Consider the following 135,229-nt stretch of genomic DNA (forward strand, 5'->3'; position numbering starts at 1 on the left):
CTGTCTTTCCGTTGTGCCATCATTACTCCTGCTTCCTCTTCATCAAGCCTGACATCAAAGACAATTTTCTGAAATCTCCTTTGATCCCATTTGATGATCCAAATGTGCACGGATCATGAAATAAACAACTGAGGCTCATCTCAGGAGATATGGTGATTGTTGATGAAGGAAAGCTTCCACTGCTCCTCCTGCTGAAGTGAGCTGTTCTGTACGTCGCGCTCTCTCCTCAACCGTGTCCTACACTGTAATAGAAACCTGCTGGATCCGCTCTACTTCAGACTCACATCTGATTCTAAAGTCTTTTCAGTCTCACCATCCATCAGCGTGAGTGTAGCTGGTGCTCTCATTTCAGCAAATAACTTCTCAACTATTAACCGCCTCCAAAGCAAACCTAAGCCTGAAGTAATGACACAAACAATCAGCAGCTGGCTTTCAGTCACAGGTGTTTTATGACAAGGGGAACGGCAACGCCTCAAAGAAATTGAAGTAGAAGGAGCTTGCATTGGGAACTGCTGTGGGGAAAATGCAGTATTTGCATAACAGATAGCTCAGGGAAGAGTCAGTGTCTCAGCAGAAATCATTCTTCGGACACTTTCAGCTCCAAGAGAACATCCCTCGAGAACAAAAAACGTGACTAATGAACCACGAGACTTCATATCCGTCTCGTGCAAGTACCGAGCATCAGGTGAAAATGTGAGTCCACAATACATCATGAATATTTCCCAGTCGTGTGTGTCCTCAGCCATGCTGAAATCAGCTCTGGTAATGAGTTAATGGTGGATGGCAGCAAGGTCGACCCTCTCCGACCATTAGAAATGATAATACGGTGCAGCGCTGGGCTGATACTCGCCTATGCAGCTAGCATCTGTTTTTGGGTGCTCATGATAAAATTCAATATAAGCACAAGGAGCTAAAACCTTTACAGCTGAGCACCACAACAATGTTCACCACCCACAGAGAAATATAGATTTAAATGCAAATAACAAAAGAAAGGGGCCGCTTTCACTGTTCTCTGGTTTGCTGAGAACACTGTCTCACACAGTCGGATGTTAAGCAGTGGCTGCTGAGGTGGCAGAAATGAAAATACATTCTCCTTCGTCCTTTAAAAGTCTTTGAAATTTCATAATCATTCCAACAGATAATTAGAAATTCGCTACTGAAAAGGAACAGACTCCTTTAATATGCGTGTTTCTCAATCCCCCATGACAGAACAAGTATAACTAGAGTTAACACATTGTGGTTCTGTGTCTCCTCCAAGCAGATAAATTATAGCCCAGCCTCAGAGAAAGTAAGGGCAGCTGATTCGATGTGAGCTAATTCATTCAGTCAGTGTTCGCTGTCAAAGGCTGGTCTCCACAGGCCCAGTGCAACAGCTGGACGTGTCCCCTCACTATGCCTCCATGGCTTTCATGTTGTCTCTAAAGAGAGAGCCGGGGCCATCGTGTTTACTCTAAATTCAGAGCTGACACTTTTCACCACGACTATTCTATATTCTGATTTAAGAAAAACAAATAAAACCAAAGAGTCAACGTCCTTAAATTCTTGGAATTAGACACTTACTGTGTTTAATCCCTTTATTTAGACATTAAAGCAAATCAGACTGCAGTAGATTCAACACATGATGTCCTGCCCTGTCCTGCATCATTTCGGAGACCATATGCAATTCATTTACATCCATATTCCGACGTGAAGATGGGAAACACTAGAAATCCTCCGGAAGATTTAAAGCAAGTCCAAGGGGAGAGAGGTAATCTTGTAATCCTCTGTAATGGTCTCTTCAAGCTCATCTAAACTAGCTCTCCCAGAGGAATTCAATCACAGATACAGATGGACCATAAAGAGTAATGTGACTGACGCTCCCTGAGCAATCCAGCAGTCGTCTGCTGTGGCTTCATTAAAATAATCTACAATCCCAAATAAATAGTCACATTAAATTGTCTGACCTATAAGCACCTTTTCACACCTTCACATATTAACAAAAATAATTACACTGAAATTGAATATCCCCTCAAGAAATGTACAAAAATAGCGAAAAATGCTGGCTCATCATAGTCCTTGAATAAAAATATATTGTAGTTCCTGTAGATATCTGGAAAGAACTGCTGCTGCACGTCCATGATGCTGTACCATTCTACTGAATGCATAAAGCTGCAGCTGAAGCAGGAGGTGAGCGGGACGGCTGAAGAAACTCTGAGGTGAAGACGGCCTCGGCATACTCCTCCACAACGTCCTGAAACTCTGCTGCCACGTCATCCAGAGCCTCCGAAAGTAACTCCTCAGCCAGCCTGGGTCATTAACAAGAGACAGAGACATTAGAGAGAGAGGCTTGTGAAAATCTGTCTCCAAAAAAAAAAAAAAAATACTGCAAACACTTTGAGCCAGTTGAACGATAACATGGACAAAGTGAGACCTAAGTAGAAGGTCTAAAATGTAACAGAAACAGTTGGTAATACAAATTCACCTTGTTAAAACTAAATTTAAGTAAACAATACATATTTACAACTAGAAAGAAAGATGAGAAAGAGTGCTTGTTAGTGTTTTCTGAAAAATATTTAAAAATATATCTCATATCTCAATCGCTATATCTCTAAAATGCTGGCTTCGTACTGTGTTCAATCAAATACAGGTTTTAAATGTTTTGCAATTTTTTCAGAAGGTGAAATCACAACGTTTTTTTTTCTAATGAGTGTGTGATTTTCAGGGCTGGACATGAAAACCTAAGATGAAGAAGCAGAACTCTTAACATTCGTGAGCTGGGAGCAGCACCAAGCAAGAATTTCCGTGTTTTGATCATTATCTAGGTCAACACACACACACACACACACACACACACACACACACACACACACACACACACACACACACACACACACACACACACACACACACACACACACACACACACACACACTCTCTCTGAGGTGGCAAAACAGCAGGAAAGTGGCATGTGCTCTTATAGAGCCCCAAAAATGTCAAATCAATACGATCTGAGTAACTTTTGTGTCTTCTAAGATCTGACTTTGACCCTTATACTCTGACAGTTCAACCATAATAAAATCTCAGCACGCAAACGTCAAGCTCTCAGTTCATACACAGAAGTAACTGTACAGCACATGCTCGATTTTAACCTGCAGAAACATGAGTAGAGTGTGAAGTTCATCCAATCGTTGAATTATCCTCCTCTGTTTTGATCTACATGTTCATATTCATCTGTGCACTGCATTAAAGAAACTGGATGCATGCTTTGTGTCTTCTCCTACACTCAATCTATTAGCATATAGAATGAATGAGATGCAGCAGGTGACGTGGCTCTGCAGTAACACTGGGCCGGCTCATTACAGTCTCATCACACAGACAGGTTTCAGGGGTGTACATGACTGTACTGTGTGGGTGTGTGTGTTCTCGCTTTAAAAACACTCAGATAATTGGATGGCTGTTCTTCATACCATTTCCTTTACTCCCTCCAAATTCAGAACACACACAAAACCCATCTTGTGAAAACTTTGGTTCATAGATGTGGGACTGATAATGAGCAAGTGACGCGTGCAGTCAGACCCCACGGGTGAGACTAGGCAAAAGTTTTATCAGCTCACAACTTAAGAAAAAACAACCTATTTACTGAACTTTTCACAATCCCACGCATATCTGAGACACAGAGAGGAAGAAAACAGTGCAAAGACTGGCTTGTAAATCTATTAGAAGTTTAGAACTGATGTATTTAAACACATGGATTCAGGACAAGCACAAAGATGACGAGATTTTCTGCATTGCACCAACTTAAGAATTCTGTTAAGGATGCAAATTTGTGAGTGGGAGAGCAGAACAACAGAGACACACCATGCAGGCCGTGAACTCGGCAAGATCCTTTCACAGCGCCTGAATGATCAAGTTCATCAAACACAGAATGTAGCAAGAAGTTTCACACATATCTGTTTCACTGTGGCTCTGGTTGCCAAATCTGAGAATGTGACACTGCTAAAATGTAGTAGAAATATTTTATATAACCTCAGACATACAAAAAGATGACTGAATTTGTCAACCAGAGGGGAACAGTGCTGCAGAGAAACTGCTGCCTCTGCTGTTGTGTTACCTTTCAGCCACGGCCCAGGGGTTGAAGCTGCCGACAGCCTCGTGAGCCACGATGCGCAGGTAGGCCTCGTAGTCTTCCCGGTATCGCCGGATGTTTCTCAGCACGCTGCCTGGAACAGAGATAACAGTCCCTGTGCTTCTCGCTGCAGGGCCTGAGAACATGGCGTTGTTTCTGGGCTGCCGTTCCTCCTGGGATATCTCCTCTGTCAGGCTGTTCTCAGACAGTACACTGTGTCTGAGGAAACATAAGAGGATGCTCATGTAGAGAGACACAGCACCTTTTCATTACCGTCACCGCTCACACTGTATGAAATGGGTAAATGGCTTGTGAGGGCTGCAGCTGTGGAGAAGAGGCAAACTCATTTACTGACCAGGGAGTCAGAATGGAGTGCAGCGCTGGGGTTGACCAGGAACACTTGCAGTGCCTGATATGAGGCCAGGGGCGATGGATTTACAAGAGGTGTCTAGCAGAGGCCGGCTCCCTCGCCATCCCCTTGCTCTGAGTGAGTTGGGGCTCAGCTGGGCACGGCCATGGACTGGCTTTATAATCTCCTCTACTTGGTCGAATCAGCCTGGCGACGGCGCTCTCGGTGCTATATATAGCACTGCAGCAGCCCCCACAGCAAAGTGCCTCTCTATTGTGCTCCCCGGCCTCAGCTGAACTTGTTTCTGTTTTGACTGCGGGGGCTGCAAACCGTGGGGTGGCCATAAATATCAAAGTGCCAGCACAATCAACTCCCCTTCCAGTTGAAAATGGGTCGATTTACTGTCTGATGGGCTTCTGAGGGCCGTCGTTGAGAAAACAATGATACAGCACCCTGCAATTTCACTGCCTTTATAGAAAAATCAGAAATCCCCCGACTCCTTTTGTGCTATATTCAGAAACAGGGACCAGTCTGTCTTTTTAGGTCAGCAGCCATCGTTCACGCATTTTAGCACTGATTGATGTTGGATCTGTGAAAAAACGACGTGAGTGATTAAACAAACAGCAACAGTAGGAAAACACCACGTGTTCGTGGTAACTCTGTTAGAAGGTTCCATGTCTTCAGCAGAGAACTCCAACAATAACCATCCAACATGCGATTTTGAGTCACAAGAGCTGTCTAGTACATCAGTCTATCCAGTCTGTCAATGTAGCTCTGTGAAGAACCAGAACCTGAATCCAGATAACGTGCTGTGTTATGAATTATTAGGACGCACTTGTAAGACTCATAAGTGTTCTTGATTTATGTATAATATCTATATTTTTGTCTTTTGAATGGACCGGCCTTGAGATACAAAATTAATTTCACTGTGAACTGAGGTATCTATCAAAAGGAGGTGTTTGTTTCTGAATGGTCAGTGATCGGGAAGGAGCACAAAAAAGCATTCTCAACCTCTACATAACATTCAGCCACAAACAACCTGAAACAGCTGAAAAACATCACGTATGAGGACAATCACATCAAGTGACTTTAGTTTGTTTGGCCTTGGACAAAGTCAACATTTGAAACAATCTTGTTTACTCATAAATTGCTGAAAAAACAATTTCTTGTAGAATCTCATTCTTGTTGAATCAGTCAGATGGCTTAAGAAACGAGAAACTAGGACTCTAAAGTCACAACTGGGTGTAGAGGGTGCAAGCCAAGCTGACATTTACTGCGCAGAACACCTACAGGTATCAGCTTGTTTGAAATACTTGGCAAAACAACGAGGCGGGGGGACTCAGAGATGAGATAAAAAAAATACATAAAAGGTTTAGAATATTGCTGAGTGGGGCTTTCATCTCTTCATTGATTTGTCTGACCCGCTGATGGAGCTGCGGCGGGTCAGTCATCATAAGACAAGGGGAGGATGGCAATCAGGGCCTGTGTCTGGGCTGCTCACCATGGATACATAAATCTTATCTGCCGCTCCTGCTGATGTTTTCAAAGATAAAATCTCTCAATCCCATTGTCCCAGTGCTCTTTTGATAGCACTCGCATAAGTACAAGCACAAAGGCACGATAAAGGTAAAGAACAGACGCTGCTTTGGAAACCGCTTCAAGAGGACAGCGCCAAGTGTGCTGTCCGGTGTAAAATACTGGCATAATCAAAACAACTGTATGTCCTCACTCCTGATAATGTCTCGAATCAAAGGTAACCATAGGAAACTGAACAAGTAGTCTGAGTGCCTGTAAACAACAAAAAGAAGTCTTCTTTCAGCTGTTGCCTGAAATCAGTAGCCCAATCAGCCCTCGTCCTGCTCTCCATGCCTCAGTAACAGTACCTAAATCAAAAAAAGCAACAGTCCAAACAAAGAAGCCTTTAAGGAGAAATCGCTGCTTCTTTAAGCTCTGTCAGTGTCACACTGTTTTCTTCTCCAATCTGTTTTAAGTGCACATGTGATTTGGCTGCTGACGACAGAGGCTGATGCGTCTCTCTGGGCAGAGAAATGCGGCTACGCACAGGGACTGAAAAACATCAATGCCAAGCTCTTTGCACATTTTGCTCACCTGATATAACCGCTCCGTTCGGCTATGGTCAACACTAGAAGAGTTTCATGCGATTAACACAATCCAACACAGATGCAAAAACAAACTGCTTTTTTTAGGCTTTCGTCCACAGGAGCTGCTCTGATTTAATAAGCTACTGTTGCTGCACAATTGTATCAGTGTCATCCCTCATTCTCCGCCCTTTCTCTACTGTAAAGCCAGTCTACTTAACAGTGGTCACTGCACACATGTATTAATGACCTGCACTGTTGGCAGATATACAAGGATTTGGTTAGTGTTAATGCCTGTTCTCTGTGTAGTGCATAATTTTAGGTTTTGGCACTTCTACTGCAACAGGCTGCAGGATTGTTTGAGGAAAACCTTTCATCACTTCATCCCCTCTGTCGTTTGCTGTAAAATGTGTCACCGCTGTCTTTTCTGCCTACAACACCTCTACAGAGCACTTATGTTCTTTACAGCTCAGGTCAGTATACAGAACAACTTCTCAGCCCAAAAAGACAGCTCTATAAAACAATGCACCTCATAAACACAGTTCTATTTCTATCTTACACCAAATGACTCCCCTTCTTCTAGCTTTATTATTTCTTATGGGACTAAGCACAATGGGATTGTTGTCTGTCCACAACAGCTGTTACAAAATGCTTCTGCTAGCAACTTGTGCGGCATGAGAGCAAACACTATACTGTGAGACAAATGTAATGTATCTGTCAGGAGACCATGTGCTTGTAGCAGGATTCACTAACAAGTGTAACCTTTGTTGCACAGATTTTCTGTCTCCTGTCCTTGCTCTTAAATTTCGCTACACAACTTAAATCAAATGTTGATTTTGTATCAACTTTTTCCACACTAAGGGACTTAACTCTCCAAGCAGGAGCACCAAATGGCTGTGTCTTCATTTGGAGTGGGCCAGAAGTGACTAATATGCATTAGAATCAATAGCGATTATTTTTCTTGAGAATGAGGACTATCACTGCATGATGGTGGCAGGGACATTTCATATACATATCTGTCTTCAATAAAAAGCTATGCCCTTGTTTAGAATGAAACAGTTTAACAAATGTCCATGATGGGTATCTACAGTGGCAAAAAAAGGAAAAGGATGTGAATATTCTTGACTTAGATGAAAATGAGATCACATTTTTTAACAAATTAAAGCAGACTCTAATAAATTTTCTTTTTCTTGTCACCGGAGTGGAACAGAGATTCTGTGTTTCTCAATCTTCAAACGTCCTGTAGCTGCTTCAGTTTCTTAGAACAAAGTCTGAGTAATGTCAGAATGTGATTTCTGCTGTGTCATGTTACAACTAGACAAGAAGGACCCTGAGACGCAGTACCCCCCAACTAAAGTCATGCTATGTGGGGGCTTCTCAGAAGCAAGGACAGGGAGACTGGTCAGAATTTCAGAATTGAATTAATGCAGCCAAATACAGAGAAGTGCGTTAAAGAATGCTGCTACTGAAGATCTGAGGCTGGGGGCGATTCATCTTTTAGAAGGACAATGATACAAAGCATCCAACCAAGACCATGCTGGACTGTCTTCAGGACAAGTCTCTGACTGTCCTTAACTGGTCCAGTCAAAGCTCAAAATAAACCCCCTTAAATATGTGTGGAGTGACATATAGATGACACTTCAAAGACATTTCAAATTCAATCCGACGGAGCTTGAGAGGACCTGCGAGGCCGATTGGGATAAACTGCCGAAAACCAATGTTAGAAGCCAGTAGAGACTAACCCAAGAAGATTCTGAGTTGTAATTACTTCCAAAGCAGCTTCTACAAAGTGCTGAACAAGTGTCTGAACATTTATGTAAATGAGAGATTTCCGTTTGGGGATTTTAACTGCATTTTTTACCATGTTAATAACATTTACAATAAGTACAATAAGGTATAATGTGCGATAAATGATGGGGTCTAAATGAATTTTGGAGCGACTGAATTTAATATAGACATTATTTAAAAGTGGATTACTATTGACCATATCACAAGGGCTTGTTTAGGGTTCCATACACATACTCGCAGAGATTAGTTTTCACTCAAAAATCAAAATCCATTATTCATGTCAAAAAAAATCCTGATTACATCCGCTGCGAATCAATGTGTTAAAAACAGCAAACACGAAACGATCCAGCAAGGTGCCAATACTCTGTTAAGGAATTGTAATTTGGACTGTGGATAAAAGCGATGTAGACATGTCTAAGCTACACAGATTCAGGGAGTTTCAGAACAAATGAGCCAGTAGTTCTCAAATGGCTTGCCCTCATTACAATTCTGCGAGGCAGGAGAGTCCTGAAGAATGAATAAGTGATGAAAACTCATAGCATCTCTACAAAAACAACAAGACACTAAATAGTTGATTTTCGCGTACCTGTATTATGTTTTGCCAAAAAATAAAACTTGATGGATGTGTTAAAAAGACAGAGTTGAAGATGAGTCTTTGGCACAGTGGATTTCAACACAGTTTCCAATAAAGCAACTGAGCCTGACTTTAATTTACTAATGGCTGCTGCTTGAATTTGTTAGAAGCTGCATCCTGTCGGCATGTCTGTGTCAACAACTTCCAGTCCTTCCACTCTCTTTTTCTCATCATTTCAAGTTCCTCATTAATTTAGGCAGTAGAGCAGCTGCAGCTAAAGCCCTGGGCAGCAGAGGGTCTCTCTGTGGAGTCTCCTGCCAGAGTCAGGAATAGACTCTGCCCTGGGTACAGTAACCACCAATTGAGTTTTGTGGGATGAGTAAGGCCTCCCAGTGGGAGAGTGATTATAGGGCATGCAAGAAAAAAAAACAGTAACTAGGCATCATTGGAAAAAACATTAACCATTAACATAACCATTTTCCTTTTCATCAAGTCTTGAGTCTAATAGTAAACTACTTCCCGTGGATATTGCTGCTGTTGCTGCTTTTAGTTTCATCGTACAGCCACAGGAAGCTTTTAACTGCAACTCTATACATTTAGTGTACAAGTAATGACAGAAGACTTTCCAAGTAATCAAAACCCCAAACTTCCATTATACTGCTAAAGCCATGACGACCTGTAACAGCAGCTAAGATCTATAATTTAATCTCCAAACACTGGGAAGACGTTCAATAGGTCAAAACTTGAATCTTGCACTTCACTATATCATATATTACATGAATTCTCTCTTCCCAACTGCCTCTTTAAGATGAATAAAACAGTAACGAAGGGAGCCCTTGGCAAAAGATTTGAAATGGAAATGATTTGAGTGCAAAAAGAGGGTAAAGGACATCGTAACCCACCCAGTCTCCATCGGTTTTTGTAGGACAATGTCAGCTGCAGAGGCCTGCTTCATTACTGGTCGTGTGAGCCTAATTGGCTGAGGAGAGGCTGGCCTGGAGCCCGGATTACAGCACTGGGGTCCTGGGAAGAACAGAGACGAAGGGGAGGAAGCAGAAGTGGTAGTGTGTGACAAGTGGAATGGGAAAGAGCAGGGGAAAGATGGGCAGAAAACATGTGAAGGAGTATTAGCCTCAGCTTGTCACTTGTGTTACTGTCTCCACCTGGAGGAGACATCAGGGAAATAATGTTGTCTGATTGCAGTTACAGGTGAAAGGAGAGCAGTATTGTTGTTTAAAACAAAGAAGTAGGTTATTTACTTTCTTCACCTGCTGCTCTTGGTCGGTCCCAGTAAAGAGGGTCTGAATAGGTGATAGAGGCAAAGCGTCTTCGAACTTCCTCCTGATCCCTCTGCCCAAACACACACAGACAAACACTCTCTACACATTTTGTTCACCTGCATTGGCATGTCGGACACACTGCAGTGTGTACACACTGAATCAATAAGCAACACCAGAGAAGAGCTGTCATAACAGGTCACTTTAAATAACAAAGTGATTGCTGGTGACCTTTTCCGGTTCCACAGTGACCTTTTGCTGGTGGGCCTGTCTGTGGCGCTGTTCTTACCTGTATCTCGTCCATACGAAGCAGCATACTCTCCAGAGTGGGGGCCTGCAACCTACACTGGGCGACATCCTCCAACTGTCTGTCTGTTTCAGCTGCCCATGCCACCCGTGCTGTGTCCTCTAACAGATCCTCCAACAGGGCCTCGCTTAGCTGCTCAGCACTCTCTGCTGCCTGTGTAGGACAACAGGGAATTTTAATTGTACGACATGTTTCCTGTTACTAAATTCAAACTTTATTCAATAGTAAGGCCAGCGGTCCTCTCTTATTTTATCACTGGCAGCCACACAGCTCACCCTCTCAGCAGCCTGCTCAGACAGCCGATCCCTCAGTGAGGAGCTGATCCTGTTCCTGGACTCGCCAATCTGCTGAGGTGCACACAAAAACGAACTCAGTCCCATCTGTCCAAGGTAATTATCCTTTACTCCTACTTAGTCCACAAAATAACTGGCCCTGCTGTGGTTAAATACTGTACCTGCTCTGTTTTATTTTAAATACAAATACAAATAAAATGTGACATAAACAGGAAGCAAAACCTGGCAGTCTGCAGAAAAAGATTGTGTCTCGTCACCTGTGTTTCATCCAGAAGAGGCTGAATTCTCTCTCTGGCCTTCTGCTCAGCTCTCCTAGCCCACTGAGTTGGCGAGACAACTTCAGACCTGTAAACCAACACACACCCACATTGCAAGCTGCCACAGGAGAAGTTCTGAGACTGGGAGCTTAAACAGGCTACATGTGATATTTCATTTCCACACATTATTAATAAAAATGCACTGCATAAGTCAAGTTCTGGCCCTACAAAATACTAGTGTTCATCAATTCCTGTCTTTGCCTAAATATTCACTGCAACTGAGTAAGACTGTCTGAGTATCCACTGCTCTGTATGTGGATAAATCTTGATGTGAATTTTTCACGCTACTGATGAGATCAGCTCGGGGCGAAATAACTCAAATAATAATCTGACTGTGAAGGAGTTTATTGTGCAGGTGGAGAAAACTATATTTGATTTCTTTTGCTGTTCTATGTTACCTGCAAATGTCTAAAAGAGATGCAGCCATTGAATATCATTATTCAAATGTTTTTAATCACACTGCAGAATTATTACGATGAGTACAAATATATCAGGCATGTTCTTGGTGGGTATTTGTGTTTGACAGTAGTAGCACGAAGGTCAAACGTGCACAACTGCTGGTGTAGTTAAACCTTTATGAACCAAATGTTGACTGAAACCTATGTTTTGCTCAAGCTGCGTTTTGTTGATGGTAAAACAGTCCCAAGGCTGATTAGGAAATGTAAAGTGATCCATAGGAACATATGTTCTCTCTGGTGCTGAAGGGACGTGGCTGCAGTCACAACCTGTGGTATTTTTGTGTTCATTAAATTGTGAGGCTTGCTGCGTTGTGTTGTTTACTGCTTGGGCTTGGCTGCATGTCTTGTGCGTCTTTTTACGTAGGAATATTGGTGGGAAATGTTTCTTCTTTTTATATAATATAAATAGAAAAAGTTTACATGCAGTATGTGTACATACTGTGCCTATAAAACTGTATAACTCTTCACCCCCCTTGGTGAAGTTCTCACCTCTCATGTTATTCACAACATTGAATCAGGGATTAAAGAAAACAAGATAACTCAGAGGAAAACTCAGAGAAAAGGTTATTGAGAGGTTGATAAAATGGTAAAATGAATGCAGCAAAACATAAGGAAATGTGATCTGATCTGACAAATTGGATGCCGTCCACAGGAGAACTGTGAAACGGGAGAAGATTTGTTCTCCAGAAAGACAATGACCCCAAGCACACAGTCACAGCTGCACACAAATGGCTTCAAAACACCAATGTTGGTGTTCTAGAACGATCGAGTCAGAGCCCAGACCCCAATCCAGTTCAGAATTAGACGGGCTGTTCACTCACAATCTGACTGAGAAGTATCTATTCTATAGTATCTATTGAATACTGACATGAAGGGGTGAATATTTAGGCAATCATTTATTTTCTGTAGTTATTGTAAAACCTATATTACTTACTAGAGATCCTTTTTTAATATTGACAGTGATGACTCTTATTGTGTTGATCAGTGCAAAAAACTAAATTCTGAATTGATTAATTGTCTTGTGTAGTAAATTGCATATAGTTTAATAAGACCGTCTGAAGAAAGTTCTAACTTTATTCCTATCCTGTTCCCATTAAACTCAGTTTGACTTGTTTCGTTAGATAGGAACCTCTCAGTCAACTGCTTTATTGTAGCTTGGTATTTATCATCAGTGTTTATATGAATTTTGTTTGGAATATAAATCAAGTCAAAAAAGCCTCTGTTAATTCTCTAGCTCAATATCCAACAACTGACCTTCAACTTCTATCTCTCCCTGAGATCCAGATAAATTCAGTAATTATATGACCACTGTACCTTAATCTCTGAATTCGTTCAGTCTCCTCTTGACTTAGCTGGTTGAGCGCTTTCAGTCTCTGCATCGTCATCTTATCCAACCAGGCTTTCCTGTGCCAAGCCGGCAATCATCAAATAAAGCAAAATGCGAGCTCTGTTAAGCATTTCACATAAATAACTTATAATCCTCATCTCTAAAATCAGGCTGCTAGCTGCTGATTAACTGCAAAGCACAATTGTAGTAATTAAGATTTGATTAAACAGTGACGTATGTAGAGCACTCAATCAGCGAGGTGCTTATAAGCTGTGAAAACAGGTCGAGTATTAATCACTTATAAAGAGAAATGGCCTCAATCTAGCAGGCACCTAGATTCATTTATTGCAGAGAATTAAGTTTCAAGTAGAATCAGAGTATTGCCTATGGCTATCGGCAAGTGGGGTCTGACACAGAGGTTAGAAATAACCCAGTGAATATAGAGGGGAGACTCATTAGCATTCCTTTTGCCTATTTTTCATCCATTTGGCTTTCTCTTTATGTATGCATGCAATCCAGAGACTAATCTGATGATATTTCATTCTGAAACATATGTTAAGTACCAGAGATTCAGATCATTGTAGGAGGGCTTTACCTTAATGCTTCATCCTGAGCTTGTTTCTTCTTCTCCATGCTCATGGCCAGCTCTGCTCCCCCTCCGCTGGAGCCCTTCTGCTTGGGAGGGCTCGGTGAGGCCTTCACTGGAGAGAAGAGACAACGGGGCTCTGGTCTCCCCCTCTGTGGGGATCTGTTGTGATTCACAGCAATAGAATGAAACGCAAAGGAAAATACCCACAGACATGCGCTATGCTAAGACAAGTCACAGTGTTAAATGAGAAACCTGGAGAACAGGACCCAGAAACGGGGTAGCTTTTAGCTTTTCCTTCTGCCTCCTCCTAAAGTCAATTAGATCAAGAGATGTTCCCATTTTATTCTACAACATAAATAACCCGCTTGTGATTTTTAAAAATCTTTTATGCATTTTTAAAAGACAGGTTGCTAATAAGTGCCTAAATGAGGCTACAGAAGTTGTAGGGAACACTAAATGGCATTGCGCCATCAGATCTTATAACCCGCAATCATCTAAAATCCAATGGAAATATCCCACTGGCTACTTGTTAAGGAAACCATGGTGTTGCCAACCCCTGGGCTGGCCTCCAGAAAAGATGTCACTCATACAGCACTCTATGTCCTCAAAGCTGGACTTTGTTGGTCCACCTTCCAACAGTGAAATAAAATCTTGGCTTCCCTCTAATATTAACTTCCCTTTTCCATAGATTAAGATTTTGGGGGTCATCTTTGATGATCTTTTGAATCCTGTTAACAGTGTTACCATGTCTGATTATGTCATATCATGTCTCTCCATCTCATCACCTCAAACATCATAGTGATTTTAAAGTTTCCTCCTCACCTTACAAAGCTCTTCATAACCTCCCTCCATCTAACCTTTCACAACTTTTACATAGTTGTACACCCCTTCTTGTACTTTTTGATCATCCACTCTGGGTCTTCTTTTCACACCCTCAGCCCATTTGGCTACCAAAGGCTCTAGAGCCTTCAGCTACACTACACCCAGTCTCTGGAATTCTCTTCAAGAAAAAAATGCTATCTGGTTATATCGACTCTTTTCATCTCTATTTTTACAATTCATTGTGTCAAGAGCAAATGAATTGACACTGCATTAATGAGCCGATACACTGCTGCACACTGGATCCAAACTATTACCTTAAGAATAGCGTTTCAGCTATTATATAAGTATAACCTTTGTTACATAAAGACATTAATCATCTGGAGTGAGTGAGAGTAGAAGGGTTGGAGAACAATAATAGGTTATTTTTTCAAACATCTACTGTGTCAGGGAGATGAAAAGCTCACCGCTGTGGAGGAGGAGAGTGAGGGGAGGTAGGCATCCAGGGCACAGAGTGCTCTTTTTGAGGGAGCTGGTTCACTCTGAGCTGCGAAGAGACTGTAGGTTGCTGGAAGCCTGCATGTTGCATCTGATTATGCTGTAAATTAAAAAGAGAAAATATATGTTTTGATTTTTTACGTGATCACTTGGTTTTCACCTCTGACACACAGTGACACACAGTGTGCTTTGTGTGTTTTAACCCAAATCGAACTGGCGTTAATAGAATACAAAGTATTTCTCATGTGCTCTAACATATTCATTCAAGCCTGCACCTTCATGATAATATTAGCCTTTCTCCTCTCAGAGTGCAGTCCTTTTCTGCTGCTGGTGTTCATCTGAGACGGTCTCTGCTGGTCTCTCAGCTCCCTCTGCTGGGCGAGGCTCTGTAGGCTGGCCCTCAGCACCTCACTTCTGTTTGTAGGCGGGTGAGAAGTTGCTTTGGGCTTGTGTGAAGTCATTCTCCTACCTGCAGATATAAATGAAAAAGTACATGTTTGACATGTTTTGGTTTCAACTGATGAATCATAGTTACATGTAAATCAAGGAATATCTGGGGCAACAACAAACTATACTCTTCGTCTTCATTCCTTTCAAATACAAGTAAATCAGGTTGGAACCTGGGGCCTAAGCCATTACATTCGAACTAGGTACCACCAATTAAGACAACCAACGTCTTTCGTTGTCTTAATTGGTGGTACCTAGTTTGATCCCTACTGACTCTTAGATAAGTGGCACAGAGTAATGCCACAAAGAATTGTGGCATTTGTTTCCACGGAGATCGAGATTGCTGCAAAAGCTCATTGTAGGTGTTTTCCACAGGATGCCTCTTAGCCCAATAGGAGCCAGCAGGAGTTAAGTACTCATAAGACTAAGCAGCAGGGGACTGAAGGCCAGAGTTCTGCACTTCAGTTCCTTATTTATATATCACTTCTTCATAGGTCCTTATCAATTCTCAGCCCGGGTACAGCAATTTAGACACAGCGGGAAGCCTAAACACAAATGCACAAAAGGCCTTAGATGACTTCCAGATACTCAGGAGACTAAACTGTTTGTGCCTCATCAAAATCATACATACGGTTTATTCTGTGTGCAGCCTATAGCGGCTCTGGTAGTAAATAGACCGTTGACTTGGGTATAAAATATAGCTGTGTTAATAAATGTTGTTGCTGAGGGCAGAAATGCACAAATGAATCATTGAAGAGCAGAAAGGCTTTTAAACATACTCAGTCATTCCAGACAAAAGAAACACTCACCATGGCCACCTCTTCTGGGATTTGATGGTTTGCGAGGTCCTCGAGCAGTTGAGGTGCTGTGACCCTTAGGTGCTGTAGTAGGTGACGTGCTGCGACAAGGAGACTTCCTGCGTGGAGGACATGCTTGGGCCTGCATCTTTTTTTGTTTACTGAGAGCAGAATCCAAACTCTACGAAAAAGAGTGACGAGGATTATGAATCTGCCACCATAAAATGTATTTAAACAAACAACATACCACTTTATATTTCTTCATCTTACTGGACTATCAAAAACATAGCAAAGACAATCATTCATAAAAGACATATAATGCACCAAGAGCCATATGCAGTGCTGTCATAAAGTATAAGGACAAAATGAGACTAATGAACTGAAGTTAAGTGCTGACTCTCAGCTTTAGTTTGAGGGCGTTCGAGGATGTATTTAATCCTTCAAGAACCAAAGACCGTTCTATACATAATCTCAAATGCTAGAGGACAGAAAATAATTGGAAAAGTTAGCTTTAAATATAGTCCTCTTAATTAGAAAAGCTGGTCAACTACACTTATTGTATGACGACAGACACTTTCTTTTATATGGAGCTGTGCTGCAGGTAGCTTCACTTGATGCATGTTGGAGGGATTTTAGCATCTTGTTTCATCTTCAGTGAATAAATATATATTCAGTTAGATTGAGAGCATGTGACTCGTAACACAAAATGTTATTTAGGATTCAGGATGTCTGTATCTCTATAATGACTGATCTGCTATATTTTCAAGAACTAGGGAACCATACAGATATAAGTTATCTGTAAGTTTTAAAATGCTACACTGTGCCAAAACTGTGGAAAACATGTATAACATAACTGTGTAAACACTTTGTTATTGTACTTCACCTCTAGTTTTTGCAGGATGCTGAACACTGTCTCAGGCACAGCTGAACCTTGGTCTGCTTCGACCTTGGCTGAACACAATGAGAGTTGGCGAATCAGCTGGCCCAGCTCTTTGTAATGAGGGGGTACCTTGCTGTGGGACAGATGCGAAAGCTGATGGATAATAACCTGTAGTGCCCTGAGAGTCCCACGGTGGGCGGCTGCGAGCCTGTTTATTGTAATGCTCTGTAACGATAACAGATAGCAAATATGTTTATCGGTGAGTAACATATAGATTTGCCTTGAGCAATTGGGGTATTAGACTGGCGTGATACATGACGTCCATATAAAACACTTGCTCATCAGTTTCAATTCTTTATCAGTAATTATTAAGTAAGAAAAATCAATCGCCTCAGACATACCTTATTATTGTCCCACATTTTCTGTCTTCGCAGTTTCTCTATATCATCTTGTATCTCCTTAACCTATTCAATAATAATTTAGTCAAACGCTGAAAAGTAGAATGTGCATTATGTCAGTGAAGATTTATTTTTCAGTTCCAGATGGTAGAGACTTAAATACCTGTTGCTGCAGAACATAGATGACACGAGCTGAGCGAGCCATTTGTTTCTGTCTGCGTAGCTCCAACTTCTTATGCTCCTCAGGCTCCAGTGACTCCTCTCTTTGCCCCCCTGTTGTTTAATGCTCATTGTTCAGTGATATTCATTATGAACCATATAAAAACAATGCCAGTTTAGGTTCAGGCTAAATGGTACTTTGGAACATAGAGCAAGACCAGCCCCTGCTGTAATAACTTATGGGTTACCTCTGTTTGCAAGCTCTTCTACTTTCTGAATATACACTTCCAGTTCATTTTGCAGCTTGCAGATCTCCTGGCTTAACGGAGCCTGCTGGCCTCCTTCCGGGTGCCTAGGACCAGGGTCTCTGGTTGGGGGTGTCTGGCCAGTGTAAGGCAGAGAAGGGATGCGATGCTTCTGGGATGTGTGCACCGGCAGTTTGGCTCCGGGGGGGACTGCTTTCTCTTTTGGGCTGGATGCCTTTAACTCTGCTTTGCTCGGAGTAGCTGCTAGCTCCTATAGGGAGACAAATCCCTGTCAGTCACCAGCTCAACAAGGCAGGGCTCAATCCAAGACACACACAGGTTATACACTACAGTGTGTTTCATATGGCAACATCATATACAATACCAGAAGTAGCTCTGGATCACTTGTTTCAAAGAATGAGGCCTGTTGAGAAGGTCTGGTGGAGGATTTCTTCAGTGACTCGAGGTGTCTTCGTCTCAGATCTCTTTTGGCGAGCTTGACAGCAGCCTGGAGCCTCTCCTCAGAAAGAGTGGTGAAGCTGATGGAGCTCCTGGTGCTGTCCACATTGTCACGCAGCTCTGACAGAGGCAGAAGCCTCTCAATCAAAATAGGTGCTGGTGGGCCCACACGGGTGGCACGGTTGCTGGCACTTGCAGGGATGGCTTCATTGAAGAGCAGCTGAGGTGTGCAAGATACCATTGTCATAACCAGTAGTGCAAAAAAGCAGTCACCATAATATTCAATCATGCTTTTCACGTATGTTAAAGTCAAGCCGAGGAACAGCCCTCAAAATGACCAGTTAAACAGAATAATACAAATCAATGCTAAACATAACGTTTAACTTGGCTTAATTAGGGTATTTAACTTCCCTTCCTAAGGACGTTTTCTGTATTTGTTTGACTCAATAAACAGGCTACATTCTTCATTTGAAGCTTTTTAGCTAGTTAAAACTATCGTTACATGTTCGTCTTCTAATAGGCAGTATGAGCTACTTAGAATAAAAAACAGATGAACATTATCGTAGCACATTTAGAAACGTCCTCCACTGTTAGTTAGTTAGTTAGTTAGTTAGTTAGTTAGTGTGTTACCTTGTTTTGGAACATCCCCGTAGCTAGGTCTCTACGGCTGTGTGCGTTTCTTGTTGAAACCCATTCTCTGTCTAGGTTTTGCTGTCCTACGGAAACGGGTGGACCAGTCTGCAAGAACTGTGCAGCCATCTCAGCAAAACAATCACACTAACGTTACTGAACAGTTTTTTTGCTTGATATAAAATGCTAATGGGTTAGCATCAGCAGGCTAGCTACGTTTTTGAATGAGTTAGCTAACGTCAAGTTAATCCCAAAGTCATCAGTTGGACCATTTGGGCTTCGCCTTTAAATGCCTTTTCAGTATATATATAGATTCTATGTGCACGCAGTCGCTAAGTGAGGATCGATTAAAATGCAGCACATGGTTAACTTTTTCAATTTTACCCCAATCCTGTCAGTTTGAAACGCCGCCATGACAACAACAGAACGCCGCTAAACGGAAGACGTTCAATGCTGCGTTCACGTTCTGCCGTTCTTATTTCAAACATAACAACAATGTCACAAATGCATCAAATGGTAAAAGATCACGTAAACGTATCCTGTGTATTTTATTCTATGTTGCTACAGGGTTAGCACCAAGACACTAATTTAGCTCTACTACGCATGAATTTCCAAAGTTGTTCCCTTTTCATGCAATTCTACTAATATTGCGTGAACGCAGCAGTACATGTCGTTAAAGAGGACAAACATTACACGTGACGCCCGAGTAAATATACTTGGTTGCATCCATCTATCGAATATAAACACTTTTAATATATCCTGCTTCATATTAAATAACATGTAATAACGCAACTTAAATAATAGCTAACTTGTGTCACATAGTCTGTGCGCACTGTCTCTTTAAGAACCTTTGCACAGACCGGAAGTGCTAGTGTTAACCTGTGAGTATTTCTACCAGGTCCTGTCTGCTCAGAGGAGCTGGCTGTCTGCACACACTAGTCAGTAGCTCACAGTTTCGTTTAGGTTAGTGCCTTTTCCTCTTTAACTCGGCCTAAAAGATGGCTCATTACGAAGAAGTAAGTGTGCGTGGCTATGATGAATTCTGTCAGGCTGTGTCGGAGAGAAAAGGAAAAGACGTGTTTGCCTATTTCTCTGGTAATAAAGACGCTCAAGGAAAGAGCTGGTGTCCAGATTGTGTGAAAGGTAACTTGAGATGTGGAATAATACCATATGACAATATAGCTGCTGTGAAATGTTTGGTGCACTTTCATTTCATCATTCCTAACAGTTCCTCTTCTTCCTCCCTTTCAGCTGAGCCAGTCGTAAGAGGAGAGATGAGTCATCTTCCAGAGGGCTCAGTCTTCATCTACTGTCAAGTTGGAGAAAGAGCCTAGTCAGTATTTTACCATCAGAACATTTAGACTGAGTCACCCAGGTGGTATATGCTGGAATATCCATTTAACACTTTATATCATGGCCGCAACTACCAGTTCTTTCCACGATGACTGTCACTGGTCATCAGATCTCAGTGTAATACATGTAATGTATTGAAATTGTTAAGTTACAGTGTGACCAGCAGGGATCAAAATTAAAAATCTGTCTTGTTCAGTAACTGTAAAATCAAAAGAATGACAACCAACCAACCAACCAGATAATGTAGCTGGAGTTGAGCTTTGAACAGTTTCAGAGCAAATGAGGTCTTTATTTACAGCAGAATCAAAAGTTTCATTCATTTAATTTCAAATGCATTTGCTCTCTACCTTTGTATTCATTTGTTTAGTGTAATTCAGTGTTTCTGTGTTACATCTGCTGTGTCTTCATGCTTCAGTTGGAAGGATCCCAACAATGACTTCAAGAAGACTCTGAAGCTGAGTGGCGTTCCAACCCTCCTGAGATATGGCACAGTAAGAAAAAAATAATAGCATGGATTAGTTTCAGCTTCTTTAAAATGAGTTAGAGACCAACCGACCAATTTCCAGCTACAGTTACTAATGAACGTTTTGTTTACCTATTTGTAACCTCATCTTTTAACCTAATGTGGTTAATTTAATACGTTACAGCAGCGATGTAATGTCTTTGTTTCAGCCCCAGAAGCTGGTGGAGGATGAATGCCTCAAAGCAGAGCTAGTGAAGATGATGTTCACTGAGGACTGAGGGGATCCCGCGCTGCTCCAGTCAACCAGCAAGCATTCAGAATACCTTCACTGTTAAACAGCACGTCCCGTTTACCACCATTTGATTTTAGCAACATCGCATTGTTGAAAATTGACTTTTCACAACTATTCACAAGATGAATCTCCCACGTTAATTTGATGCAAATCAGCTACTGTGCAAGTTTACAACCAAGTGTGTAAGTGTCCTTTGTAAAACATAGCTGGTCAATTCATCAGCTATTCTATCTGCAAGACAAACACAGGTATAACGAAATTAGTAATCCATACTGTTTTCTCTTTTAAATGTGCAATCACTTAATCTTGTATTGTAATTTGAGGCTGATATGTTTCTTTTAGCATAACCTAACTCTAACACACTATAAGAATATAGTTTTTTTTAATTTACAGCAGTTTTTGTACTTGATTTTTGTTGCTTTGCAGCAAAACCTCAATAAAGTGACACTGACACTTGTGTTCAGCCAGTTAAACAACATTCTTCAACAGAGTTTGTATTGGATGATTATTTATACTAGTTAATACTACACTATTTCAAACTAGTTACCTTGTCACTTATATAACTATTTAGATCCTTTACCTAAATAAAATGCCAATGTTGCAATTTCAAAATACTCTATCAAGGGAAAAGTCTTACATTCAAAGTTCTGTATGAAAAGTAATAGTACTAGAGTTTTCACTGTGCAGTAAAATGTGCTTTATTACATGCAGCTTAGTTTATTGATATTGATGTATCAGTATCAGTGCAGGATTTTTACTTAGTGTTAATATAAAGGTTTGAGTTAGTTGAAGCTACTTCAAGCATACCCTTTAAATCTGTTGGGTTCTGCAAGTTAGCGGGGTGGTCAGAGGATTATGGAGAGTGGGAGGAAGAAAAAAGGTTCAGATACACTCATCTGTTTTCAGTTTTTGCTCTTTGTTCTTTGATCATTTCACTTACTGTCTGTAAATGAAATCATCTGAGAAGTGTACAGTCATAACACTAAATTCTGGTAACCTGTCACATGGGTTTGTTCACTCATTTACCATTTAACAGTATATTGTATTTTATGAGCTGGTCCAACTGTCAGATACATATTCTGAATGACTCTGAGTAGTACAGTACTACAGGGCTAACATGAAACTAAAATACTCAGATGAAGGGACTGGGATTACTGTGGCACCAACACATCATCAGTGGGGTAAGGACAACCTGTCTCACTAAGGTGCTCAGCAGCATTAGAGTAAATCAACTTGAGGGCAGTGGCAGCAGCTTGTAGTTTGCTGTATCCCAGGTGCTTTCCTCAGGTGAAACCTATAGATGGCAGCATATCCACAGCACATCCCCCAGTCTGATCTTTAGCAACATTTTAAAAATCTATGTAGAGTTGTTAAATGTTTTATTGCTCAAATGTGTTTTGTCACTTTGGAGTCATGTTGAGGTGAAACCTGGAGTGCATGTGCTTTAACCCTGAATCATCAGAGGTAAATACGTTGATAGAAACATAGAAACTGGAGACACTGATGTCCACTTAGCTTCATTTGTTTCTTTGCCTCATGGGGAAAGCACACAGTGTGGTGATGTGGAGCGATCTGTGGAGTCGCACTGACCGCACGTCCTGATCAAAGTGTTCGCTTCAGCTTCAGCTTCATCTTCAGGGTGAAAGCAGCTCGACCGCTGTTGCAGTCAGGGCGATTTCAGCGGAGCGCATTCCTGCACAGAGCTCACACCGGAGGACGAGCAGCGGCCGAGCAGACGCACACACACTCACACACACACACACCGCAGCGCAGCGCTACGCCTCGCAGGGGCCGGGAGCTCACCTAAAACCCCAGATCGGAGGTGAAGGAAGTGTCTGGGTGTCGCCCGAGCGGAGCGCGTACATGTACATCAGCCTCGGCCGAGGGTAACGCTGTGTGTTCGAGGACTGGACGCCGCGATGTCGGAGTTTCTGGTGAGTCTGCTCGGGGAGCGGCTCGTCAACAGCGAGAAAGCCGAGGTGGACGTGCAGTCGCTGGGCGCCAAGCTGTCCCTGGTCGGGCTCTTTTTCGGATGCAGCCTGAACGCCCCGTGCAAGCAGTTCAACGGCAGCCTGTGCGAGTTTTACAGCAGGTTCAAAAAGACATCCGAGCACAAGGATAAATTGGAAATCGTCTTCATCTCGTCCGATCAGGACCAGAAACACTGGCAGGACTTTTTGCACGAGATGCCGTGGCCTGCGTTACCTTTCAAAGACAGACACAAAAAGGTAAGATGGGCTGTGGTGATGAGGAGGGACACGGGCTGCAGATCCGTGTTAGTCCCCGAGCAGGGTGACTGAGTAGAGGACTGGAAAGCAGAGGAGAAGCCCTCGATAGGCCACGTCTGCCTCTTCCTTCCCTCAGTGCACAGGTGGATGAGCTTTCATTTAAGTCATGACAACAGTTTCCTTATTCAACCTTTAACCTTTTTTTCTTCTAGTCAGATGACCTCAAATCTGACAGTAATCACTGGGTGTGTTTGTGTGTGTGTGTGTGTCCTCTCTTTGAAGCACACACACACACACATGCAGAAGTGCACTGTGATGTAGTAATTTATATTTCCATTTAATTTAACCTGGACAATAAATACACAGCTGTGAACTGTTGACACAGAATTGAAGGAACCATTTTTCCTCATCACTTAATTTTAATAAGATGATCTGAATATGGACCATCACTCAGTTATACAGAGGAGAGGACACACGTTTAATGTTCTTCAGTTTAAACTCAGGGAATACTTACAGAAGGCAGCAGTAGTAGTATTTCAGCTGCGAGTATAACCTTCCCACTAAAGGCCTTTTTATTTGACCATCTTCTCCATTTGTTTCAGTGTTCGGAGGATTTAGAGATAATTCCTCAGATTGTTCTCACTTATTACTTATTTCTGTCTCATTTTAAGAAATAGTGCTTGTTGTTGCTGTTTTTATTTTAATGTAGTGCAAGTATTAGCTTTTTATATGAAACAGGTATTTTATAAAACTAACACACACATTTTAGTGACTGTATTATTAAACTCCATCATTCATCTCTGCTTGAATTAGAGTGTAATCCAATGCAGCGGTGAATGTCAGTAAGATATGTTTCTTTTGTTCACAGCTGCCACACAGAAACAGAAATTGCTTCCAAATATCTTAAGGGGAGAATTACTGTTCTCCATGACAAATGGAAATCATACGGCAACACGCTTCCTTTATTGGTCATGAAGTGATATTTGCAGCTGCATGTGCACAAAGTGTTTTGAGACGGTTTAAATGAAGGCTGTGCTCCATGCATTGTGTGTGTCTGTGGGCCGTCGCAGCATCTTGGTTGCAGCACAGGTCTTTTTTTTTTTTCTTTTTTTTTTGCTGTTTGTTAATCTATATATAACTGCAGAGGCATGAACAAAAATATTAAGATGGATTACAGTTGCATTGCATTAGTTATATGTGATTGTTTGCAAAGTAAGACGCTAGCGTAGGTAATATGTGTATAAAGTGACCTGAACAGTTTTGTGGCCCACGTCCTGTGTGAATTTTTTCTTTTTCTTGTCTGTGTAGGTGAGGCGTGGAACTTGGACTAAATCATTGTCTTGTAAATTCTTTCAGATTGCCAATGATGATTTCCGTTACACTTGATAATGAAGTCCAGGCGTGAATAAAGGCTCTGGGGCGACAGAGGAGTGCAGGGGCTGGGGGTGCGGGGGTGGTTGTCTTGTTGCTGTCTGGGGAGGGAGCGGATCACGGCCTCGGCCACAATGCAGTGTTATTGTGTCCTAACTGCCATGTGAGGAATATCTGTGGCATCAACATAGCCGTTGTTTGCGCTCTCGATGGCCTTGTGAGAAAAGGTTGAAGCCAGGTGTGTGCACAGGCCTGCAGTGTTGTTTCTGATCAGCCTTCCTCCACTAGTCTCTGTATGTTAGTCAGAGCCTTCCCCCGTGTCTAAACAGTGTGTGGGTTTTAGACCTTAAATAAAAAAATTGTTTATTCCCAATTTAGGTAGCTGATGCCTTTTCCCCTCTGTGTGTTGTTGGTTTAATTAGTTGCCTATTGTGTGGGGATTTATGCATCTTGGCAAAACACGCAGGTGGTCACTTCTGGAAAAGAAAATGCACAAATTGGAATCTTTGTGGTTTTAATTAGAGGCAGTTCATTCAAGTGCTACAGTCACATTTAGCAGGTCAGGAAATTTTGGGTTAGCTGGTGATAAAATTGGCCTCCAAAGTAATCTGGAAGTCAGCGTGAATGACACCGCAGTGTCCGACGGACATAATGGGGAGGAGATCTGTTGACGTTGTGGCTCTGCGGGCCCTCTCGCCCTCTCCTCTCAGGATTTTTTTTTCCTCTCCCTCTCTCTTTTTTGACTTTGTGCAAGCAAAGCTCATCTCCTGGCAAAGGATGCAATTTTTCTTCAGTCCTGTCTTCCAGAGCCTCACCGCCCACCTAAAACTCTCCTCTTCCTCCTCCTCCTCCTTCCTGCACTGTCTTGGCTACATATCTCCCACTGGAGGCTGTCCTCTTTTCTTTTAACTCAAACATCCCTGTTGCAGGAAATGTTTGTTATTTAATTATGAAGGGATAATATTCTTGATTAAACACAGAGCAGAAAGGAGGTCTGCTTTTCTTTTTGTTTTTTTTACTTAAGGTCGAGGCCAATCCTTGCTCAAACGTGTCCTTGGAAAAACTTGGCTTTGTTAATGGACTGAAGTGTAGTTTGTCTGATACTTTTGTCTTGTGAATATTACACATGGGTCAGCCATAGGCTGTTTCTGCTTTATTTTAATATGTCAGCAGTCTTTCTTCTCACATGCTCCGCTCTATTTGTGGTATTCTTCCCAAAGCCAGACAGGCCAAGATATCAGAGCTTTGCTTTCATACAGCATACAGAATATCCTCTATTGTGTGCCACAGGGGACCCTCGAACCGCTAGAGTGGACGTCTGCTTGTTGTTCGATGGAGGCCAGCTGTCTGGGCTGTCTTGGCTTGCTGGCACTGCCTTACATGGACTTGTGCAGCAGGAGTGAGAGAGTTGCATGTAAATGAATTAAAGCCGTGGCCAGCACCACGTGAAAGCCCAACTTGACCAAAGCTGAGAAAACAAACTGAGATGCTGCCAGAGTTGTTCCTGCAGGCTCACCACGTCGTGCTGAGATGAGGGCCGCTTTTTCAAGTCCTCCTGGACAGGACACCCGTCCCTCTGCCTCACAGCCAGGGGCTAAAGGTGCAAGGGGCTCCATAGAGGGGGTTAAAGATGCCTTTCATTAATATTTTGATGATCGTCTGAACACCGCCGTGCTCATCTGCTCATCATACACCTCAGCCCTCCTTACCCCTGTGTTAAAAGTGTCTTGGGAATAAAAGAACCCTGCATTGTTTTATCTGCAGGTGATAATTCTCACTATTTGATCTGTCGGTGTCGCGTTGGGTGTTCACAGGCCTGTGTCGCTTAGATGTTTTCTTCCTTGCCGGGTTCACTTGCACAGCGTGGGCTAATAATGTCCAACAGAATGCGATGTTTCTCAGGCTCCTGTGATGTGGAACATCACTTTATAGTTAATTGTAGGACTCGGAGACGTTTGCCCGTTTCTGCTCAGCCTCCGTTTTGTGGGAACAAACATGTGTGGTATCAGCAGGACATCACAATTAACTCTTTAGGATGATCAAAACTCCCAAATCAGCTTTAGCAGAATAATTTAAAGGCAGTTTTACTGAAAATGAAACCAGTAGACCAGTAAACTCCTCCTCAGGGTAAGTTGCCCACTATGTATGCAGAAGTAAACTAGTGCAGAGCAAGACAGGGCCCTACTATGCCAACAAAGCTGTGAACCAGCTCTGATCAAAGAGGTTTTAGTAAGTAGCCTAATGTGACGTTGGCCATAGGACTTAACAGAAAAAGAGCTAGTCCTAATCCATACTTCAAGACATTTGATCCTGGAAGATTAAATGACCACTAAAACCCTCAGGCTGAAGTTTCACTTTATTTCAACAGTGAACTTTTCAAGTCCAAAAATAAGACACTTCTCAATAACTGAGTAGTGGAGGTACCGTGTCGGGGTCTGTAATCCAGTTTTGGGGCCTTGGGTAATCCAGTTTGTCCAATACTGTTGCTTGAAGTATAATCCTCTTTTTTTATCTTTACACCTCCTTAATGCTTCAGACTTTCATTAGATCATTATTTAATTATACATTTTTGCTTTTATGCTTGAGTTATGATTGTGTAGGTTTCTTTTTCTTTACTTAAAGCTAATTGAATATTTGTGTTTATGTGTCATGTAAACTGCTTTAATACTAGTTGTATGGATCACTTCAGAAACCACAGTGTAAGTAGTATTTTATAGTATTAGAATCACTCCTATTTACTGTGTACGTTCCGAATCGCACCATTGGGATTTGAGTTACTCTTCCTTTTCAGTCTTGGTAAGCTGACCTTGGAGAAGCCGTTACCTTGACTCTGGCTGGAAGTGTACATGCCCGGCTGCAGCGCTGCAGTTTAATGTGGCTCCATTGTCTTGCAGCTGTGAGGCCTTGTTGCCGCGCGCCATGTTTGACAAGAGCTTATGTAAAGAACGTGTGCAGACACCTGCTCCGCTGAAGCCGTTCAGGGCCACAGGGCATGGAAACAGTGTGTGTTTGTGAGAGCTCAGGATACTTGGCATTGCCAACTGTTACATGTCACACCACCAGGCTTGTGTTACTGTCCTCTTTCACCGGCCATTGTGTCCTCTTTACTGGGAGATGTGTAATATTATGAGAGGCCACAATAGAGATCTCATCAGAGGTGAAGTTCAGAGGCTTAAGTTACCCAAGTGAGAGTTCAGGGAACAGTCCCACTGTATGTCTTGTAAAACCCATTCCCTCCTGCAACTCGATCTGTTTTCACTTCCGTTATCTACCCGTTAAACAACAACACACAATAGCTGTAAGGGCTGCGACCTCCGTCTGCGGACCACAAACCACCGAAATGATACTCTGGGACTGACTTTTCCTCTTTGTCCCAGTGTTCTTCGGCTGGACTGTGTGGTTTTTCGGGTTGGGACTTTCTGAAGTGGAGTGACGTTAAAGATAATGCTCATGGCTAATACGTTCACCGCAGTCTCTGCAGTAGCTCTCAATGAGAACAACAGATGATTCATCCACTGTACTTGCGTATCCCAAACCAGCCCAATTGTCACATACTTACAAGTGAAATCATCCAAACCAGTGTAGCATAAGTTCAGCAGGCGGTCGCGTCATATTAGTTTTGGATTCTACTAATGACAGGAAAGCAGCTTATACCATGGAAAAAAAAACAAAACAGGTGGTTATTTCGGCTCATAACTACACCATCATTTGCTGTGTGTTTTTTTTTTTTTTTTATGCTATTGTTACTGTGTCCAAATGTGCTCCTCATTTTCCCCGAGCTGAGAACACTTCATGGATGGGTTGTTGTGCCTGGACCCTCCCCCAGTCAATAGTCCAGTCTCTAATTGCCCCCACACTGCAGCTCAGCAGCCCTTTCCAACATAATAGCATAGCCGCCCCAGGGGCATCCTGCCATCCAGAGCTGTCTTTCGTCCTCCTTTTGTGACATCTCCTAGATTGAATGTTGGTTCTTTGTCATTGTCGAGTTTCCCCCTCATCATCACCACTGATCATATTTCTTAATGATGGATACACGCTTTGGACTATATCTACATTTTTATCAGTGACAATGAATGACATCTCATCTATCAGTGAGGGGCAGTGTTGATTTGATGTAAATGTATTCATGGTATGAAAATGTCCGGCATGACAAGTTTCCCCCCTCTTGGACGATAACTCTGTCCCTTGCATGTGACCGCCGCCTGTCTCCCAGGATGGAAGCTCTGTTGTTTGCGTGCAAGCTGTAGCTCTCGCTTGCTGTGGTGTTTTCATCCAAGTGTAAGTGTTCCTGCAGCTCCTGCTCCTGTCAGAAGAGAGGCTTGCCCTACAAAGAGAGCCACTGTCTCAGCGTGTAGCATGGTACACTGGCACCAGCCCCGCTGTCTTGCCTACAGTCTAACTGTTGCATGCGGTGAAGGGATTTTCATCTAGCAACTGCCAAGCATGCATTCTGACAAAGTGGGGAAGGAGGTAGCTTAATTTGTTCAACACTGTTTTCTGTTTTTATGTTGAGAGGTGAAATTTCTCACTAATTAGAAAAACATAGAAATGATGTTTTGATGAAAGACTTTGGTGATATTAAGCATTTATTACAAAAACATGTTGGTGTGAGACTGAAAGTAATGAATACACAGTTTAAATAATTTGCTAGGACTAAGTAATACATGAAGTACAATAAATTGAAATGGTTGGTCCCAACTTGCAAAAAGATGTAGCGCTGTGTCAGACAACCAAACTATATTAAGTGTTGGAATTTGAAGTGTAAGTGCATATGTATATAAAAATGAAGAGAAATTGTAGTCACGTTGTAGTCATTGTCTTAAGGTAAAGAGATGTGAAGGGAGAAATAGCTCCACTCTGCTTGATTGTGTGCTGAGGGCAGAGCAGCATTCACAATACATTTCCTAGTATACAACACTAGGCCTGTGCAATGTAACTATTTTAATATTGTGAGATGAGTTGTTGGGATTTTTTTTTTTCTCATAGCTCAACACTTATCATGGTGTCATGTGTAAGGATGCAGATCCTATTGCATTGAATACAAAATACACATTTTGTCCAGTTAGAATTTCTAATGAAATTTTGACAATGGTACCAGACAACACAATATTTCCAGTACGCCATATCCCAACACTGACCAGTGAAATCCTATGACAACCTGTCAGCGTGTGCGTGCACTCACACACCTGCAGTCACTTGGCAACAGACAGACTGACGATGTTCACTGAGCACCAAAGGAAATGGAACAATATTGAATCCAGAAATAGCTCTTTGTCACTTTCTTTAGGACAGTTGAACGACACTTACTTCAAAGAGTTCATGTTAGGATAATGGTTCGACTTTGCTGACCTCTCATAATTCAGATTAGTTGGTTCTAACAGATGTTTGATCCTCACATCACTCCTACACAGATGCTACGTTTACAGCTCACTGTTAATCTCCTCCAGGATAATGAGGCAGCTGAGGATATATCATGTGTCTAATAAGGTCATATGCCACTGCATACGACTTACCAGAAGAGTCTTTTCCATAATATTGAATCAGCTCTTTCAGCTTTTATGGTGTAGCTCAGTAGCAGGTTAAGAGTTTTAACAGTGGCAGAAAGAATGAAGAAGTATAAGTAAGCATCCTCAAACATACTTTTTGTCAGAGCTCAGCAACTCAAGAATGGTGTAGCTAATTTAAATGCTGTCCTTGCAAGGTTGGCGTGTTATGTTAAGAAAAAGTGGAGGAAAAAATTGATGGGAGTCTGGCTGAAGCAGATCTTATGGCCTGTAGTTTGCTCATTATTTTTGCAATAACAAGAGAGTCACTTGGAATCATTTCCAGGCAGATCCAGCTCCGGCTTCTCCAGGAGAATGCACATTATGCATGTTTGAATTTGGATCATTTAACATGCTTCTATTGGGATTATCAGTCTGAATATTCAGAATCCTCTGCAGCTGGGCTCGCTGAGTTTACTGCTCCTGTGTTATTCGACACCACTGCAAACAGCACGCTCTGCACATAATTGCACATCATATCTACATGGACAAATGTATATGTTAATTTACCCAGTGAGCATCTCTCCTGACATGCATGTGCATGCTCAGATGATTCTCCAGAATACATTTGTGAGCTATTACTCAAGGTCACCGGTGGGCAAGTTAATCTAAGAAACAAGTGTGGTCCCGCCGTGTCTTCTATAAATTGAGTCATGATGTACATCACATTAACATGCTGGGTTTCTTTCTCTGCTGGCTGCAGAGTAGTTATTCTCACAGAAAGCCTGTGGGGAGTACAATAATGCCACTGTGCTTAATGCTTCTTTTAGAAAGAAAGCCTTTTTGGAATACCACAGTCCAAAGTTTAGCCTAATAATCCATCCTCAATCCAGTGATGTTCAGTTTACTATCATAGGTCACAAAGAGAAGCAGTAAGTACTCACATTTCCAGCCTCTGTGAACCTGGATTACTGTAATTTATTAACAAATTAAGCAAACAGTTCTATCTATGATCTATGATTCTTACCAGCTAGTTACTAATTTTTCTGTGTGTTACTTTGGTGCTTGGAGACAAAATACTGTGCAGCGGGTTTCTCCGAGCTAAAAACAGCTGCCTGCTGCTGGAAACAACACTGATGAGGGGAGTGACAGTGAACCAAAACGTTTAATTTGTGGGTAAGAAGGATGCTGTAAAGCTGAGGGACGGTTGGTTTCGAGTTGGTTGATAATTTTCTGTGGCTTTCACATTGTAACTTTCACATCACATGTAGTCAAGTGGAAAAATGAAAATATTGATTTGTGCCGTTTTTAATATATTTTGGTTTTTAAAGGTGCAGGGTGTAAGATTAAGAAATTTCTAGCAGCAATTAAATTCTTCTTCTTGGTCGTCTTATTCTCGTTTGTCTGCTAACCTGAAGTAATCAAATTTTAAGATGGGATTTGAACTTAAATGTGTGACATTGCCTCTCTAGAGCCAGGGTCCATTCTGGGCTACCATAGAAACATGGCAGTCTCTGTGAAAGCAGCCTATGTACCTAGAACCGTAGTGATTCTCATCTTTATGTGATTACAGACAAGTAAAAACATTTACATTTAGTTATTTGGCAGGCGCTTTTATCCAAAGTGTTTTACAATCAAATATATAAGTCAAGGAGAAGAACTAGAGAGAGCTATAGAGAGAGCTGTTTCAGGTTCATAAGTGCATTTTTTAATCTTAAATCTTCAGAAAAAGATTTAAGTTGAGAGTGCAGAGGTGGGCAGGTCGTTCCACCATCGTAGAGCTTGAAAGTTTAGCCTGAGATCTTTTAAGGTGAAGTGAGGGGACCACAAGACGTTGTTTGTTTGCAGAGTGCAGTGAGCGAGAGAGATTGTATAAGATGGTGCTGTTGAGTTGACCACTTTGTGGGTAATGGTCAGGGCTTTGAACTTGATGCAGGCAGATAGAGGAAGTTTGGGATCATCTCGAGGGGTTTGATGGTGCATGCTTGTAACCGCGTCAGTAAGACTGTAGTCAAGCCAAAACCGAATTATGAATACTTAATTTAATTTCTGCAAATCGAAATTACTCAATGCACCTTTAAAGTAAATAATGTCTGTTTTCAGAAACCTAGTTCCTCAAGGCTGTGCAATAACTTCAGCTCAACAGAAAGCTGTAATACTTGTTACATTATAACCACATTATAGGACGGGATATAGTTAATGTTTAAGTCTTGTTTGTTCACTTCAGCTCCTAGTAAAGTAAACGAGCACAGAACTTGACCTTGGTGCTGAGAAAAACATGGATTATGTATAATGTGCAGCAACAACCGGCCAGATGATGCACCGATGGTAGCCCATATGGAGGTATTGGCAATGTTGCTGGATGCAACAGGGGGAGAAATTAGAGGGAAGGCTCATGAAGGCAGGGTAACACTAACAGGAAGCAAGGGCGCCATGGGAGGTGCTGATTATCAGAGTGCAAGGGATTTTCATCGAGCGCCTTCTGAGCGAAGAAGTGGCCTTGGATTCCTGCTAGAAGTAGTTCCTCGAGTGTTTTCTGTCTTCCTCTGCTGTCACGTCCCATTTTGAAATCAGATACGCCGCGTCTTTGTTCCATAAGAAAACCAACGCATGCATTCCTCGCATATTCCAGCTCTTATAGTTGGCACTAGGGGAAAGTCTCACACAAATCATCAGGCATTTTTAGCGGTTGAGAGAGTGGACCCCCTGCTGAGGCTGCCCTGTGGCTTAGCTCTGGCTCTGTGGTAGAGGCTAATCGCTGTTTTTATTAGTCTTTTTTGTGCCCAATCTGTTTGCACAGCGCACCGATCCCACGGCCACGTTCGAATCAAAGGGTTTATCAGCTTAAGCCTGTTGTAAGGAGCAAGAAAGGTCTCATCTTTTCAGCGAGGAACGAGAGCGGCCCTCGGACACAAGCTTCCAGGCAATTAAAGACGCCGCGGCCTCAAAGAGAGATTACTGGCGCACAGAGTTGTGGCCGGCTTCTTTCATTGTTCACTCACTGTTGTGACACATGATGATTGGTGCTGCTTTCTCAAAGTGTAGAGGAAGAGAGGATAAGTGAATGTAGTGACCGCGGTTTTATTTAGAGAAGATTCAGAGGATGGAACACTGAAGTATGGATTTCAAAACAGTTACTTAGTAAATTGTTTTCCTGCAGAGTGATAGTCAATCTTCAGCAGTACTAGCAGCCTTTTCTTTAGAGCTGTGGATTGGTTTCCTTTTTTGAAACACACAGTTGTTATTCTATTATTATTTAGAAGATAAATTCAATTCCGTTTCCACCAGCTTGTCTTTGATTTTCCATATTATATGGAAACATAACATAACATAATAGAGAAGCATGTAAAGCTGTTGTGACGCGTGTGACCAGCCTGGCCCTGCCAGCTTAAATGCTGCGCCCAGTAGGACTGTCACCTGTCTATATTAGGGCTGTCATGATATCAGTTCATTCATAATCATTTAACTACATGATTAATATGGACAAAAGAATTCACTATAAAGAGAGAGATCTATTTTTAAGAGAAAAAATATATATATAATGAGATCTTTATCATTATCTTTCACTATTATTTTGTCTTTTGTGTCTTTTTTGGCAAATGTGTTACACTCAAAATATAATCTTCGGAAGATGGACAAAGAGTCTGTAACCTGTTCAAAAGTGTATAAAAAGAACAATTACTTCCAATGGACAATGAAAAAGCAATCTGATGCACAAATAAACTGGCAGGAACTACTCTTATTGTGCAATACCACCATTAAAGGGGAGACATGATGCATTGGTGGAAAGTAATGTTGTAAAGGGTTGGTCTAGTCTCTTATTGTCGGTAAGCTAAACAGCGTTAGAAAAACAATTACACCTAGTTCTTAGAGGTGTGTTCCATCTGCACAACAATGAAAACGGATACCAAATATCATTAACAAATATAATGTGATTTAAGTAATAACACCAAAAATTCTGATCTTTATTGAGAACAACCATAAAAACCTCAAAGTGCTAGTGGAAAAAGTATGTGAACCCTTGGAATTAATAACTGGTTGACCCGCCCCTGGGAATTTATCTTCCCCCCAATCATTGCAAGCTGGCCAGGCCCTGATGCAGCAAAGCAGGCCCAAATCATGATGTTTCCTCCACCATACTTTACAATTAGGATGATGTTTTCATGATTATATGCAGTGACCTTTTTATGCCAGATGTAGTGCTGTGTGTTTTTTTCCAAATAGTTCAATCTTAGTTTCATCAGTCAACAAAACCTTTTGCCAGTACTGCTGTGTAGTGTCAATGTGCTGTTTGGCAAACCTCAGGTGTGCAGCAAGGTTCCTTTTAATAAGTGGCAGCTTCCTTCGTGGTGTCCTGCTGTAGACTCATGAACACAGATGTTATCCAGTTCTGTCGATGTCTTCAAATCTTTGTCTGAATCTCTAGGTTGTTTCTTTAGCTTATTGATGAGTGTTTGTTGTGCTCTTGGGGTTCACATACTTTTTCTTGTCACTGTATGTGAAACTGTCAGTTACACTCAAGTCAAGCAGGACAATAATGATTAAAAGTCCAGCATCTGCGGCCATTAATAAGTAATAGAAAAAAAAGAGTGACCTTAACCAAGGCAGTATCAGTTTGTGTTTTGGATGAAACCTGATTGAAATGATTCAGATTCTGTTGTGGGAATGTTATGAGGTGAGAGGTTAAACCACTTTTTTCTAGGATTCGAGAGATGGAAGACATATTTATATGGATCACCTGTGTTCTTGACTCCTAAAGAGCAAGTCACCTTTAAAAATTCAAAACACTTCGTGTTTGTAGAAAGATAAATACATTGTGTTTTCGAGTCTTTCTAAATGTGAGCACAACTTGAGGCTCGTGTCTTTTATGGCCTCATTCTCTGTAGGAAATAATGTGTGACTTGTGCGACCTGTGAAGTGTTAAATTGAGTCAGGAGACCGTGCGAGTCTAGGGAGTGGATAAACACAGGCAATATACTTAACTCACCCTCCGCTCCACAGCTCACCAGTGTGTCAGTCGCCACCTGCTCATTTGACAGCGCTGCTGGCTTTTTTGGAAGCAGCAGGTGTGCTCATCGAGTCCAAAGGTAGCAGGTTCCGCTCTGACAAGTGTGGCCTGTGTTGTGGTCATTTTGTCTGCGCTTTCTAAGATCATCAAATATCTTTAGTGCAGTCACATGAATAGCCGACTGTTTGTGTGCATACAGAGACTTACAAAGCTGATGAAGTGAAACAGAAAAAAAGGAATCAGGAATGTCAGCATTTCTGCCCCTTCTCTTTTTATCATAATTATAGTGCATAGAGAGAGCCACAGGTATGTACTATGCTTTTAAAAGGCCAAAAGTGGAGAATGAAACTAAAAGGATTATTGTTGCACTTTTTTCTAGTGTGAAGGAAACCAGGCTGAAAGAGAAAGGTGAGACTCTGATCAAGAGACAAAGTGTGTTTTTATTCCTCAGCAAAGAGCAGCTTATTGTAGCTGAAAACCCTACATGTGGAATCATTTCTCTGCTGTCCGCAGAGTTCAGTGTTGCCGCTGCCCTGGAGAAACAAAGGCATCTTCATCACTTCCTCTTCGCTTTGTTGCTCCAGGTGTTCGCTGCCTGAACTGCAGAGAGGGAAAAAAGGCAACTGAAAGTGTTAGGCTCTGCTACGTCAAAATGTTCACAAGTGCTTTATGAAACTCTATTTAACTTTTCCTCAGTCAGACTTGTTGCTATAGCGGCTGATGATGGAGGGGGGTGCAAGGAATCCTTTTAACTTTGTGGTGAGAGGGGAAAAAAATGTGGGTAGGGACCAGCCAGGGGGGTTGAGATATGTTCATAATATGTACTGTAATTACCCTCTTTAATTACTAACATCAGAGCATAATCACTAAATATCAAGGCAGCATTTGACTAACAAGCTATTATTGGTGGTCTTTTTATTTAGTTTCTTTTCCTACATAACAGCTTTTCCCACAGGACACCCAACTTGTCAAGGCTTTGACAGTTGTTCGAAGTACAGAACGTGTAAAGCTTTGGGATTTTATTTTATTTTTTAAGAAGAGCGGTGTATTTTGTAGGCCTTTAACACATTCCTCCTTCATCCATTCTCAGAAACTAAAAGCAGAGCCAAGTTAAATATCTGGCGTAGCCTCAAAGCACCGAATATTTCTGCAGAAAGTAGAGCCGTTCATGAAAGTCCATAGATAGAGATAACAGATTGTGCGGCATTTGCGGCCACTTGGTTTCCAGATTTAAAAAAATTGGATGTACCACACTTTGTACCAGCATATTAGGTAATAGTACACTAGGGTTTTTTGAGTATGAGCATTTTATACAAAGTCTTCTTGGGGGAAGAGAAGCGTTGCGACTCTGAGGTTGTGAGTTTTTACGACGCCCTGTCAGAATGAAATGAGCTGTGCTACACTATAAATATAGGAAGTTCAACACAAATATTTCTGTAAAACACATTTTTCAAATCTCAACTCTAGTATTTCTTTCATTACAGCCTCTCTTCTTACTCTTCCTTGTCCGTTTAGTTTCCATTGTTAGACCCTTGAGTTAGTTTGGCCTTAAAAGCCAAAGCTTCTGTCCTAGAATCATCTTTTAATCAGGGTGCCACCTCTTCCTTGATGATCTGGATTTTTAGATATTATCCACATGACAGAATAGACAGTCATAGGCAACCCTGCATACCCTTTTCCTTTTCTTTTTTTTTTTTTTTTGGATGACGGTGATGAAAAGAAGGAAATGGTGCACTTTGAGCGATCTGCACTATCTTTGATCTCCAAATTGCTGGCATTACGTGTCATAATATTCCATGTAAAATTCCTCAGATTACCATGCTTTTGATGTTCATTCAGCTTTGATATCCCCGCACCGTAATTATGAATGTAACTTTGGATTTTGTGCAGTATTTATGCCATTCAATAACGCCTGCTTCTGCTGCTCATTTATGCAAATGCGCAGATAACTCTTCTTTATCTGAATCAGGGAAATGTGCTCCAGTCACAGCCTGTTTACATAGATGCCAGTGGAAAATATGCTGGTGGTTTTGGGATTTGGCGGCGCAGGCGTGGTTAATGCAGTTTGTGTACTTGGCACAAAGTGAACAGATTGAGAGACTGAAAACAAGAGTGAGGCTTCAGCCATGATCATGGGCCAGCTTTTGTGTTTGCTAGTGGTGAAGTGTGAGCAGCTGTAGGAGGATGCCAGCAAGAGGAGTGAAGCAATTACAGCAGTACGCTACCTTAGTCACCGTTCACTGTTCAACTGCAGCTGTTTCCATTCAAAGAATTTCAAAAAAGCAAATGTAGCTCCAGGATTTGATGTCATTTTTTTAAAGTAAAGCTGAAAGTGGCTTGCAGGGATCTGTATTTGCTAGATCATGGTGTCACATTAAAAAAGTAAATACAGGTCAAGTTTAATGGTCAGAGGCTTTGACACAAAGTGAGAACAGACACTTAAGTGCGGACAGAGCTACACTGAAGATTTATTATGAGCCTGGGGGGCTTGGCTCACACCATTTTGCTATGTTGGTTTTTATAGACATCAGCCCGTAGAGGTGTCCCCTTCCCACCAGACAAACCAGAGCAACATGAGCAAACTGGGTCAGGGATCTTCTGTTTATGCCTTGTACGTGTTTTCATCCTCCTGATGGAATTTTTTAAACATTTGTAAGTTGTTTGTCTTTTTCTCTATGAGGTATTTCTTCTTCATTCCCCTCCTATGTTTTATTAAAGCATCAGCTAAGCTGCTTCATCAGGACTGTTTAGTTGTCACCTGATCAGATTTGACTGACGGTGGCCTGTGAACATACAGTAAATATCATAAATCCATTTAACTAATTGTGTGACTGACCTCACCCTAAGTCCACAGGCTGTGACTGACCAGTTGCCTGACCCAGTGATCATTTTGGTGAGTTCCTTTTTACAGGAGGTGAATACTCACAGTAGACTTTACCTGACTGGGCCACCAAGCTGTATGCACCTTGTTGTTCCGCTCTAGTGAGTGAACTGACGAGCTCTAATAGGCTTTAATCGTGTAGAGCCGTGCTATTTCAGCAAAGGAAGGGACGCATTTGCACATTTCACATTTCATCCTGTCTTATTAGGTTGTGCATCAGCAAGCCTCTGGTGATATGATACACATCACTATACAGAGGTGACTATATGGTAAGATACTGCGATGCTGTAAGCAAGGTAATATATTTGATCTTTTAAAATTCAATTTTATTTAAAAGACACATTTCTATATGCATAATATCCAAGCAAAGTGAACATTTCATCTCTAACATCTGGCTGTTGGGGGTTTAAACACAGTATAAATCAGTATCAGTATCAGTATCAGAATCAGTGTCAAGAAACCTAACTTCACTATAGCCAAGTGTCTCAATATCTTTGTCACACCCCTGTCTCAGTGGACACAGTATGAATTGGCTGAATGCTTTTTTTTTATGGGCACTGTAATCACCCTATAACTGTTACCACTTTATTTCAAGTGTTGCTAAATCTGAATATTGCACGGACGTGCATGATGCACTTTTTTTTTTTTCCCCTAGAACACGAAATGAACATATCCTTTCTAACGTTTAACACACTCATGTGGGACCCTACTGCTCATAGTCGGAAACAGATTGATTGAATATGTTGTATAACAACAACAAGAAGTGGGCTCTGTTTTGTCACAAATATAGAATGCTTTCATAGCAGCACATATTCATTCTCCATGGCCCCAGCTCAAGGTCTTTTTGATAATTGCATTTACTGACATGTTGGGGTTTGCCTCTCAGCAACATCCTGCCCAGCTATTTCCCAGATGAGCAGCACTCTGTCATCTCAGGCTGCCAAATGCAGCCGCTGAAAAATGGAAACACTCCAGAAAGCAATTGCTCTGGTCAAAATGATTCTAAACAGACCAGTTTACTTAAATATTGGATTACTCCTATGATATATACATACGTTTTTGCTCATCACATATTGTGGATTTCATGTTTTTGTGGATACTTGTGTGTACACTTGGACATGTGAACCGTAAAGTAATTTCAGTGCTCATGAGCAATGAATGTCTCACAGTTTCCTGTTATTCGGGAAGGCTAGAGTTTCAGGTTTGTTTCCAGTGTGTGCCACTCTTCCTGCACACTTTCTCAGGCTTTAACAATAGCCACCTCGTCGCCGGCCCCTCGTAATCCCCTTTGCCGCCTATCCCTCCCCTCCTCCAGCCTCCTTCCCTAGTCCGAGCACCCCGCTGTGTTGTCAACATCAACCAGTCGTGCTAAGAGCTGCTGCAAATTTGGATGTTTGGAAATACTACAAAGCCGCTTATCTTAAGTTAAATGCTTTGGCTTTGAAATCTTGAATGGATTTGAATATTTAACTTAAATGCACGTGTTTATGTAAAAGCTAGAGGACCTGGAATTATAGGTTTTTTTTATTAGTATTATTATTATTTTGTTTCTTTTCAGACAGTGACACAGTCAGATAAATATATCCCAATTTGCAGAGATACTTTGATGTGGATTTTTATTGGTGGTACAGAATTACCTTAGGTTAAATATCTCAATAGAGTTGAAGCTTCTTATCACATAGGGTGGGTCTGTATGTTTTTTCTTCATTGGTCAATGTAGACTGATCTCTATCAGCTGTAACTCTCCCCTGTTTTTTTTGTTGAAGAGATTCTTTCAGCTTGATTGAAATTGTAATTATTCACCCATTTGTCTCTTTAAGTATTAACCAACCTTTATTTCTTGAATGGAATGGCAAGTGACGAGTGGTAATTGTAGATCAAGGCCAGTAACTGGGGACCCGTTGGTCTCGAGGCGGGGGGTGGGGGTTGGCTGGCGTTTGATTTCAGGCTTTGGCGACTGGCTTCCCTGGACGTCTGATATGCTGCTTGTGGTGGGACCTTAAAACAGCGCTGGCTACCAAGTCAACCGCTGCTCACAGCGACTCTGGCATTGTGCCTCATGCCAGCCGTACAAGAGCTGCTCTTTTCATTTCATCCCTCACAGAGTGGTTCCTGCCCTCCGCCCCAGGCTGCAACAAGCATCGTTGTCATTCAAGCTGAGTGAGAGTGAGAGCTGGAAGCGAGGGTCTGAAAGGCAGTGACACTCCAGAAATCCACTTCAAATAAACAATTAGAGCGCGCTGATACATGGGACTAACGGGCTTTTATGAGTATACTTAGAAACCGCCTTGCTGCTGTTGAGATGTTATTAATTATTAGCAGGCTTTGCTGCAAGTGAAAGCTACTTAGCTTTTTCAGGTGATGTGTGAGAAGGAGATTCTGTCTGGGAATATGTGAGTTTGTCGTAGAGGAATGGGTACCCTGTTTTTCCTGAGTGCTGGAGCGGTACCTCATCAGCTGCCACAATACTGCTCAATATATGCAAAGCCGTCTCTTGACAGGGCTTGTTAGCATCAATACTACACTCCTTCTCCAGAGATTTATTTTAATATGGGCCATTATCGTTGATAAAGTCCCCCGCTCAACAGTCTGCTCACTCCCTTTGTGACTTCAGTATCCTTAAAGAAGCCGCATTATCCAGCTGCAAATGTGCATGACTTTACTGTTCCTCTTTCAATTAAACCTCCCAGCTTTCCATCCCAGATTATGATCTGTTACACATTCCACTACAGTGTTAGAAAACACTAATCACAAAGCTGGAAAAGGCCTGAGTTTGAATCTACCAGCCAGCCAGGTGCCCTTCTCACGTAGAGGTTGCATGTTCTCTCAGTGCTAGGTACTCCGGTTTCCCCTCTCAATCCAAAGACATGCATGTCTTAGGGTAACTGGGGAGCCTCAATTGCTTGTAGGTGTGAATGGCTCTCTGTTTTTGTATGTGTCTCTGTGTCAGCCCTGAGATAGGCTGGCAGCCTGTCCAGGGCGTACCCCACCTCTCACCCTAAGTCAGCAGAGATACGCTCCAGCACCCCCACGAGGAATAACAGGAGAAGCTGTGAAAAAAATGGATGGATGCAAGTATTGTATGTTTGTCTGTACTATAGAGCCCTAGATTAATGTGCGCCTACCTGCTGGTATTTGGCTGGTTCGTCAGAGGGAACCCCAACTCAATAGCTTCCTTTTCCGCCTCCTTCGAAAACGTTCTGTAAACAGGATAACGCAAGTAATGTTCAGTCTTTTTTTTTAATGTTTTTATTTTTTTTTTTGGCTATAGCCCTCCTGTGTCTGTGGCCTGCTGCTCGCCAGCGCCCACTACAGTTCTGGAGAGCATCATTGGCAAAGCAAGGGCTTGCACTGATATGAACACTGATTGCTGTGGACAGAGCACACTCTCTCACAGAGGAGCTTGTGCTCTGTCCTTTGCAGCGTTTCAGCCTTTAAACTACAATATAAACATATTTTTATAAATAATTTAATATATATGTTATCTTAATTGATTTAAGATGAAATCAGTGCTCATTAGCTAATCAAGACATTAATAGAAGAATTGGGTGCCTTGTCTTTTTTAAAAAAAAATTATTTCAGATCAATATAATGATGATGATATATATCATATATATAAGTACAAAAACAGTGTCATCTGTTTCCACAGATCTCTTCAATGTATTTTTTACCCACCAGACAGACTCCTTTTAGACTGAGATATCATTAATACAACAAAGGTATCCTTTACCACAATAACTGCTTTATTTTTCACTCCTCTAAAGACCGGCTCTGTGCTATTCATCATGGCCTAATGGAAGACAACCCTGCAGGAATTAAGCAGCTGTTTGAAATTAATCAAATAAACCTCCCAACGCCTTTTTTTTTTTTTTTTCTTGTTGCTAAGGTCTCCCAGAGAAAGGAAACCCAGACATTTTGCTCTGTAGACTGCTTCTAAGCTTTACCAATTAGGCAAATAGCTTTATCGATGTATGCAACACATCACTCCTCTTGCTTTCCAGTGACTGTGCTGACAAGTTGATGTTGGATGGAACTCTGACAGAGGAATAGGATTTAATATCAGTAAGAAGAAGTAGTATTTTGTCTCTAAAACATCACATCAATTGTTCCTGTTATTCTTTGACATTTTTTGTAGAGCTACAACTCTGGGGGATAGATGCCAGCTATAGAGCGTAGATGCTCTCTAACTGGAAAAAACCATGCTTGCAATTTGACTGACACAGGGAATCATCTTCAGGCTGTAAATCTCGGTTGCTAAGGGACCAGACTGGTGGGCTTCTAATGGGCAAGCAGACCCAGAGCAATCTTGGGCAATTACTAAACGTAATCATTAAGATCTACAGAAAAGAAGGGAAGGGCGCAGCACTGTGAATTCATTACGGGGTTGAATCATGAGATGAGCTGTAGTTATAGAGACATAAGAAAAAAACTGACAGGGCAAAAAACACGGAGTCATTACGAGCCAAGTGCTTATGTTTGGATGAGCAATTAGTGGTTATTGGATTTCTGTGGACCACTGTGGAATGGACTGTGGAGGAAAATCAATTATATTAGCAGCATTGCATCATGTCTCTTTTGTTTTCATATTCCATGGTAATTCCATTTAGGCTGGAGCTTGCTTGTTTTTGTTGTATGATGTATGAAAAACTGCTGACTGAATCACCCTGTGGAAGCGGTAAAGCATTTCGGGATGTTTGTGAGCTCATTAAAAATGGGGGTAGGGTGGGTGTCATTGTCAGATCTGACATTTCTCTAGGGAGGAATGAGTTGGATGGGGGAAAAAAGAAAGTGTCCCATACAAAAGTCCAATCTGGGCTGAACCAGTGCAGGCTGGTGCATTTGCTGCTCACTTGGCTGGACCACCCAGACTGATCTGGTGGGCAACACAAGTGAACATTGTACTCCTCTGGGGAAAAGATCATGTAGCAGAATTGCTTTCCAGATGCATTTCTTGCCAGAGACAATAGGCTTAATGAACAAAAAGGTGAATACCACATTGGGACCCAATTGCCTCTTATGTCAAATAGTCATGACTATTAATTATAAAATAAGACTGTTGTCCAAAATGGTGATCAACAAGTATATTCTTTCTCCAGTCTCCTGATGAAGACAACTTATGGTGACACCTTATTGGGTGGACACCTAGCTCCAAATTGTGCCTCCTGTGTAATACATGGAATCACACTAATAACTAACTGATGAGTTTATTTCATTTCACAACACTTGCCGAAATTATTTTCTATTTCTTGAATTTGAAATTGCCTCACACATTTTTTAGCACCTTTGTGAAATGAAAACTAGAATTAGCTGCTTGTCTGTCCAGGCTCGTCTTCTAATCAGTTTATCCATGACTCCGAGTGGATGTTCATGCCAGATATAAGGAAATTCCCTCCAGGCATTCCTGAGATAATTGTGTTGGCAACAAAGGGACAAACTCAATTTTTTTTATTTGAATCCAAAGCGACTTACAAGTGACGTACAAGGCAAGCAAAATATCTAAGCCAAAGAGAAGAACTGGACAGTGTTGTTGGAAGAGCTGTTCTGAGCGTTCTGTACTAATTCACCATCTAATTCAACTTTGTGGTCACCAGCAAGTTATGGCAGTAGTGCTACTGGTCACCTGCCCTTTCTATTCGACATCAGTGTCATTTCAACACTTCCCATACCATGAACTTACTGGTTTATAGTCAAACACAGATTGTCATACTTTTGCTGACCCTTTAGCCATAAAAGGACAAAGTATTTCTGAACGCATTATCTATCTTGATGTGCAGATGACAATAAATCTTGATGAACCATTTCAGAGTATCCAGAGTGTGAACCTCTCTTCCCGAAATACTTGTGTCGTCTACTTCCACCAGGCAAAAAGGTTTTACATACAAAACATCACCATACTTTACTAAATTTCTGTCTTTTTATTGACCCTCAAGGCCCTCCTCGAGCGCTGGTCACATATGGAAGAATTGCTGAATTTGGCCCAAAGCAAAGCAAAGTTCTGTCCCATTGATTTTCTATGGGACAGATCCCATCAGTGTTGCTAACAAAAACAGAACAAACGGTGGCTGCCTTGTCTTTTTAGTCGTTACTCTTTGCCTTAGGCCTACTACTTAAAGATCATATGATGTTTAAACCGGACTCTTTATGGGAAACTGCTGGTGTCTTCTTATATTTTTAGTCTGATTGAAGCAAATTCTAATAAACCAGTGTTTATGTATTTTTTCGTGATGGTTTGTCTTAGGCTGCCTGTACAGTTATACAGTAAAAACAATGTGAAGACCTTTAGAACTACTTGTTCTTATCACCCAGCAGGGGTGAGTTGGATTGAATTCAAGCTCTCTGTTGATGATATAGGAGCAAATGAAATAGCAGGATATGTTTCAGGCCCATAAAAGTTGGGCACGAGCGGCAAACGGCATGCTGTGCGGTCTGCTTGTGGTAGGTTATCTGTCAGAAATTCTAAATATTATTTGAGCAAACTCGTTGCTAGCCTGGCCATTGTAGTCAATCATGTGAAAGAGCAACCGCCGGGATCTTGACCAGTTGTTCCATTGTCTCAACAAATGTGAGCGAGCACATAAACAAAGAGCAGAGAGGGCCCGTTGTGCAACAGCCTTCCAGATGACTCCCCTCTTTGTAAGAGCGCAGGCCTTCTGTTTATATGTCAAAGATCTCAGCTGAGATGTCATCATCCTTTTTGTTTTGTCCATACAGACTGTTTAGTTCTGCAGATGATTATAACCGGGAACTATGCTGCAGAGTTTGTTCTGAGTGAAACAGAATTGATTTCATTTGCACGGTGCCTGTGAATTAGCCTGGCGCTCGCTGTTTGCTCGCACTGAGATACGCCTCGTCCTCTATGAGAAAATCTACATCCAGCCTGTAGTTTACATTGGGGAATGAAACCGCTCATAAACAGCGGGCTCCGTAGGCCACCACGTGTACTATGTGTGTGACAGACCACAGTTTCCTGGTTGGTATTTGGCAGCACGCAGAGCAAAACATGAGCTACATGGGTTTTCAAAAGCCCTAAAGCCCAGTGACAACAAAATGACTGCAGGCAAAGATGGAATATATTCAGTTCAACCCAGAAGAGTGAAGTACAGCTAAACCTTTAATTAGACTGAGATTGACATTACATGTTACACCTCTGGATATCGCTCAGGGCTAAATAAAGACCCTGAACTTTGAAAAGCAGCCGCGCTGTGAGGTTGTTTTTTTTTTTTCAGCTCTCCCATTGTGCCACTTCAACACCGGCGCCATGTTCCACCACCTCAAGGCACAATGCGTGCTGGTCATCTGTGTATACGGATGTCAGTTTCGCTTGTGTCTGGCAGGATGTGTGTATATTGTAGGAAGCACTTCGTCCGGTTCCTGCTCGCATGCATTACACTGAGTGGCACTCACAGGCCGGAGGGAGCGGGCAGAAATCTGTAGGTTTCGCACAATCCTGTTAATGTGGAACAGTATTTAATTAGATCCGCTCTGCATCAAGCAGCTGCATCAGTGTCTGCAAAGTAATGACACTCTGCATGTCACCAAGCAGTGAGGTTAAGGCGCTGACTGCTTCAAGGACCCGTGGAAAAGCGGACTCCAGCAACTACACTACGTCAAGAAGGATACTGAAGGATGACTTTGTTTGCAGAAGAAGAATTTTGCCTAAATTGTTTACATTATTACACTACCACCGATTTTTCTATGCATTAACTTTGAGGGACAATGTTCTGATTTGTAGATCACCAGAGGTACATAATCCATGACATTAAACATTTAGTTTAGTCAAGGCTCTGAGGTTGGATTGGTTGTGAATGACAGTAGGTGTCTCCTTACATGCATTATGGTTCTGTCTGTGATTTAGGGAGGGGAATGTTTCTCTCAGGTGTTAACAGACATGATAGATTTGACACAAACGCGTCTATTTTCAGTCTTGGTTGTGTTATTGCTGACTCTATCGCTCTTAAAGGAGGAGCAGCCTTCCTTTCGTGCCAGCGAAAACAGAGCTGGTTCAGATGATGCTTTTTCACTCTGGCGTTTTTAAGAGAAATCTCTGTCGCCGACAAATCACTCTGGAGAGCAGAATCCCAATCCAATTTTCCACAGCCAGAAGAACAGGACATGCATACATACTGTCACTTTCTATTTTTTTCTGTGTGTGGGAGAAAAGCATTTAAATGCGGTGTGACTGGCTATTGTGCAGCCCATCACCTTTTCACCCCCCCTCTCTCCCTGCCTCTCTTGCATGCTCAATGCATGCCATTACAGTCCCTCACTAAGAGGGGAGGGAAACGTAGGACTGGACAGGTGATGAGAGGACTGAGAGATAAAAACCAGCCTGATTTCTATCTTGGTCGAGCTCCAGGCGCAGGCAGCAGCAGCAGCAGCAGCAGGCCCCCGCTCCCCAGCAACCATGAGAAAAGGGATGAATTCTGTAATATGGTAGATTGATTCTCACCATAATCTGTTCCTATCAGCTCTGGTTTTTGCACAGAGGATCTCGGTGCTTCTCAAAAAGACTGCCTGCCACTTTGTATGCCATTATACTCGGCATCCACATCGTTATGGCCATGCCGATTCATTATTTCCAAAACTGCCTCATTCCAGTTTGAGCCGATATGTCGTCTCAGAGTTTTCTCCCAGTCAGACGGGTTATATGGCCGTAACCTGCCTGTGGGCGTGTGGAACGATTGCGAAGTTGCTTAACAATTTTAGAGACATATAAATTCAATAAAATCAAAACATGTTAAGTCAGCTTAATGAAGCATGAAGGTGTCAGGAAGTGAGGAACGGTGCACGAGCAGTTTTAAGAGCTGGCTAAAAGCAGGCTCAATAAGGTGGATGGTCTAATTAGAATAATAGGCTATGAAAGTGAAGGAAAACATCGTGGATGAACCATTTAATTAGTTAGATAAAACATTGGAAACGTGGAGTTAAAGTCATATAAAACTTCCACTTTAGGCTAAATGTTATCACTAGAAGTAATTGATAAACTGTTAAAGTAAATCAATAACCACTATTTTAATATTATATTAATATTATATACGCTGCAGCCTTAATTGAAAGCTATTAATCCCTCCTTCCTTCACTAACCTGCACCCCCACCACACACACACACACTCTCTATGACTATATGCTCTTATGAGGTTGCTTTGACCATTGTTTTCTGTATTAGGACCTAACAGGGCTGGTGATGGTGGGAGGGGGGAGGTCAGGCACTGGTGCTAGCCGCTGTAGTGAGACGTCAGTAGTAACTCGGAGGGTGGAGAGGGTTGTCTGCAGGAGCGGTGCAGCTTAGAACAGCAGCGCCTTTTGTGTCTGCCCGTTTCTGACGGTTATTTATAAACCTGGTAAAACCCACAGCACATTCCAGGCTGCCACAGATGCAGGGAGAGCTGCACCTCTCCTATGTGTGTCGTCTTTGTCTCCCTGCATGTAGCCCGATGCTGGCTGTCGGGGTCAGAGATGATGGTGCTCAGTGGCTCGCTGCTCAGCTCAGCGTCTGGGGGAAAGAAGGAAAGAAAAGGAGCTAGTGATTGTCTGTCTCCTGACTCTAGAGATGCATGGAAAACCATTTCGGTCTGTTCATTTCTTGGTTTGGCTTTTAATTTGCAACTTGGCTGTTGCATTTTTATGGTCGCTGCTTGTGGTCTTCCATGATTCATATTGATGGGAGGGCCCCCAAATGATTCCTCAGTTTAGTGTTAGCCTATTACTGAACTTTGAAAAGGAGTGCTACTTTAAAAAGTGCAACGCTCTCTCTCTGTTCAAATCTTCATGGATTTCTTTTTCTTCTGAATTTCTCGACAGCTTTTCAAAACCAGCACAGAACAATAAATCATTCAGGGTTTTAGGTATTTTAGATGCCAGATTTGCTACATATATATACACATACGTGCAGCTCAGCAGACTCATTAGAGATTCTTCGTCTTCTCTGAATTTGTTCTGGTTGTAGTTATGTGCAGGTTTCCTGTAGATAAGTCCAGAGAACTACTGGAGGAAGTCCATGCACTAAAGGACACTCCTTCCCCATCCTTTACACCAGTGAACCAGGCTACATGAACTAATAGTGTTGAGGCTGCCTTTAATTTCATCTAACCCTAACCCTGGTTTTGTTCCATTGTACAGTGATGCATTGTGGAAACAACTGGCTTCAGACATCTGTTGATCCAGTCTGCTGTTGTCCTCTTTTTCTGTTTGTGTTTCTAAATGAATTATTATCTTTGAAACACAAGGCTGCGCTGTGTTTTTGTCGTCTACCTTCCTCATTATTGGCAGGCTTTTAAAGGAGTCGTCCCTTCTTTTTAAATGTTAAGCACGATTACAAGTCACTGTGAAGCACTGCGAGACAAAGGTCTGCTTTGCTCTGCCAGGCAGCCTGAAATGTTTAGAAGATTGGAGGTGGGGTGTAATTTAAAAAGCAGAGTCTCCTTCCTAATCAAGGTAAATCACATCTCTGCAGAGCTGCAGACGTTAACATATATCAGAGAGCTGCTCTAAAGTAGAACATTGCTACGTATCACAAACACTTTGCTAAAAGATTGAGTTTAATTTGTGGGGAAAATAAGACAGCCGCCTGTTGCAGTGTCTGAACATAAGGAATGTAATCAAGTGCTCCGGTGTGGAGTCAACACTAAGTGCCACATTGGAACTAGTTAATGTCACCATAAAACAGCTGCTGAATTCAGTTGAGCTACGACCAACACTTATGGTGCAAACGAAGTCACCCGTAATCAAAAACGCTGCTGCAGAAAATGACCTTTCATTCAATGTTGCATTCAAGTGAAAATGGGAGAGAAAGCTTCTTCTGTCTAGTGGTGATCGAACACAAGTGAGGAAAGAGGGAAAGATTCACACCTGTTTCAAGTTATTTCAGAAGAAATAAACAGATTCTCTTCTGGAACAGTACCTACGGGTCTGTCCATGTCTGCGTTGGTCTGAGATGCTTGCCAGCCATTTGCAGCTTTAATTCCATGTCAAGCTTGTTATTTCCTCCACACTGCCTTGTATTTCCCATCTCTGCTTCAAGGCCATTGCTTTCAACCAAATATTACCATGCTGACACACTATTTAATTGCCAGTGGCTCAAGCATTCCCACGCTTTAAACAGTAAAAATGTACAGTACATGAATAATGGATATGTATTGAATTGAGAGGAGGATTTGTCCCTGAGGATTACATCATCTTGTCTAAAAAATCCCTTGAACTGCTGAAATACGATATGAGAAGAGTCTGTAGGAAGCTAAGGCTTAGCGAGGGCTGGTGACCTCTGCCTGGATCCGTGGGAGGCCTCAGATCTGTGCTGTCAAGCTTGCAGAGCAGAATTACAAACACACCGCCGAGCACACACTATGCTCTGATGCCGCTCATTTTTCTTACGTGGTGGAAGCTTCAAGCGCAGATGCTGGGCGGCTTGTTTTGTTTTGTTTTTTTCCAGCTTGGCTTTCCTTTTGAGAGTCTTTACAGGTGTGTACAAGACAAATCCCACTAAAAAAGGCCCTGAGGTCTACAAGACAGGAAGGTGGTGAGTGGGAGTCGTTCTTTTTTGCCCCTGCTAAGAGTTTAAGAGTCGAGGTGGTGCTGTCAGGGAAGATCAGGGGTGGCACGGAGGTTAGGCATGGACGGCTGACATGCTGTTTTATTAAAGGACTGAACTCTGAACCTGGGCTCGGCCCCGTCAATCAGCTCTCCATCCGAATGACGTGACCCTGAAAATGAACGCTCACGTCTGTGCTGCCGGCTTGTGATGACACTTTTACACCCTTCATGTTCCCTTTTGTGTTCCCTGCGAACACAACGTTTCAGCAGCATATAACGGTAAGAGGCTTAGGAGTGTGGAAATTAAAATTTTAACTAATTGTGTGTAAAAAATAGCATAATGCATTCAGCTTAGAAGTTTCAACAGATCAGACTGCACTCACTCAGCAATTGTCCACAAAGTAAAGTGATAGTCGTATACTAACAGCACTATAAAAAAAAAAAATGATTTGCTATTTGTTACTGAAGAAGAAATGAGAGTCTGATGCCTTCAAGAAACTTGATTTTATGCGTGCTTGTTTTAGCCCATTAGCTACAAATTCCATTTCTGGTCAAAGCATACTGTACATTTTTAGACTCACAGTAATTCTCATGTGCCTTCACTGAAAGGGGACGTGCAGAGGCATGAAACCTGTTTGAGATACGTAATCTATAATTATCAACATTTCATCACCTTTTTTTTCCCCCCTTCACATTACATATGTTGTTTATGGTAATTTAGTTGTGGGCAGGGACTGTTTTGGGAAAACGCCGTGTTGGTGAGGGATGCTCGACAACAGAGATCGTATTTCTTTATGTAACACCTACATGTCATGCATTTTAATCTGATTTAACATATTTGTTCAATGCATATGGTTTTCAAGTTTCTAGTATTAATGTACACATTATGTCCATACGACTCCATAATATGTGTTTCTGAATTAATTGTATAGATTATATTGCAGGTAAATGACTTTAAAATGACACACTTGTTTATTTGTGAATTGAGTTATCCCACAACATGCTAGCACATGCATGCAAAAGGTGTGTCTGCTGGTGCACATGTGAAATGAAATGTGTACAAACAATATAGTGCGGCTTAACCAATGCATGAAGACAGATATTGCGACACAGCCAGCTGAGGCTGTTAAGCACCTTATAGGAATCCGCCCTCCCTTCTAGTCTTCAATCTGTCCTGGGAGATCCCCCAGGAGAGGCTGCAGGAAGTTGTAAAGGAGGGGGAAAAAGACACTTGGCTTGCTGTGCTGCCACCAGAGTTCTGACCTTAAAGATGGAGAAAACTGATGGATGTTTATTTTGAGGGTCTGTGGGGCTTCGACTTACAGCTACATGTCAGACCTTTTTATAACTACATACGAGGGGGGAGTGTAGCCTGAGGTCTTCTGGCAAAACACTACAGGTTGTTCCAAGGACTCTGCTCAAAAGGTGGCCTGGTCTGTAACACTCTGCCAGAGCTGAGTCTAGCCAGATCAGTAGCATCTTTGAAAGCTCCGTCTCAAAGTGCAGTTGTACAGGGAGGCATTTTTACAGTGGGCTTTTATGTCACCGTTTTATCACTGTTCCAAGCGTGTCTCTTCTCAAATGACCTTTTATTTCCACTGTCTCCATTTCCTTTTAATCTCATTTTAAACCCTGTTTTGTAAGCCACTCTGTAGTTGATGTAAACACAGTGAAATAATATTTTTCAATGGAATAGACTGGAGATCAAATTTAAGGGCGTTAAAATTCTCCAATATGTTACCATTTTTACTTCAATGCAAATTGATTGGAATCATCATAATTGAATAGGAATGCAACATGTTGTGTTTACATAATGATGTTGCATCCCTGTACAAAGTTTTCCCCCCCTGCTTTCCTAGACACGTGGCACAGCTTTGATGGATGATTCTGCACCACTTAATCTGGATAATATGAAATCTCCGTTCGTGAGACTCTTCAGCGTGCCAATATGGTCAGATTCTGTGGGAGAGGGAGCTTATGGGAGACTAAATCTGTCGCTGCTGTTGTGAAAAGTGTTTGCAAGGGGGGGGTGTCTTGCGTTTGGGGAGTTTGGGAGGGATAAGCCGAAAATGAGCGGTTGGGGGGCTGTGAGAGATACGAGAGGGGTCCAGATGTACAGCTTGGCTATAAAATTCACAGGGCTGGTCTGCAGTGGCAGCCAACCAGATGTGACTTTTAATGAGCGTAAAACTAGATGAGGAAACAGGTTAATGGATGGATATAAAGTGCCACCATCGCACTAAATGTCACCGCAGAGCTGAGTGTAGCTCAGGTAATAGGCAGAAAGAGCAAGAACATCCTTTCCCTCAGGAAACTGGAACCATTGTTAATGTGGCAGGTCATCATTGTGTCATCGGAGCCCACAGCACCAGAAGCTGGTGAGATTAGAAGATATGGACTCTCAGTTTCCTGAGACAGAAGGTGGTTGACAAGCTCATATGGCTATATATAGAATGTGTGTGCATTCACATGCTTAGGTCTCACTGTGCTACCTCAGTCAGAGATCTGTGTTGTTTTGAAGCGGAGTGTCAGTGTGATTTATGAGATTCTGGCTGTGGAGGGTACAGTTGGACCAAAAAATAAAGAGCACCTTGCCAAGTGCAGAGCATCTCAACAACATGGCGCTCAGTGTGCAAGTAATAAAATTAGATGTGTTGAGAACAAAATCAGGATCTAGATGTACTAACATTTAGGTTTGTCAGGTTTATCAGGCTTTTTAAAGACGGTAAAATCCTTCAGTGGTGTCCAAATTGCACCGTGTGGTTTTCGATTGATGCACCAAAGAGTACTCAGGGCTCGCATACATAAACAGTGGCAAGAAAAAGTATGTATTTGATGTTTTTTTCTGCATTAATTTGTCGTAAATTGTGATCTTTTCTTCATCTAAGTCCAGAGTATTAACAAATATGATGTGCCTAAAATAATAAAACAAAAGATAATTCCAAATACACCCCTATTCAGCAGCAGTAACCTCAACCAGGTGCTTTCTGTAGCTGACCTGAGTGTTCGTTTTGCTTTTGGGGGTCATTGTGACTGGCTGCCCATTTCTTGGTAGAGTAGCCACAGTCCCAAAGTGTCTCCATCTTTACACTGTTTGCCTAAATGTAGACTGGTGAATTTCTAAAGTCTTTGACATCACTTTGTAACCCAGCTTCATATAAATCATCAATTCTTGATTGAGGATTCTCTGAAAGCTCCTTTTGGTGAGGTATGGTAAATTAATGCAGGAAACCATTACATTTCAAATGGTTCACATACTGTTTCCTGCCACTGTACAGTAAATATCTTTTCTCTCTCTTCACTTTCTTTTTTTTTTTTTTTTTGGTGGAGCTCTTAAACAGCATAATTAGGGCTGGTCTAACACCTCAGAAATCTGTTTTTGAAACCAACCCCAGGAAATGGCGTGGTCACCATTTTAAATTAGATGCATGTAGTTTACTTTCTGATACTAGAATAAACACACAGTTGAGTGTATGAATATTGGATATGTAGAGTAGATGGGCTGCATAGATACCATATAGAATCCAAAGCTGCCCTGATTGTGAACAAAACACTGATAATGATGTTAAATTTTCCATAAATATTAATGTGTTTTGTGGTGATTGGAGAAGGAATTGAGGTGCTCCTCCGGCAGACTTCCCAGGGCTCTAGAATGAGGAGGAGGAGGAGAGCTGGGAGTTAAATGCAGGGGTCAAACTGAGGCCACAACCGGGAAGCTGTCTAAATCCGACACCCAGCCCCCTCTTTGCCGATGTGCAGGAAAACAGGGGTACCAGTGGAACAGTAAAATGGAACCTCATGGGTAGAATAATGTTTGCTAAGTGTAACTAATTAAGCACTAAGTGCGAAAACCACATGTGTAAAAATCAAGTTGTGCTGAAAGGCTTATTCTAATGTGTGTTTTGTCTGATTATTAATATGTAATGGTCTGAGATTCCCCAAGTGCAGAGGCACAGACTTAATGAGGCTATACAAAGTGCTTCTCTGTTGTTTTCAGTTGGTGAGCATATCTGACTTTATTTGATGCCAGAATCGTTCCATACTGTGTTGGATTACAGCTGAGAGAGGGTGTGTGTTGTACTGCATTATCTTTTGGCACGAACCGTTAAAAAACCCTTAAAAAATGCACAGGGCTTTCCAAGTCATTAGTTGTCCGATCACTGCCAATATATAATGCCCGTCTCAGAGGGTTAGACTAAGGTAAACGACAGAGCAGGTCCAGCTGGTGCTGAGCCAGACCAGCTTCATATCGTGTTTATCTCTGTCTGTCTGTGTGTCTGTAGATCCTGCAGGCCTCAACTTGCTAAAATACAGGTGTGAAGAAGGAGGTGCGAGTTACAGCTACCGGAGAAATCATCTGTGTGTGTGTGAGTGTGTGTGTGTGTGTGTGTGTGTGTGTGAGTGTGTGTGTGTGGAGGTAAATCATTACTGCCCACTTGAGTGAAGTGAAATGTAATGATTGACCTGGACTCACGGAGTCACCTTGAATTCAGGTTATTGTTCTCATACAATATACAGTCTGTGCTGTCTCTACATACTCTGCAGATCAGTACAGAGACCTTTTTTTGTTCAGGATATACAGTATAGCTTTATAGAAGCAGTGTTTCGGCACACGTTGCGTACTATATGTAGTCATCAGGAGCAGATACAGTATAAAACAGTTCAGCTGGTTATATGAAAGTTAAACTGCATCTACATTAATCTAGCCCCAGCTTGTGGTTCTCGTGTGTGTACAGTCACAGTGTTAACTCTTTGCATACCAAGGTAAGCAGTACATGGCAACCATTTATAACTTGTAGGGTTACTCACTAATGTATTTCCCAATTCATCCTCCCAGACATTTCTAGGCTCAAGGAAACGTTAAAGTATTAACAAATACCACTGTCCAACTGTGTTCGATAAACCAAGTGTAATGATGACATTTGTGTCTCCATCTTTGTTTTTGTGCAATAGTCATCCTGAGAACTGACTCAATTATATTTCTCCAGGACAGAGCTGGATTTTTTTGTTTTTTATGTGATACCAACTACATAAAGTCTATGGGAATGTAGGGAAATACCTTTAAATAAATTAGGATAGTGTTGTAAACACTGAAGCATCATGTTTTCCACACTCTGGAAGCCATATTGGAAAAGCTCAATTTTAGGGAAATAGCTGCTTTTGTCTACTTGCTTACCATCTACCACCTGGAATCTAGAAACCAGTGTTTTAAATATTGCCAAGAAATGTGAGTGGAAGCTACAAGCAGCATTTTTCCATATTACTGCAGACGTGTGTGTGTGTGTGTGTGTGTGAGGTGCACACTGTGCTGGGTTTGCTCTTTGTAATTTAGCCTGCAAAAACAAGGTATCAGTGTATACAAAAATAAAGAGTGGTGGTGGGTTTATGGGGGGGGGGAGCAGACTGGTCTAAATGCCACTGGGAGTGAAGAATGCACCCCCTGCCATCCTGACCTTTGACCTCGCAGAATGTAGGCCTCAGGGGCGGCCCGAGCCTGTTGAGAGACAAAGCTGCAGATACCTATTGAATCTTGGCTTTTTACTCCTTTACAATCCCCTCCCTGCTTTTTTTTCTTTTTATGCCACGTTCTAAAACTTCTCACCATACAGGGTCCAAGTTTGGTTGGATTTAGAGCCTGTATTCAGGGGGTCGCTTTTGTTCCTCCACATAAGGCTGGAAGGTGGGGGGGGGGTCCCTCATTCTCCCCTTTTTTTTCTGCCAGGTTATTTCCCCTAAGCCCTCTAACATTCTGGCACCTGTTTTCCTCACAAAACTGCTAATTTATCACTGAATTATTAACTAAGAGCCCACAATGTGTCTGGCACTCTGTGACATATCCTGACTTTAGAGGGGGAGGGGGGCGCAGTTGCCCTGGCAACAGGAAGAGGATGCAGGGGGCTTATTGAAAAAGCAATTTAGCCAGCGTCCGCGTCTGGAGGATCCTCTGCCAAAATGGCTCATTCGGAGAATGTTATAGGATTAATAAAACATATGAGATAGCAGCAGCATTTTTACATTAAAGATGGGTAAAGTGAAGCCCGCCGTGTGCTTTCAGCTCCACAATTTTCCAGGAAGTGCATTTGCCCATCACAATGGCTGGTGTAGTGCCGGATGAGCCTCTGTAATGAGCACAGCACCGTGTAGTAGGCTGTGAGTGAGTGGCCTGTACTTTTTACATTTTAGAAACATAGCTGATAGTAGAGCTGAAAAATGGAAGTGGCTGGAAAGTAGACAGATTGAAAGAAGTGAAAGATGAAAGCATAGTTCTTGTGGTGGGTTATGTAAGGCAAAACGAGATGAAGATGAAGCATATTAAGAGAGAGGTCATCACACTGAGGAGAGGGCGGTGACTGTGCAGCTGTCACAGAGGCTGACGTGTGTGTGTGTGTGTGTGTGTGTGTGTGTGTGTGTGTGTGTGTGTGTGTGTCTCACCACTGGGGGAAGCCACAGTGTTGACATCTCTTGACCGGGTAAAGTGATAGTCGGGTCCGAGCAGCACAGATGGAAGCACTAAGTAACACACACACTAGCTGGCATAGTGTGGGCTGAAGTATAGCTGAAAGGTGGGAGGGGAGGGCTCCCTTTGTAGACCTAAAGAGCAGCAACGGGGTTTTGAAGTGGATACAGGCAGTTACTGAGAGCCTCGGGAGCAGATTGAGCAGAGGCGGGGTGTAGCTTGGAGGAATGTAAGTCAAAGCTGACTATGGGGGCCAGCAAAAAAAGGGAGTGAAGAGATGTAGGGAAAAAGTTATGAGGGAACAGGAGAGCTTTATTTCTCATCTGTCTTAAACCCAAAGACTGAGAAGACTGCACACAATCTAAAGCTAATTTGAACTTGGAAGCTGCCCGATGCATGATAAATGGACTGTTGGTGCTGTTGTGCACTGACATGTTAGTTTGAATCCATTTGCAGATGAAGTTGTCCATGTCACACAGGTGACGGCTTGATTTCTAAAGAAGCTTGTGTTAGCGTCTGCCAAGAGGCAAAGCAAGAGTCCAGTCCCCTTCCACCACCACAGTAAATCTTTACGGTCAGAGATCACACCGCCTGCAGGTACTTCCAATAACAAAGTCGCAAAAAAAGACAAATGCTTTTGTTGAACATGTCTTTAGGGGACTGGGCAGTCCATCAGACAGACAACCTTCCATTCTCCAACAAATGACTTCACACACTTAACAACGGAGCTGAATGGGAAGACGTAAAGCCATTTATCACTTGATTGTTATATCTGCGTTGCAGGAGACCACTGTATGAAATCCATTTACTTTATTTTGAAACACTGTTTTGAAGATTTATTCCAGATTGAATGGGGATCATTTTACTGGATGTTAATAATGCAACAATTCCACTGTACACCGTTAAGTGACTTAATAATAATATATAATAAATTATTTAACTGGATGACGTGGGACAAAATACAAAAATTCCAAAAAAATTCCATTTGACCATTTGTCCTGATTACAATACTCAAAGATTAAGGACTGAGCCGCTATCAGCATCACAGCAGGGTGCCTCTCATGTCTTCTGTTGTAAATTACTGACTTTCCTTTGTTGTGGCATTTTAGTGGCAGGCAATGGAGATGTCTGGCCGATGCCCCAGGCCTGACCGGCCCAGTGAAAGCCTATCTGTGAGGAGATAGAGCTGGAGCAATCATAGGTGAATTGGGCGTGCTGAGTGATGAAATTTCTTCCACTCTAGTTCTCCCCAAAGAGTGACACTCAGAACACAGCCACCGTAGAGACCCACCGATTACAGACGGGAGACTGAATTTCACTGCAGAACAAGGTTATAAGGGTTTGCAAAGATAAAACTGAAACAGATGTGTGTGTGTGTGTGTGTGTGTGTGTGTGTGTGTGTGTGTGTCTGTGGATTTGAAAGTTTTAGCCTACAGAGAGTTGGGGGTTCTCCACCTAAGTGAACCTCCTTTTTAAAGTGCACAATGTTGCTATAAAGTGCAGCAGTGCAGGGAAGCATGAAAGCGATCGCCACGCATGACATTTAACATGGAAATGTGGATATCTTGGAATTTGGCTTTGCTTCCCTTCCTTTTTTGTTTCCTTTTTCTTGCTCACTCACTGTCAAGAATGGGTACATGTAGAATATTGATCCCACCATCCCATCAAACAAATTTAGCTGCATCTGAAAAGAATCAGCAATTAGTTGAGGGGGGCGATAAGATTTTTAGCTCTGGTACATTAGGTGTGACCATGCACACTGATCCACAGCCCCCACAGTGAGCTGATTTGCTGTCTTTCTACAGTAGTAGGGCTCCGCAACCGAGCGTGATCCAATTAGCATGATGAGCACCGAGCGTATTGCGAGGCTAATGGCTGCATGTCCAGGAGAGTAAATGGATTGTTAGTATGGATTTTCAGCTCTCCCTAGAGTCATAACAGTTGGTGGGATCTCTACGGGAGTTATTGGCATACTTAAGCTAGTGTGTAACTATATAGCCAAAGCTCCTGCTTGCCTATATAGTTACACACTCTGTTGAGATTGATAATGAATTGAAGCCCCCTTAGAGAGAAAGCTAGAATTGGCAACATGCAGTCTTGCAGCAAATACAATGTGCAAGTGGTTTACATGATAATTAGCAAATGATAGAATGATGTTGGACTGATGGTTCCTGCAAGGGACTTTTTAATAAATGGGTGTTTTCATTACTGGCTAATTTAGCTTCTATATTATCCTGAAGATATTTAAAAACAGAGATGAGCAGCCAGTTTGTTGTTGTTTTTTGACTGGTAAACAAATAGTTTAAACCATCAAAACAGATGATTAATCTGTTCGTTTCAGGACAGTTAATTTAGGAAATAGACTAACTTGCTTTCTCTCAAACCACTCTCACATCTTTATAAATCTATAATTTGTAAATATGAAGCTGAAGTTAGTTTATCTTAGCATAAAGACTAGAAATGGAGGACATGCCTAACCTTCTTTTGCTGTGTAAAGTGCAATACAACCAAAAGAAAGTCAAAACACCAACACATATTGTTGTCCTCTAAGGCCTTAACCCCACTCAAAAATAACTTTCCAAATTGTGAGAATGCTGCATGAAGTTGATAGTGCTCATGTAACTGTTTATAACAGTTTCACATTGATGAAAACAAAACAGTTCAAAGGGATAATTTTCCACTTTAAACCACATCTTATCAAATCTGGACTAGAATAAATCAAATGGACAATTTATAGTCACTTTAAATCCTTCACCCTAATCTTTGACCCTTTGACTGAGTTTTGACCTGGGTCAGATCGTGTATGAACCTGTATGTACACCATCTCCCTCCACCTCTGAAAGTAAGAAAGAAACTGCAGTTGTTAAGACCCAGTGTGTTTTTAGAAGAAGCTGGGGGTGAAATCATTCAAAAGGGGAATAAAGACGAGACATTGCTGTTAACCCTTAACCTTCTCATCACCTGACGAAGAGGCAGCTGCAGAATTCAGCATCACGTTTGCACCATTTTCATTTTCAGACATAATTATTGAAGGCCTCTGTGATTCTGTGAAGGAAAAGCTTGCACAGTGCCATGTGTGTGTTTTTTAGGACAGGTCTGCAACTTATTGTTCTAATGTGAATCCTCTTTGAATAAACCAGCTGATGTCACTATGTTGGAGCCATGCTATACCAGCTCCTCTAAAGCTAACTAATTAGCACTGTGGTTTTACATTGTGCCAGAATATTTCATGACTGGCTTTTGTTACCTTTTATACAAAGGCAAACTAGCTTTTCCCCTCTTTCATACTAAGCTTACTGGCCCTTGGCTGTTGGCTAGAAAGCAGACAAGTGTGTTTCCTCAAATGTCTTCAATTTTCTCAGCTTTACATACAAGAAACAGTCGAATCAAAATATCCCAGATTTGGTAGTCTACGTCAAGATGCCAAAACTGTGCTTAAAACCACTTCAATGACGCTCGAACTTTTTTCTCTCTCTCTCACAAGAAATGAGGGCAGATTTGACAGTATGATTTATGTTGGTTTTTCAGTGCAACATATCATGTCACGCTCTGGATTTATTGTCTCAGCTATAATAGACACCCTGCAGCTCTCGACAAAGAAACAGTGTTTTGAGTGGAATCGATCACTGTGGCGTGTGAGGCTCATTTCTTCTATTCACAACAAGGACAGAACTGTGAGAGCTGTTGTCTCCTGTGTTTCGCAGAGAGATTTTGGCTTTAAAAGGGTGAGATGAATCCCCGTGTAGGAAATTGGAGGAGATTCGAGGAGATGTAGCTTTTGTAGTTACAAAGTCATTCATGCTCTCCTAAATCATGACAGTCCTTTTTATTGTAAAGGCTGATCTAATGATTCAGGGATGCAGTAAAATAGGGGTGAGACATAGATGAGGAACTGGTTCTACCTGTGAGGTTTCTAGACAAACCTCTCAGCTGCTTTCTTAATGCTACAGCATGAGCACAATAACAAGACATTAAAAGCCTCAGATTGGTCCACAACTATCGTTGAGTTCTTTAAAAAAAAAAACTCCCTGTGCTTCAGTTATCTAAATCTGTTCTTAAGAAGGTATAGTGTACGTTAAAAGTGTCACAGTGACACCAGCACATCCAGCACACTACAAAACTGCATTGATTCTGGGAACTGGTCCAAACCTATGTCTAAGGCTCTCCACAGATACACACTTGGTGACACTATGTACAGTATTTATGGGGAAGCTTGGAACATTAGTGAACCTCCCCAGGAGTGGTGGACCTTCCCAAATTATACCAAAAGCAGATCAACGACTCGTCCAGGAACTCAGAAAAAGATGTAAGGAAAACATTCAGGAAACTGCAGCCCTCTGTTGACTTGACTTTCTGACGCTGGTTACAAATAGTATCCATGAAATGGCTCAAAAGGAATAAAATGAACCAGCTAATTAGTCATTTAGAACTTTTATTTCTTTTGTTTCAAGTAAACCAAGTTTTATTTATATACCTCAAAACACAACTTTACTTCACTGGGCTGTACAAACTTCTCTGAGTACTCAAGAAAACATAAGTACTTGATACAGCACCCTTAGGGTGCATAGTATTGAGGCCTTGTGATGCATTGAACAACTGTCTGTTTTCACAATCACAGCTGCTCTCAGATATGCTGCCGCACATCTCTGTTCCTTGACATTGATATTTTTCTAGACATTCTTAGCAATTTCTTTCTTTTTTCTCTCTTTCGTTTAAATCCAGCTCAAAATTCCACGTCATCAGCCGGGATAACAGCAGGCGTCCGAGTGATTCGGCTGCAGAGTTCCACAGATGCATTGTCAGGCCCGTTTTTAGCTTTTGGAGACGTTCACAGTTAATGTCCCTAACCCCATCAATTTGTGAGCAGAGATTGAGTTTCCAGAGCAGCGTGGAGCGTGTGGTAAAACTGTTGACTGTGGCACACACTGAGGTTTGCTTTTGAGGGACGTCCAGACCAATATAGTCAGGAGGCTCCGGGTCGTCTTGTCCATGGGACAGACAGTCTGACCTCTGCGGTCAGAATAGGCCATTGGTTGACCTCTGCAGTCATATATGTTGTCATACACTTCGCAAAAGAGGAGACACCATGTGAATGAAACGTACTGTGTGCAAGCTACTCTCCCTTTTGTGAAGTGAAGTCACTGTTTTCACCAAAAGAGCAACAAAAGGTTGTCATCAAGTGGTAACCAAACTCCAGGCTTACTTCACTGAGCCCTCAGGACAGCAGTGCTCACGTCATTCTTCTGACTTGAAATCTCTTCTTCACCCAGAAGAAACACTACATTATTCTCCTACTACTTACTGAAGTGTTGGTACAGCAGGAAATGTATTAGACAGCAGGGTAAAATATGTTTATTTAACGAAGATGGAAAGTTCCCTGCGAAGTCTTTGATGACATATTGATCCAACCTTCCAGGGTAACAATCGTGATATATGTTGAGTAAAACAAGGTGAAATACATTAGTGATCTGGACAGAATGTTCCTTACCACTCCTTCTCCTGTGTAAATATTTTTGGAGCTGGTTTCAGGATTTCATCTGAGGGATCCATTCCTCCTCCTCCTCCTCCTCCTCCTCCTCCTCCTCCTTCTTCTTCTTCTTCTGTTGTTGCTGAAGCAGCAATACTGCTCTGTGCAGATTGCTGCTTTTTACAAGACATGGCTAATGTCTACTCACAGCAGAGGCCTCTTCCCTCTGATATGGAAAGCGAGCCTCAGATACAGCATGTGAAATACTCAATGTGCTTTTTGATGTTAAGGACTACACCGATGATTGAACTCTGTAAACAGCATCGGTTCGTGCACAGATCTCTGCCTCTGAAGCATCTTTTCTGACTTTTTGAGGTTTTATTAATATCAGCATGTCCCTGTGGCGGGTATGATGATAAAATTTAAGGCTGTCAGACATTGCAAATGCTTGGCCCAGAATCTCCAAAACAGCAATCACGTTTACAGTGCTCAGCACTCAAGATATTTCTTCTTACAGCAGAGAAAATGTGATTCTTTTCATGATGCAGCGGGGACAGCACTTTGCTCCACTTCAGACTCTTTAAAGTTAGATCTCCCTTGCAGCAGTGTGATTCTCACCCTCTGCTACTGTAATTCACCTCGGGGCTGACTGCACTGCTGCTGCTTTTTCTTTCAATCTTCTAGCCTCCTGAGTCTCTTTTAAACAACACAAAGGATGTTTTCCTATAAAATTAGTAGTACTCCGCTGACATTTGCTCTGTTTATTCTCTACAAGTACTATTTCAGGTGAACATACAGTACTGCTGCTGTACTAACAACATGGTGTTAATCCAGTCTATTCTTTTATCCTTTTCTCCCTACAGATGAAGCTGTGGAACAAGTACAAGGTAACCAGTATTCCATCTCTGGTGTTTGTGGATGCAGCCACAGGGAAGGTGGTGTGTCGAAATGGTCTACTGGTGGTCAGAGATGACCCCAAAGGTGAGATCGCATATCTGCAAGTGCACATGCACACACTCGCACACAATCGCACACACACGCGCGCGCAGACACACATACACACACTGTTTTGTGGTAAGAGATCTCAGTGATTTATTTTCATTCCCTGACCTCAAGTTCCAACCTTAATACTCTCTACTGAATGGTTAACCTTAACCCCAAACACCAACCGCTCAACCCTAAAAATACTACTTTTAAATGAGGTAATAGGACGACCTTTAGGGTCAAAAGGACATGACAACAAATCATAGATCAATTTCGTCCTCATTTTTTCTAGCATACAAACATCTGACTGTGCAAGTGGCTCTGTGTAGATTAAGCCTTAAGTCTGTTTTATTACACAATTTGTATTATATTATTTAGTGCGGAAATCAAACACATTGGTAACTGGTGGATGGAGAGAAACCTAATGCTGTCAGTGACAATAGAAGAATAATTACCGAAGCAGTGAATTGAAGCAATAATGATTAAACACAACTAACAGTCCAATATAATGTGATTATTGCAATTAAAAATATCTAATTTACCTCAGTGGATCATACACTCTAAATGAGAAATATAGCATATTAAAAGTAAGCAAGCAAAGAGTACAGTAGTGAGAGCAGTAACTAAGATGCACCTGCAAAGACACAACACTTGTTTACCACATGCCTGCACCAAGTTCCCCATCGAGCTCTTACGGTGCATTCATATTTAGCATTTGCTTAAAACATTTTTTCCTCCCTCGTTTGTGTTGATGCTGCTATAATTTTGGTGCTGTCTGAATATTACAGCTTGTCCATGTCTCACTCCCTCATATACAAACCCTATAATTTCTGCACTTTGAAGTGGAATTAACAAGAGGGGCCTTGCATTCCTTTCCTGTGCGGAGGACGTCCTCTGTGGCTGAGAATATCTCAATATTTCGAAACGCTGCCTCTTCATAACCCCATTTGGTCAGCTTGAATTTTTTTTTTTTTTTTTTTATAAAACAGCACTGCCATTAGTCATGTGAGGAGGAGCGACAGCAACACTAGCAGGGAAGCAGAATAGATTTTGCATGAGGACTGTGACAGATTTTGGTGCCTGCAATTTTATTTCCATGATTCATTAAGTGTTCTTCCAACTTACTGTAGATGTGGCTAGAGAAGAGGAGCAAAGACTGGTATGAACATTTGATGAGCCAGGATTTTCTAACGATGCTACATCACTTTGGAAAAAAAAAATCGCTCTTTATTTGAAATATACATCTCTCATTTTTGCTGTGTTAGGCAAACTGAGACTGAACCAGAGTTCTTGCTGTGAAAAATCAATCCAGCTTTCAGCGGCTATGGTTAGGAGAGGGAAAGGGCAGCAGACGTTTACAGTGCACTGACGCTGGGAGGGGCAAGTGAACGATTCAGGACCCTGCGCCTTTCACTCTCCATGAAAGGCCTGATTTGAGCGGCAGCAGACCAGCCTGCGGCGTAAAGATGGAGTGCACTTTTACAAGCAGGACAACAATAAAAGGCCGCACCAACGCGGCACAGACGTGTCGTTCCTGCCTAACGAAGCCCCAGACAACTGCACTCGAATAAAGAGACCATTATAAACCGGCCATTCAAGGTTTTATTTATGATTACCCACTTTTATTCATTCGGCTGCACCAAATGCACTTCTGCAGCTTCGACGGGGACAATGAAGGCGCCTTGAAAAGGAAATAAAAAGTGTGAAAGAGGGCAGTGTTTCTAGCAGCCTTCATGTTCTGGAGCTAGCTCCAGAAGCAGATATCACCGAGAAGCAGTGTTCATTTCAGCACCTGATCCTCTTTTAGTTTTAATCTTATCCTTGTGATGAAAATGTAGTAGTTTTCATCCAGTTTTAGTCAAGGTTTGTTAGATGTAGTCAACAACCAAGTAGATTTTAGCCCTGTGTTTGACTATTTCTAGTTATATATTTTGTCTAATATTGATAAGTTGTGTTGTAAGTTGTTAGCCATTGGATAAACTGCCTAGACACTAGAAACCCTTTGTGCTAATACCTCAGTTTGAGGTATTAGTCTATCAATATGTCCAGTACTTGAGTTTATCACCAAATACCTGCACACCTGATGACGCCCGCTTCATCCTGAGCTGTTCCACCCTCATGACTAAATGCTAGCATGCTAAGTTTCATTCAGCCTGCTGAAAATGGTAGCATCGTCTTTGTGAGCATGTCTTTCTTTTTCCATGCCATCTTCCCCCTTTTGACTGCCCCCTCCACTTTCCTCATCCAGGTCTGGAGTTCCCCTGGGGGCCAAAGCCATTCGCAGAGGTGGTGGCAGGGCCCCTTCTGAGGAGCAACAGGCAGACGACAGACAGCAGCTCTCTGGAGGGACACTACGTGGGAGTCTACTTCTCAGCACACTGGGTGAGTGCAGACAAAGAGGACGAGCAGGGCCCTGGCTTTTTAAACTTTTCGAGGCCCCGCGTCGCTGTCAAAACGCGGGGACATCAGCGGGAAGAAAGGGCAGCAGAGGCCACAGATAAGAGAGAGGAGCGGCGTGTGTGTGTGTTTCCACTGACCGTGGCTGCCTACCCTTTTTCCCCCACCACCTCTTGCCCTCTTTTGAAAGTCTCCATCGGTCACCGCGCCCCGCCTGACGTCATCACTATTGTCTCTGTCTGCTGATAGTCGGTGCTGGTCATGACTCAGTGGTGCATGAAAGGCGTTATATCATCTGTGGACTCTTCTTAATGAGGTGCAGCGCAGGCCAGTCAGCGCAGCGGCTGCCAGAGCCGCAGCCTCAGAGACCAGCTCCACAGAATGGCGACGCCTGAAGCCTGGCTCACACCCCAGACCCGTATAAAACGGAAAAAGGACAAGTCACAAAAGCCATTACAGGAGTTTATTTGCGTTTGTTTTGTTTTTTTTGTTTTCCTTATGCATCCCGTTCCCCCTGGTTACTGGTGTGAGTCTATCCGCTATTAAAGTAATTTTACAATCACGAAATGCCAGCACCTGGCCTCGGCATCCACGTACACTGCAGTGTAGTTGAGCTTTTTTCTTCTAATATTGTGGAGACCTGAAATGGCCCGTGGCACGGAAAGTTGACCTGTATTTCAATGTGTGTTTGCTTTTTCCCTTGTAGTGAGAGGGGAAATGTTTCTTTGCGAATAATCCCAAGTCACTCACACACATGAGCAAACAAAAGCCCACATGAGATGGTTTTATGATGCCTTAGCTTCAACAGCACACTGTGTAAGCTATGAGTATGAGAGATGTGCTGATCAAGCCTTTTTAAACTGTATCTGAGTGCTCTAATATCAAGTACTTGCAGATATCAAGTCCTACCTGATGCACATTTACTTACACTAAAACGTCCTTATGCACGTTTATGATGATTTGAAATAACAGCTGTACCCTACTTAATCTGTTACACATAACTTTTTTAATAGCATCCTGATCCAAATACTTGAGGCCCTGGTTATATTAATAAATAGAAAATAATACAAATAAATTAATTACTTTTACTATAAGCTTAATTTATGATATGATATGATGGATTCTAAAAATAACAAGCAAATTCAGCTTCTGACAGTGAGATGATGGGGTCCTCTAGAGTGAAGATATATCACTCTGTGCAATTGAATTATCTGGAATTACATAAATTACTGGGGCCTTGTGTGAACTATCTTTGGCTATGTATAGACCAAGTCGAGAGAAAGCACTTTAAGCAATCCGTTATTGACAGACTTCATGTTGATTAGTAGCATTAACTGAAACAACCAGCTGCAGGTTCTCATTTTGTCATTTCAGTTAGTAAATGCACTAATAGGCAGTGGCTTAAAATGAGTAACTGCCAGCTGCATGTTTTATACAGTGTTGTTTGCTAGTGATGACTAGTTAGACACTGATGCATTTAGATAATGCCTGCCCAGACTATTTTTATTATTCACATTTTACAGTTTTACAGAGAACAGTTGTGAAAGTGAGCAATGCACCATCAGACTGAAATGGACGAAACACATTATTCATTTAAGAAAGGATGAGATTTTGATCAGCCAGACAATACAAACCTCCTGGACTGATGTTGTCCCTCAGCCCTATAGAGCTTTTGAGTGACTTTCAGCTCATTGTTTAGCAGCAGTTTCAGCAACAAAACCATACACTATGTCTCCTGAAAGATAACAGGCCTACATTCACCAAAAACCTTTCAATTTTATAAGGTGTTATTATGTCAAAGTTACGTTACAGCTTATATCCGCTGCCCTCAAGCGGCCAAAAAAAATTGTCATTGCAGGTTTAATAACTTACTAATATAGAAGGGCATTATTAGCATTTTAGGACTTCATGACGTGAATAAAATCAATATATTTTGCTATATTATTCTATTAATAGTGTTCAATTGTTTAAATGTAATATAATATTTTAATTCCATAATGATGCAATAAGAAAAAACAGCTGACTGAGTGAACACAAAGAACATAAGAAAGAGGTTGCAAGTTACACTGGTCTGTTTATCTCCTTGCTGCCATGGCACTCTGATGTCATCTTAATGCCAGCCATACCTCCCGCCCCATCCACCCACCCCGTGGATAGTGCAAGCTCTCTAATCACTTACAGATAGAAGCACAAATACTTTCTCAAGCTGGTGTATTACAGAAGGATTATTTTCTATAATTCCACAAAGGATGATAGAGAACAAAATAGAATTACTTGTAGTTTGTGGAAAGGTGTTTGGTGACAATAGCAGAGAACTGGGAAGTACCCAATGCAGTGGAAACTGCTGCAGCAACCTGCCATTTGTCTTTTTAATTACTGTATATTCAGTTATTCATTTCCTTTTTACACTCTCCTTCTCTCTCTCTGTTTTAGTGCCCACCATGCCGCAGTTTGACCCGGGTCTTGGTGGAATCGTATCGAATTGTCAAAGAGTCGGGCCATAAGTTTGAGATTGTGTTCGTCAGCGCTGACAGGTGAGAGTCACCGTGCCAGAGCATAGACGAGATGATATTTACTGACAGACACATGTGTCTCTGTTCATCAGAGGACACTAGTAAACCATCCTGTCTAATCAGCTGTCTGTTGAAACCACAAAATCATCTCCTGTGTTGCGTTCTCCAACCCCTCCAGGTCAGAGGAGTCCTTCAAGCAGTACTTCAGTGAGATGCCGTGGTTGGCAGTGCCATATTCAGATGAGGCTCGACGATCACGGCTCAACAGACTTTATGGAATACAAGGTATTTTACAGCCACCTTCTAATAATCTTCAGCTCTTTAAGCTGACAGGAGAGATTGTAGAGTTGTAGACTTGCAAGCTTAGTTATGTCACACACAAAGACTGGCACAGTGGCTGCCAGCTCTCAGTGCTGGGCTGGCAAACAGCAACACAGACTGCCCTGCAGCCTGAGGAATGTGGGCTGGTTATCAAGTTTGCTGTCTTGTTCACTGCGGAAGTGCTGCGCCTCTCCCTCTGTGCCTCTCTGTTTTCTCCTGGGCCTGTCTTCCCTGCTTGTGCAGAGGGCTGTGGATGAAGTTAGCAAGAGCTGGCTATCCTGAACAAGAATGTGAGGAATGCACGGTGGACGAGTCAACACTGCCCCTTTCCTGCAGTTCACAGCGGCCCCCACGTATGATAACTTCAGCCCACATGCGCAGACAGGAATACACTGAGTCACGCGCTCTGTTTGTTCGCAGATGTTGTCTGTTTTTGATAAGTCTAATGGGAGAAAAAAAATCTGAGAGGCAGAAACACAAAAACTGGCCAGGAAATGCCTAAATCATCATCATCATGACCAAAACACTCAGTGGGAGAAGGAATAGTCTGCGTCACAAAGCAATAATTAACAGATATGACCCAAACCACCACCCATTTCCTCTCTGTCTCTGTCTCTTTGTTTTTAAAACAGGTATCCCCACTCTGATTTTGTTGGACACAGAGGGTCACATGATTACACGACAGGGGCGCGTGGAGGTGCTGAACGACCCGGAGTGCCGCCTCTTCCCCTGGCACCCCCGGCCCGTGCTCGAGCTCAGCGAGTCCAACGCTGTGCAGCTCCACGAGGGGCCTTGCCTCGTCCTGTTTGTGGGTAAGTAGACAGGCAATTATGACGCAGCTCCTGCAAGCTCCACATGGGAATGTTCCTAGTGCTGCTTGTGCATGAATTACAGTAAGTGGCATTTATATGGAACATATTGAATGTCAGACTCTGGAAAATTCATCCAGTGTCAAAAAGTCTGTAGGAAATGGAATCTATTTATATGTTAATGTCAAAGATGCACAAAAGCAAAATGCAGAAGGCTTAGGAATAACACTGAAAAATGATTTCAACACAAATGTAGGGTAGTTGTGAGGCTGGAGAGGAACTAAATGTCACAGTTGGACATTGTAAAACAGCACCTAAGAATATGAGATGTCTGTGTTGTTGCTGGCCAAACTGGATTTCAAGCAAGACATTGAGCAGCTATATAGTTGCTCATGTGTGCACCACTCATTTCTCTTTCCTCGCTTCTACTTTCACTCATCAGCGTATTCTTCTGCTCCCAGTTGACTCTTTTTTTTCATATTTTTAACATCTTTTCTGGTTTACTCAGATGCCGAGGAGGAGGGGGAGCTGGAGCCAGCCAAGGAGTTGATTCAACCAATAGCAGAGAAGCTCATGGCAAAGTACAAAGCCAAGGAGGAAGAAACACCGCTGCTGTTCTTTGTGGCTGGAGAGGTGAGATAAGCCACTCAATAGAATAAAATGCCATTTAATCTAAAGGTGCAGAGCTTAGGTCATTGTCTATTCATATATGGCATGCTGTAACTAGTCTCTTTGACTGTTTTTAAGGCCAATACCAACATCGATATGAACCTGATAATCTTTGTTTTTTTTTTCATAAACATGTAACAGAAGTATTTCTGATTAGGATGCCTGACAGCAATTTCTTAGTGGGAGAAATATACGTACTAAGCAGGGACACCCAGGGGACACTAATATGACAACCATTTTTCCTTGGGTTCCCAAAAAAACAGTTCTTACAAATGCATTATTAAAAATGAAATTACATAAACCTAAACCTCCAAGCTCTATATGAGATTGTTACAGCCCTAATCATGATGGGGAAATGCAGAACGTGCCAGCAGTCATCATTCCACCTCCCACCCTATTCTCTTCCATGTGTAACATGGGACCATGGAGTTTGCATAACTCTTGTTTCCTCATGCCGTTGTCTTTCGACCTTTCCAGAACCGGTGGAGTTAACAGCAGCAGCAGATATAATTACCAGATTAGCTACTTCTCCTCGGTTTCCCTGCTCTCTGCCCTCCAGCTCCCCTTCCTCCCAATGCTCTCTCTCCCACTCTGCCCGCCAGTCTGGGAGGACAGCGCTGGTTTCTCGTGTCACTCAAAGGCCGGGCTTAGGTTTCAGCCGTGGGGCTTGCACATGTGCTTAACTGTCTGACTGTGTGTGTGTGTGTGTGTGTGTGTGCGTCCGTGTGTGTGTGTGTGTCCAAGGCCTCTCCACCCTGATGTAAGCCTTGAAATGACACTGACATAAAGTATGCACACACAGAACAAGTACAGCCCCTCGACATGATACTGTTTCGTGTTCATTGTCTGCCCGCCAATATTTATTTGACCTAAGACAAAGAAACATTGTTCCACTGGAGCTTTAAGTGATTCTGAAGTTTCTGGTGTTATAGCTGCAGTCTAGGTTTGCCTTGTTTTCGTCTGGCTCACATACTAATCCAGATATTTTTACATCCATGTAGCGCAGGTATAATTTCCTGACTGTAGCTCAACTGACTATAAAATCACCAGCTTTCATTTCCAGATTGGGTTCATGGTCAGATATCACTTCCCTTTTCAGGCTTTAGACTCCAGGATCTTGGCTGGGGTTAGCCCTGCTAGTCACACACTTCTTGCCAGGCCAGCTGCTGGGTTTTCTGTATCCATGAGACAGCAGTATGCTGGCAGTCTCTCGGGGGGGGAGGCCAGGCTGAGCAAAATGACACAGGATCTTCTTACCCTACTGAGAAAACCACAGAGTAGTATATTGGTTTACAAACACACCACAAAGATTTTGTTGAAGAACTTTATTCTTTCATATCTGCTGTGCAGTGGCTGTTCCATGCAAAATGAACTTTGATGGTATTATCCAGTCACATAAGAATTTAACTGATTCTTGTGGCGAGGAACAGTGACTGTTGCCTGTGATTCTGCACTTCAAAGCTTTTTGCTTGTTCTTTCTTTTTTGATTTATGAAATAGGATAATGGATTTGACTTTGGATTACAATGGGTTGCATAAACACACTAGGACTGCCTCTTTAGCAAATATTTCAGTCTAAACAAAATGAAAGTTATTCTCTTCTGTATTTCCTAAAAAGGTCAAAATTGGCAATCGCAACCTGGCCTAATCAATTACTAACGTTTTATGGAACTTGAACTACTGTAAGTTCAATAAAAATACTTGATCTTCTATTTGGCTCACAGGATGGCAGTGTCAGACCACTCTTTGCTATAGTTTAACGCTGCAAATTAAGCTGTTTCCTTAATTGCTTAGAACCAATGACTTGGCAATTAAAGAAATATATTACTATTAAATAAAACTGTGCTTAATCACTGTTGTCATTCCTTAGAAATATCCTTATTTTTCTCTTTTTAATGGAATATCTTCATAGGTGTACAGAAGTCCCTATCAGCAAACATTAGTCCTGTGTTCGCATGGCATGCTGAGTTTACTAGTACAAGTTTATTAATTTAAATGCAAATTATTCATTAGAAAACCTTTTGCAATTACTCTGAAATCCTGTATGTTTTTCTAAGTGATCCACAATCTCACCCTCAGATCCTTCCTGCATTCAGAAAGTAATATGAGAAAGAGTTTTCTAGCTAAACCATCAACTTGACTCGAAAGCCTCGCTGAAGGGAAGTGCTTTTTATAATCTGACACATGTAACTCTATCTCATTAAACAGTGAGAGTACAGTACGCAGTTAATATACATTTGAATTGATTCAATTATTAACTGCAATGCATGATTAATCACTGATCCACACTTAAATGCTGCAACATCCATTTGGTTGTACAATCATAATAAATTCTCATGACTCATGATATTTCCTGTAGCACGGAGGTTCACATTTAGAGCGGTAAAAAATGCATTTTTTTTTTGATTTCATGAATTACTTTGTTCAGTTCTTTCTTGACAGAATATTTGCAGATCTAGTGGTAACATTGTACTTTGTACATACAACATAATACTTGCTAAACAGTGGCATGGTAGCATTGTCAATTCCAGGACATTAGCATGCTAATATTAGCATCTAGCTAAACAGGGCTCACAGAGCTGCTGGTACAAAACGTATATTCCTTTGACATTTTGCCCTTAAACCCTGTTGTTTCCAGGAGAGTATTGTGCCACTAACTATGATCTACATGGTTTTCCAGCATGAAAATGTATAGATCCTTTTAGGGATTCCTAATCTTTAAAAACACACAAGGTTTTTAAATCATAAACGTTTACAATGGCTGTTTTGGCTTTATGATAGTTTCCTTCTATTTTCACACAGTGTCAGTTTCCTAAAAGGAGTAGTTAGATCATGAGGAATGTAGCTCGTAGTTTTCTAGAGGGTGACATAAAGCTTTTATGTTTTTATCACTCGGTTTTTATCTTCAGCTTCGGGTTTTATATCTCATAGCTGGCGATGTCCTTCAATTGTTTCAATGTGTTGGCTGTTTATCTGTTGAAGAAAAAAAAAAAAATTTTCAGAATCATAAACTATTGAGCAATTATAGTTGAGAATTTTCAGAATTTCACAATGCTGAGTTTTCCTTAAGATCTCAAAGCTGGCCAGTGAGCTGGACACAGCCGCAGCTCAGGGGGACGATTGTTATCATATGGCCATCATCTGTGAAATGCCACAGCGCATCAATAATCAGAAAAAGCCCGACACGGCCCAGCAGGTTCCACACGCTAACGCCGAGCCTTATCACAGCTGTGAGCCCCGACTACAGTGGAGGGGCCCTTTGTCTTTTTATTCTGAGCTGAGCTGAGCTGAGCTGCAGAGGGCGAGGGGGAGGGTGGGTGTGGTGGGGTGGGGTTAGGGGTCTGTGGAATGGCTACACCTCAGGAGAAGCAGTTTACACAAGCAGGGAAGCCACACAAAAGAAGACGCATGATTTCCTTTGGAGGTGAACGCAGAGATTACATCTTCTCATATCGGAGAGGCTGCAAAAGGCCACTGTGACGGATTTCTCTCTTTCTGGATTATTTACACTGTGTGCCTAGATGACATAATCTACGCACAGTATAGCTGCAAAGGATCATGCAAAGGATATGATTTTATTTGTGGTAGGGGAATTGAGCAGTATTTCACTTGTAACAGCATTGTCTTAAGTGACAGCTTACATGTGAGAGTATTAAGTGGTCACTGTATGTTGATTTGCAGCATAATAAAATAGACTTCCTACAGAAGAAGTTAGCTGCCTACAATAAAATACCACACTGCCGCTCATCTGTTCCATCTGTTAGCAGTTTTGCAAAGTAGAGGTCACAGACTACATCTTGGCATACTTATCCTTTTTAGGTAGCAGTGAAGCCGAGCTATTCAATGAAAAGTCTGAGAGCTGATTGTGTGGTTTGATCCATTTACTGGAATAGCTGTGGATTTTCTGATAACAGGGAAGACACAACAAAGAGGCCTGAAAGCAGGGAACGCTTGAGTGTTATATGCACCATGAAATCCTTCCAGAGTCCCTATATCTTTGATTTTGTTTTGACAAAGCTCACACTGGAACCGAAATCAGTAACTGTATGAGTAACAGCAGAGTCACTGCTCCCGTGAGAAGTCCAACTCTTTGTTGCAGTGCCACCCCCTGGCCGTTAGCTGTTAGTTCTGCCTTCACAACATAATCTTTTCCATATGAAACTGATCTTTAATCTTTGCAAGTCTCCCTTTGAGCCAGCAAAAAAAACTAAGCTGAGGGGAAATCAGGTCACGCTGTCATGAGGAAGAGAAAACGTCTCAAATGATTGTAGCTGTACGCATGTAATAAGTGAACTGTGCGACCTTACAAAGCACAACACATGAAATCCATTTGACTTAGAGAAAATATGTGACAAGAATAATGGATCTCTGTCAAGGCAGGAATGCCAGTTCCACAAGCACTCCCAGCTGAAAGGGAAGCTGAATTACGAAACGGTGCAACTTCTGATTCAGCCTTAATAATTAATGACCCTTTCAAGCTTGTTTGTAAGTAGCTGAATGCCTGTCCTGGTAGTGATTCGTCTCTGCTACGTATGGAGACAGGAGTTGTAATTCTGAAATGCTATAGGGTCAAAGGTGACATCAAGCCTCAGGCAGAATATGGGTGAAACCCTTCTGAAAATATTTGCAGATACACAAAACTGGTATTCCCACTGAAACCTTCCACAAGTTGATGCACAGCTCTTTCTCGTCCCCTCATTCAAATTTGCTCTGTGATGAGATTTACATGTGAGGCGAATGAGCTTTCTGAAAAAGCTGGGATGTCTTTGGACCCCCACCTGGTTCCTTCCTGACTCTCCACGCAGCAGGATGTGTGACTAAGCACCAGCTCTCTGGTCTTTCTGGGCAGGCTGCCCTGCAGGAAGACGTTGGGAAGGAGACCGTATCGTGTTCTCTTTCAGTTTGCTTTAATAAAGATTTTACCAGGCCGTTTTACATTTTATGGGGTAATCTTAATGTGAAACAACTTGAGTAAAGAGTGCTGTCTTGAACAAGTCTGAACTGATGAGTAGGAGAGAGATGTGTAACTTAGAGTCCAGTGTTTAACTTGCATGTTTGTCACAGACTGATATGAAAACAAAAGGCATTTCAGGTGAAATTACTACAACTGGACTTCAGTAGTTTGTTCATGCTGCATTAAAACATGTAAACAGGGTTTTATTACATCATTAGATTTAAATGTATTTTGCAACACCTACAATATATACAGTATAAGCTAGGTTATGTGTAACACCATACTATTCATTCCATCTTATTCCTCTTTCACCGCAGGATGACATGAGCGACTCCCTGCGAGACTACACCAACCTCCCAGAAGCAGCACCTCTGCTCACTATCCTGGACATGTCGGCCCGTGCCAAGTATGTTCGCGACGTCGAGGAGATCACGCCGGCTGTAGTGGAGCAATTCGTCAGCGACTTCCTCGCTGAAAAGCTCAAACCAGACCCCATCTAAGGAGGAAGTCCTGACAGAATTTGGACACACTATATGGGACTCACTCCGTCGTTGAACCCCCAACTTGTTGCTATGCCTCCCACTCTCTCTCTCTCTCACTCCCCTCTGACTGTTAGCAAAATGTCTCACTTTTTACTGACATTTTAACTTTTTTTTTTTGTTCCTCTTTTCATGGAGTCCTCTCTTTCTCCTGTGGTGCCTTGCATTGACTATAGTCCCTACACTAATATATATATGGAGATTCTGATTCTTTTTGTTTTGTTTTGCTCTTTTGGCTTCAAGAAAATTTATTTGTATTTTTTTCCACACAATAGCATTTCTGAATTCTAGAGAAAACCAGAGAAATACCCAGTGGACCTACTTATCCAGCTGATCGTTTTGCTTTGTTTGCATTTTTTCTGCAAGATCCTCCTTCCTTTCGGTTTCTAAACAATGTTGAAAATGAATAAAATGCATTTTTACAGCTGTAACACACTTAGAAATGTGCTGAATCTCAGTTGGATGTAGCTGTATGCCTTGTGGCGCTATTTAAAGAAAAAAAAAATACAGTGACAGGTGCACATACAGCAAAGATCACATTATACCTGCTTGTACCAGAATGATGACTGATGTTTAAAAATCCCTGTGTCTTGTTTTGTGTGTGTGTGTTATGATGTGAGTGAAAGTCATCTCTAGCCAGTTGTTAATGGTGGTTCTCATCTCAAAGTCATTATGGGGAATTTCTGTGAAGGTCCCCTAATGAAAAGGCCGAGTTATTTCTGAAGGCACAAAAGTGGCATTGGAAAAAGTGTTGAATGTAAACTAGTAAATCCCCTTATTCTGTTACTTCAGTCATGACTTTTCACGCCCATTAAAAATTCACTGGCAAGCACAACGCTCTGTTCCTGTTAGGTTTTATCAATGTTAAATATGGATATGTAAAATATACACAATGCATTTCTTGGGTAGAATTTGTTCAATAAGTGAATGAAACCGTTGAATTTATTATAGCCGATCATATGCAGAAGGGCTCATTTTGTTAATATGCACACTCCAGTTAGATTGGAGACTTTTGACCTTTCACTTTTCTGCATATTTGCATAGAGACTGGGGCTGGTGATATGGAAGTGTGGACATAACATTGACACAATCAGTTTTGTCCTTTATGGAGCAAATATGCTTTAAGTGCAGAGCTATTTAAGGCTCTTAGAGACTATGTGAGAATTATTAGCAGGCAGGGAAGAGTGCAGATATTTGTGGGGTTTTCCTTTTTTTCCTTCCCTATCTTTAACTTTTTTCATCCGGAATTTTAAATAGGTTTAGTAATACATTTAATCAAAAAGGACATTTATTTTTAGGCTATTTGCAGAGCACAAACTCTTTCAGACATTCACTGCAAATGTATGCTCCATTTGTTTAATCTAAAGGCATTTTAACATGTCTGTATGTCTGAATACACAGGAACATTTGTGTATCACTTTTAACACAGCACAAGTCAATGTTATTAATGTCAAATCTGAAGCAGCGTGAGGTAAAATATGCAAAAAGAGGGAAATGTCAGCATCTAGAAATTCCAATAATAAATGACTTGATCTTTCTTAATGATCTCATATGCACTGCAAGATTCAGAATAATACACACTTTCGAAGAGGGAACATCATGAAATCTGCCTCTCGGCTTTTGATTTCACTTTCCTCCCAGATGTCTGCATTAGTTTTAACAGTTGTTTCCTGCCCTCAAACAAAAGGATGCTGGCTGCCATAGCTGAATTCAAGCTGTCCACACCATGAACCACAGGAATAAAAAGCCTGTGACCTGCAGTTTTCTCAGCCAACTGAAATGCTTCTAGACTCACGCCGTGTGTCTCTCCACCAATCACAAGAGCAGTAGGACTTTGAGCCCAGCTCTCATGGTACAGCTTGGAGCCCACTCTGGAGAGTGACAGTCCCTCATCCTCAGAGTCAGAATCTAAGTCATAATCCTTGTAGCGCATGTTACTGTGATTAGGCCTTGTGCTGATCCAGCCATATTCTCCTGCTTTAGAGTCTTTTTGGAAGCTGGTAACTTTTGAATCTTCTGCTTCTCGACTTCTGTCTGCGCCACAGCTGCTGTCAGCCACGTGAACAGTCGCAGCTTTCTGGAGATGATTTTCAATGTCATCCCATTCCAGACTGGGATAGATTGGAAGGCGGAAATGGGCGCCCATTGCTGCACGCAGAACTTTAGGTTCCCAGGCATCAACGCATCCTGTTGGCGTAAAAAGAAAGAAAGGAAACCGTTTTTAAAAATCCCAAGCAAATAAGCAAAGACATTATCAAGGACTCAAGTTCGTTATACTTCACTTCTTACTGATAACTTAAGCATACCCTTGGTGAGCAGGACATTGTGGCACCCAGCAGCACCAGCACATCGCAACATAGTCCCAAGGTTGCCTGGGTCTCGGATGTTATCACATATCAGGGACAACGGCACTGTATGACCTCTATTTGCAAAGTTCAGCCGTGACGGGTCCGGACGAGCAAATATGGCTGCAGAAGAAGACGTAGAAGTCAACAACATTGCTGGCTTTCAAATGCTTTGTAATGAACCAAACACAGTACGTGACTCCTACCTATTACCCCTTGCGGTGCCACTAGGTCAGACCAGATCTTGATGTCCTCAAACTTGACTTTGACTAGCGTGGCCCTTTTCAGCTTGTCTAAGGGCAGCTCTCGGAGCCGATCGGCGGTGCTGAAGAACACCATCTGCGGGTTGGCACCAGCATCCAGGGCGTCACAGATCAAACGCCTGCCCTCCAGGAGGATCTTACCCTGGTGCTCCCGAAACGTCCTGGAACGAGCGACACTCACTAACCTCCTACACAACAGATGAGGGGGGAAACAGTAGATGGATTACAGGTAGCATCAACATGAATTACTGTCACAACTGGGATTACTATTTTGAGAATATTGTGAGAAGCTTTAATAGTACAAACTGAAACCTTTTCATTACACAGAAGATACCAGTGGTCTCGGGTCTTAATTGACATCTTTGAATACCAGTGTTGTGACATGTGACAATCATGGCATTGATCCACTGCAGCCTCCATGCAGTGACACTTACGCCAGCCTTTTATCTCCAGGGAAAGCCCTCTCAAAGCGCAGTCCATCTATTTGATCCTTTAGGGCAGCGGCTCGTCTGGTAGCTGACTGCTCGTTACTCTTCGCCTTGACAAAGCCACTTTGTTCAGGCTGCTGTGCTGCAAATGAGGCTTCTTCCACCTTCTTCTTCTCTCTCTTGACATTTCTCTCTGCTGCTTGAGGCTGTGGCGTCGTCTTGATGACTTTGCCCGTGTCGCTTTCGGGAAACAACACTCTTACTGGTTTCCTCCTCAGTCCGCGTAAGTAGCGTTTTGATTCCTCAATAATAGCGCGTCTTCTTATTAGAAAAGCGTTTCGATCAATGGAAACAAAATACATCACGCCCCTCATGTACGCCGCCATGTTGGCTCCGTTTCTTCTTCTTCTTTTGTTGTTTAACGCAACCTAACCTGCTTACCGCCACCAACTGTGGAATTGACCGTATTACAAGTACGCGTCTAAAACGAATCTACTTGTTTGGATGACGTTAATAATTCGCTGCATATAAACGCATTGAGCCGAAGAGCTTACCAAACTCCACACAGTTTTCAGTGTTTATCCTTTGTATTTACTTTAAGGCGTAAAAGTTGCTGTTAAACTGCAACCTCGCGAGAAGATGCGATCCCAGATCCCATTCTTCGATGGGTGACAGTGGATCATACTATTAACCTGCATGACTATGGGTCATTTGTATTACCTTACATTTTACGTAATGTCGCTTTTTTAAATTACAAAATAATATTTTTAAACCACGTGGCATAATATCAAGTGAATGCATGTGCAGTTAGAAATACATATTATTTGTGTTCACACGGCCCATGTTCTGACCAATCGATGACAGAAACATCGATCATCAAGGAAGCGCCGTGCAGATCTGCGATACAAGTCTTAATATCTGAAATAGAAACATGACTTTAAGACGAGCGCTGCATTTTGTTTTCAAAGTTGGTGACAGGGCCAAAACGGCCACGTTTTACCGAGATGTTCTGGGCATGAAGGTAACTTGTCGGTGTTTTATTCGGGTGTCAGACAGATGTGAGTGAAGCCATTAATCCACTCTGTTGACGCTGTTTGACTAATATTCCCCTTCTGTCATATGAGTGAATCACGACTATCTTAATAAAACATGATGTTGTTAATGCTTCTTTTTCTAAATCTCATCTCTTGTTATTTATTCCAGGTTTTACGTCATGAAGAATTTGAGGAAGGCTGCAAAGCAACCTGTAATGGGTAGATACTAAGTGAACTTTGTACTCACAGAGCTGTCTAACACATATTAATAGCCTAATACCGACCACTGCCTTCATCCTGTTTCGATACAGCCCCTACGATGGAAAGTGGAGTAAGACAATGGTTGGCTTTGGTCCAGAAGATGACCATTTTGTAGCTGAACTGACCTACAATTATGGAGTGGGGGAGTATCAACTTGGCAACGACTTCTTGGTAGGTGAGAGGGGATTTGGACTCTGCACACAGTGCATATAAAAGACTGGGATATAAAACATACTGTCATCTATGTGATTAGGGGCTCACTGTGCAGTCGAGCCGGGCTGTCAGCAACGCTAGACATCTGGGGTGGCCCCTCACTGAGGTAGGAGAGGCTCTGTATCTGACCCAGGCTCCAGGGGGGTATCCCTTCTACCTGGTGGACAAAGAGCAGCCTCCAAATGGTGAGTGTAGCAGGTCTCATTGCTGCCTTTTTCTTAACAGATACTGCTTTACCAAGCAAACAATAACTTGGTTTCAAAGCATTACAAATGTAATGTAAACTTTTAAATCAAATTTTATTGACCCCTCATAAGCCTACATTATTTTGGACTTTCATCATTTTGATGGGCATTTGTCAGTATATTTGACATTTTAGCAAGTAAACAAAACTGCTAAGTGGTTAATAGTTTGATGCATACAGCATTTTGCACCAAGCTGGAGACACATAAAGAAGTACAGTCTGTTGAGATGGTCAGGATTCAGCTTTTCATCAAGCTTTTAGACAAGTTGCAGCAAGTGTTATGCACTCTCTGCTAGTGATAACGCATAACCTGTAGTCTTTGATGGCTTGTTCTCAGACCCGGTGCAGAAGGTTAGTCTCGGAGTATCGAACCTCCAAAGATCGACCCACTACTGGACTACACTGTTGGGAATGAAGGTGATGGACAAGAATGAGGAAAAGAAATCAGTGCTAATGGGCTTTGCAGACACACAAGTGAGTCAAGATTCACAAATTTCAGCTTTATAATGTGTGTTTTGCGTTAACAACTGAAAAAAAACGTATTGTAGTATGCATGTGTTCATTATGGTTATACTGTATTTTGTTGTTTGTGCAGTGCAAACTGGAGCTTCGTGAAATCGCAGGAGTACTAGATCATGGAACAGCGTTCGGGAGAATAGCATTTTCATGCCCACGGGAGCAAGTAAACTTTTCTTTCTTTACACATGGACAAATTTTGCCAAACTGTTTGCTGATATTGGCAAAACTTTGTCATCAATCATTATAATCATGAATAAAATATAAATAATTATCATTCCTCAGCTGCCTGACCTCGAAGCGGTGATGAAAAAGGAAAATCAGAAAATCCTCACCCCATTAGTCAGCCTGGACACTCCTGGAAAGGCCACAGTGGAAGTGGTTATCTTGGCTGACCCGGTGAGAGTGTTACTTAAATAATGCTGTAACCATGTCAAATGAGTCATTTACTTAACTGCATAATATTTGTTTTAGGATGGTCATGAGATTTGCTTTGTGGGAGATGAAGCTTTCAGGCAACTGTCTGTGATGGACCCCAGAGGGAATGACTTACTTGATAAGGTCGGTGCTTCTCCAACGTTTTTCATTCCTCATTAAATATGCAACATGTTTTCAAAATTCACCGTGCCTGTCCTCTTTATCCTTTCAAACGTCTTTTTCAGGCTATGGCTGAAGATAAAAGCAACGAGTGGTTTGCCAAACACAACAGACAGAAGGCTGCTGCATGAGATCAAGGAGGCTGTCTGGAAAAGTGTGCACCATTAATTCCTCCCCATTTCATATGATGATGACATGCTGCACACCTGTAGTGTAAATCTTCTTTTAATGTCAATGCAATGACACTGCAGCTGACAGTATGAGATTGATATACCCATAGAAATGTCCCATGAGGTGTAGTTGCATTGACAGCACTTTGTAAAATATCCACTTATTCAATGTGATGGATAATTTTCCAATAAATATTATTCCTATCAATCTTATATGTGCATTATGAAGGTGCCCATTAGTGTTTCTGAGTGTCGGTTGGTATTGATATTTAGTGGGCCTGCTATGGATCAAGAGATGCAGAGTAATGTTCGCCAATTGCAGAGTCTGCGGTTAGACCCCCAGCTCCTGCAGTCTACATGTGGAGGTCAAGGGTAGGTAGGGTGAGACTAAACCCCAAACTGTGTAGTGTGTGTCTCACTAGAAAGTCAGTTTGCACCTTGTCTGCAAAATGACTAAATGTAAATTTAGACAATTCAAGCACTATAGTTGTATATTAATTCAATAAATGTATAGACACTAAAACGACCAAATCTCAGTTCCATGTAGCGGTCTGTGTCTTGAGTGTTAAGGGATCTGGGGGCCTGGTGATAGTAGGAAACATAATGAAAGACTTTATAAATCACAGATTTTGCCTGTTACAAAACAAATTCCAACCTTTTGCACTGCCTGCTGTAAAATACTACATCATGTGAGAGATCAGTCTTTGTACACATCATTTTATTTAACAGCATGCATACTTGAGTATATATCTGAGTTGCACTGAATTTACTCCTTTACATGCACAACAGTCACTCATCTGGTTGACATAAAAACTCGGCTCTTCACTTATTCTTTTGTCCTTTACCTCTGCCCTAAACAATACATCCTGTAAAAGCTTAGTTAAAAATTAATCTCTGTTCGGCAGCACGTTTGGCGGAGCTCCAGCTCCTCAGTCATGAGTCGCAGCTCTCGGATCCAAGACAGACGAGCTGCCAGCAGAGCAGGCTGCAGCTGTCCAACTCCCAGGAGAGTCGACTGGCAGATGAAAACGCTCTTTGCAGGATTATGCCGTGTAGCAAAAAACCCAATGCTTTAGCCATGTCTGGGTAAGTGAGACTGACATTTAACTAGAGCTGCGGAAGCTGAAAACCGTACACTAGCCAACGTTAATGACGAGAGAATGCTAAGTTGTGTAGTAGTGTCGCTAAGTTAGCCGTGGCGTTAGCATGCTACAATGCTAGCACATATTTGCTGCTGCTTTTTGGATGACGCGGCGGCAAATCTCTTTAACTATTTCATGTTGGGGTCGTTTGCTAACGCCGCTACTCGCTGCAAACGAGTCGCTGTTTGGCACCGGTGGCGAGTTAAGAGTGAGGTAAAGGCTCCACACGGTTGAGTGATAAAGTTGAGCTATGTGCTACTTTATGTTCCGTTTGTAACTACTCTGCATTTCGGGTTAGTTAATGAACAATGTTAGCACTGCGAGGCTAGCTGTTACCTTTAGCTGAAACTAACACAAGTAACGATTCCCCTGCACTATCCAAACAATAATCAATAAGTTGCCCTCATGGACAACTTATTGATTATTGTTTGTAAGGGAGCCTGACAGTCACACCTAGCCACAGTGGTAATGTGAAGAAACGTTTACTATTAACATCTCTTCCTCTTTGACAGCAGCTGGTAGCAGATAGAGGAGCAACTAGACCCATGTCCAAGATTTGGGTGTGAACAACTTGGGACACAATGTCTCTCTTGCTGATATTCTTCCTTCTACTTCTGCTTGGGGTCGTGTCGTTATGTATCGTTTTTAGGTAAGAACTGTGGGTTACACTATCCGTGAATGTGCTGCTTGCAAGATCTTTGGTCCCCGGCTTATTTGTGTCTTATCTAGGATTGTCTTTATTTCAGAAACGGTTATATACAGTAGAAGATCTAAGATTTCTTCTGTTGTCTTGTTGTTCTAGGTGGCTCATATGCACCCTAGCTGTGCGATTCTTTCAGACTGTCCTAAATGCTGATCTGAAGATCAAATCAGTAGGGCTGTTTTCTGTCCAAGGAGTTAGTATCCAGTTTCACCCCCAGCATACTCTGGTATGACAGTGTGTTGACATGACATTTAATTAGTCGGTTCAAGCAATGCACTCACACCCATGTTGCTTACTTTTTCCACTGTCCCATAATATATCAAGGACAAGTTTTTACACTTACTATTCATTAACAGTAACCGTCTTTGTCATAGGAAATCGACAGAATATGGATTTCAAGTAAACTTCTAAACCAGGATTTGCCGTAAGTTGTCACACTTATTGTCAATAGGATTATTTCAAATAAAAATCTTCATTCAAGACGGTTAAATTTGTGTTCACGTTTCAGGCGATATCTTGCATTATGTGTGGGTGAAACAAGAGTTAGGTTTGACTTGCATGCACCACTGAGGCCTTTGGTGAAGATGAACCATGGAAACAAGCCAGGGAGGATTTCAGTCAGCCCCACAACTCTACGCTTCCTGTCGCAAGTATGGAGCTTTACTGTTGGTTAGTCTCTAGCAGAGGGTTTTCAATAGAGTATCTAATTTTCCGTCTTATGTTGTTAGCTGCTGTCGTTCCACGTAAGCTCAATCAACGTGATGGTGCTAAACCTAGCCCTGTCAGAGTCTCTATGGCACATGACTATTGCAGGCATCACCTTGTTACTTGACCACCAGAGTAAAAGGTAACTACATCATTTTGTCTGTTTGTTGTTTTTGTTTATTACTGATCTGACTGAACCATTCAGACTTTTTAAACTTTTTTTGTAGGTTGGTGTGGGACTTCTCAGTTGGACAGTTAAGCAGTAAAGTGCTTAAAAGCAGTCAGTTGGTAAGTTCTGTTGTTGCTATTGTTATTTGTTGTTGTATCACTGAAATTTTGTTGTTCACTTTGTGTTTTTCTAGCTAATGTTCTCTCTATTGCAGGATATATGTCTGGCTGAAGTGGCCCTGAGCCTGCTGCTGTCTGGAGAGGTGAGCCTACCAGATATGAAGCCAGGTTGTCTGTCCCTGAGCGTGAGGACACTTATAGCAGAGCTGCATGAAGGACTCTTCCTCCTGTTGTCTGCGTCTCCAGCAAAGAGCATTTGCGAAGGACAAACTGAGCAAGTGCAAGGTAGAATCTCAAAAATGTTAACTTGGTTATTATAATGAATTAACAAAAAGTACAAATGACAATAATTAGTCATAGGATGTTTATGTTCTTAATTTCTAATATTTTATTAGTTGCATTTGCTTATCCTTTTTCTCTTAATCCTGAATTTGGGTATTTATGCTTATGCTATTTATGCTAAGTTTTTAATCTAATTACCATATACAGTCTGAACACTATCCCACAGGTTATTTTGACACACTCAGAATAACCATGATGACACTCACGGTTTTGCATATGTAAAAAGATCTGCAGGTTTATCCATATCGGTTATATTTTCAATACAATAAGCCACTTCATAGAGCGTATAAGAATAGAATTAATAACTGGTTAGCCCCTCCTTGGCAGCAATAACTTCACCCAGGAGCTTCCTGTGGGTTGGATCAGACGTTGTTCAGGAGACAATTTCTCTGTCATATTCTTTGGGCATCTCATGTCTGTGGCTCTCTTCAAGTCTTTCTATAGCATCTCCATTGGGTTGATGTCTGTGCTCTGACTTGGCCACTTCAAAAGGTGTATTTTGTTTTTCCGAAGCCATTCTGTTGTGAACTTACTTCAGTGTTTTTGTCATTGTCCTGTAGCATCACCCAACTTTTACAGAGTTTCAGCTGATGTACATACATTTTCACGTTATCCTGAAGACTTTTTTGATGGACTTGGGAATTCATCTTTCCCTCATACAGCAAAGCAGACCCAAATCATGATGTTTCCTCCACCATACTTTATGATTAGGATGATGTTTTCATGATGATATGCAGTGACCTTTTTATGCCAGATGTAGTGCTGTGTGCTCTTTCCAAATAGTTGAATATAGTTTCATCAGTCTGCAAAACATTTTGCTAATACTGCTGTGGAGTGTCAATGTGAGACAGACATGGTAAAAGCTGCAAGGTTTGACAAATATAAACACACACTATCAACCACATGGGGAAAAAGAGAAAATGACACATACGCTTACTCTGACTTTTCCATGCAGAAGCTATTTTTAGATAATCAGAAACCTAAGATTTGAAGTTGATGTTAACTTTGCTTGCTTTGTGTTTAAAGGCACAGTTGCACCAACTGAAACCATCTGTTCAGTGAAATGAATGTATATAGAGTAGACCGGAGATGATAAATATATTAGTACATTTCTTTACCTGATATTCCAGTTTTGATAATACTACACACAGTACAGAATGTGATTTAATATTATATACTGTTTCCATTCAGGATATGAATGCACAGAGTTCATCCAGACTGAGGCTGTGGAACAGTTTCATCAGCTGATTCCCCACAAGGTCAATGTGGAATTTGATAATACAAATGTAACTCTCTCCATGCACAGCCAGAAAAGGTGAGTCACCACAGGCTGCATGCAGTTACTGACTTGCAGTTTAATACCCTACTGAATTACATATCAACTCAGACATTTTATGATTCTATTTTTCTGTCTGTACAGACACCTGAACTGGACCTTGAAGTCTTTAAAGATGTGCTATGAACGTGACGATGAACAGCTTCCTCTTAAAAGCTTCACTCCTGAGCTGAGCTTTCCTCAGAGCTGCCTTGAGCTCCTTCTAGAGGGTTAGTGGACAGCTGGGCACCAGACGCAATGCAGAAAGAATTGGATGAAAGGAAAGGCTATGAATAACATGTTTGTTTTTTGTTTGCTTTTTTTGACAGATGGACTTCTCCTCTCTCAGAGTAGGCAAAGAATCCTGTGTGTGAACACTCTGAAGACAGCCCTACAAGTAAGGAAACTACGTATTGGTCTTATTGCATCAAAACGTCTGGAATGTATAATTCATAATTTTGACTTGTTACGTTTTTGTAAATTTAGGTTACATCAATTGACATCTCAGGGTCATTTACAGTCAACACTTGTATCATCCACTACCGTCACCAGGAATTCTCCCATTGGCTAAATCTATTTCCATTAGAACAGCTAATTCACAAGAAGGCAGCACACAGAAAAAGGCAAGTAGCAAAAGTAAAACCTTTAGGTTTTGGATTGCTGTAATGCATTTAATTCTTGTGTGGGGAGGATTATAACCAGTTATTTTCTCTGTTATCTCTAAAAGTGATTGCATTCGGCTTCTGTCTGAGAAGTCAACACTTATCTTACAATGTCCCACTGCGGTGAAAATAATCATTCTGAACCTTTTTGCTGTCTTTGTCTTTGTGTTTGTGCATCATTCATTCTGTATCGTTTCTCCATTACCTTATTGTGTTATGTAGTCCATTAGATTATTTGCCCACCCTCCGTTTCTCTAGGCGCCTCCCTCACCTGGATGCTCCTCTGATGATCACTTCCTCTGTGTCTAACATTAACGTGTCCGTTCAGCTTGGAGACACCACACCTTTTGCTCTAGGCTTCCTGTCTGCCAGCGCAGGTACTGCAGTTCTTTCACAGTACACATGATGCACATGTGTATGCACATATACATATTCACAGGCATAGGCAGATGGATTTCAGATGATGCTATTACAACATTTTATTAGGAGAGATTTTTCTCTACAGTATAACCTCAACCCCCTAGGGTAAATAATAGCATTTAATGTTATGTTTTTATATGATCTGCTGTCCTACACATTTGTAACAACACATTTTCTCATGATAAATCTTTATGGTTTTATTTTGCAGGACACTGTCGGGTCAAGCTTTTACAAACGTACCAAACTAGATTAGAAAAGGTCTTTTCTAACAGTGTCCACATAGGTGCTCCATGTTAATTTTACCACTGCTGATGTTTCACAGATGTATAAGTGTACTGCAGCAAATGTCAATATTCTAATATCATCTTCTCCATATCTATAGAACTGCAGCATCTTCTTGACATTAAAGTTGACAAAGAGAGCCAAGAGTCCCAGAACATGCACCAGCGTGCCTCACTGACCCTGGACAACTTCTGGTGGAGAGTGGGTCAGGGCTCACATATCCAGCAAGCACCCCACCCTCCTGGTAAACATGTGTGGGGAGAAGCCCTAATTCTAGACTCCCTTAGCCTTCAGGTAGGAAACAAATAACATTTAGAAATGTGTTTTAATTTTGATAATTATTCTTTAGATTTATTTTTACACTTTAAAGATGATAACTAAAAATGCCTCCATGGTGATATCAAAGTAGGTGATATCTCCTACTTCTTATCAAAAAAGCTTTTTCTTTTCCTTCTTTTATGTTGTCACCTTTTTCCAACTGATCCTTGTGATCCTTGTAAATTTTCTCTTACTTTTAATCTCTGCTCCAGGGAAGTTTCAATCGACCCCTCACAGAGTCAAGTAGCCAATCTCCGAGTCTGAGTGTGGAGTCCCGTCTGAAAGGACTTCAGGTGGAACTGTCGGAGACATGTGCGCTGTGTCTGTCTCGCCTACTGTCCCTCATCCGTGTTCCCTGTCACACTGGGCCACAGCTGTCAGACTCAGCCACTGTGTCTCCCTCTAGTGATGAGACTGTGCAGCCCTTTTCCACGTCACACCTGCTGTTTAAACTGGACTGTCTCCTGGAGGATGTTGATGTGTTCACACTGTCTAACGTGGCAGGTAAGAACTTAATAGTGAAAAAGGTTTGTATGCCACTCTACTCTCTTTGTTTTATTCTTGGCTACTTCACTTTGTGGGACACTTATAGGTTTACGCTATAATTTGACCACCTAATTCATACAATTGAATTGAACTTTTTCTTAAATAAGCATTTTTCATTGACTGCCAATCTAAATCTAGTTTACAGAAATTTAATATACCTTTATTTTATAATTGTTTAATCACTTGAGTCATTTACTTAGTCAAGTAAAAATGCTAAAAGTGTAGATCCAGCTTCTCATTTGTGAGAATTTTTTCTTTGTCTTAAGTGTAACTGTAAGTGACATTGACATTACTTTGTAGAAAGTAATGTCTCCTACTGTTATTGACCATGACTGATTTTACAATGTCAATAAAAGAAAAAAAAAAAAACATCCAAGGAGCTTACCTACACACTGTGTGACTGGTATCACTGAGACAACATCTCTATTTCCTTACAGCTTTTGTAAAAGCTGTCCCCTGCTATTGTGAATTTCCCCTTCTTAAAAAAAAAAAGGTTCAGGAAAAAAATAAGTCATACTGTATTTGTTTTGTATTAGTTTATTCGATTCTGTCGCAATGGTTACTGTGCGACGCAACACCTTAAGAGAGGAAAGGAGGGGATTTGTTGTGAGTTCAAATTTAGAGGAGGAGGGACAGAGCATAATAGGAGGAGGGAGCATGTGTGTTAGAGCCTATTTTACAGGAACATGAATCAATGGCTTGAGATTTTGGCTTGCCTTTTGGTGTCTTGTACACAAAAAGCACTGGTCTAAACCATAGAGGAAGTACTCAGCAGAAAAATAAATTATTAATTATATCCTCAGATGCCGCCATACATCAGATACATTTTATATCCAAAAAGAAAAACTAATAAAATCTTATTTTTTAACAAAATGCACATTTATTTTATTTTTTTTACTTTCTAAAGACTCTTAACAGACACAAAATGTACAAGTCAGTCATCATCATTATGATGATCATATTTTGTTTGTGTTCTCTTCAGGAGCCGTGTCTTTGCGGATGGACACTGTGGGAGTCCGAAGCTCTGCTGAAAGCTCCAGGGTGTCTCTACAGGGCGTCAGCTTGTCTGTGGTCAAGACTATAATGGAGAACATGCAGACATGTTGCCCTGCTTCCCAAACTCCTCACCCTGTGCTCAAACTCACCGCAATAGCCTTCTCCTACCATGTCACCACCTGCACTTTACAAGTAATCAGAACTTAATGTATTTTTTATTTATTTCTTAGAAATTTCTTTTCTGCATGAATATTTATAGTTTTTGTTATTGTGTCTTCATCAGGTTCAGTGTGAAGAGGAGCTTATTGTTGAATGGGCGCCACCAGATCACATGGTCTTGTATCAGCACACGACTGAAGCTCAGGCTTGTTGGCGGATGCTTTGTGGAGACGACCACCGAGTCAAACCTGCAGAGTGTCAAAGTGCTTCAGGTCAGGGCAGGGGGACGTGTGTGCGGGTTGAACTCGGCCATACTCGTCTAACAGCCCATGTCAGTGAGCAGAACTATATCCTTGTTCATGCAGAAGCCGTCTCTCTCTCGAAGCATGCTAGTTCCATGCACTTACGCTCCCCTTCTCTGATCTTTAACTTTGATGGCAACAACATTGTCACCTTTAAAGGTCTGGATGTAGAGACACATACAGATCTGAATGAGATGCAGCTGCACAGAAACACTTTCCCCTTCCTCATCACTCCTCACAACCGTGTCTGGGTTCTCACTTGCCCCTCCCTGGCAGTCGAATTCCCTTACCAATACAACTTCTCAAACACCTTCGACATGGCCATCAGTGTGCAGAAGTGGCTGAGGACTCTACATCTTTCCACAAGCCAGGCTTCTGCAGCTCAACGTCTGCCTCCTGACCTTGTGTTCAAAATCAGCCAGTTCTCATTTGTCTTTCTGGACGACATGTTTGAAATCAAGCTACGAGACAACTACGAGCTGATGAAGGATGAGAGTAAAGAAAGTGCGAAGCGTCTGCAGCTTCTGGATAAAAAGGTGGCAGATCTGCGCAAGCAGCATGGAGAACTCCTGCCTGCCCGAAAGATAGAAGAACTGTATAGTTCACTGGAAAAAAAACATATAGAGATCTACATCCAGCGTTCACGTCGCCTCTATTCAAACACACCTATGAGGAAGTCTCTGCTGACGTGGACTGTGTCAGACTTGGAGCTAGTAGCCCTGGCTGATCAGTCTCTTCATGGACCTGAGAGAGTGAGACAGCAGCTGAGGGACATTGACGGGATCAGTCCCTTCCCCAGAGATGGACTCAGTCTGGTGGTCCAGTGGTGCCGTGCAGTCAAGTTTAAACTGGCTGCGTTTTTGGGTAAGTAAACTGGAAAGTTTAGTCTTTATAGTTTAGACTCAGCGCACCCTACACAAAAATTACTTACCTTCTTACTGTCACTTCCTTCTGCCAGTGAGAATTCGAGACTACCCTCGCTACCTGTTTGAGATCCGGGACTGGGAGCTGTCCGGGCGTCTGATTGGAACAGAACAAGATGGGCAGATGAGAGCTCGTCGCAAGGAGATTGTCCCACTTGGTCCACCATGGGGAGACGTGACAGTCCACAGGAATATGCCACCACTCAAGTTCTACTACGACTTCAAATGTGAGTTACTGGCACTGCTGTTGACCCAGCACAATGTCCTGTTAGGACAGTGGAGGAGGTTAGTTCAGCTGAAAGTTACATTTGATATATTCAGCTCTTCATTCATTAGTCACAGCTTTTGAATTTGCAGGGTCCACTGCCACGATATCGGCTAAAGGTAGAGAAGGGAGAAGGGAGATCTTGTAAATACCTGATGCAACACGATAAGAACAGTAGGAAAATGGTTTGGTCCAATATTAAGGAGGAAAATGTCATATATGAAATTCATATCAACACAGATTAGAGTAAAAATCCAACTTTACTGCATGGCAACATTTGTGTAAGAGTGAAGACTGTCAAACTGGACAAAAGGTGTTCTGTAATATGAAGGTCACGTATAAAATAAATGTCTCACAAACAAAGTGTTTTTTGCAGCCAACATCTCACTCTACACGATCGTGTGGGGGCCATGTTGGGACCCTGCCTGGACTTTGATCGGGCAGTCAGTTGACCTGCTGACCAAACCCACAGTTGATCCCTCCCCTCTTTTGGCCTGGTGGGACAAAAGTCGTCTTCTGCTGCACGGGCGCTGGGTCATGGACATTGATCAAGCTAATCTTCATCAGCTAGCTACAGAGGTGAACATTTACATTTACATTTAATCATTTAGCAGATGCTTTCATCCAAAACGACTTACAAGAGTAGGCAGGGTTGAACCCCAGTCTTCCACATTACCACTACACTAACCAGCATACATTATATGTATGGTATATTAGTGTTTGAGGAGGATCAGAATATCTTTTCTTTTTTTTGTTAATATCTTTGTATATTTAGCAGTTTTAGTCTCTGTATAACTGAGCTGAGTCATGCTAAACAAAGTGTGACTAAACGCTATTCTAAAGTTAATGCTTTATGTATGTATTTTCACAGGACCCTTACAACACTACAGAAAACATGCACTGGGAGTGGAATAAGCTGAATTTTCACTGGAACCCCGGGCAGTTTGTTTTTAAAGGAGACTTGGATGTAAATGTTAGGACAGCATCAAAGTAAGTGGAGGGATCGTTAGTAAAAATTACTAGTTAACTGTAACTGTATTTGTTATACTGATTTCTTTTTTTCCCCCGTACTAGGTATGATGATATCTGTTTTTTACACCTGCCCAACCTGTGCATGACTCTTGACCTCCAGTGGCTTTGCCATGGCAACCCCCATGACCATCATGCTGTAATGCTCTGCTGTGCAGAGAATGTTGCAGATGTAACCTCAGGACAACCTCATGACTCCTACAGAGCCTTTCGCTCTGAGAACCTCAACCTCTCCATCACCATGGACCTTAACCAGTATTGCAGCAGTGGTATGTACAACTTCTCATTTTGTCCTTACTGGTTTTATCATTCTTTGACCAGTATGAGCATCAGAAAAAGTATTAACTTCCATTCCACATGATATAACAAAGATCTTAAAAAGTCTTACACTTAACTTGAAATCTGCAGAAACCTCATATAAATGTTAAAACCCTGTATACTGAACGTGCGTTTTGCTGTAAAAATGTCTTTTTCTTTGTAGAACCGTCCCAGCCTAGAATCCTGCTTTACAGCAGTACCCTGCGCTGGATGCAGAAGTTCTGGGACACCTGGACGAGTGTATCTCGACCAATCTGCAGAGGCAAGCTATTCCACAGCCTCAGGCCAGTTCGCAAGAAGCTGGGTCAGCACTATAAACAGATGTCCTACACAGCTGCCTTCCCACAACTACAAGTAAGAGTTTTTAGGCTACCCCTTCAGCAGTAATTCCTCTAAACATGTGTCACATGTCACATTTTACCACAATATCTATTTTTTCTGTCACTTACACAGGAGAGTGTGCACCTTGAATGCTGATTGATAATTTCTTAAGTGTTTCCAGTTATTTCTTTATCTGCCATTTGTGAACATTTGTATGTTTCTTTCAGGTGCATTACTGGGCCTCCTTTGCCCAGCAGAGAGGTATCCAAGTTGAGTGCAACAAAGGTCATGTCTTCACTCGAGGGACTCAGAGACTTATTCCACAGGGTAAAGACATTATCAAGAAAAAAATCACTCAGTACAAATGACTTCAACAAAGCACAAAGTAGTTTGTATATTTTTAATGTGGATGCGTGTCTGTTTGGAAATATGGTCTTTCAGCTGGTACTGTGATGCGGAGACTGATCTCTGAATGGAATGTGACTCAGATGGTTAGTGAGCTGTCTCAGGTGACTGTTCACCTAATGGCCTCCACCTGGGATGAGACAGCTGACCACCAGATCAATGCTCAGGTGAAGAAGACTCACCTGCTCAGCCTATCTTCACTGAGCTACCAGCGCCAGAGCAACCGCATGGAGGAGGTACAAGCCCAGTCTGTCCTCCACTCTTGATGAATTCATAATCTTTTATCCTTCAGCAATTTGATTCCTGTAAATCTTTTTGACAGGAGGTAAACCTAAAGGATGAGACTAATGCCTCTTACACTCACAAACTGCACCTGGTGGACCTGCGTGCTTCCTGGACCACCACTAACAGGAATATAGCCTTTGGGCTGTACGATGGTTACAAAAAGGCATCTGTACTGAAGAGAAACCTCTCCACCGAAGCTTTGAAGGGTCTGAAGATTGACACACAGCTGCAGGCCAAGAAGCTCAAACGCTCTCCGTCCAACTACGCTCCCGCTACAGCCCCTACCATACCTGTTGTGCCCACTGTCAGTCGAGCAGAGAAGAGTCAAAATGAAGGTGAGGAATTTGCTCAACTATGGGGGGGGAAAAAAAAAGAACAGCTGACTCTTACAAGATCCACGCTTCTTTTTCCTTTTTAAAATTGTCCCCACTTCACTCTGCAGGAACATCAATGCTGCAAAAACTAATTGAGGAAACAGACAAGTTTGTAGTGTTTTCAGAAGAGGACTCAGGCGTCAGCGACCAGCTGTGTGGCATCGCAGCCTGTCAGACAGATGATGTCTATAATCGCAACTGGTTTATCGAGTTGGTCAACTGTCAGGTAGTGTACAGTGAAATCAGATATTGTTTTATAGACTTTTTTTTTAAATCCCAAACCTGGTTAAAAAGTGCAGTTAAATTTTTTTGAGTGGCCCAATAATTTGATCCTACTGTATTTTGCTTTACCCAGATGATGCTGCGCGGCACAGAGACAGCAGGCTGCGTGTTGGTGTCTGCAGCAAAGGCTCAGCTGCTGCAGTGTGAGCACCACCCAGCCTGGTACAACGACACCCTGAAGCAGAAAACTACCTGGACCTGTCTGTTGGATGGCATGCAGTACTTTGCCACCATGGAACCAAACCCATCTGAACAAGAGGACAGGCAGCTGTGGCTGGAGGTGGGTACAACTTTGAGACCTGGCAGTTTTATTAGGGATGAGGCACAGTGTGGGGAAATATTACATATTACAATACTTTTATGTGCAGCTTGTTTTTCTTATTCTTAATTATCAGTTTTATTTCACTTCCTTCAGTCCTAAACTGAATTCCGATCATTGGTTTCAAATATTTAAAGGGTGCAAATACTGAGTGGTGTTTAATACCAACAGTATCAAGAAGCACACTACAATTGTAGAATAACATAACCAAGTCTTAATAAGATTTCTCTACTTGCTTACATTTGCTTCTGCTTGTAATCTGTCATGTTCAGGTGAAAAACATAGAGGAACACAGGCAGCGTAACATAGACTCTGTGCTGGAGCTGATGGAGAGTGGCCAGGCTGTGGGAGGAATGGTTAGCACCACTACAGGTAACATATGACACAACTTGCCCCAAGCCCACAGTTTTTCTTGCCCCAAAGAACACTGCCTCTACTTCTGTAGTAGAGGTACTGATACTGAGTACAAAACAGCATCATCAGATGACTTGTGTGCCTCAAACTATCTTGCCATATTTACACGTATGTTATTTATCAACACTTTTTTTTTTTAAAATAACTGCAGACTGGAACCAGCCTGCCCAGGTGAACGAGGCACAGCAAGTTCAGCGCATCATCTCACGCTGCAGCTGCCGGATGCACTACATCAGCTACAGTCATGACATTAATCCAGAGCTGGCCACACAGATCAAACCGCCAGAGCTTAGGAATAACCACGAGAAAGAGGATCTGCTGAAAAAACAGGCTGGTATGTCTGGTTATCTAGACACTAAACCTTTAAAGATATAGAACAGGGAGTTTTATAGAAGAGTGAAACTATTTCATTACAGAAAGACTTTGAACAAGCGGCTATGTAAGAGAGAAATATGATTATAATTTTCATTAAATGACTGTGCATGGGCTTTAAACATTGTTGAATTGCTATTTGTGCAGGGGCTGTGGATACCTTCACCCTCATTCACCATGATCTTGAGATATCTACTAACCCTGTTCAGTACGCTATGATCCTGGACATTGTTAATAATCTGTTGTTGCATGTGGAGCCCCGACGCAAGGTAGGCTGGAGCAGCAGTTGGCTAATTGCCCCAATGTAATAAAGATTTCCCTGTCCTTATCACATGCTTTTTATCTTGTTTGTTATGTCCAGGAGCACAGTGAGAAAAAGCAGAGAGTACGTTTCCAGCTAGAAATTTCTAGTAACCCAGAGGAGCAGCGCAGCAGTATCCTACATCTTCAGGAGGCAGTCAGGCAGCACCTTGCTCAGATTAGACGCCTTGAGAAACAGATTTACTCCAACATCAGGGTGAGTCACACAATGGTTTATACAACTTGTAAACCGTGCACTTTGACTGGTATTTACTTCATTAAACATACTTTATCATTCTCCAGGCACAACACGAGGAGCTGAACAGTGATGACTTGACAGAGATCAACACAAGACTACAGAACCAGCTAAACCAGGAGAAGAATGACATGCAGATGAAGAGCGAAGAGCTCAACATTCTCATCAGGTCTCACATCAGCCCATATGCACATTCAGCACAGTGACAATATTGCAAATGAATAAATAAATAAATAATGATTTCTCTCTCTCCCAGGTGTTTTAAGGACTTCCAGCTCCAGCGGGCAAACAAACTGGAGCTGCGCAAGCCCCCAGAAGACGTGAGTGTAGTAAGGAGAACAGAAATCTACTTTGCCCAGGCCCGCTGGTGCCTGACCGAAGAGGACGGCCAGCTGGGTATTGCTGAGCTGGAGCTGCAGAGATTCATGTACAGTAAGGTGTGCACAGCAAGCAGCTACAACAAACTGGAATTTAGACAATAAGACAAACTGCATTTTGCTTAGTATGATAACATTTCTTTTTAGTGAGAACACCAGTATTATTCTTAATAATTGCTGGATGGTAGATGACCGATTTCTGTATGTTTTGTCAACACAGCTGAACAAGTCTGACGACACAGCAGAGCATCTCTTGGAGCTAGGGTGGTTCACGATGAACAACCTGCTGCCCAATGCAGCATACAAGGTAAAGTTCTCCCAGTCATTCACATTGTTCTAATTAGATGCTACTTTTAGTTGAACAAAAACTTGTGCTTTTACTCTGATCAAAGTAGTTTTCTTTATTAAAACACGGTCAGTATGTTTTCTCTGAACCTTTATTACAATTGCAATTACACCACAACAATCTCTTTGAAAGCTATGCTATGAAAACTAGACTCTGTGGGCACAACTGTAAATATAGCACTCCATTACAACAGTAAAATCATAGATTTCAACTTTACAAAGACATTATTGTTCAGTTTGACATCGTCAGAGAGGTATGTGTTTATCAGTGATTGTATAATTTAGCATTTGAGTTAAACTGGTTTTATTCATATATGTTTCGAATATTCTTCCTGGACATTATTATCTTTGTTTTGTTTTTTTTTTTATTAATTTATGGCTGAGCTGTTGCAATGGATTGCATTAGAAAGGTGTACTCGGTGTGTATTATACAGTTTAAAATGCTGTGTTTACTTACATTTATGACTTTCTGCCTGGTTTCCTCTGTGCAGCGTGTAAGGGTATGTACACTGTCGCTACAGTGACAAGATTGTGATTTTGTGTTGACTTCATCTTGTTGAGTAACTTAGTGGTTTCATTTTCAGTGTTGCATGCAAGCTCAAGTGTGTTCAGAAAGGTCCCATTAAGACCTTGTAGTATTGTCCATTTTGTTTTCATATCATTACCTATTTGTGCTGTTTTAAATGTTCAAAATGACATAAAGATCTTAAAGCTTTTGCTGCGATGTTGCTGAAGAAAACATTTGTTTTCTAGGTCGTACTTCGTCCTCAGAGTGCCTGCCAGTCAGGACGCCAGTTTGCTTTGCGTATCTTCAGTAAAGTGCGCCCTCCTGTGGGAGGAATATCTGTGAAGGAACACTTTGAGGTGAGAAGCCACTTTGACACATACAATACACTGCTCCTCCGAAAAAAAAAATTTAAAAAAGTCACCGCCTGGATTTAACTACATAGACAGATAAGAGCTGCAGCGGTCTGACTCTCTCATCATCTCTTCCATCATCAGGTGAACGTGGTGCCTCTCACCATCCAGCTGATGTACCAGTTCTTCAAACGAATGATGGGATTTTTCTTCCCAGGGAGAAACGTTGAGGAGGAGGAAGTCGCTGATGAAGAGGACAAATTCAGATTGGTTACCACTGGTATGCTGTTGCCGACTGTAGAAATAGGACAGCAGCAAGATGAGAAGCACAATCTTTGTGTGTCCGTTACTGTGTTATCTCATCCCTCTGAGCTGAGCTAAAAGGCTCTATCATTTTGGATCTGACCTTAAGGCCTGTTTGTGTCTGTGTGTGTGTCTCTGCCTGTGTGGGAGAGCGAATCAGTGGGAGTATAAGGTGTAGGGTTTAGAGTCGCCCAGGGGCCACAGTGCTGACACTGATGTGGTCTTTGTCACAGGTATCCCTGTGAAACCTCGGCAGTCAACAGAGGACAGCTTGGGTGCTTTGGGTCCCAGCAAAGCTGTCACCCAGGGACTGAACCGTACTGCTGGGGTCAGGAGGTCATTCAGGAAACCTCCAGAGGTATTCATATTTTTCTAGATTGACTGTGCTCAGATTGACAAAATATTAACAGAAAATCTATGAGAAAGCTGTTTGAAACATTATTTATGTTTTTTAGTAGCAGAATCATAGAGAATAAAGGTCAAATAAAGTTCCTCTATGATTAAAGTTACATTTAACAAAAAGCTCTAAAAGTAAGTCATAATAGGTTAAGTGAAATTTGAAGTTTGGACATAGCTGAAAGCCTCACTGTGGTTGCCCAAGTTCAAATTAAGTATAAGTTTAAGTACATAGTGGATTCATTCTGAAGGGTTTCCCACATACCATTACTAAATTTAGAATACAGACTTAAAATATATCATACATACTGTAAACAATCTATCATAATTTCCTCCCATCAGCACCCTGTCGATGACATTGATAAAATGAAGGAACGAGCTGCTATGAACAACTCCTTCATCTACATCAAGATTCCCCAAGTCCCCCTGTGTGTCAGCTATAAGGTGAGTTCTGTGCGTCTGCTGTACGGACGCAGCATGATGGATATGAGCTTGTATAGAAAGAACCAGAGCAGCTCACGTTAATCATGAAACTTATGGCATCTCTAAATGCTGGATTGCAGGGCACATAAATACTGTTTGTTGTATCAACATACAAGATAGCACTGTATGTCAGTGTTGCAGTATGCTGTTGCAGGGAGACATGTGATTTGAACTTACAAAAACACTTTTCTTTTTTAAGTCAGATGTTTCTTCTATCTTATGTTTTATTGTACAACATCCATGTTCCTCAGGGAGAAAAAAGCAGTGTTGACTGGAAGGACTTGAACCTGGTTCTGCCTTGTTTGGAGTACCATAACAATACCTGGACTTGGCTCGACTTTGCCATGGCTGTGAAAAGGGACAGTCGGAAAGCACTTGTAGCACAGGTACACAACATTTGACTCCAAACACTTGGATACTGTAGACTGGTCAATACTACTTAACAGCATTGTGCCCTTTTTTTTGCCTTTTAAAGTTTCCTTCATCACAGACCTTGAGCAGGAAACACATTAAAAAGTTCTTGTGCTTCTTGTGCAGATGATCAAAGAGAAGCTGCGTCTGAAACCAGCTTCGGGCTCAGATCTGCGGGGGAAGGTCTCTGAGGGAAAGTCGGACAACAACCTACAGCAGCAGGAGGAAGACGAGAAGGCACGGCTCCTCATTGGCCTCAGTACCGCAGACAAGACCTCCAGCAAGAAGAGCATCTTCAGTCGGCGCAAGTGAAATTCAAAGACGCGTTCAGAGTGACCCTCAGTTGACCGATGTTCCACTGCAGCAGCTGAAACACTCATTCATTACAGGGATCAGGGAATAATTGAATAAGGGATCCGATTATCAGTCAGACTTCAAGAGATGGTTGAGCATTTCAGATATTTGGGAGTAGAGGACTGTATCATAAGAGCCTGCTGAATTTAAACATTTTGGAGTTTTTGTTTTTGATTCCTGAAGGTCCTAAAAACTAAAACCGCTTCAGGATCACCAGGACGACCAAATACATATTCTCTTCTTTCCTTGTGTGCCATTTGAAATTTCACACTGCAACTTTGAAAATAGTGACCACTTAGGCTGCATTGGATGTAGCAAGGAAGTTTTACAGTACGTAGCTAGCACTGTTTCACTGTTACTGTTTCCTCTGCTTCTGTCAATGCAGACCGAGAGCACCTTTTCCTGCTGGCTCAGGAACATACTGTAAGTCTGCTAGAATGACTCCATTCAAAGCACCTTCAATGCCGTCAGCTGGGAAAAGAAAATATTTTGAAATGCCATAAATAAATATATCTGTATGTTTTATGAATTAAAGCTGATAGAAACTGGCTGTATGACTGTCACAGACAGGAAAGCCTGTTCCCCGTAAAGATAGTATTTTATATTCTACCTGCAAATACTGGTCTGCATCCCCCAGCTAGCTGTTTAACCGTACCTCACCTCAGTGCAGTGTCAAGAGCAGCAAAACATTTAAAGGTGTTGTATAATGTGGCACTTGGTTCGATGGTATTCAAGTGTATGTATGTCATAATTTTAACACTAATGCACTTTTTATGCAAAGTATTTTGATATTTTTGTAACCACAGTTTTTCTGTTAAAATGCTGATCAAACGTCTTATTTCAGTCACATTTCTATTAAGAAGAAGAAAAATAAATCAGCCTGAACATTTCAATGGAACAGATCATATCACAAAAGCAGATGTATTCACGTTTCTATTATCTTTGTGGCTTATTGTTTATCTGTCAATAAAAGTGTTGTAGTCTCTTAGTGGTGCCTTCGTGTTTGGATTTGCATTACATGGCCGAACAGAGGGATGGTTGATCGTTCGTGTGACAGCTTGAAATAGAGCGGAATCAGCGCTCCTCGCCCTGCAGGTTAATGTAGGACTGTCCGTTTCTGCAAAAACAAAGTGACGTGACAGTGTCAGCAAGAGCAGAATTAGCTGCGTTTACACGGATTGTAAGTGTTTGAGAAAAGAGAGAGAAACGCTTTTAGTTTATCACAGAGGATGCGATGATGGGCAGCGACGTCAGTAAGAGCAGTAAGGTTAGTGAAGGAGACTTCAGGGGTGTCACGATAGAAACCATGTGTGGGTGTGATGGAGCAAACCTACATAAAGTGCAGGGGCACGATAGTGGCTATAAAGTGGCCATATAGTGCTCATTTAGTGGTATAAGCTGTAGTTCATGGATGTCATAAATAGTAATGCAATGTCTACTAAATCCTCAAAATGTTGCTGTTTGTGTTACTGAATCCATTTTATTGCTGTGTAGTTTTTACCAAAGTCAGAGATCCTGAAGCGTGGAGCGCCGGAGCAGGCAAAGGTGGAAGACATCATCATCCAGGTACATGACAATGTCCAGTTCTCAGTGTGGACACAGCACCTGGTAGATTGCTTACTTTACTGCTCTTATATTTACTGTAAAGTTGCACGTTTCAAGTAAAAGCACCAAACATTTCCCCATTTCTCCAAGATGATGATTTACCTCTTGTTTTTGTCATGTATCATAGTAAATGAATGATTTATTTGGTTTGGTTTCGGTGGACTGTGAACTTAGTAAGGGCAGGGTAGAGTGGAGTGGAGTGATTTCAAGCCTCGTGCTAGTTTGACTCCCAACAGACATTCACACTAAACTTTAGGATTAATAATGAACAAACACCATTATTCTCTCTTTCTCTAGCTGTTGTCTTTAGATATTGTGATTCAGTATTGTTTCATTAGAGCAGGCATCTGAATGAGGGTTTTTAAGGACTCCAATAAACACAAGCATATTGAGACATGTGACATAGTTTCTGTTTGTTATAGTTTTCCATTTCTAATCAAACCCTCACACACTTGGTTTCATCTGGAATATACAAAGGTCCCTGTTCATCACTCACTGTCTCTCACTCTGTGTGTGTGTGTGTGTGTGTGTGAATACGTTGTGAAACTGTTGCTTCACAGCAGCAGCTCAAACACCCATTTATCATCCTTTACACGTTTATAGAAAGTTTCCTCACCTTATCCCATAGTCTGATCAGATGTATGATTACAAATCTCAGTGCAGGACATGTAAAACAGGCACACTGCCATCTAATGAGTGCTGGGTAGAGCTCACATCCTGCAGCTTTCCACTCACCAACAATGATCAGAAATGTGTATCCTTCCATCTGTTTCTTATTTTTTCTTTTCCCTATTTGTGTGTGTGTCATCCTCTGCAGCGTGTGACAGTGTGCCACTGTTGACCTCCATTATACAACACATGGCAGTTTTTATTATTTCCTCAGTCCACCAGAAACCAACCAGTACTCTAGAGCTGAACTTGTTGAACTTCAGTTGTTGATTAATCAGTTGTTTATTGCCAGCTATTTTGATAAATAATGAAATGTGAATATTGTTTAGTCCCTGTAAGAGTAAATGCAACTGTTTGTGCTTTTAAAAGTATTAAAGCTTTACAGTCCTCCTTCACAACAAAGGTCCTCAATATAAACTAAAGCAGTTCATGTTTTAAAAATGGAGTCCCTCCACAAGACCATTAGTCTAGTCTAGTATAGAAGGTCTAGGCTTCATCATAGTTCATAGTTCAACTCAGAAGAGGCACAAATTGTTGTTGAGTAAAGTTGAATAATTTATGTAAGTTAGGACAAAACCCCACAATAGCACTGTCATCCCAATCCCAGCTGTGGGATTCTAATCTCCAGTAGGGTCCTTAGAGAAGACCTCCTTACGCTTACCCTGACTTTGACTTGTACCCTGTACCTTACTGTAAATAATATATATAATAAATAACTAAATGTAAATGACATTTTAGAGGTAAGAAATGATCATTGTATGGTCGAAACAGTTTGTACTGAGTGTACATTACATAGAGAGTAGTAGGGTGTATTATGTACTGTCTGTTTTAAATGGCCACTGAGTGAGTGTTTGAGATCAGCTACCATATGAATGTGGCCAACTTTCTTCTATAGCTTGACCTATTTAGAGGAGCACTCAGACTCATTGAGGACACCCTTAATAGGACAGAAAATTGAGGACCAGATAAAGTAGCATTATTAAATGTTTTTAATTAGGTAACAGAGGACAGAAAATCCAGTGTCCCGGCGGAGGCAGCCACACTTAATTGCTGTTCTTATTGAAGTCGTGTATCTATTTAAAACTGTATCTCCTGAATGGGAGAGCACCAGCTCCTCCACTCACTGCTTCCTGACACCGAATTCCCTCTCAGGCCCTTGTCTTAGACAGGTCCACCGTGTCTGTGCTGTGGCTGTGTAGTGGCAGGCAGTCGAGTGACCCATATCTAGCTTCACAGGCACACTGACCCACAATAGTGACGTGAGGAGTCCCCCCTGAAATGCAGGAAAGCCATCCCATGGAGTCCAACTAAATAGTAACAGGTAAGGTATGTAAAAAGGACAGTTGGCAGTTTTGCATTTCATAGTTATTTGTAATCTCCCGTTGGTAGTTCTATGTTATTCCACCTCTGTTTTGATCTTTCTCCTGAGCTCCATGACTTTCAGGCTCTGGCCCAGGAGCCTTCTGACCTCTTGGGTCCCTCGGCACACAACCATAAGCCTGTAGAGGCCTAACATGTACATGACACTCCTACATACTGTTTCCTCAAAATGAAAATGATCTAGCTGACCTCATTTTTAGTCCGATCTGGGCCATTTTACCTTCATTTACACTGAATGGAACCTGGAAGTGATTTCTATTCCTGAATTGTTCCAATGCGTTCTTTACACTTTAAGGCTCCTAAACGAAGTCACCGAGTGCATGATTTGCTCTGAGATTCAAACACCCCCGTGAATTCGAGGGTGAAGACCAAATTATCAGGAGACTTGAAACGTTCCTCAGGGCACATTTTTACTAATTAAAATAAAAATAGAACATGGGCTGCAGTTAAACGCTTAAATGAGGTTGCTTCTGACTAAATACTAACACTGCGATTTTACAATCTACTTGATTATGAAGTGGGCTCCAACACAGTTATACAACAGTGTGTATGGAAAACTTATAATGTTGCAACATGATCATCCAGTTGACAACAATGCATGTTTAAAAGCCACATGAGGAGGTTGCTGTTGTAGAGTGACACACTTTAAAATGGCCACACCAGAGTGGAAAAAGTGTAACAGAACATTCAAAAAGAATAAAAGATCAAGGGTTTCTACTTTATATGGGGCAGAGGTGGGCGTGATCGCCCCGCCCAGGGGTGCGGGCTTGTGAGGTGTGACACACTTGAGGAGGATACAAACTAGAGCTGACTGAGAGCCTCTGTCAGTGTTCGTCACATCAGTCAGATAGAACCAGACCCGTTGGATTTCACTTTCTGTCAGGTAAGACATTTTACTGCTCAAGTAACCATTTACGCTTAAATCACTTCAGTTTGGAAACCTGTGCAACTTTGGTCAAGCTGGTAACTGTTAAATTGCAGCATTTATCAAGTTGATAGTAAAGAGTAAAGAGACCTCCAATGGGAACTCGTGCAGTGGACAGCTGAGCCGATATGCTTTTTAAATGTATACACTTGGATAACTTGTTTCCTGTCTCCTTTATCCTGGTTCTTGATAATTAATTAATAATCCAGTAATCCTATATTATCCTACATCAAAGTATGTAAGTATGGAAGCACTGACTAAGTAGCAAATATCTTAAAGGAGGATCAGTACCACTGAGGAGTCAAGGAGTGTAATAGATGCATAGCCTCTGGCTTTCTTGTTGATTTATGTGTAAATTATCCAATCACAAATTTACATCCTCTGTCAGAAGCTGTAGGACAGCTGTTGCTCAGGATGACACACCAGTTCCCTTCACTCACTGAGGCGCAGAAGAGGGAGCTACATGAAACTGCTCTACGCATCGTTTCTAAAGGGAAGGGCATCCTGGCTGCAGATGAGTCTGTGGGTCTGTAAAAGACACTCTGTCCTTCTTTCATCCTTTCTGTCTGTGGAAACATGTAGAGCAGTGATTTGTGTGCGTGGTGAAAACATGCTTTTTCCCTGTCGCTGATAAAGACCAGGCCAAAGAGTACATCTTGTGTGTGAACTGCAGGCAGCATGGCTAAGAGGCTGGCCCAAGTCGGAGTGGAAAACACAGAGGAGAACCGCAGGCAGTACCGGCAGATCCTTTTCAGTGCAGACGATCGCATCAACTCCTGCATCGGAGGGGTCATCTTCTTTCATGAGACGCTGTACCAGCACTCTGATAATGGTGTGCCCTTTGTCAAAATGATCAGAGACAGAGGCATCCTGGTTGGCGTCAAGGTGTGACAGAGGCAAATCTTATCACTGTGGAGTTTCAAATCATACCAGTCTTGTAGTAATAGGTGCAACAAAGCATCTCAGGCTGATTATACTGTTTTTGTACATAAGAATTCAATTTTGTTGCAACTTCTCTTTTTTCCAGGTTGACAAGGGCGTTGTCCCCCTGGCAGGAACTTGTGGAGAAACCACCACACAGGGTCAGACAAAACCACTGCTGTTCGTATGAACTGTTTCAACCATACATATCAACTTTATAAGACGCACCACAGATGTTTTTAAACCTCCTCCATAGGTCTCGATGGCTTGGCAGAGCGCTGTATGCAGTATAAAAAGGAGGGAGCCGTCTTTGCAAAGTGGCGCTGCGTCCTCAAAATCAGCGACACTAATCCATCTCAACTGGCCATCGCAGAAAATGCAAATGTTCTTGCACGCTACTCTAGTATCTGCCAGCAGGTCAAGCCAACTATCATATATCTTTTCTATACATCTTTATGGTGGCATGCTTCTTTATTTTTCTGATGACATTTCCTTTTTCTTGCCATGCAGCATGGCATTGTGCCTATCATAGAGCCAGAGGTTTTGTCTGATGGAGATCATGACCTGAAACGCTGCCAGTACGTCACTGAGAGGGTGGGTTTCTCACATTCTGCACGCAGTGATGGGTTGAGAAAAATTGACATGGGGAGGCAAAGGGGCAGCAAGAGGTTTTGGTTAGGTTGGTGTGGGGACTCCTTTTAAGCTTTAATTTAATTTTTTAAAAAAAGGTCTTTGACCAATCAGCAGCTTAAGTTTCACACAGAGTGTGCCGCAACTGGGCTGCAAAACCTAGCATAGGCCCCCACCTGCCCCCATGTAGATCTGACCCTGGAAGCATGGTGGTGTAATTCAAGATCAAGGCGTGAGACAGAAAACTGCTGTGTGTGGATTCCAGGTCCTTGCTGCCGTGTACAAAGCCATGTCAGACCACCACGTGTACCTGGAAGGCACGCTCCTCAAACCCAACATGGTCACCGCCGGACACAGCTGTCCCATCAAGTACAGCCCAGAAGAGGTTGCCATGGCAACTGTCACTGCCTTGCGCCGCACTGTTCCCCCTGCTGTCCCAGGTAAGCCAACATACACAATGTGGAACAAAGTCTGACAAAAGTCAAATGAAAATATACTGGATGTGCTGTGTCCTGCAGGAGTAGCTTTTCTCTCAGGCGGTCAGAGTGAAGAGGAAGCCTCTGTCCACCTCAATGCCATCAACAACTGCCCTCTGGCCAAACCCTGGATCATGACGTTTTCCTTTGGTCGAGCCCTGCAGGCATCTGCGCTCAGAGCCTGGAGAGGACATAAAGAGAATGAGAAAGCTGCCACTGAGCAGTTCATCAAGAGAGCAGAGGTATTTATTCATTTCAGATAAATCATATGACCCTTTACAACAAACCGCTGTTTGTTTCCAATGTTGTGTACTGTTTAATATCTTCTCTGCCCACAGGTAAACAATCTGGCGTGCCAGGGAAAGTACACGGGTGGTGATAACTATGGTGAATCTGGCCAGCGCGTGTATGGGTCCTGCCATGCATACTGAATATTATTATAATATTTAATTAGCATTGTGCTCTTCCATAACATTCTCCATAACAAGACATATTAGAAAGGAACAGTAATTTCAATACTTGACAGGCACTTGACACTCGTTTTCTAGCCTTGACAAATGAGGACAATCAGATCATGGCCTTGAGTATTTCTTATGCATGTACTGAATGGAAGATGTTTGCTTGTTATAGATGTATAGTATGCTGTTGTGACAGTGCCATAACTAAAGCATTAAAGGCATTCACTAACCACCTAGTTACAAATACTACACTGCTGTGTGCTGTCAAGAAACAGAATTTTGGCTGCAGAGCAATGACATTAGTTTGTGTCATGACACAGTTAATTAAAAATAGTGAAAATATGAATATCTGTGAATTCCCCATTTAAGTCCTGCAAAACTTTTCTCTGTGTGATTGTATGAATTTGTGTAGTTTGACTTATTTAGCTGTAAGCATGTACAAATAGAGATACAGTACAAGAATTAGCTCCAGGCTAATTTGCATCTGCAGTTCCTGTGCAGAATCAGTACACCAGTAAACCACAGCACAATGATTTTACTGTATCTGTCAGCTGTTTAAAAGTGTGAACACGTCTGAGCTGTAAGCATGTGAACAATAAAACTGTGTTCTGGTAAAATCTGGTTTAGATACTTTAATTTTAAGACGTAAAATATGTGTATGTATGTACATTACCAGCAGATGGAAATCTTTGGTACATTAGCCCATGGAAGAAGTATTCCAAGCTGATCTTGTACTTAAGTAATAACAGCGTACAGATAATCTGTTACAACAATGTCTCACAGTGAAATTTTACTTATTTACTTAAAAACACAAAACCATAATCATGGAACATTCAAGGCAAATGTGGTAAAGGTGAGGTTAATTTCAGCTACTGTATGATGAGTTTAATGTGGCTAATATGTGATGCACTGTATGTAAAACTTAGTTACTTCCTTAAAAAGTAGAAACAAAGATGTAATGTAGAAGAGTTTTGTGATAATAAGCTTATTTGCAAAAATGCTGAAATAACATAGCAGCCTAAACTGTTTTAAAGGCACCAAACTCATTTATGTGGCAATCAGGTTACACAAAACTGTTAATACAATTATAAAGTGATGTATTATTAGTATTATTGACTTATTGCTTCATATCAAAATGCTAATTGCAGACCTGATGTTAAGACTTTGAATTAATAAACTAAGAAGCCATTAGAGCAGAGGTTCAGAGGACTAATTAGCTCCTCGTGTTTTGATTTGAGAAGTTAAGTTAAGATGCTAATTAATTGACTTGATTGTTTTTCGCACAAAATACTTAATTATATGTTTTGAAATATCTGATTGTTAATCGGCGGACTATTTTGTGAGGCGGACGTGTCAGCTCTGGCCGCGGCGTTTCCGGTGTTCCTGAACACCTCGGTAAAGACGCGCGGTTCCTGAAGAAGGATCGGAGCAGTCGGATCTTCGTCGAGGAGTTCCCTGTACACTGGAGCTGCAGCAGACTGGGCTGCAGAAACTGCACGTTTTTGCTTTGTTGTATTCGACTTGCATCCGACTGGGGTCCGTTCTCAGTGGGATTTCTTCAGTTGTTCACAGTCTTGCATACAACAAGCCGTTAGCTTAAGTAGCAAGCTATCCGGTAGCAGCAGCAGCAGCAGCAGCAGCGATGTCGGGTGTTGTGCGAGGCCCTGCTGGGAACAACGACTGCCGAATCTATGTGGGAAACCTTCCTCCCGATATTCGCACAAAAGATGTGGAAGACGTCTTCTACAAATACGGAACAATTCGAGATATCGACCTGAAGAACCGGAGAGGGGGACCTCCGTTTGCCTTCATTGAGTTCGAGGACCCGAGGTAAGGCGTCCACTAACGGCTAGCTGCTGAGGCCTGAGGCAGCGCCATTGTGTAGCTCGCTCGCTCGCGTGTTAATGCATAATTCGCGGGCTCAGACTATTCCCTGGTCCGCTTGGCCATTTTCTCACAACGAAGCGTGGTTTGTTCTCTTTCGTTTTCGACTTTGTGTTTTTCATAATAACGTTACAAGTCTAACGTGTACTCTTCACACATGCCGACGTTAGGTCAACTAGGCTTTAGACCGCGGCTCCAATGTTATGTTACCTCAAACACCCACTTTGCTTTGTTTCTCGCTTTATGAGGTCGTTGAGATCATAATAGTTACAGTTGAGTTCTGTTTCTCTGCACAGAAACAAAACGAGTAGTGTGTGTTTGAGCTTTTTAAACTAAGCAAGTGTAACCAAAATAGTCTTGGGGAACTAACGTTACTTGGTTTACGTCTGCACGGTGGATAAACGCTAACCGGATCAAGCTAGCTGCTAACATGGCTGACGTCCGTGACTGCCTTTTTTCTGCATGTGTACGATGCACCTCGCTGCCCTCCATGTTTTAACATTGAAGCTGTGTCGTTTTGTTAACAGGGACGCTGACGATGCCGTGTATGGACGCGATGGTTATGACTACGACGGCTACAGACTGCGTGTGGAGTTTCCTCGAAGCGGCCGGGGCTCCAGAGGCGGGTTTGGTGGCATCGGTGGAGCTCCCAGAGGCAGATACGGACCTCCATCCAGGCGCTCCGAGTACAGGGTTGTTGTGTCCGGTGAGCAACAGTTAATTTGGCTTCACGTTTTATTTTAATACATTTATATCTGCTCTCCCATGGCGGGAAGTTAAAAAGGCACAATAAAAATAGAACAAAAATAAATTGTCTTAATCTAAATATACTATTTGCATAACATGGAGCAATAAATGTTGTCTGTAAAATAATGCAAAACTGGTATGAAACACTGTAGCTGATTAATCCTTATAAGAGAGAATGCACTTAAAAAAAATTCTTTTAATGTCCATTTACTGGTTATTTAAAATATTGACATGTATTATGTGATTTGTGTTGATTAAAACTGGCTCAGCAATAATATACAGTAAGTTGTCATATCTTGGGGTGACAAATTGGCCCTACAGTTGTTATAGTAAATGTTGAAGTGCCTGCAAAAAGACGAAGCTGAAAAAAAAATCCCTGTGTATCAACTAAAAGTTTTTGTGCCATCTTCCAGGGCTTCCTCAAAGTGGCAGCTGGCAGGACCTGAAGGACCACATGCGTGAGGCAGGCGATGTGTGCTACGCTGATGTTTACAGAGATGGAACCGGGGTTGTAGAATTTGTGCGCAAAGAAGACATGACCTATGCCGTTCGAAAGCTGGACAACACCAAATTCCGCTCACATGAGGTATGTGTACTGATTTGATTAACTGTCATGGATAGTTTTTGTTTGTCGTGTCAAGGTGAGTACTTAAGGAAATGCGAAAGCTCACCTGAGCCCTCATTTCCGTCTGTATTTCCACCATAGGCAGGAATGTTGTCTTTTCAATGTCAAGTTCTCTTGTGTCTGCCAGGGAGAGACTGCTTACATTCGTGTGAAATTAGACGGTCCACGCAGCCCGAGTTATGGAAGATCACGCTCCCGTAGCCGTGGCAGCCGGAGCAGGAGCCGCAGTCGCAGCGCCAGCCGCAGTCGCAGCCGAAGCAATTCTCGTGGTCGCGGCAGAGGATCACCACGCTACTCGCCTCGTCACAGCCGCTCTCGTTCCCGTTCCTAAACCTTTCTACCACCAATGCTTTGCCCTTTTGATGTATTACCCTCCTGATTTTACCTCTTGAGTTTCTCCAGATGTCAGTTATTGATTTTTAATTTTTGCATTTCATGTCCCCGATGTCCTTGTGGATGATCTTGGTATGTAGATGTACCCCACCTCCACCCTCTTCCAGCTGCTTTGTCCTTTTGTTTTGTCCCCCTCTCTCCTTCTCTCTGTCCTCAAGTTTTGCAACATTAGAAATTGTGCGGTGTCAACTTCAAAAATGTTGAGGAGTTATAAGCTGTGCTCAATGTTTTTGCAAGTATTGAGTTTTGTCTTTTTTTTTTTTCTCTCTCTTTTTTTAAAAAAGCGTTTCTCATGGGGTATGTGGGGTGGGCTATTTGGATGGGGAGCCCAATGCTTAACTGTATTTTACCCTTGTGTCTTCCTTTAGACATCTGAAGAGAAGGATTAAAGTGATTTGGATTAAAACCGTTGTGGAGCACATTTCATTTGTATGGTCAGGATAGGACATCTAATTGAGGAGCAATCAGGTCGAGGCAATGGTACGCTTCATATTCCATAAATTGAAAATTTTGATCGGTTGCCATATCATGCATGTCATATTTAACAAAGCCATATGTGCTGTACTTTGTTACGTATACGATTTTTAACATGCTACTCTGGCCTGTCACAGACTAAGCTGTCCTAGATAAAGTGTTGTGATGTAAGTGTTTCATCTTTGCTGTCAAATGTAAAAATCTGAATCACTACTTCACTGCAAAAGCGTCCCACGTATAACTTTTAAAAGTCCTCAAGTGTTTTACCTTCAGGGAGTGATAGAAGTTGTGTGCTCTGGTATTTTTTTATTTTTAATTTTTTTTCTTAATCTGACATGAGTGCTCAACATGGAAAAAAAAAAGTTAGGCCCCAAAATTTTGACATTTTATTCTAACGGTCTGCCTCTGATTTTCTTCCTGGTATTTCAAGGTTTTGATTGGAGGAGTGGCTCAGTGGATCCCAATCCTTGGAGCTGGATGAGTGGATCGATTAGGGAAGGGATAGGCAAGGATGGAAGCTCGGAACGGGATCAGTTTTTCCAGGATACAGATGAGTTGATTTAAGAACTAAATAACGGGGAGTTCTAGAGCAATTCTTTTGTTTTCTTTTTTTTTCTTTTTTGTATATAGTAGGCACTCTCCCCTGCCTAAAGTCTTTCAGTGATAATGGCTTTTATCTTACAAGAAAACGAAACTGAGGACCAGGAAGTTGGATCAAAGGATGGAATCGTAGATGCCTGGTATGAAGGAATTAAAAATTGGGGGGGGATGGGGTTCTTTGGGTGTAGTTTGTATGTCTTTATTTTGCTTAATCTTCTTTTTTCTCTTAGCATTTTCAATAAAACACTTTAAAACAAGGACACTTGGTTTGTTTTTATTTTATCTATAAATCCAAACATCACATGCATAAGTAACCTCACACACTAATTCTTCTGCATAAATAAAGCTAAAGCTAAGACTGAATAAGCTTCAAGCTTTCTGTGTAGCAACCAGGTTGCAGCTGTAGAATGACTAAATAAAACAAGAGCAGCGCGGGCTGCATGTTGTGGAAATGTTATGTGACAGATGGATACGTCCTGCACGCACAGCCAAGTGATCCCTACCTGCAGCCCAAGTGCTGGTTCCGTCTCAGGCCACAGTCGGCGTATGCCGTGAATGATGCATTGTGGGATGAAATAAGATGCTGGCAGACAGGAGCTGGAGAAAAACGCTTGCAACACGCGGAGAGTGTGCAGCCCAGCCAATGGCAGGATGCAGCAGAGGGGCGGGGAGCTGCTGGAGAGAGCACAGCGGACACAGCCAACCTGCCTACATGCTTATTGTGTAAATCTTTAAAAAGCAATTAGCCGCAGCATCATCGCAACCTCCCCCAACCCCGTGGCCGGGTGAAATCCATCTTTTATTTGGGAAAGAAGTGTTTTGAGACGGTTCGAGAAAAGGTGAGTTGTGGATTTCATCATGTGGAAAAGATGGACCTGCATGTATTGATAGATAGATTTGTGATGGTGCGCTTTTTTTGCTTAGACATGTCCACACTGCACTGGCACCGACAGCAGCATGCGTGTCTTTGCTGTGCACATACATTGTGCTACTTTTGGTCTCCCCCCGTGCACAAGCTGCTTTTTATCGTAAAGTGATTTCGCTCCAGTCAAGTAATTTAACTCCACCTGTATCAAGTTTCACAGCCAATCTATGCAACGCTCAAGTCATCGTCTGTATAAGAATGATCATAGACACACACGAGCAGAAGTTCTCGTTAGGAATCAGTGCAAATGATGGAAAACGTGGTGCCAGACGGGCAATTTTCTGCGTATGGTCGATGTCTTGCAATGATCCGGCTGGCCTAGACCGTCCCCATCCCCATCACCACGTGCGGTGCTCATTTTCTGTGCGGTGCGTCCGAGTGAACGTGCGCTTTACTTCTTCAGCAGGCATCATCATCGTCATCATCATCATCCTTAGCCATGACTGACAGGAAAGCTGTGATCAAGAACGCAGACATGTCCGAGGACATGCAGCAGGACGCCGTGGACTGTGCCACCCAGGCGATGGAGAAGTACAACATAGAGAAAGACATTGCAGCCTACATCAAGAAGGTGAGACAGGAGGGACGGATGCAAGCAGAGCTGCTGTGAGCTGTCATCAGTAACACACGGGCTGCGAATCCACTGCTTTTTCCTATCCTCTGATCTATTTTTGGTCAGTGTGAGGAAAAAGCTCTTGTGATCAGGGCCGTACACAAGATTTCTTTATTACCGGGGTCATGAGTGCACAAGTCCCCCTCTAAAGTCTTTGTGTCTACAAACATTCTATTTTTATATCTTCTACTTCTAGTACAGGTAGACCAAACAGTACAAATGTAAAATCAAATAAAAACAAGAAATTCATACCATGGAAAATAGAAATGCTGCTTTTATTTACTTATATAATTAAGCAATAAAAATCAAAAATCATCGTCTGGATAAGAATGTACATAGACACACTGTTTAATTTGTCTGTCTCTATATGACATGTTTTTTTTTGTTTGTTTTTTTTAAGGAGTTTGACAAGAAGTATAACCCCACCTGGCACTGCATTGTCGGTAGGAACTTCGGCAGCTACGTCACCCATGAGACAAAGCATTTCATTTACTTCTACCTGGGCCAAGTGGCCATCTTGCTCTTCAAGTCTGGCTGAGACGTTTATTTGGGTGTTGAGAAGTAGTTCTCCTGAAGCTATATCGGAAAATGCACTGGTGGCTGACAACTCCCATACACTAATAACGACATACCATAACGATGCAAAACCGGCCGTGCGCAATTGCATGGACAATACACTATTTAATATGTATGTTAAAAGTAAGTTTACTTTTTGATAGTTGCCATTTGAATGCAACTGAAATAATTTTCATTGATGCCGTTAAATTATAGGTCGTAAAAGATTTCAATGTGGCCCGTGATTGTATAATAAAGGAAAGCTGTAGAATGTAGTGTGGCATCTGCTTTCCTTCACAAGTGGCATTGCCAGAAAGTGTTATGAGATTCCATCTGTCCGTTTAGATGGTAAAATCATACTGCGTGCACCAATTTTACAATTCATTATCAAGATTTTAACACGTGACCATGAAAAAAAAATTTGGTTAAGGGAGCGAAATCGTTGGGCTCTTTATACAGGATGAGTTTCTTCACACAAAGAGCAAACTGTAACCTGACAGCATGTGTTCAGTTTATTACTCCTATCTTACTTAAATGCATTATGTTGAATTATGTTGTCTGGAGATGTGTATATACAACATCGTTATTGTTTTCAGTCCTCAACAGAAGTTGAAATTCTCGCAGTCGCTTTCAGAAAAGATGTCATCCAACACACTTTGACATTTGGAACCAACACAAGCCAGTGCAAACGTTTCCAAGGGATGTTTAGTTTGTCAGCGCTTAAATTCTCACTGTGAACATGGACAGAGCGAATCAAGCTCGCACGTACAGACCTTAGCCTGTCATGTCTGCGTACTAACACTAGTTAACACAGACTAGTTACCAAAATCTCAGACTTTTTTAGTCCCGTGTTTCCGCATGTTTGGAGGATAATACCTATATCAACTTTGACTGTCAGCAGACACACAAGATTTCAGCTACAAGCTAAATAATTTGTATTTGATTTTCACTTTTTATTTAGTAGTTATTGTACTGAGCTGACATGTCTATTGTCCCAGTGATTATTATAAAGCAACATAATGAGGGTGATTTAAGTTAAAAAAAAACAAAAAACACCTGCAGTCAACTCTGCTAAGAGTACTGGCGATCCTGTGTTTAAAATGTCTTCTGTGGCTTGTTGCATTATCTCCCAACCTTTCCTGCCGCACACGCAGGAACGACGACACAGTTGGAGTTGGGACTTTGTGCAGCAACCGCAAGCAGGTGCATCTCTTGTCGAACACACTGAGTTTTGGGTTTTTCATTTAGTCGTGTCAATATATTTAGTTTGAAATGGCAATGCACAGTGTCTGGATTCTGATCAAACATGTTGTTTGAGGGCAGATTTGAGAGATTTAGTAGTCGGATAACACCACACATTTCTCGCTGTGTGTAAAGGCTGAATGTTTGCTCAGTTGTTCTGTCCCATATTCCAGCTATGGGTAAAATGTGCATCTCTCAAGTGTTAGCTTAGATTCTTTCTGAGGGACGTCTTCCTAACTATTGTCAATGTGAACTGATTTTAGTATTGTTTTCCTCTGGCATGTACTTTTGCTGTGTATATGTAGGAGCCGTTCTTAATGCTGTTCAATTTACACAAAACGTGTGCCTGTCATTGCTCTCAACTGTAACCGGCTTGAGTACAATTGCACTTCATTAGAATTATCTAGTAGGTTGCTACAGAACCAAAATCGTATAAACTCGATAAAATAAAAATTAATTGTTGACTTATTACACTGTGGCGTTTTATCTTGTCATCCCTCCATTTCATGCTGACGTCACTGACTACGTACATTAAAGAGGTTTAATGCTGAGATCTCCCCACTAGTCAGTTAGAATCTATGTATGTATTAAGTCTTTCAACTCACAGGTGACATGTTGTGAACCAGTTAACAATAAATATGCTACGCTTTGTCAAATTCATTTTTTTAATGTACTTGCAACTCGCCAAAAACATCATGTATAATTTCCAATGTTAACAGAAAATGTACTTACAGTTATGTTTGTTACAAAACATTTTGGGAAATGTGCCATTACTTTCCAACTTTCTAGTCATTTTCTAAAAGCAAATATTTGCACATATTTGCATATTTTAACTCTCATGTCCATGTGATAAGTAGTTATCCAATGCTAGCAGCTGGTTAGCTTTTTAGCATAAATCCCTGTCTAAAGGTAAAAATCCATGTTAATTATTGAGCTTTAAAGGTGGTTGAAGGTAGATTTTTAAAACACCTTTGAATGGAGCCATGCATCAGGTGGTTTTCTGTCTTTAAGCTAAGCTATTTGGCTAGCTATGCCAGCAGCAATTAGCTAACTTAGCTCAGCTGGAAATGCTGGCTCTGTTCACAGGCAACAAAGGCTTACTAAATAAATAAATGAACATCTTATACCTGGCTGGCATATCTGCAGCTGTTTTATCTCTCAAGAAACACGACATACTTAAATGTCAAACCGTTCCTTTTAAGGGAGACTGACCTTTCTAAATAGCAGGCGCTGCCCTCGAACGACAATTATGCTAATTCATAGCATAAAGAGGCGGAAACTGGCTCTGGAACATGGAGTAGACGACACTCTCTGCTTGATGTTTGCCAACACTGGCTAACGTCGGCCGCAACGAGCTGCTGAAACCGGTCAGTGTGTTGAAGTAAGCGAGTTTTCTATTTCTAAGTAGTTCAGAGGGAGATTGTGCCACTTGATTTGTCTAAAGTTACATAATGTGGCTTAAGGACACTTATAAAGCTAAATACGTTGGTGGATTTCAAACAAAACAAGCTACTGGAAGAATCACCTTGCACTGGGAACATGGGCCTTAAAGAAGATCCCAGCGAGGGGTCGGGGTTCGTGCATTAGTTACTACAGCTGCACATCACAGTGTGTTTGTAATGGCGACATCGGTTGCTGCAGTGCCGTGCTGCTCGTACGGCTGCCGCCACCACTCACACATTCAAATCCTGTCACACGCACCGTGGAAATGCACAAGCAAGCGGCGGGAAGACACATGAGATATGTCTCGATTTATTTTATGGCCCTATTGTCTTTTCAACAAAATGAAAAGAAGCCATCGAGTCGTATTATGGGAAATGTAGGATCCAGTGTTTTGTCCTCCGCAGCGTCATTATTGCTGATGAAGTATTATCAGTTCAGCATCAGTAGTCGTAACTTTCCAGAAATCTAATTCAATTTCTGTGTTAACAAAAATATATTCTTGTTGCAATTAATTTTTTTATTTAAAACAACACTATACAAGTCACATATCAGATCACAGGATTACAACCTAGGGTGAATCAGTCCTACAAACTAAAATAAGAATATGACTGCACGTCCTTGAACGACCGTGTGATGTTTTGTCATTGATGCTGCACAAACTAGTGCCCCTCAGTGCACCCATTAGAGCCATGTTTAAATACTACAGAAAGCGATTTCCCTGATTATCCCACCTGCAGTGAGCGTGAGCAGACCTGGTGCTGTTTGACTCACGGCCGCAGATGACAAACAGGAGCAGAAGCTGGACCTCAGCTTCAAATCAGAGATTGTGTGTCAGGATCAGAGCTGACGTAATGATATTCATTACACTGCAATACAGAATAAAAGACACATCATACTGTTTCCTTTGATTCATAATTGCAATGCGACCCCTAATATGACACTGGAGATGTTTTGGTGCAGTTTCAATGTTTGTTTCTGTCCTATTGACAACAGTGGCATGAATAAAGTGGCGCTTATGTAACGTGCAGCAGTTACATGATGTGCGTAAATGGACCTCTGTCGAAACAAGAGCGTGCAGAGTTAGTGGAGCTGAGACAAATTAAAGGACAAGTGGCTGATGAATAATTTCTAGAGACAGACTGAGGTCAAAGTGGGTGAAATAAGATCCTCTCTGGAGTTAAGTGGAACACGATATGAAAAAACCTTTTGGACAATTCTCCCTTCTTCACACCTTTGAAGCTCAATCAATTCATTTGGACCATTTAATGTGTTGGGTTTCACTTGGTGCCGAGCGGCATGAATTGGCTGTTTTAGCAGACATCATAAATAATGTAAAAAAGAGAGAGAGAGAGAGAGATGTATCATAATGTTCTCACATGTGAGCTCACTCACACTTTAAGGGCGAGTGCGTCAGAGGCTCGTCTGGATTTTCACCAAACCTTCACTGATGTTTTTACACCCGATTTTTCCCACCAGCTCCTCCTCCCCCCACATACCTGCCTGCTTTCTCGTTCACAGCCTCTGGCTGCCTTCATCTAGCTTCCCACACACCGCTGCATGGTCAGAGCACTTTTACATTTAGATCATGCAGATAATTGACTGGAAACCTTATACATATATACATATATATATATATATATGTATACTTAGACAGGTTGGAACAATGAAGCAGTGATACAGCCGTACATCAGCTGACGAATAGATGCAGGAATCAGATGGTCAGTCTTTCTCGTTATGGGCTGTTGAGTTGTTGTCGAACCTCTTTCTCACTGATTGCTTTTCCCCTTTAGTGTTAACGCTGTTTCGAATCCAGCTCCATCAGACACTGCTCATTTTCCATCAGACCAAGGCATTAAAAATTAAATCCAGATCACTGAATGAACCAAAAACAACCTTTTATTGCGACATAGTGTTACCCACATGCTCTCAAATGGCTCTTTTCAGCTCCTCACAGGTTTGGTCTGAAAAACATTTCAATAACCTGAATTGCACCAAACAGGCTGTTGTTTAGGCTCAGGCTGAAAATACCCTTCTATTTTGTTTGGAGCGTAGGTCTCATTGATGCGGTAAATGTGCTCTGCAGAGGCCTCATAGACTGTGAGATGACCAGTGGGCGGACTAAACACTGGCATAACAAGGAGGCAAATGAGTCAGACGTGAACATCAGGGGTGTCGATCTAAAAGAGGAGGGGAAAAAAAGTTGCACATTAACATGTTAATAGCAGCTGCTGGACACATGAGCAGCATCACACAGTGTGTAGGCTGAAGTACATGCCACCGTTATTAGGGGAAATCAACTGTGAATGTGTCACTGTATCCTGGAAAATGAAAATATGTGAGTTAAGACACAGTGTGAGTGAGTGTGAACGCTGCACACCAGTGGAAATACAGACAAGTGCTCGCATGAAGCTTGTAGAACTAAAATAACACCAGTTTAATATGCATGAATGTTTCGTCCACATACACTGACCTGCCTACACCTGCTTTAGTTTAGGCTCTCTATGGCTTAGTAAGACTAAGGATAAACACAGCCCAGACACAGTCAGTGGAGAAACCTGAAGATGACCCTTCACTCACACGTCCTATTGAATCTGAAGGAACGTGAGAGGATCTGTCAGGAGGAATGGGATGAACTGCACAAATCCAGGTGTGAGAAGACTGTATAGACTTTGCCAAGAAGTCTCAAAGGTGTGATTACTGTAAGTGGGTCTACTGCACAGTACTGAATTAAGGTGGTGTATCCTTTTGGAAATGAAAGGTTTCAGTTTTTAATTTGCAGTACAGTTGGGAAAAGTATAAAAAATGAGGCTAAGGCACTGCACAAAAACAACAGTGTCAGCTGGTGCTGTTTAATCCAGTGTGTGCAGGCTTTTGTAAGTGAGCTTAACAGGTGCTCTGACGATATGTGAAATGTAAAATGACACCTACGCTCCTGTCACGTCGTGACTTATATAATATATATATATATCATTGCATGGTAACAGTTAAAGACTATTACATAACGGCTCCCCTTTATAGAGTGACACAGCTAGTGCTGAGGTTAAAGGAAACAGCTGTAGAAAACCTTGTGTGGGATTAACCTCTCATTACACAGGTAGAGATCCACTCACTGTGTGCACGTCCTTGCTGTGACCACAAGAGGGAACCCTTTCTCTTTATGAAGGATCTCTTTCCTGCTCCCAGTCTCTCTCCTTTTCTTTTGTTAGTAAAAAAAACAACGGTGTAAAACTTTAAAAGCTTTTTAAAACAGTCAGGCTTAAAACTTAAAGTAGATCTCCAGAGGGTCATGTCTTTAAAATAACAATAATCACTATGTTTAGTTGCAGAAACGCAGCTGTGCACTGTGCAACAGTTGTGTTCACTAAACATTAATATGATGAGCATTCAGGTGAAGTTTAATGTAGTTATGTGTGTGTCAGTAACATCTGCCTGACACTCATCACATACACATCAGGTAACAGATTTTCACTCAATAAAAATAATAAACAAGTAATATTCATTATTTAAAAACCTCTTGGCATGTTTCATACATGCCAGGTGTGAACCAAGCTGAATTCTTTGCACAGCTCACATTACTGTAGATCTATTAGCGTGAACACAGCGTGAACGCGACTTCTTCTGTACATCCACACGTTTTCTTCACGTTATTAGCTAATTATGAAAAACAACAGGAAGTTTTACAGAAAAAGTGGAATTTCCCATGACTAAAGGGAAACAGACATCTGCTGCAACATCCTACTAATAGTTACTGATTAAATAGAACATAAGACCAAAAACATGACATTTTTTGTTTCCCCGTGTCTTCAGATCATGACTACTGCTCTGTGGGTGAAAAGTGTCAGTGTTTGCATGCGGACACTCTGTGCTTTGTCCTTGCGCAGGGCACCCAGAGGTGATTTGCTTCATAAATGATTGTGCCCGGTCTGCTTTGCTGCACCCGAGAGCAGTTTGTTCTAATGGTTTCCTCCGAATGGACTGCAGCCATGAAGGTTTGCATTGCAATGCGGGAAGTTGCTGGAGCAGTCACCCCATGCAGTTTCACTCAGGTGTGGTTTCGCTCATATGCCACTGGGCTCATTAATAGAGTCATTCTGAAGAATGAACTCAGTGAGGAGGAATTTGATTGTGACTGCTGGCAGAACAACGCAGACATAAAGTTAATCAGACTTACTGAAATGGCAAAGTAGAGGAATGATCTCTGGTGCAGATGTCACACGTTCATACTACCCCAGTGTTTTAAAAACAAAACACAGGTACCGCCAAGATTTCAAGTCATTCCACATCACAGCAAACATCCTACATGACTTAATGAGGAGCAGTTTAAAGGTTACCTTTCATTGGCCGCAATATTTTTATGACCTTGTCTGCTCACACACTAATGGAAACATATAAACACAAATTCGCTTCAGGTAAAACTGAACTTCATAAGGTCCCAAAAAAAAAAAAATAAATAAATCGCATATTCAGGTGTTTTGTAGCAGATGTTGGCCTCATTGTCAGTAAGAAAGTCTAGTTTCTCTTGACCTAAAGTCCAGACCAGTCATGTCTGTGCCTCCAACAAACCATCTTATCTGAGCCAAACCCTTTATGGACCATCACCTCGTAATCCTGCTCCTTTACTGCCCTTGGTGTGCGCTGCTGTCAAGGCTAAGGTAATCAGCTTATCATAAAGACATGATTTATAAAACTTGTATGCAATAAGGGCATCTCAGTGATTTAGGCTTTCTTTGATATCTTCCTGAGAAGTCATCTCGGTTTCTCTCGTTACAACTTGATATGAAGAAACAGCTGGTGCGAGACTTTCTTTTATTTAGCAGACTGTGTATTTACTCACAAACTGAGGACGAACCTTTAAGGTGTTCACCATCCTGTTCATATACCTGAATAAGCAGCGTAAGGAAGGAGGAGAGAAGCACTTGTTTCGGTACTTTCTTGCCTTATCTCAGATTATATCCCAGCACCGAAGGCATGTGATCTTTGGCAATAGGGCCATAAAGCAGGGTAACTCTTTATGAGAGGGACTGTGAAACTGCGGCTTCACTGACTGTGGCTCTGTGGCTGCAGGGGGCTCCTGCACTGACTCCCTGCAAAAAGATTAACTTGCATAGAGGTTTTAAATCTTCAGACAGGTGGGACATTCTGACACTGGAGAGGGATATTTCCCCTTTTTACTTATTTTCTCATTGAGCAAACGTTTGAATCTTTATGGCATAATAGAAAGATTAATAAAGAAAATTAAAATGAACGCATGCGTACATGTGTATGACATTTCCTCTCATATTTTCTCATATCACGTAATTGAGACTCACCACTGAAGGAAATTGGTTTGTACCAAACCCTTCAATGTTTTCTTGTAGGGTGGACATATTTGGTGTAAATGAAAGCCACACACACATTACACTTTGTTAAAAGTTTAAAGTTTATAATCTGCAGATCATATGAAGGGATCAATAGAACTGCAGTGCTGACATGTTTGTGTCATGTTTGTGTCAGTGTGTTTATTAAAATAACAGTATTGTATTTGAATAGCCTCCTGCAATGTCTTAGGCAATATTTAATCAAGTCATATATAGGTAAAAACCAAAAGACATTGGGGTGTGTGTGTGTGTGTGTGTTGGAGGGCGGGGGTAATAGGGCTGAGGGGGTCATGCAGAGGGTTTGTTCAGGGAGGTCGGGGGGTTGGGGAAGTCACACAGGTAGGGGACACTGATAGAGGCGGTGGGACTGTGCAGTCACCATGTCTCAATCTACAAACCAACCCTGCATGACTGGTCTTGGGCAATACCTAATGACCCCCAATTACAGTTTCTCTGTCCTCCAGAAAGCAGCCAGTGTGGCGTGACCCTCTGAAATGAGTTGTCCTCAGTGCATGGCAACCACAGACATGTTGCGATCACCACGGCGTGTGTATTTTCATGTTAGTTTTCATAAAACTAGCACATCTTTCCTGCACGCTTGTAGCGTCAGGCTAGAACACGTTGGCGTTGCAGTGTGAACGGAGCCAGAGAAACAGCAAGGAACTCAATGTGAGGGTGGGAAAAGAGCAGAGAGGGGGTCTGAGGTGGAAAGGTCAAACTGATGTTTCACTGTAAAGCCACAGAGGGACATTTTTTTCCAACAGGATGCCTCCTGCGGTCAGGGTTAATGTGGTGTTGGAAGGACAGAGATGTGCGGATGAATTAATTTTAGGGATGAGCAGAGGAGCGTGGAGACAGAGGGCCAGAGTCCACTGGAGGTGCAGTGAGGGGGCAGCTTTGGACAACGGGTTCAGTGCAGCTCTGATGGTATTTTCTCCAGCTTCACTACACAGTTAGTTAAATCTTACTGAACACTGAAGAAAAGCCATCAACAGCATATCAAATGTTTCCAAGGATGCTGGCAGGTTTTCTTTGACAGACAGATTTCTGCATAATGAAGAACTCAGAGACGACAGGAAGATGCACATTGATTTAGATGAAAAGTGGGACTTTTTTATTCTACTGTGTGCACTTTGACAGGTGAAGAAGTGTGCTTGTCACCAGTCACGAAAAGAGACAACGTTAGCAGCTTTTAGTTAAATGTCTCAACAGTTATTGAATGCATCGTCATGACATTTGGTTCAAATAGTGACGGTTCCCAGGATGAAAGCTGTCAATGCTGCTGAGCCTCTGACTGTTCATGCAGGTTTTCACTTGATTGTGAAACATATATCAACCTTATATAATAACCTCATACTAGTATTAGTAGACATTATCTGATGGAAGTGAGAATGGGCTGGACATTCTTGATTACCAGGTGATGTCTCTTTGATCCCTGAATTTTCACCGACACCACGAGGTTGACATTTAAGACCTTGAATTAAAAGCCTTGACAACGATTCTACATCCGTTAGAATAAATGTAATAATATAGTTTGAGCTATCATCAGTTCAAAATTGTAATTTGTTAATGAAGCTACTCATTAAGGCCATTAGCCTCCGCTGTGCTTTGTGTTTCGTGCTCATTAGAAAATGTTCGCATGCGATCACCTTAAGCAAAGATGGTGAACGTGATAAATGATCTGCCTGCTCGACATCTGCATGTCATCCTGCTCGGCGTTAGCTTTTAGCTCAGATCACCGCTATGACTCATTCTGCGTTTGTGCAGTGTTAGCAGAATAAACAGCCCAAGATATTCATCAGTTATTCTGACTTCAGGAGTGTTCTCTCATTATTCCATGTTGGTTTGACCCCAGTATTAACTTTATAATCACACCCAATGATTGACTTTTGTGGTGTACATGTTTGTAGCAGGTCATCATCAAGTGAAAATCAGAGGGTGATGTCAGTGAGTTTCCCTGACTGCGCTGCTTATTCCTTCTTTTAAATTGTGTCATGTGAAGGATTGTTCAAGAGAAATTCTTTATTAGGCCTTAAATTATCATAAGACCCCTCAGTGACTGGGGACCGCAAAATGAATCAAAGCAGCATCTCAGGGTTTTTGGTTTACTGGAGTTACGTCCGATGACCACAGACCAGGTAAATGTAAGTGCTTTAAACAATCACCTTGGGACAAGACAGACACCATGGTTGACTGAGTGTGAAGCTTTTCTCTTTACTCATGAAATAATAGATAACTTGGGTTGCACATTAGGTGGCACAGAGCCAAAGTCTTAATAGTTCAGAACCAGACGTGAACACGTAAAGTGAGCAAAATAGATTCAGAGCAGCTCCTGGGAGGCCTCACAGTAAAAACAGTTTATACGCATATAGAAAGTCGATAGTGGCATGTTAACTGCAGGTGAAGCTGAAAGGTTTGTGTCGCCGGTGGATGATTTTCTTGGTTTGTTGTTAAAAAAAAACCCAGTACTGCATGAGAGCGTCTCTAGTTGCCTCTCGTATTAATCTCCCGGACAGGATGAGAGACATTACTGTCTCTCTCTCTCTCTCTCTCTCTCTCTCTCTCTCGACAATGATCCCATTTAGCTCCGTCGCAGCAAAGCCGCACAAGCATCGATCTCTGCATGAGGTAAAAGGAAATGTGCTGATTCCTCGCAAACTAAGTTATACATTAACTGTTAAAAAAAAAAAAAAAAAAAAAAAGAAATAAAAAGAGCTTATAGACTTGGACAGATAACCTGCTACTGGATCTGTCAGAGCAGGCAAATAAATTGCTGACACAAATAATCTTGACACTAAAGGTCATTGTTGCTACTGTCACATTTTTGTGTTACTGGTGTGTTTATGACCAAAATAAAAATCTATGGGTGTTGGATAGTAGGAGAGAGAGGAGATACCAGTCAGAAGAGAAATGAATATAAGTTAGTTAGATAACTGTCCAGATTTAGCTCAAAGGGTTAAATGGATTATGGTCAGGTTAGAGGTTATATTTATAGTTGCTATGATGGTTTTATGATGTATAGTCTAATCTGTTAACCACAGAGTAAAAATACTTCATGATGCATATGAAGTCCTGCAAGAACAGATATAAGCAAAACATACTTGAAATATCTTATTAAGAGCTGTGTCCCTTTACAAAGAGACGAACGTCATACAGCCATAATATTAATAAACATTGAACATATACTTATTGGGTTGAGTATTTCAATATTATGGTTGGCGTGAAGCTGATTGGACCAACAGTGTTTGCTGCTGAGCAATCGGCTCTATAAAAATGCATTTATAAGATCATTATATGGTTTGTATGTAAAACCTTTATTTGCAAAGTTACCACAGCAAAAGAGGAGTTCAGTTTCCTTCTGAAATGAAGTTTATGTAACAGAAAATGACTCTATAGTACGTCAAAAATAAGAATACCTGAGTGTACATCAGTACAATTATTTTAAATTAAAAAGAAATGACTTTCAGTTTACCTTTATATACTAATCAGAGATATACTAAATGATATTTAAGTATTTTTTCATACAGAAAAGTATATTTGGCCTGTACGCTTTGCCTAACGCTGAGTATGCGGAAATACCCATCATACCTTTTGGTGGTTTGAATTAACAACTAAACAAACAGTTCCTAAGGTTACAAAATGATAATTTGTCACAATTGTTGTGTGACATGATGTTTTGCCTTGCCTGGGGAACTGTGTTACATAGGTTTCTGCTATCTGAAGCACTGTGGTACGTGGTTCAACTAATGTTTGCTATGGCACAGTGATGCGAGAAGAATTTGTACTGTATGGATCATTTTCAAAGCAATTAAAAGCGTACTTTCATGAACTAAAACGTCAAACAAAGTGTGAATTCTATACATGTAAGTTTACGTTTGGTATTTAAAAGTATTATTTTCATTAACTAGAAAGTGGACAATTAGTGTATCTAACAGTATATATAAAGTATATAAAAGTTTATTTGCAGTATACATCAAAATGTGAAGAGGAACAATTCAGTCCTGAGAAGTATTGAAAAGAATATTTCCATTAGTATTCCTACTAATAATAATAATGATAATAACACAAACAATAAAATAATATTATTAATTGCAAATTAACTATGTTAATGACCTTAGTAAAACAGCAACATGTTTCCTTCAGGTTACTCCCACAGTCCAGAGCCATGCAGGTTAGGATAACTGGTGACTTGAAATTACCCACAACAGACAGAGGACTCAATGTCAGTCACAACAGGCTCCAGACCCTCAAGGATAACCATGAATACCTCATGGAGCAATGGATGAACATTGGAGCGGTAACCCTTCTCACTGCCTCAAGCTGGGTTTGTACATGTGACAAAAGTCATATGAAAATACAGAAGGCACCTTAAAACGTACCTAACATCATACACCAAATAAAAGTGTCCAAATAAATGTCACTAGAGACCAGTGGCTGTATGTGGACTTCTGGGCTCGTGTTGTGTGACTCTGCGTTATGCAGGCGTTGGCAGCAGTGTGTTTATTCTGCAGGGTTTCAGTCAGTCCGTTCCACCTCTCATGGCTGCTAATGGCAGGTGTGCATGCCTCTGCATTAATTAGAGTGCTGTGAACCTGCCGTTTAATCGCAGAGGAAGCAGAGCAGGTAATTACTTTTGAATCTCTAATTGCGCAGAAAGGAGAAAGAAAAACACCAGGCTGAGAGGCAGCCGTGAACAGAGCTCAGAATCACATGTTGCTGCTGCTGACTTTGTCCCTGCGTGTCCCACTGAGCTGATTTGAGCTTCTGGGTTGGGCAGCTCCAGCTATTATCCTTCTTCTCCATCTAAAGGGGTCATAATCATGCTAATGTTAGTTCTGACAATGATTTTAGTTAACCAAAAAGATGTAGCCTACCAATGTATGAATGTATATTTAGCAGCATCTGATCTCAGAGTAATGATTTTGTGTGGTACAGTGCAACTGCTTTAATAAACATCCAGGTTTGAACTAGTCATCAATACAGCTGCAAGATCACGTGATTCATTTCATTTCATATTAAGCCAGACTGAAATACAATGCAAAATGCATTTGTATTTGCAGTTTGGTTGTATAAAAATAGTTGCTGGAGTTGCAACAATACTAGTGCAATAATGTAGATAATTATGTTATCAATATTATTTTTTAAACATATGTTAAAGCATGTTTTTATCCACCTATGCATATTTTATTCATAATAACATTTGGAACAATTTCTTTGTAACACTAGTGTCGTGGAAACCTGTGCGTGATGTTACTGTAAGTCATAAAACATAAAACATAAACATAAAGTAAGTAGTATCCTGTGTTGAAGGGTCACAGCCAAAAATCCCGTGACATGTTGTTTAATCTGTTGTGTAAATGACTGTAAATGACTGTAAAGATTCTTTTCCAGAAGAGTTCACGCAGAATGTGGATGTTAACAAGGACAAAGCAAATATGTGATAACCGCATTCCAGTCTCATTTCCAAATGCACTGCTAAATAAAGAGACTTCTTATCGTGCCATAATTCATCACAAACTCTTCCTTGTAGGCGTGTGTTTGACTTCCCGCTGAGTACGGCGGCTAACGGCTTGGAAGTGGTTGACTCATGTACATTTGTCAGGCGATTTATTGCACGACGACACACCTTACAGGCACCTGGCACAGTTTGTCTGATCAAAATAAGGTCAGGGGTGATATTATGCATGATTGTGTGTGTGTGTCTGCTTTATTGTTGCATGCTGTATGTACACACTGCAAAGCAATAAATAAAATAAGAACACATGTGAGTTGTAAGTAGTAAATAATATGCCAGAGCCATCGTGAACGGCAGTTTTGAAGGTGCATGTACAGTATGAGAGTCGATGTTCAGCAGATGTGCTGTACCTGCACCATTCAGTCATAGCTGTTTGTCCCATCCTTCACTAGGTGACAGCAGTGAGTTCAACAAGAGGTTGCAGCAGACAGTTTTTCGATCTCCACTCAGTAACAAAAGGACTCCTATGTGTGTACGCCTTCTCCTATGCAAAATGACCCACTGGTATGGAACTATGGGCAACCATCAAAGCACTATGGAGCTTATAAGCCATGCAAATCTCCACAGAGTTAACCCGTTTAACTGTCGCTAATAGATGACTAGGGAATAAATGTGGTCTCTCTATGCAGACCACATTTATCAGGTAAATGGAATATCTTTTTACTTCATTTGGGTACAGTTATGCTTTCAGGAAGGATTTTGGCAGTATCTGCATCAACGATCTCCTTCTGTGTGCTGCGTTGCCACAAGAAGCTCCCATCAGCTTTAAGTGAGTTTCACCTCAATGTGTGAAATCAGTCCAGGTTGTCCTGTTCCAGCTCGGAGCTAATCTTATCACGTACACCTGTTCACTAACAGCGGTGACACCACATCTAGTCTAACTTCAGAAACATCTGCGCCTTGTCATTGGAGTGCAGGTTTTCTTTTCATGCCTCAGTGAGCATGCGCGCGCTTTTTTGACTCGTTTACGTAGAGTCAATCTGTTTCACTGAGATGGTGCCATGAACCTCTTTGCCTGCGTTACTGGTCCAGAAAACTGTTTCCACAAGGTTGTTTGAATGTTTTAATGCAACAGAATATGATCAATTAGTGACACTAAACCATGTAATGAAGCATTTACATACATTAATACATATATATCTATATTTACTGTACTATTTTGATCTTTAGTACAAGTGGTCTTCAGTGGTGCAAAATTTAAGCCTCCACAATTGTATTACAAATTACGAACAATGAAGTTGACCAGAATTTTGTGTTTTTAACTGATGCCATAGAGATAGCAGGTCTTCCGCCTCCCCGTACGCTTGACAAAGTGGCTGTTGCTTCGATCCCTGAGTCAATATTGACCACCAACCAGCAGGAGAGAGAAACAGGAGCAGCAGCAGCAGCTGGGAGGAAGACGGGATGTCATCATCATCATCATCATCAACACACACACACAGACACACACAGACACACACACAGACACACCATCAAAAAACAAAACATCACTACACTACAGCTGTTTTAACTTATACTTTTATTACAGAATTAAACAATGAAAACAACACAACTGAGTCTTGATAGGAGTTCCTCAGTCCCCCTCCTACAAAAATACCTTTGGGGCAACACTGTCTCCTGAAAAGTCTGCTCCTATGAAACTAAACCGCAACTGTGATTAGGTATTTGTAGCGAATCTAATCATATTGTGATGCAACCTTTTTTAATAATTAAAGCACTAGATTTATTAATGGGAAGTGATTTACAAAAAGGGCGTTGGGATGAATAAAATATAAAGAAAACATGTCTGTGTGATAATGAGCAGCAGTGTAGCACATAAGTCTGGGTGCCGTACTTCTCCAGCACATCCATGTTTACACCTGTACAAATGCCTGGATCAACAGTTAAACATGTGGGTTAAATTAGCTTTAAACCACACCTCTGTTCTTGTGTCATTGACTGGACTCCAGGTTTGCTGACCCCTGACTCCAGTTGACATTGACATCAGAGGCCCGGTGTTTCACTTCCTTTTTACAGTATGTTTAGTGGGTGTATTCAATAAAGGCATGAAACATCATGACTGTTTGTGTTTGTGTCCTAAGGGGCCTTCGTTGAGGTGGTAGTTCAACCCTTCCCTCACCAATATGCACCCTATTATAAGACACAAGTAATCAAGAGCCTAACAGGTCAGAACTTAACCAATTTAGATTATACGAAAAGGTTTTTAACTTTTTACATAATTTCTTTTTTTTGCCATAAAAACATATTTGACATCAAAATATATGAACTTGTGCTTTGATCTCAACTATTTGTAGACTGACCACGTGGGTGGAGCTAGAATAAGTGTGATCTTCATCTTTGTTAAGGCCTTGAGAGGCTCCACTGGTTCTGTTAGTGAACTGCAGCTTGTGCATGACCTTTGCTATCAAATATCTCCTTTCTCCAGATAATGGGAGGTTTAAGGGACACATAGAATACATATAAAAAGATGACTATCTTGCCAGCTTGGCTCAGTTACAGTGAGTGTGGGAGTAAGAGAGAGTCAACTGTTGAGGAGAAGGGGCGTGTGTGACGCAAGGGGTCGTGCTGCCCCGACGAACTAACAGCTGCATCAGCTATTGTCTCCTCTTTGTGAGCACGCTGAAACAGAAACTCCACAGGATGAAAAAAGCCCAAATCTTTTATGTCTATTTGATGTTTTCTTATCAGCTACTTTGTCATTGCACAAAAATGTAAAGAAGAAAATGCTGCACATACAATTAAGAGGGACGTTAAGACGTAACCAAACAAGTCAGAGACAGAGACGAGTTTGCTGTGCTGTGACTAACAGGCGAACCTCAAAGCTGCTCTGATCTGACGTGATTTAACAAAAGAAACGAGGAGGAAAGCGCTCGGTCCCTCACCACGCACACCTTGGGCATGGAGAGCAAACACGGCCGAGAGACTTTCAAGTCCTGTGCTTGACTCAAAGCCCACAGAAGACGTGTCACACACCCTGCAGCGGTACATGTTGACAGAGCCAACGCTGTCCACAGGTCCACAGGTCATGTTTATGAATTGGGAGGAGTGGACGGGTGCCATGGCCTTCCATCACTTTCTTCTTCTTTGTCCTCACTTGTATCAGTCAGCTGCAAACAACAGTCTTCCCTCCTCATCTCTCCCTCTCTCTCTCTCTTGCTCTCTGTGCTTCAGGTTGGCCACCTTCCCATGATCCATGGGTGGGGTGATGAAATCTTATTGCACTGATAGCAATCAAAGCTGCTGCTCCGTCCGATGAAGGGAAACCGTGATGCAATCACAGCACTTGGTGGAAAAGTCTGACCACTGATGGATTTATGACAGGTGACTGTATGGGAAGCGGCATGAGAACAACTTGTGATCCCCATGAAATAGCCAGAGGATTTGCATGATTAATGAGGTTTTGTGTGAGGAGATGAATTTGGGGTGTTTGGACTAAGACCCTTATCTCAGGCTCTGCTTAGATGATTGTTTTTTTTCTTGCTGTCGTTTCCTTGTTAAGTCAAGTGAGACTTTTAAAACAACATCATGAATTCCTCTGCTGTATTCATACTGCATTTCAGTAATACTGTAAGCTTATTTCCACTCTTATCAAGACGTAGATAAGAAGATACGAGATACAACTCCCATGTCGTTTTATATCTTCTTTTAGTTTAGTAGAAACGAGTTCTGCTGGGCCTCTGCTGACCTGTCGAGTTTGCTTTTTTGCACTGTGATCAACACAGAGGTTGTTGTAAAGCAGTTTGGCAACTATACTACAATAGCTTCACAGCCCAGCACTGATCCTAAAGGTTTGATGGGATTTAGTTTGACCCCTTCATTTAAAACTGTCTAGATCCATCCTGGACTCGTGTAGCAGTTAGGTCTTTTTTGCTCTCTTACCATAAAGTTGGCTGTTGGAAAACTACTTTAATATAATAAAGGGCTGGTTTGTAACCAGCAGAGACTGCACCTGGTCATGAAATATACCCACAACATGTAATTGTAAAGCTTTGTACAGATGAAACAGTTTGTTAATTAGTGATCTTTACATGTCCTAGGATTAGGGAGGCCGGTTATGTTACTTTCTGATGGAGCCATGCTGCCGTTTCCAGCCCTTTGCTACACTAAGCAACTGTTGCACTGTGAAATTTGACATAGGGCATCGCTCCCACAATAAAACAAGTAAACGTATTTCCTCTAATGCCAAAATATAATTTAATATATTTCTGAAAACCTTTCTACACGTTTGTCTTTTAATGCAGATACAGTGGGATTTAACAGCCATCTGCACGTTTCTGAGCAAAGGAGATGAGCGGTCGGAGAGTTCAGGTTGAGGTTAAGGTCCAGATCAGTCTGTGGAACAGCACATGGCCACTAGTTTCTGAATCTCACGCACACACCATGTAGCCCTTGCCCTTTTTATTTTGGTGGCGTTCCAAATGTTCCGGTCTATGCACCAACCAGGCTGTAGGGTGACGAGCAAGAGGTCACGACAGGTCAGTGAAGACACCGAAGGCAGCCAAGCACACCTTGAGCTAACATCAGTACTCACGCTGTGTTCCTGAAACTTCACCTACAGTTTTTTAAAATGACACAGAAAACAGGATGTTGCTGGCTGAAGTCCGGTTCAGACTGTCACCACGTCCAGCAAGTAAAAAAGGAAGAGCAGAAATGTTAATTTACTGTTTTGTGAAGGTGTTCTAGTTTTCCCCTGGAGAAACAATATCTAGGTTTATCAAACAGTAAACTATTGCCATGCCTAAAATTTACATATGAATAATGTAGAAAAGACGTCCATGTAGGAGCACAGCACACGAGGGTCATGTTTTCCCGGAGTAGCTGCTGGTAGATAAACTATGTTATCTTTGCACCAGTTTTATATCTGTACTGGTCTACCCTCCATGTCCAACTGCTGGGAGTGACATAAAAAATATCTACCGAGCTAAACTGGACACCTGGACTAATGTGTCAATGGTTTTAAAGTGTTAGTTCAGCCAGAGTGCCTGAGGAAAGCAGGGTTTGTTAAAGCTTAAAGCCAAAATAAAACCTGAATAAATAAAATAATGAAGTGGTTAAGCTCAACAAGTTAGATGATGATCCATATAATCAAAACCTTTTTTTTATACAGAAGGCAAATCAGTTGAAATAAAAACAACTTGTATGCAGGATATACTTGTGTGATATGGTGAGCTCGTGTACTCTGTGTTGATAATTAGCATCGACTATGAACACCATCAAAAATGAACACTGCCAGTAAATGCTATCCCATGTACAACCAGTGGGGTCGTATCAAACGATCTCAGTCCGCTGAAAGTGTGGGGAAAATCTTACTGAGCTTCTCCACAAGTACCCACATCTACACACCTGCCATTTGTGTTGTCGTTGCCATTTTCCGTCAACCTCTTTCAGGAGCTTGAAGGAGGATGATTAGACATACATCAAGTAAGCAAAGTAAGAAGTGTGTGAACAATGAGATTTGCCCCTTTTTGACCAACATGAACTTGGTGCTAGTTCTGAGCTGTTGCTGATTATCTTTACAGCAAAGCTTTTTTTGCAGAGCAGAGAGTTACTGTCAGTCTGGCAAAGAGCCGGCTCTTTGATTGTCCAAAGAGCAGAACTGGTCTGAAATGAAGAGAGGGCTTGGAGGAAAAGGGGTATCTGATGGTGCAGTTGGTTAAAAGATGGTTCCCTAAAGCAGGCGGACACTTTAGCTCTCAGAAAACTCAGAGTTATTTTGTTAGGGACTCATTTCTCATTCAATCTCATTTAATCTGGATTTAGTGCTTTTGTGAAGTTTTACAGCAGGACAGTGTAGGTGGGATTCAAGTACCCATGTTCAAGTAATAAAGATACATTTCACCCTGGACACTAGTTTGGTTAATTGGACTACAGTGGAAGTCACAGCACAGACAAAAAGAAATGAAACAGACAATATGTATTAGTAGAATAAATTCCTTCTAACCATCTGGGGCTCCGGACGGTCCCTGTCCGATGTGCGTTTATTGCTCAACCTCTGTCACAGATCTACGTGAAAACACAATGAGCAGTGCATGATCCTCACCTCGCTCCAGTGCACAAGCTGCTTTCACAACAGCCGTGATGGTCCGTACTGGATAAACTGTTTTTGCTGCCTTGTTATTGTTTGTTGTTAATGGTTGACAGATTTTAAATGGAGACTTGTGAAAGTGCCAGAAAAATGAGCCGTGTCACTCAGAAGTGGCGAGATGTGCGTTTGTGAGCGTGCACTCGTTAACACTAATCTAATAAACACTAATTGTGAAAAGATGTAATTTTTTGGGGAAACACAATCGTTGATATTTCTATTTCTTCAGATTTGCAGAGTTTCAGTAAAATCTACAAAAAAGTGTTGAAACATAAAAAAAAGATCATCTTTTTTTTTCAGTTACCTCTAACCCAACACATCTTAAGTTTTAAATCAATAGCTAAATCTAAATTAAGCCCCCGTTCCCATGCGACTGTGTGAAAATCAGTTTCCTTGGGCCCTAAAAACACACAACACTCGAGTCATTAACTCGTCACCTGAGATGACAGAGCTGCAGACACACTGTCATTTATCTGTTTCCACCGGGTTATTAACTTTACCCACATAACACAGCGGCTGGCGCTTGACACAACAGAGCGAAGGGCAGCTGAGGTGTTCATCAGCAGGGAAACTTTATACAACAATAGTAGCCGGAGATAAAGGAACAGTGGAATCTGGGTAATGACACCAAAAGCACTGGAAGTGTAGATGAGAGACACATGACGTCTTTGACGGCGTGTTTGCTAGAACAAAAATTTCCATTAACAACTGATGACAATAATAAAGTCATTAAGATTCCGTCACAGATCAGATTTTCAAGGTGTCTCCTGTCCTCTGCAGTGGACTTGTAATGAGCCTGGTTGAACTTTATTGCATTTTTATCTCTTGCTGTATTATAACTGGGGTATTTGAGTTGTTGTGTTCATATAAAATCCTCCTAAAAGCCACACGTCATAATCTTTTACTGCGCGGCTAAACTTGCACTAACAACACATTTTCAGTTTAATAAAGTCACTCTGTATCGTAATGGCTCCACTGCTAATAGGTTTAGGGCAATCCTGCATATTACTAATGATCAACCACATTGATACTACACTGAAAGATTACACGTTTGACCAATAACTGGCTCAAGTATCTCGTTGTAAACCGAGGAGGTCAGCGGCTTCTGTGCCCAGGCTGTTTTTGTTTACAGCTGAACTTGTGTTTGCAGAAAGATGATTTTATTTGAGTTGGTCTGATTTTATTTGCAGTGACAGTGCAGTGAAAGCAAACAAAAGCATTTACAGTAGCCTTCTGACAATTTAAGAATAAATATAATACTGTGCTGTACCAAGATTGCTGCTCCAAAGCATATGATGAGCACAATACACTTTTAATAGATCAAACACAGAGTAGTTCTGCATTTCACAGGCCTTGGTATTTCTGGTTATTCTGTCATTTGTGAGATTTGTATAGGACGTCCATTACATTTAGTGGACATCGTAGGTACTTTTAAACATTGGATTTATAATATAAAACAATACAATTATACAGCAGACAATATTAAGCCATTAATTCATTCACATTCACAAACCACCTAGCAGTATGCAAAGTACTTCAAATTATAATTATTGGATTCAAAACAGACGGTATATGGTGTTAAAACAATTTCACCATTACCAGCTGCAACATAAAGAAATGCATGCATCAATAATTATATTCCTATAACACTATATGTATTTATGTGTAATGAACCAATCTGAATAAAGAGTAATTTTACTTTATGTAGCACAAATTAGTTATTTTTTTATTCTACTTTTTTTGTAACAGAGTATTTCTACACTGTGATACTGCTATTTTACTTAAGTAAATGATATGAGCAGGGTTGACAAAAAGTCAACTAACAAATGTGACTAAACTCTTTTTTTATTGATTTTTTTAAACAATGTGTTATACTTCAAATGTATAATAAAACATTTTAATATTTTAAAAGAATACGTTTTCATTATGAATTGTGGTAAACATCAAAATACGTAAATAAATTTTTTTTTGCATATGTCTGCATTTATATTTGCACCGCTAAGTGCAATACAAACATTGCACTGACAATAAAAGTCAATCTGTGGGGTGTTCAATCAGTATTTTACTCAAGGTCTGTAGTGGAATATATATATATATATATAAAGCTGAACAGCAACATACTCCTAAAATTAATTTTGTGCTCAAAGTATAGCTATATATATATATACTACAGCTGTTATAGCTTAATGTAGTTTATAATGTGTCCTATGAGCTATTAAATGACACTCTTCAATAAAGCACACACACAAGAACAAAAAACAGATAAAATACAAAAATGCACATGGAACAAAGTACCATAAAGACAAACGGTTGCCTTGTTTATCTCCATTTCATATTTCCTCTCTAATTTCCTACATCAGTCTAGAGCCTGTGCAGCTATAGAGGTGCAACATGTCAACACACTGACCTGCAGTATTACCACATCATGTAGTCTATATTATAAAATAGAATCAGTTGCAGGTGTATGAGATACAACCAAAACTGCTAAAGTCTAATCCAGCAGTCTTGTAATTAACGCTCCTGTTCAGCTTTTTTTCAAAGTGTCACTGAGCTTGTTAGAAAAAAAGTGTAGATTTCACTTTATAAATGGGGTGGACGAAATAACAGAAACTTCTGTCAGCAAAATGTAAAACGGTTCAAAAACAGCACAAACTACAGTCTGAGTGTATATCCACTTTAGTAGTTTTAGAATTAATTAGTGTTTCTCCGTGTGGCTGTAAATGGTCTGTGCTCCACACATTCAACTTTGAGTCTATAAGCATTTTTTAATGTGTTCTTACTTTATCAGAAAATGGTCAGGTAGTGTGTTTTTGTGTGTGTGTGTGTCTCTGAGTTGTTGCAGAAGTTAAGTTCAAGAACCAGGTTCCAGGTAAAAAGACGCTTTCAAGGAAAAACCACACTTGTGTATAAATCATCTACAGCGAAATAAGGCAAACTCAGCTGTCGACGTTTTGTGCTTTACATTTCCAGAATCGACGTGCCTTCATTTTGATCTGACTTCTAGTGACCAACTCACGTATTGTCGTTTTCCTAACAAAGCTAAACAATGATACTTTAATTCCAATGAGTTTGCTTGAAGGTTTCAAGACGGACTGCACTTTTTCAGATCCCTCTCCTGTGTGAATGCTGAGTGAAGGGAAAAGAGGAGAAACAGCTAAACACTACTTTATTATTTCCACAATATTTCTACCAGGATGCAACATTAAATAGGTAATCACATCAGCTAGTCAAAGCCAATGACCTTGTTCTGCTTGTAGATTATTTAACTGAAGGGTTATGAGTTGCTTTTTAATTCACCAAGTTATAATTTAAAATTAAAATTATTTATTGTGTGTCATGTCTTCAGATAAGACAACTGAAAAGAAACTTGACATGGACTTTTGTCATATCCTCATAGTTTATAGGGATATTTATAGATGAATACTGTAAATGTATCACAGATTATAGTCTATGTTATTAAAAAACAACAGCACAATAATAAATTACTATTGGCTTTTTTCAGAGAGAGTTGAATGTGTTTAATTATTTCCTCTTATT

General features: G+C 41.6%; 9 protein-coding genes across 18 annotated transcripts; 7 read left to right on the forward strand and 2 right to left on the reverse strand.

Annotated features, from left to right (window-relative positions):
• Nucleotides 1-1,578: 1,578 nt before the first annotated feature.
• kiaa0753 (KIAA0753 ortholog) lies at nucleotides 1,579-19,241 on the reverse strand. Of its 3 annotated transcripts, none has more exons than XM_026340983.1 (18): nucleotides 18,816-19,241; nucleotides 18,112-18,405; nucleotides 17,730-17,997; nucleotides 17,486-17,595; nucleotides 17,326-17,388; nucleotides 16,928-17,149; nucleotides 16,057-16,225; nucleotides 15,076-15,269; nucleotides 14,770-14,900; nucleotides 13,490-13,642; nucleotides 12,882-12,971; nucleotides 11,050-11,137; nucleotides 10,775-10,843; nucleotides 10,482-10,652; nucleotides 10,175-10,265; nucleotides 9,818-9,938; nucleotides 4,091-4,324; nucleotides 1,579-2,285 (listed from the first exon to the last, which is right to left on the reverse strand). In XM_026340983.1, the coding sequence occupies exons 1-18, from the start codon at nucleotides 18,942-18,944 to the stop codon at nucleotides 2,132-2,134; spliced, it is 2,751 nt and encodes a 916-aa protein (XP_026196768.1). In that variant the 5' UTR covers nucleotides 18,945-19,241; the 3' UTR covers nucleotides 1,579-2,131. The 3 variants fall into 3 exon arrangements, with proteins under 3 accessions (XP_026196768.1, XP_026196778.1, XP_026196764.1); XM_026340993.1 differs by having other exon boundaries at nucleotides 10,184-10,265; nucleotides 10,775-10,846; XM_026340979.1 differs by having other exon boundaries at nucleotides 10,775-10,846.
• Nucleotides 19,242-19,695: 454 nt separating this feature from the next.
• txndc17 (thioredoxin domain containing 17) lies at nucleotides 19,696-21,401 on the forward strand. The gene is made up of 4 exons (XM_026365187.1): nucleotides 19,696-19,958; nucleotides 20,067-20,148; nucleotides 20,584-20,659; nucleotides 20,841-21,401. Exons 1-4 carry the CDS (start codon nucleotides 19,814-19,816, stop codon nucleotides 20,907-20,909), a joined length of 372 nt encoding a protein of 123 aa, XP_026220972.1. The 5' UTR covers nucleotides 19,696-19,813; the 3' UTR covers nucleotides 20,910-21,401.
• A 1,002-nt stretch (nucleotides 21,402-22,403) lies between these two features.
• nxn (nucleoredoxin) lies at nucleotides 22,404-75,367 on the forward strand. Its single transcript, XM_026376984.1, has 8 exons — nucleotides 22,404-23,151; nucleotides 62,211-62,328; nucleotides 64,580-64,713; nucleotides 67,162-67,262; nucleotides 67,420-67,526; nucleotides 68,195-68,374; nucleotides 68,880-69,004; nucleotides 74,311-75,367. The coding sequence occupies exons 1-8, from the start codon at nucleotides 22,843-22,845 to the stop codon at nucleotides 74,491-74,493; spliced, it is 1,257 nt and encodes a 418-aa protein (XP_026232769.1). The 5' UTR covers nucleotides 22,404-22,842; the 3' UTR covers nucleotides 74,494-75,367.
• mrm3a (mitochondrial rRNA methyltransferase 3a) lies at nucleotides 74,658-78,135 on the reverse strand. Its single transcript, XM_026376973.1, has 4 exons — nucleotides 77,575-78,135; nucleotides 77,084-77,328; nucleotides 76,839-77,000; nucleotides 74,658-76,719 (listed from the first exon to the last, which is right to left on the reverse strand). The coding sequence occupies exons 1-4, from the start codon at nucleotides 77,952-77,954 to the stop codon at nucleotides 76,130-76,132; spliced, it is 1,377 nt and encodes a 458-aa protein (XP_026232758.1). The 5' UTR covers nucleotides 77,955-78,135; the 3' UTR covers nucleotides 74,658-76,129.
• A 300-nt stretch (nucleotides 78,136-78,435) lies between these two features.
• On the forward strand, nucleotides 78,436-80,816 carry glod4 (glyoxalase domain containing 4). Of its 2 annotated transcripts, none has more exons than XM_026365144.1 (9): nucleotides 78,436-78,589; nucleotides 78,772-78,821; nucleotides 78,914-79,034; nucleotides 79,117-79,261; nucleotides 79,658-79,794; nucleotides 79,916-80,002; nucleotides 80,122-80,235; nucleotides 80,311-80,397; nucleotides 80,499-80,816. In XM_026365144.1, the coding sequence occupies exons 1-9, from the start codon at nucleotides 78,500-78,502 to the stop codon at nucleotides 80,562-80,564; spliced, it is 897 nt and encodes a 298-aa protein (XP_026220929.1). In that variant the 5' UTR covers nucleotides 78,436-78,499; the 3' UTR covers nucleotides 80,565-80,816. The 2 variants fall into 2 exon arrangements, with proteins under 2 accessions (XP_026220929.1, XP_026220937.1); XM_026365152.1 differs by having other exon boundaries at nucleotides 78,537-78,626.
• A 719-nt stretch (nucleotides 80,817-81,535) lies between these two features.
• LOC113168150 (protein KIAA0100) lies at nucleotides 81,536-99,161 on the forward strand. 5 transcript variants are annotated; one of them, XM_026369163.2, is made up of 40 exons: nucleotides 81,536-81,689; nucleotides 82,258-82,394; nucleotides 82,548-82,674; nucleotides 82,823-82,872; nucleotides 82,957-83,098; nucleotides 83,177-83,295; nucleotides 83,381-83,441; nucleotides 83,537-83,726; nucleotides 84,975-85,098; nucleotides 85,204-85,328; nucleotides 85,428-85,495; nucleotides 85,585-85,721; nucleotides 85,983-86,137; nucleotides 86,563-86,756; nucleotides 86,993-87,284; nucleotides 88,309-88,514; nucleotides 88,606-89,647; nucleotides 89,742-89,933; nucleotides 90,348-90,550; nucleotides 90,843-90,961; nucleotides 91,046-91,269; nucleotides 91,482-91,672; nucleotides 91,867-91,966; nucleotides 92,081-92,280; nucleotides 92,367-92,664; nucleotides 92,772-92,929; nucleotides 93,059-93,265; nucleotides 93,577-93,676; nucleotides 93,870-94,052; nucleotides 94,238-94,359; nucleotides 94,452-94,607; nucleotides 94,694-94,815; nucleotides 94,903-95,083; nucleotides 95,244-95,330; nucleotides 96,122-96,232; nucleotides 96,371-96,506; nucleotides 96,763-96,887; nucleotides 97,268-97,369; nucleotides 97,660-97,794; nucleotides 97,946-99,161. In XM_026369163.2, exons 2-40 carry the CDS (start codon nucleotides 82,327-82,329, stop codon nucleotides 98,129-98,131), a joined length of 6,738 nt encoding a protein of 2,245 aa, XP_026224948.1. In that variant the 5' UTR covers nucleotides 81,536-81,689; nucleotides 82,258-82,326; the 3' UTR covers nucleotides 98,132-99,161. The 5 variants fall into 5 exon arrangements, with proteins under 5 accessions (XP_026224948.1, XP_026224943.1, XP_026224967.1 ...); XM_026369158.2 differs by having other exon boundaries at nucleotides 81,549-81,689; nucleotides 82,261-82,394; XM_026369182.2 differs by having other exon boundaries at nucleotides 81,550-81,689; nucleotides 82,261-82,394; nucleotides 86,019-86,137.
• A 3,514-nt stretch (nucleotides 99,162-102,675) lies between these two features.
• aldoca (aldolase C, fructose-bisphosphate, a) lies at nucleotides 102,676-105,803 on the forward strand. Of its 2 annotated transcripts, none has more exons than XM_026373994.1 (9): nucleotides 102,676-102,710; nucleotides 103,144-103,278; nucleotides 103,426-103,637; nucleotides 103,780-103,834; nucleotides 103,930-104,090; nucleotides 104,184-104,267; nucleotides 104,569-104,743; nucleotides 104,822-105,021; nucleotides 105,118-105,803. In XM_026373994.1, the coding sequence occupies exons 2-9, from the start codon at nucleotides 103,167-103,169 to the stop codon at nucleotides 105,208-105,210; spliced, it is 1,092 nt and encodes a 363-aa protein (XP_026229779.1). In that variant the 5' UTR covers nucleotides 102,676-102,710; nucleotides 103,144-103,166; the 3' UTR covers nucleotides 105,211-105,803. The 2 variants fall into 2 exon arrangements, with proteins under 2 accessions (XP_026229779.1, XP_026229770.1); XM_026373985.1 differs by having other exon boundaries at nucleotides 102,680-102,710; nucleotides 103,141-103,278.
• An 816-nt stretch (nucleotides 105,804-106,619) lies between these two features.
• On the forward strand, nucleotides 106,620-108,971 carry srsf1a (serine and arginine rich splicing factor 1a). Its single transcript, XM_026376919.1, has 4 exons — nucleotides 106,620-107,067; nucleotides 107,649-107,827; nucleotides 108,282-108,454; nucleotides 108,621-108,971. Exons 1-4 carry the CDS (start codon nucleotides 106,880-106,882, stop codon nucleotides 108,822-108,824), a joined length of 744 nt encoding a protein of 247 aa, XP_026232704.1. The 5' UTR covers nucleotides 106,620-106,879; the 3' UTR covers nucleotides 108,825-108,971.
• A 1,652-nt stretch (nucleotides 108,972-110,623) lies between these two features.
• Nucleotides 110,624-113,929, forward strand: dynll2a (dynein, light chain, LC8-type 2a). Of its 2 annotated transcripts, none has more exons than XM_026376931.1 (3): nucleotides 110,624-110,799; nucleotides 111,289-111,456; nucleotides 111,899-113,929. In XM_026376931.1, exons 2-3 carry the CDS (start codon nucleotides 111,325-111,327, stop codon nucleotides 112,034-112,036), a joined length of 270 nt encoding a protein of 89 aa, XP_026232716.1. In that variant the 5' UTR covers nucleotides 110,624-110,799; nucleotides 111,289-111,324; the 3' UTR covers nucleotides 112,037-113,929. The 2 variants fall into 2 exon arrangements, with proteins under 2 accessions (XP_026232716.1, XP_026232724.1); XM_026376939.1 differs by having other exon boundaries at nucleotides 111,292-111,456.
• Nucleotides 113,930-135,229: the final 21,300 nt, after the last annotated feature.

The sequence above is a fragment of the Anabas testudineus genome, chromosome 13, assembly GCF_900324465.2.
Source record: "Anabas testudineus chromosome 13, fAnaTes1.2, whole genome shotgun sequence".
Taxonomy (NCBI): Eukaryota; Metazoa; Chordata; class Actinopteri; order Anabantiformes; family Anabantidae; genus Anabas; species Anabas testudineus.

Excerpts from the sequence above, each read along its gene's own strand:
- mrm3a (XM_026376973.1), bottom strand. The coding sequence starts at position 77,954 with ATGGCGGCGTACATGAGGGGCGTGATGTATTTTGTTTCCATTGATCGA. Across the intron at positions 77,329-77,574 it reads CCTGGAGATAAAAGGCTGGC|GAGGTTAGTGAGTGTCGCTC; the intron begins GTAAGTGTCACT and ends TCTGTTGTGTAG. Across the intron at positions 77,001-77,083 it reads GGCACCGCAAGGGGTAATAG|CCATATTTGCTCGTCCGGAC; the intron begins GTAGGAGTCACG and ends CTTCTTCTGCAG.
- dynll2a (XM_026376931.1), top strand. The coding sequence starts at position 111,325 with ATGACTGACAGGAAAGCTGTGATCAAGAACGCAGACATGTCCGAGGAC. Across the intron at positions 111,457-111,898 it reads TTGCAGCCTACATCAAGAAG|GAGTTTGACAAGAAGTATAA; the intron begins GTGAGACAGGAG and ends GTTTTTTTTAAG.
- kiaa0753 (XM_026340979.1), bottom strand. The coding sequence starts at position 18,944 with ATGGCTGCACAGTTCTTGCAGACTGGTCCACCCGTTTCCGTAGGACAG. Across the intron at positions 10,847-11,049 it reads CTCTTCTGGATGAAACACAG|CAGATTGGCGAGTCCAGGAA; the intron begins GTGACGAGACAC and ends TGTGCACCTCAG. Across the intron at positions 9,939-10,174 it reads AAGAGCAGCAGGTGAAGAAA|GACCCCAGTGCTGTAATCCG; the intron begins GTAAATAACCTA and ends TGTTCTTCCCAG.
- LOC113168150 (XM_026369163.2), top strand. The coding sequence starts at position 82,327 with ATGTCTCTCTTGCTGATATTCTTCCTTCTACTTCTGCTTGGGGTCGTG. Across the intron at positions 85,099-85,203 it reads TCCATGCACAGCCAGAAAAG|ACACCTGAACTGGACCTTGA; the intron begins GTGAGTCACCAC and ends CTGTCTGTACAG. Across the intron at positions 90,551-90,842 it reads TTCATCAGCTAGCTACAGAG|GACCCTTACAACACTACAGA; the intron begins GTGAACATTTAC and ends GTATTTTCACAG.
- glod4 (XM_026365144.1), top strand. The coding sequence starts at position 78,500 with ATGACTTTAAGACGAGCGCTGCATTTTGTTTTCAAAGTTGGTGACAGG. Across the intron at positions 78,590-78,771 it reads GAGATGTTCTGGGCATGAAG|GTTTTACGTCATGAAGAATT; the intron begins GTAACTTGTCGG and ends TATTTATTCCAG. Across the intron at positions 79,795-79,915 it reads TGGGCTTTGCAGACACACAA|TGCAAACTGGAGCTTCGTGA; the intron begins GTGAGTCAAGAT and ends TTGTTTGTGCAG.
- nxn (XM_026376984.1), top strand. The coding sequence starts at position 22,843 with ATGTCGGAGTTTCTGGTGAGTCTGCTCGGGGAGCGGCTCGTCAACAGC. Across the intron at positions 64,714-67,161 it reads TCTACTTCTCAGCACACTGG|TGCCCACCATGCCGCAGTTT; the intron begins GTGAGTGCAGAC and ends TCTCTGTTTTAG. Across the intron at positions 68,375-68,879 it reads TTGCCTCGTCCTGTTTGTGG|ATGCCGAGGAGGAGGGGGAG; the intron begins GTAAGTAGACAG and ends TGGTTTACTCAG.
- txndc17 (XM_026365187.1), top strand. The coding sequence starts at position 19,814 with ATGGCTCATTACGAAGAAGTAAGTGTGCGTGGCTATGATGAATTCTGT. Across the intron at positions 20,149-20,583 it reads CAAGTTGGAGAAAGAGCCTA|TTGGAAGGATCCCAACAATG; the intron begins GTCAGTATTTTA and ends TTCATGCTTCAG. Across the intron at positions 20,660-20,840 it reads CCCTCCTGAGATATGGCACA|CCCCAGAAGCTGGTGGAGGA; the intron begins GTAAGAAAAAAA and ends TCTTTGTTTCAG.
- srsf1a (XM_026376919.1), top strand. The coding sequence starts at position 106,880 with ATGTCGGGTGTTGTGCGAGGCCCTGCTGGGAACAACGACTGCCGAATC. Across the intron at positions 107,828-108,281 it reads GTACAGGGTTGTTGTGTCCG|GGCTTCCTCAAAGTGGCAGC; the intron begins GTGAGCAACAGT and ends GCCATCTTCCAG. Across the intron at positions 108,455-108,620 it reads CCAAATTCCGCTCACATGAG|GGAGAGACTGCTTACATTCG; the intron begins GTATGTGTACTG and ends TGTGTCTGCCAG.
- aldoca (XM_026373994.1), top strand. The coding sequence starts at position 103,167 with ATGACACACCAGTTCCCTTCACTCACTGAGGCGCAGAAGAGGGAGCTA. Across the intron at positions 104,091-104,183 it reads ACTCTAGTATCTGCCAGCAG|CATGGCATTGTGCCTATCAT; the intron begins GTCAAGCCAACT and ends CTTGCCATGCAG. Across the intron at positions 105,022-105,117 it reads AGTTCATCAAGAGAGCAGAG|GTAAACAATCTGGCGTGCCA; the intron begins GTATTTATTCAT and ends CTCTGCCCACAG.